A 144179-nucleotide genomic window follows, 5' to 3' on the forward strand; every position below is an offset into this window, starting at 1 on the left:
TGTTGTGTATATTTTGTGCTGATAATTAGGTTTGCTGACATTTCAAGAGGGAAACAGCTATGTGAACTTTTAAAGAAAGCATTGCCAAATATTTATTTGTTCTGTTCCACAGAAACTTTCTCTGAGTTGATATATTCCACTCACAAGAAAGCTTTTTAAGACTCAGAATGTTCTAATGAAATGTGAAAGGACCATGGGTGCTGCCTCTGCACCCAGTCTCACAACTCTGAGGGGAAGCCCGACTCTCCAAAATGCCCAAGATCACAGGAGAGGCCACAACATCTACCTCAACACCTGGAGTAACTGGGTCCCACAGGATCCAGGGAAACAGAAAGCCCTGCCTAGCCAGCAGCATGGATTACTTCTTCTGAACCTGGACCAGGAACAGACCTGGGATGCTGGCTCTGCATCTACTCATAGAACACCTAAAGGGAGCCTGACTCCCTGGTGCTCTGAAAGTTAGACTCCCGAGAGATCAGATACAAATAGGAATACTGGAGCTCTGACACACTCAAGATGAGAGTTGAGGCCATAACAACTTTCCCAATACCCAGCATTACTGGGACCCCCCAAGGCAACTAGGGAAGCCCAAGTTCTGCCTAGCCAGAGACTCGGTTTTCTTCCAACTTGCACCTATGTCTGGAGCAAACTTAGGAATCTAGTTCCCCATCAACTCCTGCAACACCCTGAGAAAACTTGACTCTCGGGAGCTCTGAAACAATAGGATCTCAGAAGCTTGGTCACACCATGATGTCAGGATCACAGAGGCAGCTTGACTCCCAGGAGCTCTGATAAACCAAGGATCTCAGGATCATAGGATCGCAGAATCACGGGATCACAGAAACAGCTGGACTCTGAAGAGTTCTTACATAAGCAGAATCATAGGAGGGAGAGGCTCCAGTCAGAAACAGCAAGGGCAAGTGGCAGTAGAGATAAACAGATGGTGAGAGGCAAGGATAAGATCATAAGCAATGGAAATGAAGGTTACTTGGTATCATCAGACCACAGTTCTCCCACTACAGCAAATACTGGATACCCCATCACACTGGAAAAGCTAGATAGAGATTTAAAATTGCATCTCATGTTCATGATAAAGGATTTTAGGAAGGGCATAAATAACTTCCCTGAAAAAATACAGGAAAATACAGGTAAACGGAAGCCTTTAAAAAAGAACACAAAAGTCCCTTAAAGAAATAAAACTTGAAAATCTGCAGGAAATGGACAATTTCCTAGACAGATACCAGGTACCGAAGTTAAATCAGGAACAGATAAACCAGCTAAACAACCCCATAACTCCTAAGGAAATAGAAGCAGTCATTAAAGGTCTCCCAACCAAAAAGAGCCCAGGTCCAGACGGGTTGAGTGCAGAATTCTATCAAACCTTCATAGAAGACCTCATACCAATATTATCCAAACTATTCCACAAAATTGAAACAGATGGATCACTCCCGAATTCCTTCTATGAAGTCACAATTACTCTTATACCTAAACCACATAAAGACCCAACAAAGAAAGAGAACTTCAGACCAATTTCCCTTATGAATATCGATGCAAAAATACTCAATAAAATTCTGGCAAACCGAATCCAAGAGCACATCAAAACAATCATCCACCATGATCAAGAAGGCTTCATCCCAGGCATGCAGGGATGGTTTAATATATGGAAAACCATCAATGTGATCCATTATATAAACAAACTGAAAGAACAGAACCACATGATCATTTCATTAGATGCTTAGAAAGCATTTGACAAAATTCAACACCCCTTCATGATAAAAGTCCTGGAAAAAATAGGAATTCAAGGCCCATACTTAACATAGTAAAAGCCATATACAGCAAACCAGTTGCTAACATTAAACTAAATGGAGAGAAACTTGAAGCAATCCCACTAAAATCAGGGACTAGACAAGGCTGCCCACTCTCTCCCTACTTATTCAATATAGTTCTTGAAGTTCTAGCCAGAGCAATCAGACAACAAAAGGAGGTCAAGGGGATACAGATCGGAAAAGAAGAAGTCAAAATATCACTATTTGCAGATGATATGATAGTATATTTAAGTGATCCCAAAAGTTCCACCAGAGAACTACTAAAGCTGATAAACAACTTCAGCAAAGTGGCTGGGTATAAAATTAACTCAAATAAATCAGTAGCCTTCCTCCACAAAAAAGAGAAACAAGCCGAGAAAGAAATTAGGGAAATGACACCCTTCATAATAGACCCAAATAATATAAAGTACCTCGGTGTGACTCTAACCAAGCAAGTAAAAGATTTGTACAATAAGAACTTCAAGACTCTGAAGAAGGAAATTGAAGAAGACCTCAGAAGATGGAAAGATCTCCCATGTTCATCGATTGGCAGGATTAATATAGTAAAAATGGCCATTTTACCAAAAGCGATCTACAGATTCAATGCAATCCACATCAAAATACCAATCCAATTCTTCAAAGAGTTAGACAGAACAATTTGCAAATTCATCTGGAATAACAAAAAACCCAGGATAGCTAAAACTATCCTCAACAATAAAAGGACTTCAGGGGGAATCACTATCCCTGAACTCAAGCAGTATTACAGAGCAACAGTGATAAAAACTGCATGGTATTGGTACAGAGACAGAGAGATAGACCAATGGAACAGAATTGAAGACCCAGAAATGAACCCACACACCTATGGGCACTTGAATTTGACAAAGGAGCCAAAATCATTAAATGGAAAAAAGATAGCATTTTCAGAAAATGGTGCTGGTCCAACTGGAGGTCAACATGTAGAAGAATGCAGATCGATTCATGCTTATCACCCTGTACAAAGTTTAAGTCCAAGTGGATCAAGGACCTCCACATCAAACCAGATACACTCAAACTAATAGAAGAAAAACTAGGGAACCATCTGGAACACATGGGCACTGGAAAAAATTTCCTGAACAAAACACCAATGGCTTATGCTCTAAGATCAAGAATCGACAAATGGGATCTCATAAAACTGCAAAGCTTCTGTAAGGCAAAGGACACTGTAGTTAGGACAAAACGGCAACCAACAGATTGGGAAAAGATCTTTACCAATCCTACAAGAGATAGAGGCCTTATAACCGAAATATACAAAGAACTCAAGAAGTTAGACCACAGGAGACAAATAACCCTATTAAAAATGGGGTTCAGAGCTAAACAAAGAATTCACAGCTGAGGAATGTCGAATGGCTGAGAAACACCTAAAGAAATGTTCAACATCTTTAGTCATAAGGGAAATGCAAATCAAAACAACCCTGAGATTTCAACTCACACCAGTGAGAATGGCCAAGATCAAAGACTCAGGTGACAGCAGATGCTGGCAAGGATGCGGAGAAAGAAGAACACTCCTCCATTGTTGGTGGGATTGCAGACTGGTAAAACCATTCTGGAAATCAGTCTGGAAGTTCCTCAGAAAATTGGACATTGAACTGCCTGAGGATCCAGCTATACCTCTCTTGGGCATATACCCACAAGATGTCCCAACATATAAAAAAGACACGTGCTCCACTATGTTCATTGCAGCCTTATTTATAATAGCCAGAAAATGGAAAGAACCCAGATGCCCTTCAACAGAGGAATGGATACAGAAAATTTGGTACATCTACACAATGGAATATTACTCGGCTATCAAAAACAATGACTTTATGAAATTCGTAGGCAAATGGTTGGACCTGGAAAATATCATCCTGAGTGAGGTAACCCAATCACAGAAAAACACACATGGTATGCACTCATTGATAAGTTGCTATTAGCCCAAATTCTTGAATTACCCTAGATGCATAGAACAAATGAAACTCAAGACAGATGATCAAAATGTGAATGCTTCACTCCTTCTTTAAAAGGGAAACAAGAATACCCTTGGCAGAGAATAGAGAGGCAAAGATTAAAACAGACACAGAAGGAACACCCATTCAGAGCCTGCCCCACATGTGGCCCATACATATACAGCCATCCAATTAGACAAGATGGATGAAGCAAAGAAGTGCAGGCAGACAGGAGCCGGATGTAGTTCGCTCCTGAGAGACACAGCCAGAATACCGCAAATACAGAGGCGAATGTCAGCAGCAAATCATTGAACTGAGAATAGTACTCCCTTGAAGGAATCAGAGAAAGAACTGGAAGAGTTTGAAGGGGCTCGAGACCCCATATGTACAACAATGTCAAGCAACCAGAGCTTCCAGGGACTAAGCCACTACCTAAAGACTATACATTGAGTAACCCTGGACTCTGACCTCACAGGTAGCAATGAATATCCTAGTAAGAGCACCAGTGGAAGGGGAAGCCCTGGGTCCTGCTAAGACTGAATCCCCAGTGAACTAGATTGCTGGGGGGAGGGCGGCAATGGGGGGAGGGTGGGGAGGGGAACACCCATAAAGAAGGGGAGGGGGAGGGATTAGGGGGATGTTTGCCCGGAAACCGGGAAAGGGAATAACACTCGAAATGTATATAAGAAATACTCAAGTTAATAAAAAAAAAAAAGAAATACAGGAAAATACAAAGAAAGAGGTGAAGGAATTGAACAAAACCATCCAGGATCTGGAAATAGAAACAATAAAGAAATCACAAAGGCATACAATCGTGGAGATAGAAACCATCAAAAAAGATAAGAAATCAATGCAAGCATCATCGACAGAATGCAAAAGAGAGAATAAAGAATCTCAGGTGCAGAAGATACTATAGAAAACATTGACACAACAGTCAAAGAAAATGCAAAATGCAAACAACTTCTAACCCAAAATATCCAGGACACAATGAGAAGACTAGATCTAAGGATAATAGGTATAGAAGTGAGCGAACATTCCCAACTTAAAGGACCTGTAAATATCTTCAACAAAATTATAGAAGAAAACTCCACAGTCTAAAGAAAGAGATGCCTGTAAACATACAAGAAGCATACAGAACTCCCAATAGACTGGACCAGAAAAGAAACTTTCTGTCGCATAATTATCAAAACACCAAAAAAAGAAAGAATATTATAAGCAGTAAAGGAAAAAGGGCATATGAAGGCAGACCTATTAGAATTATTCCAGACTTCTCCCCAAAGACTATGAAAGCCAGAAGATCCTGGGAAGATGTCATACAGTCCCTAAAAGAACACAAATGCCTGTCCAGGCTACTATACCCAGCAAAATTCTTATTTAACATAGATGGAGAGACAAATATATTCCATGACAAAACCAAATTTACACAATATCTTTCCACAAAACCTGTTGTCAAAGGATAATAGATGGAAAACTGCAGCATAAGTAGGGAAACTATACCCGAGAAAAAGCAAGAAAGTAATCTTTTTTTACAACAAACCCAATAGAAGATAGCCACACAAAAGTAATTCCACCTCTAACAATAAAAATAACAGGAAGCAGCAATCACTTTCCCTTAATATATCTTAACATCAATGCACTAAATTCCACAATAAAAAGACATACTCTAAATAACTGGATATTTAAACCACATCCAGCAATTTGCTGCATAAAGGAAACACACCTAAGGGACAATGACAGACACTACCTAAGAGTAAATCGCTGGAAGCAATTTTCCAAGCAAATGATCCCAAGAATCAAGCTGGAGTAGCCATTATTGCATCAAATAAAATCGACTTTCAACCTAAAGTTATCAGAAAAAAAATAAGGAAGGACACTTCATACTCCTCAATGGATAAATCTATCAAGATGAACTCTCAATCTGAACATCTGTGCTCCAAATGCAAGGGCAGCCACATTCATAAAAGAAACTTTACTAAAGCTCAAAGTACACATTGCACCTCACACAATAATAGTGGGAGAACAAAAACTAAACAGAGACATAGAGAAACTAAAAGGAGTTATGAAGCATATGGATTTAACAGATATCTATAAAACATTTCATCCTAAAAGAAAAGAATATATCTTCTCAGCACCTCATGGTACCTTTTTCAAAGTTGACCATATAACAAAACAGGCCTCCAAAGATACAAGGGGATTGAAATAATCACATATATCCTATGAGATGACAATGGACTAAGGCCACTCTTCAATAACAACAAGAACAACAGCCCACATACACATGGAAACTGAATACTCTACTCAATGCAAAATTGGTCAAAGAAGATAAAAAGAAAGAAATTAAAAACTTTTTGTAATTTAATGAAAAATGAAGGCACATTGCTTCTTGGCCTTTTTGCCAAGATCAAGTGTAGAAAATGAAGGTACAGCATACCTAAAATTATGGGATACAATGAAAGCAGTGCTAAGAGGAACACTTATAGCTCTGAACGCCTCCAAAAAGAAACTGGAAAGAGCATACACCAGCAACTTGACATCACACCTGAAAGTTCTCATACAAAGGAAGCTAATACACCCAAGAGTAGACAGCAAGAAATAATCAAACTCAGGGCTCAAATCAACCATGTAAAAACAAAAGAACTGTACAAAGAATCAATGAACCAGGAGCTGGTTCTTTGAGAAAATCAATAAGATTGATCAACCCTTAGCCAGACTAAGGAGAGGACTCAGAGACAGTTTCCAAATTAACAAAATCAAAAATGAAAAGGAAATTGAGGAAATTAAAAAAAATTATCAGATACTGCTACCATAGCCTATACTCATCAAAACTGAAAAATCTGGATGAAATGGACAATTTTCAAGACTGATTCCAGGTACTAAAATTAATCAGGATCAGATAAACCATCTAAACATTACTATAACCCCTAAAGACAAAGAAGCAGTCATTAAAAATCTCCCAACCAAAAACAAGCCCAGGACTAGATGGGTTTAGTGAAAAATTTTATCAGACCTTCAAAGAAGACCCAGTAGCAATACTCCTAAAATGATTCCACAAAATTTAAATAAAAGTAACACTACCCAATTTATTCTTTCAAGCCTCAATTGAGCTTATAGCTAAACTACAGAAAGACCCTACAAAGAGAGAGAACTGCAGACCAATTTCCCCTAGGAGTATCGATGGCAATGATTCTCAAAAACTGAATCTAAGAACACATCAAAATGATCACCCATCATGATCAAGTAGGCTTCATCTCAGGGATGCAGGGATGGTTCAATATATGGAAATCCTTCAATGTAATCCACTATAAAAAAAAGCCACATGATCATCTCATTATATACATTTCTGAGAAAGTATTTGACAAAATTCAACACCCCTTCATGTTAAAAGTCTTTGAAAGTTCAGGACCATACCTAAACATAGTAAAAGCAATATACATCAAACCAGTAGCAAACATCAAACTAAATGGAGAGAAACTTTAAGAAATCCCACTAAAAGCAGGGAATAGACAATGTTGTCCAGTCTCTCCCTACCTATTTAATATAGTACTTGAAGTCTTAGATAGAACACTTTAGACAACAAAAGTACTTAAAAGGCATACAATTTGGAAAGGAAGAAGTCAAAATATCACTATTTGCAGATGATATAATAATATACTGAAGTAACCAAAAATTTCATCAGAGAACTCCTTCAACTGATAAACCACTTAAACAAAGTGGCTAGATATAAAATTAACTCACACAAATCAGTAGTCATCATTTACTCAAAGGATAAAAAGACTGAGAAAGAAATTAGGGAAATGACCCTTCATAATAGTCACAAACAATATAAAATAACTTGGTGTGACTCTAACCAAACATGTGAAAGTTCTGTAGGACAGATCTCTGAAGAAAGAAATCAAAGAATATCTCAGAAAATGGAAACATCTCCTATTCTCACAGATTGGCAGGTTTAATATAGTAAAAATGGACATCTTGCCAAAAGCAATCTACAGATTCAATGTAATCCCCATCAAAATTCTAACTCAATTTTTCATAGAGTTAGAAAGAACACTTTGCAAATTCATTTGGGAATAACAAAAACCCAGGATAGTGAAAACTATTCTCAACAGTAACAGTACTTCTTCGGGAATCATCATTCCCAACCACAAGCTATATTACAGAGCAATAGTGATAAAAAATTATATTGTATTAGTACAGAGACAGGCAGGTAGATCAATGAAATAGAATTGAAACCCCAGGAATGAACCCGTACATCTATGGTCACTTGATCTTTGCTAAAAGAGCTAAAACCATCCAGTGGTGAAAAGACTGCATTTTCAATAAATGATGCCTCAACTGGAGGTCAGCATGTAGAAGAATGCTAATTGCTCCATTCTTATCACCCTGTACAAAGGTCAAGTCCAAGTGGAACAAGGACCTCCACATAAAACCAGATACACTCAAACTAATAGAAGAAAAAGTGGGGAAGAGCCTTGAACACATGGGTACAGGGGAAAATTTCCTGAGTAGAATGCCAAGGACTTATGCTCTAAGATCAAGAATTGACAAATGGGACCTCATAAAATTGTTAAGCTTCTGTAAGGCAAAGGACACTGTCATTAGGACACAATGGTAACCAACAGATTGGGAAAAGATATTTACAAATCTTGCATTTGATAGAGGGCTAATAGTCACAATATACAAAGAACTCAAGAAGTTAGACTCCAGAGAATCAAATAACCCTATTAAAAATGGGTTATAGACCTAAACAAGAATTCTTTTTTTTTCATCTTTATTAACTTGGGTATTTCTTATTTACATTTCGATTGTTATTGCCTTTCCAGGTTTCTGGGCCAAAATCCCCTAACCCCTCCCCCTCCCTTTCTCTATGGGTGTTTCCTTCCCCATCCTCCCCCCCATTACCGCCCTCCCCCCAACAATCACATTCACTGGGGGTTCAGTCTTGGCAGGACCAAAGGCTTCCCCTTCCACTGGTGCTCTTACTAGGCTATTCATTGCTACCTATGAGGTTGGAGCCCAGGGTCAGTCCATGTATAGTCTGGGTAGTGGCTTATTCCCTGGAAGCTCTGGTTGGTTGGCATTGTTGTTCATATGGGGTCTCAAGCCCATTCAAGCTCTTTCAGTCCTTTCTCTGATTCCTTCAATGGGGGTCCCATTCTCAGTTCAGTGGTTTAATGATGGCATTCGCTTATGTATTTGTTGTAATCTGGCTATGTCTCTCAGGATAGATCTACATCCAGTTCCTGTCCACCTGCACTTCTTTGTTTCATCCATCTTATTTAGTTTGGTGGCTGTATATGTATGGGCCACATGTGGGGCAGGCTCTGAATGGGTGTTCCTTCTGCCTCTGTTCTAAACTTTGCCTCCTTATTCCCTCCCAAGGGTATTCTTGTTCCCCTTTTAAAGAAGGAGTGAAGTATTCGCATTTTGGTCATTCTTCTTGAGTTTCATGTGTTTTGTGCATCTGGGGTAATTCGAGCATTTGGGCTAATATCCACTTTATCAATGAGTGCATACCATGTGTGTTTTTCTGTGATTGGGTTACCTCACTCAGGATGATATTTTCCAGTTCCATCCATTTGCCTGTGAATTTCATAAAGTCATTGTTTTTGATAGCTGAGTAATATTATATTGTGCAGATGTACAACATTTTCTGTATCCATTCCTCTGTTGAAAGGCATCTGGGTTCTTTCCAGCTTCTGGCTATTATAAATAAGGCTGCTATGAACATAGTGGAGCATGTGTCTTTGTAATATGTTGGGGCATCTTGTGGGTATATGCCCAAGAGAGGTATAGCTGGATCCTCAGGCAGTTCAATGTCCAATTTTCTGAGGAACCTCCAGACTGATTTCCAGAATGGTTGTACCAGTCTGCAATCCCACCAACAATGGAGGAGTGTTCCTCTTTCTCCACATCCTCACCAGCATCTGCTGTCACCTGAGTTTTTGATCTTAGCCATTCTCACTGTTGTGAGTTGAAATCTCAGGGTTGTTTTGATTTGCACTTCCCTTATGACTAAAGATGTTTAACATTTATGTAAGTGCTAAACAAGAATTCTAAACTGAGGAATATGGAATGACCAAGAAGCACCTAAAGAAATGGTCAACATCCTTAGCCATCAGGGAAATGGAAATCAAAACAACTTTGAGGTTCCACCTCACACCAGTCAGAATGGCTCAGATGTGACACCAGATGCTGGTGAGTATGTGGAGAAAGAGGAACACTCCTCCATTTTTGGTGGGATTGCGAACTGGTACAACCACTCTAGAAATCAGTCTGGAGGTTCCTCAGAAAGTTGGACATAGTACTACCTGAGAACCCAGCTATACCACTCCTCGACATATACATGAAGTATGCTCCAACATATAAAAAGGACACAAGTTCCACTATGTTCATAGCAGCCTTATTTATAATAGCCAGAATCTGGAAAGAACCCAGATATTCTTCAACATAGGAATGGATACACAAAATGTGGTACATTTCCACAATAAATGTAATTACTCAGCTATTGAAAACAGCAATTTCATGAAATCTTAGGCAAATAGATGGAACTAGGACATATCATCCTGAGTGAGGTAACCTAGTCACAAAAGAACACACATGGTATGCACTCACGAATAAGTGAATATTAACCCAAAAGCTTGAAGTACCCAAGATACAATTATAGATCACATGAAGCTCAAGAAGTAGGAAGACCAAAGAATGGATACTTCAGTTCTTTTTAGAAGGGAAAAATACTCATAGGAGGAAATACGGAGACAAAATGTGGAGCCGAAACTGATGGAAAGGCCACCCAAGGACTGCCACACCTGGGGATCTGTCCCACATACACTCACTAAACCCAGACACTATTGCAGATGCTTAGAAGTGAATGCTGATAGGAGCCTGATATAGCTGTCTCCTGAGAGGCTCTGCAAGGCCTGACAAATACAGAAGCAGATGCTTGCAGCCAACCATTGGGCTGAGAATAGGGTCCCCAATGGAGGAGTTAGAGAATGGACTGAAGGAGTAGAAGGGGTTTTCGACCACATAGTAGGAACAACATCAACCTGTCTGCCCAGCACTCCCAGGGAGTAAAACCACCAACCAGAGAGTGGAAATAGAGCAACCAATATCTTCAGTCTCATATGTAGCAGAGGATGACCTTGTCAGGCATCAATGGGAGGAGAGGTCCATGGTACTATGAAGCCTTGATGCTCCAGTGTAGGAGAATGTCAGGGCAGAAATGGGGAGGGAGTTTGTGTGTGGGTTGGGGAGCACCCTCATAGAAGCCAGGGAGGGGGAATGGGACAGGGTGTTTCTGCAGGGGCAACCGAGAAAGTAGATAAAATTCGAAAAGTAAATAAATAATGGTATGAAACTTTCCATTTTTTCAAAGATTATCAAGACTCAGAAAGTAAGCAACTCAGAACCTTAAGAAGTCTCTGAAAATGACAATAGTCACTAGACCTCCTTTTTACCCTCCTAATGCTAATGTAATTACTAAGGCCTGTTCCCATACACTCTTATACAAGCCAAGCTCCCAGAAGGAGACTCTGACCCATTGGGAAAACTGGAGACTCTCCAAACTGTAAAGCTTCATGCAAACCACACAGTCAGCCTCAAATAGCCTGCCTCCATGATCGTTCAAATTCAGGTGATACAGCTGGGTGACTCTTGGTCATTTATGTTCTGTAAATAAGCCCACATCCATACTCCTGTAACCACAGTGAAAAGTTATTTTCACCATTTGTTTCAGCAAGTTGGACTCTTCTAATAGCCACATTTTGGTCTGTCATTATTTTCCCATCTAGAGTGAATAGACATTTCTCTGTCTCTTCAGCAATGGTGTCATACAGCTCCACCCTTTTGCCCTTGCCTTCTTTCTATCTTCTTTTGTGCTGACTCATAAATGTTGGATGAGGAGACACAACTGTCTGGTTTAGGAATCAACTTTCAACAATCAGTTATTCTCAGCTGGTTGATCAGTTTTGGGTCTCTGCAGAACTGCTACCTTCTCCAAAAATAAGCTGTTCTGACTAAAGTAGACAGCAGTACTTATCCAGACATCTCCTTTTGTTTCATATTTTGACATATTGGATATTACATGTCAAGCAAAAGTCTTTTCTGTTGGTTTCTGAGGTGATAACTGCTTCCTGTTGGTGCCCAAGTTTATAACTGCCTCCCGTGTTTGGATATCTATTCATTTCTCTAACTTTGAAAATTTTCTGACCCTAACCTCACTAAATAGGTTGTTCTTGTCTCAGCTAATGAACCCAATGAATATTTAGATCTAGCCTATTGAACACATCCTAATCTTTTGGGAGTTTGGGTCCTATTCATTGATTATATAAGTGTTGTTTATTTATGTCTATATTCTCTCGATTTTGACTTCCATTCTAGACATCAATCTTTCCACTTGACCTGTTGATGGTGCTTTATAGTATATTTCATTTGATTGACTGATTCTTTCATTTCCAGAATTTTTTTTAGCATATCAATTTCTTTGCTGATTTTTTTACCTCTTAAATCTTTCCTTCAAGTCTCTGATTTTTTTATACACTATGGTTAATTTCATTTCTGTTTTGAATTGATTTCATAATGACATACTAGTCAATGTCTTGAATTAAATTATTTATCTCATTATTGATGTAATCTCTTAGATCATTGATCCTTTTTGAAAGTATGACTCAGAAGTCTTCTGACATTTCAACTATATGTCTGCCTTAGTTTTCCTATATTGAGAACTTGTCAGCTTGTGGAGGCTTTGTACTGACATGTTCTTTCATGTTTAAGGTTTTTCTTTGTTGTATTTTGTGTATCTTCTGGGCTTGTATATCCTTTGATTTGTAATTTTCCCTCTTGCTTCCTGTTTTTTAATTGTTTGTTATATTCAAGTCCTCTCAATAAGGGATCATCATTTGCTTTATTATCAAGGAGAAAGTCAACTGCTATAGCAATTATGATGAATTGACAGACTCCTGTATTAGCTGTACCAGAGGATACTATGTTGTTAGCCTATCTATGTACCTTATAAGCTTTGTAGTTCAGGATACTAGGTATAGAGATATGTTTTCAGCCATTGCTTCTTACTGGGTTGCAAAACCCTGTTTCTTCTGTTAATCTTAGGTATAACCAATGCCATACTGCACCAAGTTCTATCCAATGATACATGTAATGTCTTCTTTCGATGGGTGGATATGTGAGGTATTGAGAATCTCCCAGCATTAGATTCCCTTATTATACTCCTCTTATTTATACAATGTGCAGCTTAGAGCCGGTTCAGATTTTACACTCATTTCATTCTGCCTGCATCATTGCCAGAGTTCAGAAGAATCTCTTGATATGCAGGGCAGTAGTTTGACTGGTAGGGACTTCGCATAGTTGAATAGTCTGGAGTGGTGGTCATTGATTGCTGAGTTCCTCTCCTTTGATGGGGTTCTCAGGAGCTGAGCTCAGTTCCTGCCAAACTTTGAGCTCCTCTTGGAGTCCAATAAGTCAGATCAGATCTTGGTATCAGGTTGCATGCTCTTATACAACTGCTACAGTAAGATCATAACTGTTGGAAATGGGACCTCTGTTTCAGTTTTCTATACCTTTCATCTAATGCTTGCCTGAAGTTTGTTGGAGTTCAATTTTCTTTTCATAGACTGAGTCCAACCTCAGATTTTGGTTTCTAGTAGTGAAGCTGTCTCTCCATGATTCTGGCTATGCTAGGTGCTTGAGTCTTCCATGGCACTTTTTGATGAGATTCAGCTTTGAACATCACTAATATGGCTTACTCGGTCACCTAGCTTCTTACAGCTAGGAAAAAATCCTATGTAATCTTGCTTCAGCTTTCTCTTATTTATATATTTGAATGTTTTAATCTTCACTTCATTCTATTCAAATTACTGGTCTCAAAAGTATTTCTGATTTGTCTTCTTCCTGGGTATTATATATGGTTCCTTAATATTGGTTAATAGCATAATATCCAATACCAAGTACCAATATTGTCCCTATGGGAATGACAATTCTTTTTTTAAAAACCTTATTTTCTTTTGATACTGTTATGCCATTGTAAAAGTTGTGGACAGTGTTTTGATTTGTATAAGTTATTAAAAGGCATTATGGTTCTTTTATTTCTCTTTGTAATTTCATTTTAGAAGTTGTCTTACCAGGCAGATCCTGCCAATAGTACTAAATCTTGTTTGGAAAGGTAAGTATTTAGAAGTGTGGATGTCTCCATTTGCATGTAAATTACCTGTAATGTGCAATAAAAGGAAGACAACAGCAATCCCTGAGGGAGCAGAGCCTCATGTTCCTTATCAGAATGTTTGATGGATATTCTGAAAAGTCAGATGCAATGTCATTAATGGATACTACACATGCAGAATAAAGTAAAAGCGCCATGAATGAGAGATTAAAAGAAAACTGCCTCTGGATGGTAACATACTACCATTCTGATAAGCATTGACCTTGCCACTAAGCCAGAGAATGGAAACTGAGTGGTACTGTTGGTGCTCATCCTCTAGAAAGGTGGTTTTGATTAGTGCCCTGTGTGTCATCTGAGTCATATTCTTGTATTATGCTGAGTGGAGCTGGAATTGCAGCTCCTTGGTGGCTCCTCAAAATGGACACAGTTAGTTCCCTACTGCTGTGCATTGTTGTTTATATTTTCTGTTCCCTCAAGAGGGATGTCCTGATGAGGAATAGATCGTGTACTCAGGTAATGTCAGGTAAAATCTTAATTTGTCAAATAAGGCTAGATCCTGTGATTGGGCAGTGGAAGGATAGGGCAGAGCTGAAAGTTTTAGAGAAGGGAGAGAAGGGAAGACAAAAAGGAGGGAGACAGAGGACAGAGAGAGAAGAAGATCGAAGAAAAAGAGGTTGAAGATAGAGTAAACCTGCATGGCCTGGAAGAGCCACAAGTTGTTACGGATTTCATAGATGGGCAATAGGGTAGTATAGTGGTACATTTGTCAAATCTAAGTGTGTAGCATATAATTATATTATTGAGTTGTGTGTTTTTTGAACAGGCATTTTGGGGTTGGAGATTTACCATTATAAATCTGGCTAGTATCCAAAGGGAATTCACCAGGATTTTCAGTCCTCAAATTTCACAGTAGGACAGAATATGTATCTGGTTAAAAATTTAAAACTTAAGACTTATAAGAAGATAAATTTTCATTTTCAAAGATGCAACAAAGAGTACTAATGAACAAATGTATACAAAGGACAAACATCCATTCATTATATACTATTTAGGTGGGAAGACTCACTGCATATTTGTATTTTTTTGAGGTGGAAACAACCACTGTAAATGACAGTGAACATAAAAGGACACAAAGAAGGAAGTTTTTGCTTTATGCCTGCTTGTCCTCACTCTCATGGGCAAGTATATCTAAAACCTACTTATTGTAGCCTACAACATAAAGCAAAACTAGCTGTGATATTCAGCCTCATTACATGATCACTTAATTATTGCCCTTCCTGTCAAGAGACAGACACTGTTGGGCTAGTGGGACCCACTCTATAAATCCCTTTCTAATACTAATTAATTCTATCAGTTCTCTTCTAGAGAATAATGACTGTAAGTAAGTTCAATTCTCCTAGAGGGAATAACAGAAATTTAAATATAATTACTCAGATAGAAGTAAGAATATGTTTGCTAGTCACCTACACAACTAAAGAGTTACTTCTCAAAATGTCAAACTGTAGATACACACAAATGTATGAACACACACACATATGTACACACATAGGCACACACACATACATCCCTTTATACTTGTTTCCAATGAACAGTCAGTAGAAGAAAAACTATTTAATATTTATTTTATTAATGTAAAACTCTACTTATAAAACCCATTACTATATGCTAGCTACGGTGTAAGGCAATTTGCTTCTATGTTCCTATTTACTGCTGTCTGCAGTTCTGGGAGATGAATACTATTATTACTCTATTTTACAGATGATGAAACAAAGTATTAAAATGATTAAGTCACTTGGCCAATCTTCCCTAGAAAATGAATGGCAAAAGAGGTGTGAGCCTGAGTATATCAGTCTAACAGCAGTAGTAATTGTGGTGTCTATGGTAAAGTAGACAGCATCTACTAGACGTGCATTACATGCAAATATCTGACCTTCATCCTACACAGTTGGTCTGGGACATGCTGAACTGACACATTCAGAGAATGGTTCTAGAATCTCCTAGTTACATTCAAGTTCTATCAGCTTCTCCAGTGCTCACCAATCTCAGGGATTCTGCCTCTTTCTGAAGAACTGTTACACCTAGCATCCAAGAAAATACATTTCTATTGGGTACCCAAAGTGAGATCTCTAAGCAATGTCTCTTTTGACAGTGAATTACCCTTGTGCCCCCTCTGTAGATAGGATCTCATCTGGGTTGGTCCTTGGAGTTGTGATTACTCCATGTGTGGAGAATTTTAGTGTTTTCTTTAACCTCCAACCATCAATTCTTCATAGTTCTCTCTTAATAATTATGTAGACATCAACTCTTCTGTATCCACCGAGGTCACACTGTGATCTAGCCAATCATATCAATACTAAACATGTATATTTCGCTTATCATTGTCCTCCAAACAAATGTAGCTAGTTAGCATTTTAATTGTGTCAGATACTGAAAATAATCTGTAAATGATTTATAGTATGTAAGAATATGTATGCAGGTTCTACTTACATTACTATTTTATAGGAGAGACTTGGGCATCTTCATATAGTGATATTGAAGGGAGGAACTAAGGTCAATTTCCATAGATTTATGAGGTGACAGTTAAAGTAGGTGTTGTAGACATTGGATTGGTTTGGTTTCTGGCTGAACCATTATAATGTAGTACCTTCATACAGCATATGTAGACAGCAGCAGTTATTAACTTACTTTTTAGGTTAAATAAGACACAGTAGTTAACATAATCTGCTTAAATCTGTTAGTTCTGATATTTTGTAGTAATGATTCTGCTCTATGCCCGATGTTTTTCAACATTTGAAGGCATGATACAGGGCACCAATGCTCTTTTCAAGCCTTATACATTATGCAGAAGTTACGAACCTCAGAGACATCAGAAATTTCCTCCTTCGTGCAAGAATGTTGACTCAGTAGATAGAAAGCTAAATCAACATTGTGATACTTGAAATAATCCAGAATTGGAAGTAGTTCTTACGTATCATCCATTCTCATACAATCTTACTTACAAGATCAAGAATTTACAATACATTTGTGCAAAGTTCCAGAAAGTGACACCTATCATAACTGCTTGTAAAATACTCTTCTGGCCCCAAGTTCATTACAAAGGAATCTTGGAGCATCTGATAGCTCCCCAGTCAGCTATCAGATAAACAAACAAAGAGAAAGGGAAACTCTTCCTTCATATTTTGGAAAAGAAATGAATTATGGTGGTTTCAGTTTATCTGGTTGTTATATTTCTGAAGAAGCATAAGGAGACAGACGGAAAGAGATGAGAGTCTGTCCTTAACAGATGAAAGTGGACCTATAAGTACACACAGCATCTTTCCTGTGTCAATGAAGGGGTCTGCAAGAGGAAAAGGCTGCTAGGATCCTTTAGAGAGGTCAGGGAGAAGCTATTGAATGAGGAAGTTGATTCATTTGTGGGAGCTATGTTAGTTAGGCCTGTGATCTCTCTTCAGGGAAGACAAATTATCCTGAGGGATAGGTTGTCACTGTAAACACTTCTTTCTGGGCTAAGCAAGGTTGAGAAAAGTCAGCTGTAATCTCACAGGAGTTTTGCTTTTACAACAGAGGTACTCTACCACTTGGAATTATATGCTTTCATCTGGAAAACCCTAAATGAATCACACTATAGTTAAAGCAGCAGAGGGATCCTTTTCACCAAATTTCATGATAATTAGGTACCAGCTTCTCAGAAATATCCCAAAGTTCGCAACACTATCAGTTCAAAAATGGAGGTCTCTAGACCAAGAACATTGGCCAAGAAGACAGTAAAAGTACAAATTTTCTTGTCAAAAGAAAAAAGTCAAGAAACCCAAGGAAGTAGAAACACCACAGAGATGAGGAGCTCTTTGGTGTTTGTTTTCTAGAAGCTGGCGATTCTTTCGCATTGAGTCAAGTTAGAGAGTGTTGGTCCTCATGAGTATTGTATTTGTCCTCTCATCTCTCTGTCATCCTCTGGAGAGTGCCTTTCTTTTCATCTCTTTTACCTGTGTTTTCTATTAAATGTAAATTGTTCTATCAGTTGTATTGACCATTACCTCAATAACTGAGACAGTGGATTATGAAATGAATCAATTCTAATCCATATGTTTTATGCATCTGTACTTAGTAATGATTTTTCTTCAATGTTATGGCAAATATAACTTAGTAACTTGAATCTTCTTATCATTTCACAAATTTTTACTAGTGTACCACATGATGCTTCCTGGGAGAGCTTGTGCATAAAAGAACATATGTCAATATACTGAGTAATTATGGTCATGAGTCCACTTGATAATTGTACTTTATAAAAATAAGATTCATTTTTTAAAACCTGGTTCCAGACTGAGTCTAATTATTAAAAGTTTTTACATTGCTTCACACTTTACATCGAACCTCAGGAGTATTTCATAATACTTCAGGAAAGCAAATCAATTCACATTTTTATAACTTGCAAATGGCTTTTACTTTGCTGTACTACGCCTGTAAAATAATTACCTTTGGATAATCAGGTTAAGTGGGTGACTCTCAGTCATGATTATGCATAGAATTCTTACATGCTCAGAAAACTGTGTACGCGCAATGGAGTATTTTTCTCGTAATACAACTTCTTACATTTTTAAAATGTGTCCAGGAAACACAGATGTCTATGGCATCATTTATGATGTTTGTCTCTCAAAGGTTGGCATGTCAGTCATTTTCATTTTCATGTGAGCCATTTTTCATTTTTTACAACCATGCGAGGCCACCTACTATTCTATGACAGACAGGAACTTTTTTAGACTTTTTGTCTGTCTGGAATAATGAATGAAAACTATTTTATTTATGAAACAAACAGTCTTCAGTGTTTTGTAACAGAAATACAAAATCTAAGACTTTTACCATGACTGCCACAATTGACTCTAAAACAATAATTCTTGAAAAGGTGAACATTGTTTTGAAATGTCTTCCTCCAAAACTAGATCTTTCTACCTGGGCCTTTTCTTCGTAGTAGAAAGTAGTTGGAATGATCTTCCATGGACACAAGGAAAGCAATCAGGAAGGGAGCTATGATAAGTCTCAGCATGTATCACGAGCTTGAGGAATTTCATTTCTTTTCTATTTAGAGAAAGATTTGTATTGAGATGTGTACAAATAATATGTATAAGACAAATATCAGTTTGATATAGAGGGAATTTTGAAATATGTGGCTTCTGTTCCAATTCTGAACAAAAATGCAGAAGGGAAAAAAATCTAAAGTCTAAAACAGATAATACTTTGTTTCTCTTACTAGAGATGGGCTTGTCTCAGAGAAATACTGATTCTTCATTCTTTAGCAGCCATTGACTGTAGCCCTTCATCTGAAGCTTGTTTTTCCTTCTGTTTATGGTCTCTCTTTACTATTTGTGTACAGTTACACTACGTTGTGTACTAACATATAAACATTTGGAGCAAGAGTTTGCAAATAACAGAGAACATATGGTGTTTGTCTTTCTGGATCAGGATCGCCTCACTCAGTATAACATTTTTCTAGCTTTTCATCTATTTGCTGCCATGTTTTATGAGATTTATTTAAGAGCTAAATAGAATTACATGCAGACTTTCTATGATCGAGTCATCTGTTAGAGAACTTTTTGGTAGTTTCCATATTCTAGTGACTGTGAGCAGAGCAACAGCGAGCATGGCTTAGCTGGTAAGTGCCTGCTGTGTAGGCTCTAGAAGTCTTTGGATATATGCTGAGGAGCAGGAAGGTTGGGTCATGTGGTGGGTATATTGTTAGGTATATTTGGATTATCCACACTGATGTCCAGAGTGGCTAAGGCAGTTCGCAATTCCACCAACAGCCTTGGTTTGCTCATCCTCACCAGCATTTGTGATTCCCCATGTTGTTATGCATCTTGACTGTGTAAAATTAAATATCAAATTAGTTTAATTTTCATTTTGCTAACTGCTAAGGATTTTAAACTCTTTAAGAGATAATTCTAATTCATTTGGATTTCCTTTTGACATCAGAACTTCTGTTGCTCTCACTTCTTCAATTCTTTGAGTTTTGTACGATGTGTCAATGATCTGATTCAACCCCATTCCCACTCTCTCTCAGGTCATCACCCCCTTCGCTACTCATCAGCAGGCTTCCCAAATATAAATGACAGACTTAATGAGAAAGAAATCCAGGGAAAATGTCATTCACAATACCCTCGATATTTTTTCTGTGGAAAATGTAACCAAGGAGGTGAAATCCTTGTATGGTGAAAACCCTAGATGCCCTAGAATCTGATTGAAGACACTAAAAAGTAGAAAGGCCTTCATGCCCAGGGATTAGTAGTAATAGCCTTGTGACCACGGCCATACTATCAAACTCAGTCTCCAGATTCAACACAGTCCCTGCCAAAATTCGAACCAAATTATTCACAGAAAATATTAAAACCTTAAAAATTTCACAAAGAAACACAAAGCCCCCAAATTAATGCAAAACAGTGCAGTAGTACAAAGCATCACAGTTTTTCCTTTAAGTCATTTCATAGTTACAGTAATAAAACAGTATGGCGTTGTTATAAGACATATTGAGCAATGGTGTATCATTGAAAACTCACACATCAGCCTCCTCATTCTTAAAAAAGAAGTCAAAAGTTACACATTGGCAAAAAAAACAAAGACAAAAACAAAAACACAGTTTCTTTAACAAACAGTGATAAACTAAAATCTGTTGGTGTCAGATTAAGGAAAGAAACCCAAAAGCTTCCCCTTGGTGTAGTTTGACCAAGAACAAGCCCAGATTTGGATTCTCCTTTTTTCTCTGTGTATAATTTATGGCTTCTGGGTTATCCATAATGTATTTTTTTATGATTGTGACTTTGTGTCCCTATGTCTTTCAATTCTCTAGCCATCTCATCTGTCACTATGTGTCTGGCCCCCCGAAGGCCTTTGTTTTGTATTTATTGGACAGCATAGAAAGCATCACACTGGAAAGAAATGAGGAATACTTTACAAAAATGTTCGAGTTTTTCAAGAGACCAAATATTATTGACTAATTCCAACTCACCCTGATAAAAAATTCTATAAAACAATATACATAATTGTTTTCAACATTTATGTGGATATTTAATTTACATGGTTGTTTTTAACCTATTCATTGTTTTCAGAATTTATTATCCTAACATACATGTATTGTTCTTTGGGTGAAGGGTATGGAATAATATATAATTTAAGATTGAACCAATGCATTAGCTTGTGTTGTAAGATTTGATTGCATGGGAAATCCAAGGTAAATACTATTGATTGTTACATTTTTCTCTTAAAGGTATGTTAAACTAACAGGCTGAGTACACAGTAGGTCAGCAGTCTTAATCTTAGATGAGCTCAAGGTACATTATTATGTTTGACTGTAAGGTTCCAGTCTCTTAGAATGAGAGAGAAATTTTAATGACAATGTATAGCCAAAATAAATAAATAAATAAATAAATTAAATGGTACTAGTAAAACTGGATATCCATACAAGAAGAATAAAATTAGATGCACCTCTCTTACCATGTATGACGTTCAACTTCAAATGCATCAAGGATGGAAACCTAAGACTATAAAGCCTGCATCTAATAGAAGAGAAGAAAGGGAACATGCTTGAGCTCATTAGGTTCCAAGGTGCTTCAGTTCCTTAGCACAGATTCCAACCTGTACAGGGCTCAGTTCAGGTTTCTGGGATGAGGACCAATGAGAGCTGCCAGTGAGGGAATGGGGTCATGGGAAGAGGAATGCCAAGGGAGGGCCTGTGACCTCAGTGGTGTTTTCCTAAGCATCCATTTGGAGATGAGACATGCTACCTTTTGGTAGGTTCAGCTTCATCTCCTCTCAGATACTGACTTAGCATAATGGGAAGTAAACAACTTAGGAAGCATTTCTCAGGAGAGAGGGCAGGGAGTAGGATGCCAACAGCAAGGCTGGCCACTGTAGGCTTTGGCTGTTGCTCAGTGTTCTGCTTCAGCAGGCCCTAAAGCGTCCCTGCCTCTTTATCTCCCTGCTACTGTTCCTACCCATACCTTCAAGTTCTTCCTCTAGCATTCCTTCCTACCACAAGGATGTGAAATCCAACATGATCATCCTTGAAGTATGTTTTGAATTCTCTTGTTTGACATAGTTTTAAGACTTGCATGAGAATAGAGGAAGATGCCTCGGGGAAGGGGAGAAGAGCTATGTTCTGACAGTTCAAGGATGTGTTGTTAGTTTCATTTGCAAACTCTGAAGTGGATTCACAAATACAACTTACAGTTGGGCTGCTGAGACAAACATGTGGTCTCCATACCACCAGTGGTCATGGACCTGACAGGATGAATCTCTGGTATGCTGGAAAATCCCATTTCATTTTGCTCTGTCTGCTGTCAGGTAATCTCAACAGATAACCACTATGAATGCTTTGCTATGTCCCAGTGAAGCAAACTCTGTCAGTCTTCTCTGAGATAAATCAGAGAAGAGGAAGAAAGCAGCTCTAAGCAATTTCAGTCACTACAAAGGAAAGCACTGCTGAGGTGGCCCTTGCCTGTGCTGTACTGACAAGTATTTTTATGGAGTGGAAATACAGACCAGAAGAATAACAGGCCACATAAGAAAGCACCTGTGTGTTTTAGGACACAAAAAGTTCCATGAACCTTTGATTCCTTTGTGCACTTTCTGTGCTGTACTTTCTTTGAAAGGACTCCATGTTACTAATGATAATTAAGGTTGTATGGCAATCAGAGAGCAAGCATGTTACCGACCTAGGCCCTCTGCACATATGTAACATATTGTGTAGCCTGGTCTTCATGTGGGACTCAACAGTGAAATCAGGAACTGTCTCTGACTCTGATGCTTAACTTTTAAATCCTTTCCCCTACCAAGCTCCCTTGTCTAACCCCAATAGGATAAAGTGCTCCTAGTGTTACTGAAACTTGATATGCCAAGGCTCATTGATATCCATGGAAGGACTCCCTTCTTCTAAAGAGAAATGGAGGAGGAATATTTGTGGTGGGGGAGTTGGGAGAAGGACTTCGAGGAGTGAATTGAGTGGAAACTTCAGTTGGATATAAAGTGAATAAGTAAATTAATTAAAAAAATTCTAAGACCTACAGTGAGGGAATGAATAATTAAGATTCTAATCATAAGGTCTTCACTGGTGACTTTCTGGCAGGATGAAGTCCGTGCTCTCCATGCTGTTTCTCCTTGGCAGGTTTCTGCCTGCTTCAATTCACTCTTCCAGCCTTCTCCAGCAGGGACTGTGAACATTGCTTCCTGTAAGTACCCACTGCTCCTACCGAGCTCTCCCGCTTTACTGCCTTTTCCTAGTTCTCCTTTATTTCTCCAGGTTGTTCCATCTGCATCCGAGTGCCCTCTGTGCTGTGGTTGAAAGAGCAGAGCAATCAGGAGAAGCCCTCACTGTACCAAGCCAATGTCCTCAGAACGCTGTCTTAGTGCCCTCTCTACTGCTGACAGTTTGCAGCCAGTCCTCATCCTGCTCACTCGGAGGAAGACTCCTTACCAAGGTCCCCAGTTAGCAGCAGAACCCACACATATGCCTCAGTTTCCTGGCAGCTTGTGTCAAACGTTGTACCTTTCCAGAATGCTTTGGGTTTAGTCTCCAAAGACACTGCTTCCTATGTACTACCAAACTCCTGCAGTAGGGTTTTAGGAAGATGAGATCACACTCCATTAGGATTCCTGAACCTCTCCAAGGCCCCTCATATGGTTTTTCGAAAGAGGAATGAACATTTGACCTTTCTCTGGAGTCAACTCTGGGAGAGACCAGAGACATGCTCTAACAGAGGTGGAAGCTGTATAGGTCAAGGGACTTCAGCTTCTGATATTGAACTAATTGTGTAAAATGAAGATGAATATTTTATTTTATAGAATTTGAATATCAGTGACTTATGGCTAAAATCATATCTAAATTTTACTGGAATGTTTGTGTTTATCTATATAAATGTACACAAAAACATACACACATTATGTTTGTGTGGCTGAGAAAGAAGACAAAGGGGAGGAGGGAGAGGAAGAGACAGACAGACAGACACACACACACACACACACAGAGAGAGAGAGAGAGAGAAAGAGAGAGAGGGAGAGAGAGAGAACTGTTTTTCAGAAAGCATTAGTATTATAACTAGTGTAGATATAAATAACTGATATGGCTCACCATGTATAGATTATACACAAAAACTTTAACACTTGATGCAGCGGTCTGGCTTCTGCAGTCTTGAGATCAACATCTTCTGGATACTGAGGTGTGACTGTATCTATAACTGGTTCTTCCACTTCTCACTCTTTGCCTACGATTCTGAAATATTATAGTCCAATTAAGTAACTGTTGAAAGCAGACATGTGTACATGTATTGTCATGCTTTCTACTGGTACTCCATAACAAGATAACCCTAAACAGAGCCAAGAGTGTGCTCACACACACTTTCACCTTGATCTTTCCATGTTAACCATGACTATTTTTCCTCATGAACATATATTGAATTTATGTATGTAAGGGCATAGGATCCCAATGCACATCACCTTTCCATGAGCAAAGCTTATTTAATATACTAGGAGAACAATAATATCACAATCATTTGTGGCTTTGAACTGAATTATGGCTGATTTCATTCCATTAATTTGTGCATTTTTTCTCTCTTGGTTAAATGGCTGATTTAATTATTCAAACTAAACTTAAAGTTAATTTTGAATTTAAATATGATGAAGTTATAACATGGTAAATTAATGTTTTTTAAACCAATATATTTATCATACCTGGAAGGCTTACTTAAAAATTTGTTTAAATAGCCTCCTGCTCATATTTAAATTTCTTCTATGTCACTCAAGTCAGGAGGCTCTCTCTCTCTCTCTCTCTCTCTCTCTCTCTCTCTCTCTCTCTCTTATCATGTGATAATGGAAGATGAATCCCTTCCCAAGATTTATGCTGTGAATGGTCTGGAAGTCTTTCTAGATTGAATGGGCTTCTTTTAATTCACTGTATTGGACACACTGCTAAAACGTCTCTATGATACTACCCTGTGTCTTATGTTACATCTATATTCAGACTTATAGTAAAATTCTCAATATCATAAGCTTAGAAATTCTTTGTCATTACAGAACTGGTATTTTAAGCTTTCATCTCCATAGACATAGACAGAATGCCTAATAAGAAATTAAGAGCCTAAAGGGGCTATTTTGTTTTTCGGGGTATTTATCTTCTAGAGAAATGAATGTTTTTCCTTTAATGAGATGGCAACCTTGGGATAGCCAATTTACAGGGGTTCAAAAATACTTTGCAAAGTATTGTTTCAATGTATTTAAAAAACATTGTTTATATATTGTCGATTTGTTCTAATGGTACTCATATTAATTTAGTCCTCCAAATTGCACAGGAGTCTGAAAATCTGCACTTAAAATGCTGAGGGACTCTGCTCCAGTTGATTTTGATTGATAAATAAAGTTGCCAGTGGCCAATAGCTGAGCAGGGATACAGAAGTGAAACAAACTTCCAGGGACACCTATAACACCAAATACCATGAGATTTCCCTGCTCAGCCAACTTCTCTCTTTAAAGTTCAGTCCTGTGGTGTGAGCTGTGAAATAGTTATATTTAGTTGAACTCATGAGATCTGCACTTTTACTGATTACCTTCTCATGCCAAATTCACACTGAAGGTGAGTAAGATGTCGGTGCTGCCAATGCCTTCAGGGTTGACAAACCAAGAACTGCAGGCTGCAGTGTCAGGGGTAGGGAGTGCTAGGGCAGAGGATACTTAAGTCTGGATGTGACACCCTAATTGAGGTAACAGGGTAAGAGGTGTACACTAGAGTACCTGTCTTAAAACCAGAGGGAAAGCGTGTTCAGCCCTGGTGATAACACCAAACATTCACGAGAAGACACTTGTTTCTCCAGTTATGTGAATGCAATATGAATTCTGTGATCAGTATAGATAAGCCATGAAGGAAGACATATGCATTATATTATACCTTAGCTTTTCATTGAGACCAAAGAAAACTACCATCTAAGCAAAGCATTTTCAAGCCCCATTCTTTTCTTAACTCCAGTGTTGTTGGTCAGAAGTCTAACATACCATGCCTGACAATATTCAGCCTACAGAGACTCTTGTAGGACTACATTCCTTGCTTAGGAACCTGGGAAAAAATTCACTTTCTTATATTCCAGTCCTGGCATATGGTACTGAGGTCACTATTCCTTTGCTGGCCACCTGGTCATAGACAGATTCTTACTAGGTCTCTCTGGTCCTTCTATATGACCCCACATCTCAGAACCATCTACAGAGCATCGAATTATTCATGTCCTTGGAATTTCATTAACTTTTCTGTCTTCCTCATTTGCTGCCTAGCATTTCATTAGATGTTGAAAAAGCATGTGACAAAATTCAACACCCCTTCATGATAAAAGTCCTGGAAAGATCAGGAATTCAAGGCTCATATCTAAACATAGTGAAAGCAATATACAGCAAACCAGTAGCTAACATCAAACTAAATGGAGCGAAATTTTAAACAATCCCACTAAAATCAGGAACTAGGCAAGGCTGTCCACTCTCTCCCTACTTATACAGTAAAGTATTCAAAGTCCTAGCCAGAACAATCAGACAATGAAAGGAGGTTAAATGGATACAAATTGGAAAGGAAGAAATTAAAATATCACTATTTACAGATGACATGATAGTGTACTTAAGTGACCCCAAAAGTTTCACCAGAGAACTATTTAACCTGATAAACAATTTCAGCAATGTGTCGGGGTATAAAATTAACTCAAACAAATCAGAAGCCTTCCTCTACTCAAACAGGATAAACAGGCTGAGAATAAAATTAGGGAAATGACACCCTTCACAATAGTCCCAAATAATATAAAATATCTTGGTGTGACTTTAACCAAGCAAGTGAAAGATCTATATGACAAGAACTTCAAGTAACTGGAGAAAGAAAGTGAGGAAGATCTCAGAAGATGGAAAGATCTCCCATGCTCATGGATTGGCAGGATTAATGTAGAAAATATGGCCATTTTGCCAAGAGCAATCTACAGATTCAATGCAATCCTCATCAATGTTCCTACTCAATTCTTTATAGAGATAGAAAGAGCAATTTGTAAATTCATTTGGAATAACAAAAAAACCCAGGATAGTGAAAACTATCCTCAACAATAAAAGAACTTCTGGGGGAATCACTATCCCTGAACTCAAGCAGTATTACAGAGCAATAGTCATAAAAACTGTATGGTATTGGTACAGATACAGGCAGATAGATCAGAGGAACAGAATTGAAGACCCAGAAATGAGCCCACACACCTGTGGTCACTTGATCTTTGACAAAGGAGCTAAAACCATCCAATGAAAGAAAGATAGCATTTTCACCAAATGCTGAAAGTGCTGGTTCAACTGGAGGTCCGAACATAGAAGAATGCAAATGGATCCATTCTTATCACCATGTACAAAGCTTAAGTCCAAGTGGACCAAGGACCTCCACATCAAACAAGATGCATTCAACCTAGTAGAAGACAAAGCGGAGAAGATTTTTGAGCACATGGGCCCTGGGGAAAATTTCCTGAACAAAACACCAATGGCTTATGCTCTAAGATCAATAATCAACAAATTGGTCCTCATAAAACTGCAAAGCTTCTGTAAGGCAAAAAACATTGTCATTAGGACAAAATGGTAACCAACAGATTGGGAAAAGATCTTTACCAATCCTACATCTGGTACAGGGCTAATATTCAAAATATAAAAAGAACTCAAGAAGTCAGACTCCAGAGAGCCAAATAACCGTATTAAAAAATTGGGTACAGAGCCAAACAAAACATTCTCAGGATTATATAATAGCCAAAAAGCACCTAAAGAAATGTTCAACATCCTTAGTCATCAGGGAAATGCAAATCAAAACAACCCTGAGATTCCACCTCAAACCATTCAGAATGGCTACGATAAAAAACTCAACTGACAGCAGATGCTGGCGAGGATGTTGAGAAAGAGGAACACTCCTCCATTGTTAGTGGGATTGCAAACTGGTACAACCACTCTGGAAATCAGTCTGGAGGTCCCTCAGAAAATAGGACATTCCTCTACCTGAGGACCCAGCCATATCTCTACTGGGCATATACCAGGATGCTCCAACATACAACAAAGACACATGCTCCACTATGTCCATAGCAGCCTTATTAATAATAGCCAGAAGCTGGAAAGGACCCAGATGCCCTTCAACAGAGGAATGGATTAAAAAAATTGTGGGACATCTACACATTGGAGTACTACTCAGCTATCAAAAACAATGACTTCATGTAATTCATAAGCAAATGGAATGAACTAGAAAATATCATCCTGAGTGAGGTAACCCAATCACAGAAAAACACACTTGGTATGCACTCACTGATAAATGGATATTAGCCCAAAAGGCTCCAATTACCCAAGATGCAATCCATATACCACAGGAAGTTCAAGAAGAAGGATGAACAAAATGAGGATGCTCCCACTCCTTCTTAAAAAGAGGAAAATTATGCATAGGAGGGGATTTGGAAGCAAAGTTTAGAGCATAGACTCAAGGAAAGGCCATTCCGATCCTGCCCCACATGTGGCCCATATATATATGGCCACCAAAACTAGATAAGATTGATGAATCTGAAAAATGCATGCTGAAAGGGACCAGATATAGATCTCTCCTGAGAGACACATCCAGAGCATGTCTAATACAGGCATCAATGCTAGCAGCAAATTACTGAATTGAGAACAGGACCCCATTTAGGGGAATTAGAGGAAGGACTGAAAGAGTTGAAGCAGCTTGCAACCCCATAAGAACAACAATGTCAACCAACCAGAGCTTTCAGGAACTAAACCACCACTGAAAGACTATACATGGACTGACCCAGGGCTCCAACTGCATATGTAGCAGAGAATAGCCTTGTTGGGGCACCAGGGGAGGGGAAGCCCTTGTTCCTGCCAAGTTTGGACCCCCAGTGCAGGGGAATATAGGAGGAGCAGTAAGCGGGATGGATGGGGGGAACACCCGTATAGGGTAGGGATTGGGGATGGGGGCTTATGGAGAGAAAACCGGGAAAGGGAACAACATTTGAAATGTAAGTAAAGAAATATAGATAATAAAAAAATGAAAAAAGAAATATACATTGGAAAAGAGAGAGCATCTTAGACAAATGGTGCTGGTAAAACCTGGTGTGTGCATGTGGGAAAATGCAAATAGACCCATATTTATCACCCTGAACAAAACTCAAGAGTGGTGTTGCTGAAGCTCCAGGCAGCCTATTTCCTAACTTTCTGAGGAACTGCCATATTGATTTCCATAGTGACTTTACAAGTGTGTACTCCCAGCAGTAATGGAAACTATTCCTCTTGTTTCATATCATCACCAGCATAAACTGTCACGTGTGCTATTGATTTTAGCCGTATTGACGGATGTAAGACGGAGCATCACAGTAGTTTGATGTGTATTTCTGATGGGAAAGCATGTTGAAGATCCATTTAAGTATTTCTTAACCATTTGAGCTTTCTCTATTGAGAATTTTTTGTTTGAATCCATACCTGATTTTTAAAATTATTTGGTTTTTTGATATCTAACTTCTTGAGTTCTTTATATATTTTGGATATTAGTCTGCTTCAAATGTGGAGTTGGAAAAAACTTTTCCCACTTCATAGGCTGCCTCTTTGTCCCACTTTGTCTTTTGCCTTACATAAGTTTTTCAATTTCATAAGGTCCCAACTATTAATTCTTGATCTTGGTGCCTCTGGTACAAGTGTTCTGTTCAGAAAGTCTCCTGTGTCATTGCATTCAAGGCTATTCCTCATTTTTTCTTCTATCAGTTTTAGTGTATTCAGTTTTATGTTGAGGTCTCTGATACACCTGGATCATAGGTATACTCTTGGATCAAAGGGTATGTTGTTCTACCACATGTTAACTTGCATACTCTTATTCATTGAATTTTTATTCATAGTAACTGAAAACCTGGAAACAACCTAATGTCCCTCAACAGAAAAATCACTAATGAAAATGTGGTACATACACAATGGAATATTACTCAACTGTTTAAAAAATGACATCGTACACACCAGGTGAAGTCATCAGATCCTATTATAAATGGCTGTGAGCCACCATGTGCTTGCTGAGAATTGATCTCAAGATCTTTGGAAAAAACAGTCAGTGCTCTTAAGCACTCAGCTTAGCCCAAAAGCTTGGGTTATCCAAGATACAATCCACAGACCACATGAAGTTCAGGAAGAAGAACGACTAAAGTATGGATGCTTCAGTCCTTCTTTGAAGGGGGAACAAAATATTCATAGGAGGAGATATGGAGACAAAATTTGGAGCAGGGACTGAAGGAAAGGCCATTCAGAGACTGCTCCAACTGACGATCCACCCCATATACACACAGCCACCAAACCCAAACAATATTGTTGATGGCAAGAAGAGCATGCCGACAGGAACCTGATATAACTATTTCCTGCGAGGCTCTGCCAAAGCATGATAAATACAGAGGGAAATGCTTACAGCCAACCATTGACCTGAGAACAGGGTCCCCATTGGAGGAGTTAGAGAAAAGATTGAAGGAGCTGAAGGGGTTTGCAACCCCATAAGAACAACAATGCCAACCAACCAGAGCTCCCAGGAACACTGGGAATGTCAGGGCAGAGAGGCAAGAAGGGCTGAGTAGGTGGGTGGGGAATACCCTCATAGAAGGGGGAGGGCAATGGGATAGGGGCTTATGGACAGGAAGCTGGGAAATGGGATAACACTTGAAATACAAATAATTTTTTAAAAGTCCAAAAAAAGATGAGGCAGACAGCAGACAGCAAGCAGTTTGAAGAAGCATGTACACACACACACACACACACACACACACACACACACACACACACACTGACATCTTGAAATTTGCAGGCAAATTGATGGAACTAGAAAAAAAGTCCCGAGTGAGGTAATCCAGATCCAGGAAGACAAATATGATAGTATTCACTTATAAATCAATATTAGCTATTAAGTAAGTGATAACTATTAAGTAAGGCTCAATCTGTAGATCCATAGAGGCTAGGTAAAATGGAGGATTCTCAGGTTGATGCAGTGAACTCCCTAAAAGGGAAGAACCTAGATTTTATGGGTGGACTGAGGGTAAATGTGGATGGGAGTAGGGGTATGAGTGGAGGGAAAGAATAGAAGAGACAGCTGGAATTATGGGGACATTTAAGACTTATGACGGAACTAGTGGAGTGGAAACTTCCTAAAATCTATAAAGGTGATCCTAATGAGAACTTCTAGTAATGGTAAATATGGAGTATTAACTGGCCATAATTTGTAGCAAGGTAGGATATGATTACATTCAGTTGAGCTGTTGGCCATGGGGGTCCCATGAATATCCCCAAACAAGCCAAGCTATTGTTAAGACAAAAGACTGCTTATCACAAAATGATAGCAGTGTTCCATCGCTGAGGACAATGTCCTAACAACTCATTGATCATGAAGAAGGTGGCTGCTTTCTACGTGGTGCCTCATCCCTACGTTCTGATCTCTGTGGTGAGGAAATGTACTCTGCAGGCTACCAAATGAGACATATGGACACCAACCCAGTTATAAAACATTGGTCTGGCCTGCAAAATATGCTAGGGCAATGGAAGCACAGAACTTGTGAGAGTAGCCCACCATTGTCTTATTAGACCTAAGGCACAGTCCACAAGAGGGAACCAATATGTGGCACTGCTTGAGTAATGAGGAATCAGAGACTAGGTAGGTCAGAGACCTAGAATAAAAGTAAACATTACTGGTCTAAAACTTTTTTCAATAAATTGACTATTAATGATATTCTTCTATACTCATAGATCAGTACCTTACCTGGTCATTATCAGAGAGACTTCCTCCAAAAGTAGATAGGAAAAGATGCAGAGACTCACAGTTAAATATTACAAGGATAGAGATGCTAAATGGAAGTTATTTGTCAAATCCCTCTCCTTAGAGCTCAGGGATTTTGTAGAAGAGGAAACATAAAGGTTATGAGTCAGAGTAGAAATCAGTCTCAGGATAGCCAGAGTTACATAGTGAGACACTGTCTCATAAACAAAAAACAAAACAAGAAAACGAAAAAAAAAATAATTTAGCTGAGTTGTTCGTATGAGTGCACTGCTGTGTAGTTGATTTCTGTTTGCAGGTGAGGGCTGGCACAAGGCCAGGGAAGGCCTGAGATTGGGCAGTGAAAAAGTAAGGTGGGGACAGAGTTTGGAAATGTGGGAGAGAGGAAAAGAAAGGAGAAGAACCAAGATGGAGGCAGAGAAGGACAACCCAGGCAGTGTGACCTTAAATGTGTATTTCATAAGGGATGGAATTTTATAGGACAATTTATCTTATCTAGGTGGGCAGTTTATATCATTATCAATTGGTTGTGACTTTCTTGTATGGACATTTTGTGTAATGAGAATTATAAATCTGATTGCTAAATTACAAGCTTATTGAGTTTTGATTTTGATGGGTTACTGGGAGTTGTGACTGCTACCACAGGGGGCAGATGTGGCGAATGTGAGCAGAGTCCCAAGCAAGAGAGTTAAAAGAGGGTGGCTACTTCCAGGCTCAGGGATTAGCCTGCAGCAGCATGAGATGGCAAGTCTGGTTGAGATGCTTTGCTCTTTAAGATGAAAATATCTGCAGATGCCATGTGGCCCACCACAGCCAGCACTAGCATGGGATGGTAGATCCATTCTATAATATTTACTGCAACATTGCTGTTTATTCTTTAATAATTAATTTTTAAGAAAATGAATTTAATGTATGTATATGTGTGAGGATTTTGATTCTCTCCCTCTGCCATTCCAGGGGTTATCTCGGGTTGTCAGTTGTGGTGACAAGGATAATCTTCATTAGGAATGCAACTATCCAATCAGCCTTCCAAAGTTTAACTTAATTGCATGTGAACAATGGGTACAGTTTCTACAACTTCTACTCTAGAAAATACGTGGAATTTTTTTTCTTGCTCTATTTACTGTTGGTTAACGTGTATATTCTTGAAGTGTTCAACAGGAATGCAGTCAATTTGTTCAGTGTAGTTTTGTTTTGAGAGAGGATCTCACTGTGTCAGTCAACCTGGTCTGGAGCTTGCAGCATAGAGATTAGTCTGGCCTCAAACTCACAGAATTCTGATTGCCTCTCCTTCAGGTACTAGGATTAAAGGATGGAGTTCTATATTTCTACAACTTGAATGTATGGTGACTACTGTCTCTGTAGTTGTGTTTCACAGGGACTTCTTGTGCTGAGGTATGTACTCTGTAATCTGCAGGCCATCACAGGCAGATGTGTGGTGTTGAGTGTTTTGGATTCTTGCTAGTGAAAATGAGGAACTGAATGTTATTAGCTTAAAGTAAAAATTACAATAGTTGTATGTGGCTACTAATGGTCTTGTTGGGCAGCTCAAATCTAATTTTTTTAAATTAATCATTCCATTCATTTACATCTCAAATGATATACCATTTTGTTGTTACTCCCTCTACCACCCAACCCCCCATCCCATGATATCCTACTTTCTGGTTACCCCTCTACCAACCCCCCATCTGCCCTCCTCCCTTCCCTTTGTTTGTATGAGAGTGCTCCCCCACCCACACATACTCTCTCAACCCACTGCTCCAATATTCCCCCATGCTGGGGCATCAAGCCAGTGACCAAGGGCCTTCCCTCCTTCCTGTTGCTGTCAGGCAAGACCATCCTCTGCTACATATGTATCCGGAGCCATGGATCCCTCCAGGTACACTCCTTGATTGGTGGTCTAGACTACGAGAGAGCTGGGTGGTCAGGCCAGCCTATATTGTTCTTCTAATGTAGTTGCAATCCCTATCTGCTCCTCCAGTTCGAAGATACCATTCTCATGGATAAGAAAGGGGGAGAAAAATGTCATTTCATGCTGTAGCTATGCAAATCCCCAGGACTCAGGGAGGACTGAATGAGGACCAAGTCATTCGGTGGCTTATCACTACATTCAACATGTGTCCAGGCTTAACCTGGTTAAACCAGAAGAGAGAATGAACGTCTGTTACCAGAGATTTCATAGACTCTAGAAGAGGAGAATAAAGCCCCAGCTCTAAGGTAGAGATTGCATCCACAGAAGTGTGTCAAAGAACAGGTTTACAAAAACCACAAGAGCTGTGGGATTCTGAGCAACTCCAAAGGGAAGGTGGGAGAAGAGGGCCAATAGCCCCATTGGGCCTAAGGAAACCACAAAATTGAAGTTCCAAGGATTGGAGGATAGGGTCAGGAGAAGAGGGTCAATCCTAGCCTTAAAGATAGTAGTTTGGGGTTCCTCCATATACAAGAGTATCCAAGGGGTGCCAGACATTCAACAATCACTTCCTTGGACTCTGAGAAGTGACTCCACTGACCAAAGGGCAAGCTTACCTAATTGGCATTGGTGGATGGAGTGTTGAGTGATTGGTGAGGCAGAAGGTATTGTAGTCCTGCTGTAGGTGGACTAGAGATGAGGAATGGGTCTGAGTTTATTTCAGAACCCGAGGTAGAGCACAGGCACCATGAGACTCTACCCAAGTCGTTGTACCAGAGGTGTTACAGTCTGAGGGAAAATGTTCCCCAGTGTGAGTGTGGCAGTTCTAAATGGAAATGTATCATGACAGTTGGAAGTCAAAGAATACCACAAAGTCATACTACACAACAAACCTCACACACAAGGTTTATTGAGAGGGAGAAACCCAGGAAGGTGCATATCTCTGTTTGGGTGGGAAGCAGTCAGCTGAACAGAAAACAGAGTTTATACAAGCTTACTTGGGGGCCTAGCTTCCCAGAGTGGCTTTGGGATTGTTGGCATCTGGGGATTCTGATCTTGGGAAAAGCTTAGGAGTTGGTAGGAAGGAATAGGTAAGGGGATTCACCTGAAGATACAGCTAAGTGGTGGAGCTTGGTGGGACTGGCAAGGCTGTACCCCTACTCTGACAATAGAAGAGAGACATAGGTTTGTTTATTTTGTTTTCTGTTTAGCAAGGGGAGGTAATTCAGCTTACATTTCCATATCACTATTCATTACCAAAGGAAGTGAGGACAAGAACTCAAGCAGGGAGGAACTTGCAGGCAAGAACTGATTTAGCTTGCTTCAAATGGCTTACTCATCCTGCTTTTTTACAAAACTCGTGACCTTCAACGCAGGGATGGCATCTCCCATAATCTGCTGGACCCTCCACCATTGATCACTGGTTAAGAAAATGCCTTACAGCCTGACCTTATGGAGATATTTTCTCAACTTCTCCTTCCACTCTGATGACTCTAGCTTATATCCAGACAGTACAGCCATGGATCTGGTGCTGGGTGGAACTCAGCAGGTAATTCTACTACTTAACTATATGTCAACCTCAGGCAGAGGGGACATGGGCTCTGGTGTACCTAATAGCACAACGGCAGGTAGAAATACCTGCCTGGCATCCGGATCATCTGCAGCTGCATCTAGCCGTGACCGTGTAGCAGCTGGTGTGTATAGAGCCTGATCTAAGCACCTAACAGTCAGAAACTGCAGTGGCCTGGCTTCTGGCACACTTGGCTCAATATCCACAGGTTTCATTACAACAGGATCCATTTGGCATGTCACATATGTCACATCTTCCTGTTGCTCTGCCATAGAAGTTGGTCTCAGAGTCTTGGGCATTCTCCGTTGGGAGTTCAGGAGCTGTTGCTCTGAGGAGCCCACAATCCCAGGCCTCCTGATCTTTTTCAAGCGTTGATTTCTTGGACTCCTGCTTCTCCAGCAGTGATACAAAGATCCTGTGCATTCATTACTAGGTTCCATAAGGGCACACGGAGCCTCAGTTACTTCATCAGCTGGTTCAGGCTGACCAGATCTGGAGACTCTCAAACATCCCAGGGCACTTTTTGCATTCACAGTCCCAGAAAGAGTTATATGATGCTGTGGGGGGAAATGGGTTAGTGGGAAACAAGAGTCAGAAGTCTGACTTCCTTTCCCCAGTGCATCAGTGGTCCCTATCAGATGAGGCAAAGGGTACCCATCCCATGCGCTTCTGGGCATAGTGGTCAGGAGTGTGGGGCTATCTAGAAAGGGGACTACATACTTTCTGACCCTTGGAGGACAAACTGGATAAACTGAGCTAGACTGTGGTGGCTATGGATTCTCTTTAGGGCCTTTTAGCTCCAGTCTTCTTCCCTCTGTTCCTCAAAATCAAGGAGCCCACTGAAGGTGGGAGTCCTAAAAGGAAGTCTGGCAATTGCTTAGTCCTCAACCCTTGGCACCCCAAACAACCCACTCTGTTGGGCACTTACCTTCCCCTTCACCCAAAACCCACTCAGTATGTTCTTTCCCTAGGTCTTTTACTCTCCAAACTTCACACAAAAGATTTATTGCGAGGGAAGAGCGCAGGAAGGTGACTGCCTTGCTGAACGATAAACAGCAGAAAAATGAGTGGAAGACAAGGTTTATTTACATGAAATTTCCAGGGGTGGGGGGATTCTCCAGGATGGCCCAGGATTACATGGGCTAATCTAGGGACAAGCTCAGGGATTGGTGCGTTTTTTTTTTCTGTAGGGCGGGGCCTGGCCATTCTCCTGCCTTAGCAGCTGAGAACTGTTATAGCTGTTAAGGAATGTCAGTTATGCCCTTTAGAGAGTGGGAGAGTGGTAGTGTGGTCAAAACTTATGTGTATTATAAGGAGGATGAGTAGCTGGGGAGGGAAGGGCCAGGATGCTAGGAGGCGCTTTGCAATGTATAACTGGTATTTATGATCCTGAGGGAGCCTGGAGGCCTGCATGGATTTTGGATGTTTTTAAGCACCACAAACAGCCTTATGTCCCTTCTGCCAGAGGTAAGAGAAATGAGTCTCTCTAGCAGATGGAAATTGTCTTCACAAGTTCCTGAGGAATGTTGACTTTTATCTAATGGCTAGAAATGGCTCTGCAGTTCTTAAGCACGTTTCTGGATATATGGAGTTTCTGAGACTTTAAAATATGGCAGTCTTCCATAAATAAGAAGTAGATTGTCTCTAATTTTTAAAATAATTTTGTTTGTTTAAGTTCCTTAAGGCATACGTTTAGGAGTAAACACATTTGTTTTTTACTGTAGCAAAGTTTTTCTAGTCTTATTGGTTAAAACAAATCCATCTTTGTCTTTGTCTCTCTCTGTCTCTCTGTCTCTCCCTCTCTCTTTCTGGTCATTTATAGAAAGTTACATTTTTAGGGGCAGGAGAGATGACTCAATGGTTAAAAACACTAGCTGCTCAGGCAGATAACTACCCAGAGTTCTACTCCCAGCACCCACGTGTTGGCTCATGACCAACTGCAATTTAGTTCAAGGGAATCTGACTCTCTCTTCTGAAATCTGTGAGGACATGGTGGTATGAATGTGGAGTGCATACACATGTGTAGGCAAAACAATACACATTTAAAATGAAAAAAATCTGTTTTTAAATGCTATACCTTTTGGGGGCAAGGGATAGAGTCTCAAAGAGATGCCTCTGCCTCTGCCTCTGCCTCTGCCTCTGCCTCTGCCTCTGCCTCTGCCTCTGCCTCTGCCTCTGCCTCTGCCTCTGCCTCTGCCTCTGCCTCTGCCTCTGCCTCTGCCTCTGCCTCTGCCTCCTCTGCCTCTGCCTCTGCCTCTGCCTCTGCCTCTGCCTCTTCCTCTGCCTCTGCCTCCTCTGCCTCTGCCTCTGCCTCTGCCTCTGCCTCCTCTGCCTCTGCCTCTGCCTCTGCCTCTGCCTCTGCCTCCTCTGCCTCTGCCTCTGCCTCTGCCTCTGCCTCTGCCTCTGCCTCTGCCTCTGCCTCTGCCTCTGCCTCCTCTGCCTCTGCCTCTGCCTCTGCCTCTGCCTCTGCCTCTGCCTCTGCCTCTGCCTCTGCCTCTGCCTCTGCCTCTGCCTCTGCCTCTGCCTCTGCCTCTGCCTCTGCCTCTGCCTCTGCCTCTGCCTCTGCCTCTGCTTCCCTAGTGCTAGGATTAAAGGTGTGAGCCACCATTCCTAGCTTTAGCTGAGATTTTGTGTAAGGGAATTAAAGGTTGTCAGTTAAGGGTTGCTTTGAACCATGGTGAAATTAGCCTGCTTTTGAGAGCTGTATCAGTATAAAATTTTTACTTTGACACTACATAATCTGATGAAGTTTTATTCCTACTTCTTTTGCTTAGGCTAAAACCTATTTCTGCTTTGGACCTTTCCCTTGCTTCTAAATAGCCCACGTAATCTCTTTGCAGCAGTTAAACATGTAGGGCTCCCGGCTGCTTCATGAAGAAGGTAATGTCCTGATGGTTTGACTGCTGCTCTCTTTAACTTTCTTAGTAAATTCTCTAGTCTGTTCTTTGAACATTGCAGAAGGGAGCATTCTAACACAGCATCCACAACATTTTAAGAACATAAACCTTTCAAGAAGCTATAAAATCATGAACTGCCTCTTTAGAGAAACTATCATGCCGGCCAGTTTGAGACCTGTCTTTTTGTTCTCCAGGAACTATTTCTGGACAATTAAAAAAAAAACATATCTAGGAATCAAAGCCCAACCAGAGCCTGAAGCTAAACTTGGAAATAAGAACAAACCACTCTGTTCATGTGTGTACATTTGTGCTTGTGTCCATGCATGTGTATGTATAAATTATATGCGCATGTATATACTCCTGTATACATCTTTGTGCTCCTGTGCTCCTGTGTGTGTGTCTGTGTGCATCTGTGTCTGTCTATGAATGTGCATGTGCATATTCTGCTACACAAAGACTGGTAGAACAGCTAGTAGGATACCATGACCATTCTACCTCACCACATGCCCAAGGCCATCTATCCTCAACCTTGACCTCATGCAATTATGATTCCTCCATTCCAGGCTCTTTATAGCTGTTTCCCTTTTTTCTTTTAGCAGTAAAATCGTATTATAACAATCCTTAACAATTCCATCTTATTTTTAATATCAGTGACAGTACCTGAGGGCTGATGATTATCGGAAATTATTTTTCTACTTACTTCTTTTATCTAAAATTCTTTTTTTATTCTATTATCTATAATCTCAACGCTATTAACATATTCCAAGGTGGCAATCAATGAAATGTGGAGGACAAAGAAAGAGTATCAGGTGTTCCCAGCTTTAAAGATTTCATTGCAATGAGGAGGTGAGAAAGTATGAAGTTAGTTTTGTAGTCCTTTCATCTTGATTCTGTGTTGAGTTGTGCTCACAAAATAAACTTAGCAGTTTCTTTGGAGGTGGAATTCAGAATTTTTCCATGTAAACTATGTATTTACAAATATGTTTATTAACTTACATGACAATATATCAATAACTAGTAAAGCTTAGAGGGGTATACTGTCAATATATTTGTTTGCAATGTTTCAAGGAAAAAGTATACGGCCATACTGATTAAAGTCTAGATTCAACAAAACACTTAAATACTGGAAGGTTTTTTGTTTTCTTTTATTTGTTGTTTGTTGTTTTTGTTTGTTTATTTGGTTGGTTTTATTTTGTTCTGTTTTTGCTTTTGTTTTGGTTTGGTCCTCATTTTCATTTCCAGTCATGGGTCATAGAAGACCAGAGGAAACTACTCCTTCCACAGATTGGGTAGAGTTGAAATTGGTTCCTATTAATGATTAGTTGTATCGCAGACCCTCCTATGTTTGATGGTTCCTGATGTGAAGCCATGATGAGATTGGAATGTCCCAGCTCATCTTACTGGCAACATTACAGCATACAAAGTAGCATAAAATAGTTTTATATTCCCAACTCTGCACCAGAGGCTGTGGTGGGCATAGTCCACACTCTATATCAGAGGCTGTGGTGGGGACAGCTGGCTAGGTGACTAAGGAGACATTCTGGAAACTCATGTACATCCATAACTTTTCTTTTATAGATTTTATTATTTGGGGGAAAAAGAAACCTTTTGAGAGGGTGTCTCACATGTTGCCTGGACTAGTCTTGAACTCCTGGTTTAAGTGACCCAGCTTCCTGAAGGGCTTGAATGATCAGCGCAAGCACAAGAGAACCCTGATCTGGAGGTCGCTGGATTCCTAACTGTAGACCCTCTGGGAACCATTGTTTGACTCCCATTGCTTTGGTGGAATTCCAGGCTTGGTGTCTACAGTAACATACACTTTTCCTGCATCTGCCACACCTGAGTTAACAGCCTGGCTCTCCCAGAGCCTAGAGGTCTGTCCTAACCTCCTTCAGCTTCAGAGTTGACAATGAGCATGGGTCACTTTGACTCTCTCTATCTTGCCTTGTTCTCCCAAGGCCCTACAGATGACACTGAGTGTCCACTCCTATCATCCAAAGACATTTCCCCTACCAAGTTCTTCACTCAGTCCCGTTTTGAGAGTTCCTTTGTCCCATGAAGGACTAGAGCAGGGACATCTTATATCATTCTGTCCTCCCCACTCTACACACACACACACACACACACACACACACACACACACACACACACACACAACCACACATAGGAGCTGGTGCAGTGATCAGTTCATAACTTTCTTCTTTAAAAGGCTCAGTTTAAAGAAGGCAGAGTTTTTGGGGGGCTCGCAGTGTGAGAGTACAGCCCATCACTGTAGGCAAGCATGACAGTAAAAATGGCTCACAGCTGTGGTGGGATCACAGGGCTGCCAGCTCATACCTGGACAGATCAGGAAGAGGACAGGGATGAGGAGTGGTGGCCAACTGGTATCTTCCTTTCTCTATCCTAGTAGTTTTGTTATTTTCTTCTGTCTGTGACCCTAGCACATGAGGTAGTGGCACCAAGACTTATGGTGGATCTTTCTTCCTCACAGACACACCCACAGAGGAGTCTCCTAGGTGAATTTGAATTTAGTTGGCTTCTAGATCATTCAATATTCCTCAGTTGAGAATTTTTTTTTGCTTGGCTCTGTACACCCTTTTTTTTCTTTTCTTTTCTTTTTGCTTTTACTGGATTTTTTAATTTACATTTTTTTATTAACTTGAGTATTTCTTATATACATTTCGAGTGTTATTCCCTTTCCCGGTTTCCGGGCAAACATCCCCCTCCCCCCTCCCCTTCCTTATGGGTGTTCCCCTCCCAACCCTCCCCCCATTGCCGCCCTCCCCCCAACAGTCTAGTTCACTGGGGGTTCAGTCTTAGGAGGACCCAGGGCTTCCCCTTCCACTGCTGCTCTTACTAGGATATTCATTGCTACCTATGAGGTCAGAGTCCAGGGTCAGTCCATATATAGTCTTTAGGTAGTGGCTTGGTCCCTGGAAGCTCTGGTTGCTTAACATTGTTGTACATATGGGGTCTCGAGCCCCTTCAAGCTCTTCCAATTCTTTCTCTGATTCCTTCAACGGGGATCCTATTCTCAATTCAGTGGTTTGCTGCTGGAATTCGCCTCTGTATTTGCTGTATTCTGGCTGTCTCTCTCAGGAGCGATCTATATCCGGCTCCTGTCGGTCTGCACTTCTTTGCTTCATCCATCTTGTCTAATTGGGAGGCTGTATATGTATGGACCACATGTGGGGCAGGCTCTGAATGGGTGTTCCTTCAGTCTCTGTTTTAATCTTTGCCTCTCTCTTCCCTGTCAAGGGTATTCTTGTTCCCCTTTTAAAGAAGGAGTGAAGCATTCACATTTTGATCATCCGTCTTGAGTTTCATTTGTTCTAGGCATCTAGGGTAATTCAAGCATTTGGACTAATAGCCACTTATCAATGAGTGCATACCATGTATGTCTTTCTGTGATTGGGTTAGCTCACTCAGGGTGATATTTTCCAGGTCCAACCATTTGCCTACGAATTTCATAAAGTCGTTGTTTTTGATAGCTGAGTAATATTCCATTGTGTAGATGTACCACATTTTCTGTATCCATTCCTCTGTTGAAGGGCATCTGGGTTCTTTCCAGCTTCTGGCTATTATAAATAAGGCTGCGATGAACATAGTGGAGCACGTGTCTTTTTTATATGTTGGGGCATTTTTGGGTATATGCCCAAGAGAGGTATAGCTGGATCCTCAGGCAGTTCAATGTCCAATTTTCTGAGGAACCTCCAGACTGATTTCCAGAATGGTTGTACCAGTTTGCAATCCCACCAACAATGGAGGAGTGTTCCTCTTTCTCCGCATCCTCGCCAGCAACTGCCTTCACCTGAGTTTTTGATCTTAGCCATTCTCACTGGTGTGAGGTCAAATCTCAGGGTTGCATTTGATTTGCATTTCCCTTATGACTAAAGATGTTCAACATTTCTTTAGGTGTTTCTCAGCCATTCAGCATTCCTCAGCTGTGAATTCTTTGTTTAGCTCTGAACCCCATTTTTTAATAGGGTTATTTGTCTCCCTGCGGTCTAACTTCTTGAGTTCTTTGTATATTTTGGATATAAGGCCTCTATCTGTTGTAGGATTGGTAAAGATCTTTTCCCAATCTGTTGGTTGCCGTTTGGTCCTAACCACAGTGTCCTTTGCCTTACAGAAGCTTTGCAGTTTTATGAGATCCCATTTGTCACTTCTTGATTTTACAGCATAAGCCATTGGTGTTTTGTTCAGGAGATTTGTTCCAGTGCCCATGTGTTCCAGATGCTTCCCTAGTTTTTCTTCTATTAGTTTGAGTGTGTCTGGTTTGATGTGGAGGTCCTTGATCCACTTGGACTTAAGCTTTGTACAGGGTGATAAGCATGAATCGATCTGCATTCTTCTACATATTGACCTCCAGTTGAACCAGCACCATTTGCTGAAAATGCTATCTTTTTTCCATTGGATGGTTTTGGCTCCTTTGTCAAAAATCAAATGACCATAGGTGTGTGGGTTCATTTCTGGGTCTTCAATTCTATTCCATTGGTCTATCTGTCTGTCTCTGTACCAATACCATGCAGTTTTTATCACTATTGCTCTGTAATACTGCTTGAGTTCAGGGATAGTGATTCCCCCTGAAGTCCTTTTATTGTTGAGGATAGCTTTAGCTATCCTGGGTTTTTTGTTATTCCAGATGAATTTGCAAATTGTTCTGTCTAACTCTTTGAAGAATTGGATTGGTATTTTGATGGGGATTGCATTGAATCTGTAGATCACTTTTGGTAAAATGGCCATTTTTACTATATTAATCCTGCCGATCCATGAGCATGGGAGATCTTTCCATCTTTTGAGGTCTTCTTCAATTTCTTTCTTCAGTGTCTTGAAGTTCTTATTGTACAGATCTTTTACTTGCTTGGTTAAAGTCACACCGAGGTACTTTATATTATTTGGGTCTATTATGAAGGGTGTCGTTCACTAATTTCTTTCTCGGCTTGTTTCTCTTTTGTGTAGAGGAAGGCTACTCATTTATTTGAGTTAATTTTATACCCAGCCACTTTGCTGAAGTTGTTTACCAGCTTTAGTAGTTCTCTGGTGGAACTTTTGGGATCACTTAAATATACTATCATATCATCTGCAAATAGTGATATTTTGACTTCTTCTTTTCCGATCTGTATCCCCTTGATCTCCTTTTGTTGTCTGATTGCTCTGGCTAGAACTTCAAGAACTATATTGAATAAGTAGGGAGAGAGTGGGCAGCCTTGTCTAGTCCCTGATTTTAGTGGGATTGCTTCAAGTTTCTCTCCATTTAGTTTAATGTTAGCAACTGGTTTGCTGTATATGGCTTTTAGTATGTTTAGGTATGGGCCTTGAATTCCTATTCTTTCCAGGACTTTTATCATGAAGGGGTGTTGAGTTTTGTCAAATGCTTTCTCAGCATCCAATGAAATGATCATGTAGTTTTGTTCTTTCAGTTTGTTTATATAATGGATCACATTGATGGTTTTCCATATATTAAACCATCCCTGCATGCCTGGGATGAAGCCTACTTGATCTTGGTGGATGATTGTTTTGATGTGCTCTTGGATTCAGTTTGCCAGAATTTTATTGAGTATTTTTTTGCGTCGATATTCATAAGGGAAATTGGTCTGAAGTTCTCTTTCTTTGTTCGGTCTTTGTGTGGTTTAGGTATAAGAGTAATTGTGGCTTCATAGAAGGAATTCAGAAGTGCTCCATCTGTTTCAATTTTCTGGAATAGTTTGGATAATATTGGTATGAGGTCTTCTATGAAGGTCTGATAGAATTCTGCACTAAACCCATCTGGACCTGGGCTCTTTTTGGTTGGGAGACCTTTAATGACTGCTTCTATTTTCTTAGGAGTTAAGGGGTTGTTTAACTGGTTTATCTGTTCCTGATTTAACTTCGGTACCTGGTATCTGTCTAGGAAATTGTCCATTTCCTGCAGATTTTCAAGTTTTGTTGAATATAGGCTTTTATAGTAAGATCTGATGATTTTTTGAATTTCCTCTGAATCTGTAGTTATGTCTCCCTTTTCATTTCTGATTTTGTTAATTTGGACACACTTTCTGTGTCCTCTTCTTAGTCTGGCTAAGGGTTTATCTATCTTGTTGATTTTCTCAAAGAACCAACTTTTGGTTCTGTTGATTCCTTCTATGGTCCTTTTTGTTTCTACTTGGTTGATTTCAGCTCTGAGTTTGATTATTTCCTGCCTTCTACTCCTCCTGGGTGTATTTGCTTCTTTTTGTTCTAGAGCTTTTAGGTGTGCTGTCAAGCTGCTGACATATGCTCTTTCCTGTTTCTTTCTGCAGGCACTCAGCGCTATGAATTTTCCTCTTAGCACAACTTTCATTGTGTCCCATAAGTTTGGGTATGTTGTACCTTCATTTTCATTAAATTCTAAAAAGTCTTTAATTTCTTCTTTTATTTCTTCCTTGACCAGGTTATCATTGAGTAGAGCATTGTACCATTTCCACGTATATGTGGGCATTCTTCCCTTATTGTTATTGAAGACCAGTTTTAGGCCGTGGTGGTCCGATAGCACGCATGGGATTATTTCTATCTTTCTGTACCTGTTGAGGCCCGTTTTTTGACCAATTATATGGTCAATTTTGGAGAAAGTACCATGAGGAGCTGAGAAGAAGGTATATCCTTTTGCTTTAGGATAGAATGTTCTATAAATATCCGTTAAGTTCATTTGGCTCATGACTTCTCTTAGTCTGTTTCCATGATCTGTCCATTGATGAGAGTGGGGTGTTGAAATCTCCTACTATTATTCTGTGAAGTGCAATGTGTGTTTTGAGCTTTAGTAAGGTTTCTTTTACGTATGTAGGTGCCCTGTATTTGGGGCATAGATATTTAGGATTGAGAGTTCATCTTGGTGGATTTTTCCTTTGATGAATATGAAGTGTCCTTCCTTATCTTTTTTGATGACTTTTAGTTGAAAATTGATTTTATCTGATATTAGAATGGCTACTCCAGCTTGCTTCTTCTGACCATTTGCTTGGAAAGTTGTTTTCCAGCCTTTCACTCTGACGTAGTGTCTGTCTTTGTCTCTGAGGTGTGTTACCTGTAGGCAGCAGAATGAAGGGTCCTCGTTGCGTATCCAGTTTGTTAATCTATGTCTTTTTACTGGGGAGGTGAGGCCATTGATGTTGAGAGATATTAAGGAATAGTGATTATTGCTTCCTGTTATATTCATATTTGGATGTGAGGTTATGTTTTAGTGCTTTTCTTCTCTTTGTTTTGTTGCCAAGACGATTAGTTTCTTGCTTCTTCTAGGGTATAGCTTGCCTCCTTATGTTGGGCTTTACCATTTATTATCCTTTGTAGTGCTGGATTTGGAGAAAGATATTGTGTAAATTTGGTTTTGTCATGGAATATCTTGGTTTCTCCATCTATGTTAATTGAGAGTTTTGCAGGATACAGTAACCTGGGCTGGCATTTGTGTTCTCTTAGGGTCTGTATGACATCTGTCCAGGATCTTCTGACTTTCATAGTCTCTGGTGAAAAGTGTGGTGTGATTCTGATAGGTCTGCCTTTATATGTTACTTGACCTTTTTCCCTTACTGCTTTTAATATTCTTTCTTTATTTTGTGTGTTTGGTGTTTTGACTATTATGTGACGGGAGGTGTTTCTTTTCTGGTCCAATCTATTTGGAGTTCTGTAGGCTTCTTGTATGTCTATGGGTATCTCTTTTTTTAGGTTAGGGAAGTTTTCTTCTATGATTTTGTTGAAGATATTTACTGGTCCTTTGAGCTGGGAGTCTTCACTCTCTTCTATACCTATTATCCTTAGGTTTGATCTTCTCATTGAGTCCTGGATTTCCTGTATGTTTTGGACCAGTAGCTTTTTCCGCTTTACATTATCTTTGACAGTTGAGTCAATGATTTCTATGGAATCTTCTGCTCCTGAGATTCTCTCTCCCATCTCTTGTATTCTGTTGGTGAAACTTGTATCTACAGTTCCTTGTTTCTTCTTTTGGTTTTCTATATCCAGGGTTGTTTCCATGTGTTCTTTCTTGATTGCTTCTATTTCCATTTTTAATTCCTTCAACTGTTTGATTGTGTTTTCCTGGAATTCTTTCAGGGATTTTTGTGTCTCTTCTCTATGGGCTTCTACTTGTTTATTTATGTTTTCCTGGAATTCTTTCAGGCATTTTTGCGATTCTTCTCTGTAGGCTTCTACTTGTTTACTAATGCTTTTCTGTGTTTCTCTAAGGGAGTTCTTCACGTCTTTCTTGAAGTCCTCCAGCATCATGATGAAATATGATTTTCAAACTAGATCTTGCTTTTCTGGTGTGTTTGGATATTCTATGTTTGTTTTGATGGGAGAATTGGGCTCCGTTGGTGCCATGTAGTCTTGGTTTCTGTTGCTTGGGTTCCTGCACTTGCCTCTCGCCATCAGATTATCTCTAGTGTTACTTTGTTCTGCTATTTCTGACAGTGGCTAGACTGCCTTATAAGCCTGTGTGTCAGGAATGCTGTAGACCTGTTTTCCTGTTTTCTTTCAGCCTGTTATGGGGACAGAGTGTTCTGCTTTCGGGCGTGTAGTTTTTCCTCTCTACAGGTCTTCAGCTGTTCCTGTGGGCCTGTGTCTTGAGTTCACCAGGCAGGTCTTTTGCAGCAGAAAAGTTGGTCTTACCTGTGGTCCCGAGGCTCAAGTTTGCTCGCGTTGAGCTGCCCACTAGCTCTCTGTGGCGGCAGCAACCAGGAAGATCTGCGCCGCCGTTTCCGGGAGCTTCAGTGTACCAGGGTTCCAGATGGCGTTTGGTGTTTTCCTCTCGCGTCTGAGATGTGTGTGCAAAGTGCAGTCTCTTCTGGTTTCCTAGGCGTGACTGCCTCTCTGAAGGTTTAGCTCTCTCTCCCACGGGATTTCGGTGCAGAGAACTGTTTATCCGGTCTGTTTCCTTCAGGTTCTGGCGGTGTCTCAGATGCAGTGGTCCTGCTGCTCCTGGGCCCTCCCCTACGGGAACCCAGAGGCCTTATACATTTTCCTCTTGGGCCAGGGATGTGGGCAGGGGTGGGCAGTGTTGTTGGTCTCTTCCGCTCTGGAGCCTCAGGAGTGCCCACCTGACCAGGCGGTAGGGTCTCTCTCCCACGGGGTCTGGGAGCAGAGAGTTGCTGTGGGCCGGGATCCTCGGGTGTGGGACTCCTGGTAAACACAGGAGGTGCCCAGTCCTAGAGGAATTCTGCCTCTGTGTGTCCCGAGTTCACCAGGCTGGTCTCTTGCAGCAAAAAAGTTGGTCTTACCTGTGGTCCCGAGGCTCAAGTGAGCTTTCCGCGGCGGCAGCAACCAGGAAGATCTGTGCCGCCATTTCCGGGAGCTTCAGTGCACCAGGATTCCAGATGGCATTTGGTGTTTTCCTTTGGCGTCGGAGATGTGTGTGCAGAGTGCAGTCTCTTCTGGTTTCCCAGGCGTGTCTGCCTCTCTGAAGGTTTAGCTCTCCCACCCACGGGATTTGGGTGCAGAGAACTGTTTAGTATTCTGTTTTTTAGCTGTCAAACTTTCATTAATTTAGCTTTCATGAAATCAGAAAATCTGCCATATTGTCCTGCCATGGCTTCTCTCACTCTCCCTCCTGTCTCTTTCTCCTTTCCTTTGTACCCCATTTTTAATAGGGTTATTTGATTCTCTGGAGTCTATCTTCTTGAGTTCTTTGTATATATTAGATATTAGCCCTCTATTGGATGTAGGATTGGTAAAGATCTTTTCTCAATCTGTTAGTTGCCATTTTATCCTATTGACAGTGTCCTTTCCCTTACATAAGCTTTGCAATTTTATGACGTTCCATTTGCCTATTGTTGATCTTAGAGCATAAGCCATTTGTGTTTTGTTCAGGAAAATTTCTCCTGTGCCCATGTTCCCATGTGTTTGAGGCTCTTCTCCACTTCTATTAATTTCAGTATATCTGGTCTTATGTGAAGGTCCTTTATCTATTTGGACTTGAGCTTTATACAAAATAATAAAAATGGATCCATTTGCATTCTTTTACATGCTGACCGCCAGTTGAACCAGCACCATTTGGTGAAAATGCTATCTTTCTTCCATTGGATGGTTTTAGGTCCTTTGTCAAAGATCAAGTGACCCTAGGTGTGTGGGTTCATTTCTGGGTCTTCAATTCTATTCCATTGATCTACATGTTTGTCTCTGTATAAATACTATTTATACAGATTTATTTCAGATTGCTCTGAAATACAATTTGAGGTTAGGGCTGATGATTCCCCCAGAAGTTCTTTTATTGTTGAAAATGGTTTTCCCTATCTTGGGTTTTTTGGTTGTGATTATTGAGGACAGTTTAACTCTCAGGCTGAGTAAAGCCATTATACACAGGAGGAAATACAGAGACAAAGTGTGGAGCAGAGACTGAATGAAAGGCCATTAGAGACTGCCCCCACTAGGGGATCCATCCTACATAAAGATACCAAACCCAGACACTATTGTGGATGCCAAGAAGTACATTCTGACAGGAGCCTGATATAATTGTCTTCTGAGAGGCTCTGCCAGAGTCTGGCAAATACGGAGGCAGATGCTTGCAGCCAACCATTGGACTTAGAATAGGGTCCCCAGTGGAGCAGTCAGAGAAAGAACGGAAGGAGTTCCTGGGGCTTGGAACCTCATAAGGACAACAATATCAACCAACCAGATCCCCCAGCCCCAGAGTTCCCAGGGACTAAACCATCCACCAAAGAGTACACATGGAGCAACCCATGGCCCCATCTGCATATGTAGCAGAAAATTCCCCAGTGTAGGGGAATGCCAGGGTGAGAAGGTGGTGAGAGGGAGTCCATGGGTGGGTGAGGAAGCACTCTCATGGAAGTAGGAAGATGGGATAGGGGCTTTCCAAAGGGGAAACTGGGAGAAAGGATAACATTTAAAATGCAAATAAATAAAATATCCAGTAATAGAAAAGAAAAATAATTTAGTCTGCTTGACCATGAAAACTAGTCATTAAGCATACCTAGATCCCAAGCTACCTACTCATCTGGCATTACATGGCTAGCAGGTAATACCAGGAAGTATGATGGAGTTCATGCCTAGGAGGCTTTCTTACTTCCTCTCTGGAAGCATTAAGAAGCTTGGAAATGAGAAGAGGTGACTCATTCCTATATCTCCAGCACTTAGGTGGTTGAAGCAAGAGGACTGCTGCAAGTTTGACTGCCAGCTTGGGCAATAACATAAGACCTGTTTTCAAAAACAGCATACAGAACAATTTACCATTCCTATCTTTCCAGAAACCTCATGGATAACAATGTAGAGTTCTGAGGCACCATTCCTGGAAGCATGGTGACTAAGAGCCATAACCCATTGCAGAAGAGGACACTTTCCCAGCCTGTGACTGCTCTATTGTCAAGAGCAGCAGCAGACCTAAGGCTACCAAGGCAGTCAGTGAAAAATTAGAGAATACTGGGGAAATTCTAGGTGCTTTCCAAGGTAGTCTTACTCCTCTATGTCCCACGCACGTCCCTGCCAGAACCTTGTCCAGCCCCTACATGAGCTCCGTTTCTACTGTCATGGCTTAATGAACCATGCGATCTATCTGATTTTTCTGGCTTTAGCCTACTGTGGTTCATCCAGCCTTAGCATAGTATCAACATTTTAAAAGCCTAGGCCAGATTCTGTATGAAATGCACAAAGGAGTCGCGACCCATAGTCTGAGATGGTGATATAGACCCTTCTCAGTGGCTCCCATAACCAAGACTGCCTCTGCTATCTCAAAGCACCAGCAGATAACAAACTGTTTGCAAGGGAGCAAATAAGACTTTTCTTTTAACACTTAAAACTTGCCTTCATTAGAAGTAATAAGGATGATATCTTTGTCTTGACAGAAAGAACAGAGTCTGTTACTTCAAAGTGTCTTTTCTATTTGATTTTTAAGGCTTATTTTATTTTAGATACATATATGTGTTAGAAGGGGACACATGCATGTGAGTGTAAATACCCTGTAGCTCCCAGAAGATGGGGTATATACCCTCGAGCTGGAGTTACAGGTAGTGTACTGGGAACCAAATTCAAGTCCTCTGAAGCATAGAACAGGCTCTTAAGCATACTGTATCCAGAAAGTCTTTGATTTTGAGTCCTTGATTCCTTTGTGTAAGTTAGCTTCACTGGGAAATCTGAGTGACTCCTTCTTTCTTTCCCCATGTTAGTCCTTCCTACCTACTACTAGCAAACTTTTCACCAACGTGATGAAATACCTGAGATGATACATTTGTAAGAAGAAAGGTTATTTAGACTCTCAATTGATAGAGGCTCTAGTCCAAGATCAGGGGGACTTGGTGTTTTGGATATTGATGGGAGCTTGTGGCAGAGAAATTCACTCATGCCAACAGCCAAAAGGCAGGGAAGAAGGAGGAAGGGACTAGGGTCCCAAATCTCTTTTAAGAAGAAACTTTCTTTGGACTAAGTACCCATAGGACTCCTGGTCCTACAGGTCCACAGACTGCTATGTACAGATTTCTGAGGGATATGTGACACCTATGTTCTGGCAGTGAACTAATAGATCACACATACTTTCAACCTCTCGTCTGCCATGACATTGCTGGTATTTCTCTCAAATGACTCCTTACAATTAAGAAGCTCCCATCCCACACAAATGATCTTGCTCCCTATTGTTTACTTTCTTTTACACCCAGAGTCCCATCCCTTTTATAAAAGCCATGAAACTAATGATCTTTGAAGATTCACTAAGCTTCCTTCTTATGTATAAGAAAACACATAGCCTAGAACTAAAATTTAGTAAGGTTTATGACAAAAATGATAGTCCTTTGGAATTTCTTTGTTTCTGGCTATTTTGGTCCAACATCATTCTGATATGTTTAATCTGTGACTTTTTTGTTTTATTTTTATAGTTGTAAATGCTATCAATTAATTTTATTAGTTCTTAATATGACTTTGCTGTGCCCTGATAATCAAGACAGAGCCATATAGATTTATTTAATCAGCTTTAGCACAATTACTGGATGATTACCTCAAAACTATTTTTCTATGCTACATGGGGGTATTTCCCATTCCTGCTCCCCAAGTACTTGTTCGAGTCTCACCCAGGCTGTTCCTGCTCTGTCAGTCTGTCCTCAGGGTCCATATGGGTCTCAGCCATGTGAGCCTGGTCTGTCTTATCTGTGAAGATTTCCTGTTTTGTCCATCTTCTTTTTCTTCCTCTTTCATTGTCTTTCTCCTCATGGTCCCTACCATTGCCCAGTAACCAAAGCCCTTCTCACCTGTATTCTCCCCAGTAATTGAGCGTCCGTCACTTTTATTTAACCAGTCAGAGAATATTGGCAAGCAAAATTTATACAACATCACATGGTGTATATGAAAATCTGCACCAGATCTTGGGGGCCAGTATTTAGCCCTTGAATACACAACAGCAGACCAACTCCCAAAAAAATTTTTATCTCCCCTTGCAATGGTTCCTTTCTTATTTTCTGGCCCAAACCAGTTCTATCATCAGTGGTGTTGTACTCAGCATCTGTGTAGGGAGTGGGATGGTATTCTGAATTGAGTCACTTCCCCAGACTCAGTAGGCAGAACAATTTCTCCTCAGAAGTGGAATTTGGGGACTCACTCTTCACTTTCAACCATCAGCCTTGTTAATCTTACTGAAGACTTCAGATGTATATGTAGTCTGTATAGATAACCAGATGTCATAGGCTATGCATTTCTGATCCCATGAAAGCAGATCATACAGTTGGAAATGATAGAAGAGAAAAGCATGTTCTTTTGTTCAAGGAACCAAATTCTGTCCTGTTTCTTCTTCTGGTGGCTAGAAATATTTTTTTTCTCTTTTGTTTCTAACTATGTAGTGTGTATGGATGAATGTTTTAAACTCATCTCTTCATAAATTACTTTTCCAGCAAAAAACCAAAATGCTTATTCAAATTGTCCTCTGGAATATGGTTGGGGGTCTTTGCCTTTCTGTGTTGTTTTGATGGGGGGTAGCAGGGAGATTGTACTTGGAAAAGTATTTAGAGTGCTTTTTCACTAACTCAGATGCCTTAAAAAATCCAGTCAAAGGTTGACATTGCAGATGGACAGACACAAAATGACCAACGCATTCTCAAGGGTAAGAATGACTTGTAGTAAACCAGATTTCCCCTTCAATTCTGAAAGCACGTGTTATTTTAAACTAACATGAGATGCTCACAAAATGATTCATAGATTAGCAGACATTTTAGATCCCTTAATAAAGACTCTGGGGATGAGCAGAAGATAAGAAAGTGAGAGAAACAGTAGGAGAGGAGCTGATACTAAAACATAGAGGACCACACTGTGTAGGTATGTTTAAACAACAGTAGGGCAGACAAAGATAATTTTCTATGTCTTTTTGATGCTTGACATGGCTTGTATAAAACATTTAGTTGCTGGAAATCTCCTCAAGTATCCCATGAGCCAAAAATTCCACCAGAATTCCAGTATTCAAGTATTTGACATTGTTTGACATGTCAGTTCCTTATAGAGGAGGCACGTTTATGAGGATTTTCAGAAGATTCTGATGAATTTCATCAGACTAAAGGAAAGAATAGTCAACTGTTATCTTTATATTTCAAAAGATATTGCTTAGCCTTTTTAAAAATATTTTTGTTTTCTAACTATCTCTTAGCAATTTGCATTACACTACTTTAAACATGAAATCAGTACCAAGTTCAAAGACTCAGTGAGTCTTTCTTACAGGTAAGAAATTACATATAATATTGAGTTTTAATTTTTTGAAATATTCTGATATACTATTGTTTTGACAAATATTAGTTTGCTTTTGGGGGATCGGTGCTAGGAATTCTGGGGATCAAATAGAAATGTCAAGGCACTATACCATTCAACTACATATCAGCAATAAATTGATTTCCTTATTAATATTAATGTACTAAAAATCAGCTAGTGCTTAGAATACACTTCAATGCTTCAAAATCCACTGCCTTAACTTGCAATAGGACAGACTATCAACAGGCAGGACATAAGCCCAGGCTTCCTTATTATATTTAAAGAGGAAAGGGGTGATGGACACATTTCAGTGAACATTGAAAGAAAAGCTACTCAAATGGTGAAGATCAAGCCTTTGTTGTTTTTCCCCCAAATATTTCCAATGTTAGACATCCATTATCTATTTCTGAGGTCACATGTCATATGTTTAATTTTATTTAATACTTTCTTCTAGAATTTTCCAAAGAACTCTGTACTATGCTTAAAAGAGTCACAGAGACATAAATAATAAAACATTTTATTGTTTGTACGTTTAATTTACCAGTGCTAGAGAAAAGGCAGCTGTATGCAATTTGATAATATGTATCACTGTAGGTAAGCCTAAAGGAATCTTATCCATCAATAAGGTTTAACTTTACCCTCAGTATCTGGAACCCACAAGAACCCTCAACAGAGAAGACAAAGTGGAGGACATGACCTACAGAAACTGAGAGGTAGAACTAAACTCTCTTAAAAACATAAACTCAGAAAAATAGATAAGATGATGAGCAATTCCTGAGAGCTGACTACTTTAAGAATTGCCAATATTCCTCATCCAAAGACAATCTACCACTGGAGTTTCTGTGTCAATAGCTCTTTTAGTGACTGTGGATTGCTAGATCACAGTAGGATTATCGTAATTTAAAAGAAGAAAATGATCACACATAAGAGGAGAGAAGAAAAGACCTTGACATAGTTCTCAAGAATAACCTGAGAGCCTGAATCATCATGCACTGTACTCCTTGTGTCATCAAGCATCATCAAATATTATGGCACTAGAACTCAAGAATCTGCCTATCACAATGACTAAAGAATTATCCTCCTCTATTAAATATTATACACTCTCACCTTTGGACACCTACACATTTGTCTTGCAATGCTACTCACTACATGTGACCTGCTGGACATCTGTATAAATGATCAGTTCCTGTTTTAATACCTATAGGACATAGTGTATAGACTGATTCCACTGCACAATAGATACGCAGTGTGGCTCTGTGTTGGCACTGATTTCCCAGAAGAGGACAGAAAAGAAAACCACCATTTATTAAAATACTGAAGGAGTCAATAAAATATACAAGCAGTCTGCTTTAAGTAGGAAATAGATATACTAAGAAGTTCATAGTAAATTGATGGATCTGCTGTGTGACTTCTCAGTAAGTGCATTTTGTTAAAATTTACAAGGAACTATTATGTTACTTGTTAGAACTTTATAGGGCAGGATGCATTCTTAAATTATTAAATGCAGGCATATAGCAAAGCAACTCTTTAAGCTTTGTGGAGTTATCAGTTGTTCTAAACTCTAATAAAAGTATGAACTCTGGAGGTTTAAATAAGAATGGCCACCATAGGCTCATATATTTTAATGCTTAGTCACCAAAGAGTGGAATTGTTTGAGAAGGATTGGGGTATTAGGTGTTGCTTTATTAGAGTAGGAGTACCCCTATTGGAGGAGGTGTGTTAGTAGGGGTAAGATTTCAGGTTCAAAACCCCATGCCAAGCCCAGTGTCTCTATTTGCCTTTTTCTCCTTACTATTGCTGGAAAGTTCATTCTATCACTGGCATTCAGGCCTACTTCCTTTGGACTCCAATATATATTGAAGATCAGATAAGACATCTAGCTTTATAGATTGAAGAAATTACCCTGTTCTTGGACTTTCATTGACAGATGGCCATTGTTGGACTAGCTGGCCCATAGCCTCAAAGTCACTCTTAATAAATCTGGGAGACAGATACATCGATATAGATAGATATTTCTTCTATTACTCTGTTCCTATAAAGAACCATAATTAAAACAGAATTGGTCTCCCAAATTATGTACAAGTACACAAAACATTACCTTGAATTCCACAGTGTGAATGGAAACTATAGCTGTGAGCTTGTTGGTTTGAATGAGAATAGGACCTATAAACCCATTTTTATTTTTGAATACATGGTCTTCAGTTGGTGGCATTGTTTTAGAAAGGATTAGGAAGTGTAACCTTGTTGGGGATTCTGTGTCACTGGCAGGGGGCTTTGATGTTTTAAAAGCACACACTAGTGCCTCCCCCCCCCCCACATCTGTCTGTCCCAGTCCCTTCATTTTGTCTGGCTCTGGTTCTGTCCCTACCCTTCCCTTCCTCCATCTTTGTGGATTAGATGTAAGCTCTCAGTTTAAATGCCATGCTACTTGACATAACAATTTTATGGATTAACACTCTGTAACTGTAAATAAGCTCCATTAAAATTAAATTCTTTTTTCTTGCAATCATAATGTTCCCTAGTCTTGGTGTCTGTTCACAGCAATATAGCAAGAACCAAAACACGGAGTGCTAGATTAAGAGCTTCAATTCCGGGACTAAGGTGAGGGCACAGTGGGTAAAGAGATTGGCATGCAAAGACAAGGACTTGAGTTCAATTCCCACAGCCCATATTTTAAAATGAATATGATAGTATGTATTTATAATCCTACTAGTGGGGAAAAATGAAATAGAAAGATCCCTGAGGCTCTCTGGCCAGCCAGCTGAGCCTTCTTAGTAAATCCTAATTCAGAGAGATCGTGTCTCAAACTATAAGATAGGTAACAGTTCTGAGGAATACCACCTGAGGCTGTCTACTTCCTTCCATTCGTATGAGAGCTTACACACACACACACACACACACACACACACACACACACGTACACACATGATCACATGTGCTCAAAAGCACATCCAACATGAAGAATTTTAGTTCTAAAACATATATCTTAAAAGTAACAAGCAAAATGTTAGTCACAAATATAATTAAGATTATAATTTTTATTATACTTTCAGTAAGAAAGAAGGTTTGTAAAAAAACAAAATCTAGAAGCCTGGGAAACCAGAAGAGACTGCTCCCTGCACACACATTTCGGACGCCAGAGGAAAAAGCCAAAGACCATCTGGAACCCTGGTGCACTGAAGCTCCCGGAAGGGGAGGCACAGGTCTTCCTGGTTGCTGCCGCTGCAGAGAGCCCCTGGGCAGCACCCCACGAGCGAACCTGAGCCTCGGGACCACAGGTAAGACCAAATTTTCTGCTGCAAGAAAGCTACCTGGTGAGCTTGGGACACACGGAAGCAGAATTTCTCTAGGACCGGCACGTTCTGTGTTTACCGGAAGTCCCACACCCGTGGATCCCGGCCCGCAGCAGCTCTCTGCTCCCAGACCCGTTGAGAGAGAGACCCAACCGCCTGGTCAGGTGGGCACTCCTGAGGCTGCAGAGTGGAAGAGACCACCAACACTGCTCACCCCTGCCCACATCCCTGGCCCAAGAGGAAACTGTATAAGGCCTCTGGGTTCCCGTAGGGGAGGGCCCAGGAGCGGCAGGACCCCTGCGCCTGAGACACCGCCGGAACCTGAAGGAAACAGACCAGATAAACAGTTCTCTGCACCCAAATCCCGTGGGAGGGAGAGCTAAACCTTCAGAGAGGCAGACACGCCTGGGAAACCAGAAGAGACTGCTCCCTGCACACACATCTCGGACGCCAGAGGAAAACGCCAAAGACCATCTGGAACCCTGGTGCACTGAAGCTCCCGGAAGGGGCGGCACAGGTCTTCCTGGTTGCTGCCTCTGCAGAGAGCCCCTGGGCAGCACCCCACGAGCGAACTTGAGCCTCAGGACCACAGGTAAGACCAAATTTTCTGCTGCAAGAAAGCTGCCTGGTGAACTCAAGACACAGGCCCACAGGAACAGCTGAAGACCTGTAGAGAGGAAAAACTACACGCCAGAAAGCAGAACACTCTGTCCCCATAACTGACTGAAAGAGAGGAAAACAGGTCTACAGCACTCCTGACACACAGGCTTATAGGACAGTCTAGCCACTGTCAGAAATAGCAGAACAAAGTAACACTAGAGATAATCTGATGGCGAGAGGCAAGTGCAGGAACCCAAGCAACAGAAACCAAGACTAAATGGCAACATCGGAGCCCAATTCTCCAATCAAAACAAACATGGAATATCCAAACACAGCAGAAAAGCAAGATCTAGTTCCAAAATCATTTTTGATCATGATGCTGGAGGACTTCAAGAAACACATGAAGAACTCCCTTAGAGAACAAGTAGAAGCCTACAGAGAGGAATCGCAAAAATGCCTGAAAGAATCGCAAAAATCCCTGAAAGAATTCCAGGAAAACATAAATAAACAAGTAGAAGCCCATAGAGAGGAGACACAAAAATCCCTGAAAGAATTCCAGGAAAACACAATCAAACAGTTGAAGGAATTAAAAATGGAAATAGAAGCAATCAAGAAAGAACACATGGAAACAACCCTGGATATAGAAAACCAAAAGAAGAAACAAGGAACTGTAGATACAAGCTTCACCAACAGAATACAAGAGATGGAAGAGAGAATCTCAGGAGCAGAAGATTCCATAGAAATCATTGACTCAACTGTCAAAGATAATGTAAAGCGGAAAAGGCTACTGGTCCAAAACATACAGGAAATCCAGGACTCAATGAGATGATCAAACCTAAGGATAATAGGCATAGAAGAGAGTGAAGACTCCCAGCTCAAAGGACCAGTAAATATCTTCAACAAAATCATAGAAGAAAACTTCCCTAACCTAAAAAAAGAGATACCCATAGACATACAAGAAGCCTACAGAACTCCAAATAGATTGGACCAGAAAAGAAACACCTCCCGTCACATAATTGTCAAAACACCAAACGCACAAAATAAAGAAAGAATATTAAAAGCAGTAAGGGAAAAAGGTCAAGTAACATATAAAGGGAGACCTATCAGAATCACACCAGACTTCTCGCCAGAAACTATGAAGGCCAGAAGATCCTGGACTGATGTCATGCAGACCCTAAGAGAACACAATGCCAGCCCAGGTTACTGTATCCAGCAAAACTCTCAATTAACATTGATGGAGAAACCAAGATATTCCATGACAAAACCAAATTTACACAATATGTTTCTACAAATCCAGCACTACAAAGGATAATAAATGGTAAAGCCCAACATAAGGAGGCAAGCTATACCCTAGAAGAAGCAAGAAACTAATCGTCTTGGCAACAAAACAAAGAGAATGAAAGCACACAAACATAACCTCACATCCAAATATGAATATAAAGGGAAACAATAATCACTATTCCTTAATATCTCTCAATATCAATGGCCTCAACTCCCCAATAAAAAGACATAGATTAACAAACTAGATACGCAACGAGGACCCTGCATTCTGCTGCCTACAGGAAACACACCTCAGAGACAAAGACAGACACTACCTCAGAGTGAAAGGCTGGAAAACAATTTTCCAAGCAAACGGTCAGAAGAAGCAAGCTGGAGTAGCCATACTAATATCAAATAAAATCAATTTCCAACTAAAAGTCATCAAAAAAGATAAGGAAGGACACTTCATATTCATCAAAGGAAAAATCCACCAAGATGAACTCTCAATCCTAAATATCTATGCCCCAAATACAAGGGCACCTACATACGTAAAAGAAACCTTACTAAAGCTCAAAACACACATTGCACCTCACACAATAATAGTAGGAGATTTCAACACCCCACTCTCATCAATGGACAGATCATGGAAACAGAAATTAAACAGTGATGTAGACAGACTAAGAGAAGTCATGAGCCAAATGGACTTAACGGATATTTATAGAACACTCTATCCTAAAGCAAAAGGATATACCTTCTTCTCAGCTCCTCATGGTACTTTCTCCAAAATTGACCATATAATTGGTCAAAAAACGGGTCTCAACAGGTACAGAAAGATAGAAATAATCCCATGCGTGCTATCGGACCACCACGGCCTAAAACTGGTCTTCAATAACAGTAAGGGAAGAATGCCCACATATACGTGGAAATTGAACAATGCTCTACTCAATGATAACCTGGTCAAGGAAGAAATAAAGAAAGAAATTAAAAACTTTTTAGAATTTAATGAAAATGAAGATACAACATACCCAAACTTATGGGACACAATGAAAGCTGTGCTAAGAGGAAAACTCATAGCGCTGAGTGCCTGCAGAAAGAAACAGGAAAGAGCATATGTCAGCAGCTTGACAGCACACCTAAAAGCTCTAGAACAAAAAGAAGCAAATACACCCTGGAGGAGTAGAAGGCAGGAAATAATCAAACTCAGAGCTGAAATCAACAAAGTAGAAACAAAAAGGACCATAGAAAGAATCAACAGAACCAAAAGTTGGTTCTTTGAGAAAATCAACAAGATAGATAAACCCTTAGCCAGACTAACGAGAGGACACAGAGAGTGCGTCCAAATTAACAAAATCAGAAATGAAAAGGGAGACATAACTACAGATTCAGAGGAAATTCAAAAAATCATCAGATCTTACTATAAAAACCTATATTCAACAAAATTTGAAAATCTTCAGGAAATGGACAATTTCCTAGAAAGATACCAGGTATTGAAGTTAAATCAGGAAGAGATAAACCAGTTAAACAACCCCATAATTCCTAAGGAAATAGAAGCAGTCATTAAAGGTCTCCCAACCAAAAAGAGCCCAGGTCCAGACGGGTTTAGTGCAGAATTCTATCAAACCTTCATAGAAGACCTCATACCAATATTATCCAAACTATTCCACAAAATTGAAACAGATGGAGCCCTACAGAATTCCTTCTACGAAGCCACAATTACTCTTATACCTAAACCACACAAAGACACAACAAAGAAAGAGAACTTCAGACCAATTTCCCCTATGAATATCGACGCAAAAATACTCAATAAAATTCTGGCAAACCGAATTCAAGAGCACATCAAAACAATCATCCACCATGATCAAGTAGGCTTCATCCCAGGCATGCAGGGATGGTTTAATATATGGAAAACCATCAACGTGATCCATTATATAAACAAACTGAAAGAACAGAACCACATGATCATTTCATTAGATGCTGAGAAAGCATTTGACAAAATTCAACACCCCTTCATGATAAAAGTCCTGGAAAGAATAGGAATTCAAGGCCCATACCTAAACATAGTAAAAGCCATATACAGCAAACCAGTTGCTAACATTAAACTAAATGGAGAGAAACTTGAAGCAATCCCACTAAAATCAGGGACTAGACAAGGCTGCCCACTCTCTCCCTACTTATTCAATATAGTTCTTGAAGTTCTAGCCAGAGCAATCAGACAACAAAAGGAGATCAAGGGGATACAGATCGGAAAAGAAGAAGTCAAAATATCACTATTTGCAGATGACATGATAGTATATTTAAGTGATCCCAAAAGTTCCACCAGAGAACTACTAAGCTGATAAACAACTTCAGCAAAGTGGCTGGGTATAAAATTAACTCAAATAAATCAGTTGCCTTCCTCTATGCAAAAGAGAAACAAGCCGAGAAAGAAATTAGGGAAACGACACCCTTCTTAATAGACCCAAATAATATAAAGTACCTCGGTGTGACTTTAACCAAGCAAGTAAAAGATCTGTACAATAATAACTTCAAGACACTGAGGAAAGAAATTGAAGAAGTCCTCAGAAGATGGAAAGATCTCCCATGCTCATGGATTGGCAGGATTAATATAGTAAAAATGGCCATTTTACCAAAAGCAATCTACAGATTCAATGCAATCCCCATCAAAATACCAATCCAATTCTTCAAAGAGTTAGACAGAACAATTTGCAAATTCATGTGGAATAACAAAAAACCCAGGATAGCTAAAACTATCCTCAACAATAAAAGGACTTCAGGGGGAATCACTATCCCTGAACTCAAGCAGTATTACAGAGCAATAGTGATAAAAACTGCATGGTATTGGTACAGAGACAGACAGATAGACCAATGGAATAGAATTGAAGACCCAGAAATGAACCCACACACCTATGGTCACTTGATTTTTGACAAAGGAACCAAAACCATCCAATGAAAAAAGATAGCATTTTCAGCAAATGGTGCTGGTTCAACTGGAGGGCAACATGTAGAAGAATGCAGATCGATCCATCCTTATCACCCTGTACAAAGCTTAAGTCCAAGTGGATCAAGGACCTCCACATCAAACCAGATACACTCAAACTAATAGAAAGAAAAGTGGGGAAACATCTCGAACACATGGACTCTGGAGAAAATTTCCTGAACAAAACACCAATGGCTTATGCTCTAAGATCAAGAATCGACAAATGGGATCTCATAAAACTGCAAAGCTTCTGTAAGGCAAAGGACACGGTGGTTAGGACAAAACGGCAACCAACAGATTGGGAAAAGATCTTTACCAATCCTACAACAGATAGAGGCCTTATATCCAAAATATACAAAGAACTCAAGAAGTTAGACCGCAGGGAAACAAATAACCCTATTAGAAAATGGGGTTCAGAGCTAAACAAAGAATTCACAGCTGAGGAATGCCGAATGGCTGAGAAACACCTAAAGAAATGTTCAACATCTTTAGTCATAAGGGAAATGCAAATCAAAACAACCCTGAGATTTCACCTCACACCAGTGAGAATGGCTAAGATCAAAAACTCAGGTGACAGCAGATGCTGGCGAGGATGTGGAGAAAGAGGAACACTCCTCCATTGTTGGTGGGATTGCAGACTGGTAAAACCATTCTGGAAATCAGTCTGGAGGTTCCTCAGAAAATTGGACATTGAACTGCCTGAGGATCCAGCTATACCTCTCTTGGGCATATACCCAAAAGATGCCTCAACATATAAAAGAGACACGTGCTCTACTATGTTCCTCGCAGCCTTATTTATAATAGCCAGAAGCTGGAAAGAACGCAGATGCCCTTCAACAGAGGAATGGATACAGAAAATGTGGTACATCTACACAATGGAATATTACTCAGCTATCAAAAACAACGACTTTATGAAATTCGTAGGCAAATGGTTGGAACTGGAAAATATCATCCTGAGTGAGCTAACCCAATCACAGAAAGACATACATGGTATGCACTCATTGATAAGTGGCTATTAGCCCAAATGCTTGAATTACCCTAGATCCCTAGAACAAACGAAACTCAAGACGGATGATCAAAATGTGAATGCTTCACTCCTTCTTTAAATGAGGAAAAAGAATACCCTTGGCAGGGAAGGGAGAGGCAAAGATTAAAACAGAGACTGAAGGAACACCCATTCAGAGCCTGCCCCACATGTGGCCCATACATATACAGCCACCCAATTAGACAAGATGGATGAAGCAAAAAAGTGCAGACCGACAGGAGCCGGATGTAGATCGCTCCTGAGAGACACAGCCAGAATACAGCAAATACAGAGGCGAATGCCAGCAGCAAACCACTGAACTGAGAATAGGACCCCCGTGAAGGAATCAGAGAAAGAACTGGAAGAGCTTGAAGGGGCTCAAGACCCCATATGTACAACAATGCCAAGCAACCAGAGCTTCCAGGGAGTAAGCCACTACCTAAAGACTGTACATGGACTGACCCTGGACTCTGACCCCATAGGTAGCAATGAATATCCTAGTAAGAGCACCAGTGGAAGGGGAAGCCCTGGGTCCTGCTAAGACTGAACCCCCAGTGAACTAGTCTATGGGGGGAGGGCGGCAATGGGGGGAGGGTTGGGAGGGGAACTCCCATAAGAAGGGGAGGGGGGAGGGTGATGTTTGCCCGGAAACCGGGAAAGGGAATAACATTCGAAATGTATATAAGAAATACTCAAGTTAATTAAAAAAAAAATCTAATTTTAAAACTTACCAGCTCATAGGAATTCATTGAGGGAATGTATTACAGTTTCATTGTTGTAAAGAGACATCTGACCAATGCAACTCTTATAAATGAAAACATGTAATTGGGGCTGGCTTACAGATTCAGAGGTTCAGTTCATTATCGTTATGGCAGGAAGCATGGCCTCATTCAGGCAGGCATGGTGCTGGAGGAGTTGAGAGTACTACCTTTTGTTCCATAGGCAGCTTGGAGAAGACTGGCTTCCAGGTAGCTAGGACAAGGGTCTTAAAGTCCATGCCCACAGTGACACACTTCTTCTAACAAGGCCACATGTACTCTTACAAGGCCACACCTACTCCAACAAAGACATACCTCCTAATAGTGCCACTCCCTGGGCCGAGTATATTCAAACCATTACATGGCATAAAAGCTATTTTAAAATTAAATGGAGGCTGTTATGGAGAACATAAAGTATGTACTTTTAACTGGAGGAAATGTTTGCAAGAAACACTCAAACAAACAGGAATATAACAACATCAAGTCTGCACATACCTGGAGATGAAGAATATGGCAATGCTGCCAATCATATTCATGAGATAGTTTCCAGAAAGAACGTCACATGACAAAATATCACTTGCACACCGAGGCTGACCAGGGCACGGATTAAGGGTATTGGCTCTCAACGATAATCCTGGATGGAATCCTGAACCTGTTTTGCTCACCTTTAAAAAAAATAAAACGGAATATGAATTGTCTAAACAGTAATGACCTCGTCTGATAATGTGATTATGTGAGAAAACTATTTTTTAAAGAACTCATTTTTTTGCACAAAACTTAAATTTGCAACTGTATAAGGGAAAAGGCGAGAAAAACATGGTAAATACTATCACCTCAAGAATTTGAATGAAGTACATTTGCTTTTTCTTTTTTTAGCCCCTCAACTGCCCTTTAATGCTGACACTATTTCAAGAAAAGAATGGGTTTTGTTTTTCGGTTTTGGTTTTGGTTTTTTTTTTTAGTGTGTGCTTCAGAGTGTGAGTACAGACGTTTATGTCACAGTTATGCCACTATTAGGCCATATGGCCAGAGACAAATGATATTGGAATGACCCTTGCTTCTTTTTTTTTTTTTTCAGTTGAAACTAGAGATTAGAAGCTTCAGAGATGGTTCAGTGGTTAAAGGCACTTGTTGCTCTTTCAGAGGACCTGGGTTTGGCTCTTAGCACCCACATGGCTGATTACAACTATAGGCTTACATTTTTTAAAACCTACTTTAATACATGTGCATAAATGCTTTAACCTCCCTTCTAGCCCACCATCAACCAGAGCTAGTGAAAAGGAATGGTTAATTGAGCAAAGGAGGATGTAGATCTGTAGTTGTGGAGGTAAATCCAATCTGCAGTGTCAGGATATCAGCAGCTCAGGTCACATGAATCAACATCAGTGAGCACAGTCCACTGAAAAACACAAATCAACAATGATAGTTTGACCCAAAAGAAACCTTGAGTCTCTGCCAATTGGTCAAAGTATGTGGAAGCAGCAAGCCACGCGAACATAACCAGAAGTTTTTTGCTGCATTTCTCTATGAAGTCATGACAAATGATCAGCAGAGTGGCAAGGACTGTCTGTTGGGTTTATTTATATCCCTTTCAAACACCATTATTCTTTCAACCATATATCTATTCTCAGAAAACATCCTTCCACATGTCTGCTTCAGCACAAATATGTTCTCATAAAACAGTTTCTAGAAAAACATAACGTGACACAACTTAGCCTCTGAAAATTTCCACTTCATACACTCATCCCTAATTCCAGTTCCAGAGAATCCATTGTCCTTTCTGAACTCCTTGGACACCAGGCACCCAAGTGGTGCACATATATAAATGGAGAAACACATAAATTAATATAATCTTTAAAATGTTGTTAATGAAATAAATAAACCTCAATAACAGCATTAGCTCAAGTTATGGTTAGTAAATGAACCCGACCTATATTTACCCTTAAAACGTCTCTAAGTCTGACGGAGATGCCTCTGTGCATGTAGAAAAACTCCATGTTTATGCCACCCACACAGCACTAGACCCCTGCTCAGGAATCATGAAGTATGTTTTGTTTTAAGCATGCCCCTGCCTTTGAAAAGACCAGGAGTTCAGAGCCTATGGATGGGTTTTCTTACATACCCTTGAGACAGATGATTTGTGGGTGAATCTCACATCTAGCCTTAATACCTTTGGCTTCAGAAGCTCACATTACTTGTTGCTTCTCCAGGCAAAATTTTCCAAGTAAAGGGAGGCCAGTGTGCAGACATTCCTCAAGAGAGAGTCTTGAGAACAAGTTTTTAAAAGCTAAGTTCGCAACCAAAATATGAAGAATGGCTCACTCCATACCTCCCTCCTCCCTCCCTTTTCTTCAACCTTTCCCCCATATGAGCTACTTTTGTTCCTCAAATAGTTTGAGTTCTACTTTTATGTGATTACACATACACACACACACACACATACACACACACACACACACACATATATATATATATATATATATATATATATATCTTTCAGCAGTCATACAAAAATTGAAGAACAAAATATAGGTGAAATCATATGATATATGTGTTCTAAGACTAGAATAATTATCTTCAATTATATGCATTTTTCTGCAAGTGAGATAACTTCATTCTTCCTTATGGCTGTAAAAAAATCTCATTGCATATACACACTTTTCTTATCCATTCTCCTATTGCAGACATCTAGTTTGTTCCTATAACTTGCTGTTATGCTAAAAAAACAGAAAAATGTGAAAGTATTTCTATGATAAATTGCCTTGGAGTCCTTTGAATAAATATTCAAGAGTGGTATGGTTAGGTCAGAGGGTAGTTTTTGAGGAATGTCCATATGGATTTCCATAATGTCTAGACTAATCCACAATCCCAGGAGTGGATGGGGTTTCCCTTTGCCCACGTCCTTAGTGGCATTTTTATTTGTTTTCCTTACCATTTATTTTAGAGTGTGTGTGAGGAGGGAAGAGGCAATATACACATATGTATTTGTACAGGTGCTGTGTAAAAGGTAGCAGTTTTATACTATATAAATGTGTATGTAAGCTATAATGTAAGAAATTTTCAAAACTGTACTGCTTGTATATAAACATTTTAGTAAAAATGCTGTAGAGTTTTAGTTAAATCAGTGAAATTGATGTATGCATATGAATATGTAGATATGTGCAAAAGTAGGCTTGTTGATTTTGAATGACATACTTTTGAATCACTTTTCAGGAAATTTTGTTCTATTGCTGTACTTAGTCCTTCCTTCTTCTTTCCTTTCCTTTTAAAATCATCACTTTGAACATTGGTTATGAACCAAGTTCTGGTAGGAAGGTTGAGGATACAAAATAAAAACCTTATGATGAAAAATCTTATGAAGCCTTCTAGAACTCATACCAGGAAGCTTGAAACAGATATGGAGAGCTATCAAGGTAAGTCTTTTGGATAAAGTATTCATGGTGTATGTGGTAGATTTTTATTAAAAACAAATTCAAGTCATACAATAGGACTTTGTTTCTGGCCAGTCCTTTGTCAGTATATCTGAGCAACAAGATTGTCATAATTGTCATCATCATCATCGCTGCTGTTGTTGAGCCCATGTCTTATTATGTAGCCTTGGCTGGCCTGAGGCTCACTACATAGTCAAGACTGACCTCAACTCATAGTGATCTCTGCCTTTGGGGTGCTGGAATTAAATGAATGACCTGCAAGATTGCCCTGCAAGGTTGCTCACTTTAGTAAAGTCTCATATTCTAAAATAGTTTACTAGTTATAGATGGGAACGGAAAAACACTCCTCTGAATTTCAAATGCCATCTCATGAAACACTAAAATTGCATGAGAACTCCATAAAAGTATGATGAAAGAAAGAATAATTGTGAAAGAAATATTTTTCTAGTGGTTATATCAGATCTTGCAGCAGTATCTGGAGGCCTAGTATATAAAAAATGAGGTAGACTAAGACCAACCAGATGGCTCTGTAGATAAAGGGTGCTAGCTACCAATCCTGACAACTTGAGTTCCATCCCTGGAACTCAATGGTGGCAAAACAACTCTCTCAGGTTATTCTATGACTTACACATATCCACTAGAGCATGCACATGACCCCTTACCCCACCCCATATACATGACATAACTATGTGCAAAATTTCCAAATGTCATAGAATAGCTTTAAAAAAATGGTGCTAGGAAAACTGGACATCTATATGTGCAAGAATAAAACCCAAAACCTATCTCTCATCTGTACAAAATCAGCTTCAAGATGATGGATCAAATACCTTAATGTAAGATCTGCAACTTTGGAACTTTTACAAGGAAAATACTTTAAGATCAAGGCATAGGAAAGGTCTTGCCAACTAAAACTGGAGGCTCACAAGTAATGGAAACAAATGACAATTGGGCACCCTATAAAATTAACTGGCTTCTGTAGAGCAAAGGAAACAGTTAATATTCATTTAACATTTGACATTTGACAAATAATTAATATTTAGTATATACAAAGAACCTAAACAACAACAATAAAAATCAAACAATGAAATGAGCACACAGTTCTCAAAAGATGGAACACAAATGTCCAGTAAAACAAATGAAAAATGTTTGATCTTACAAGCCATCAGTGAAATGCAAATTAAAATTACCCTTACATGAGGTGAAATTTCATCCAAAATGGCAGTCACTTAAAAAACAAACAACGGGGTTGGAGAGATGACGGCTCAGTGAGGACCCGAGTTCCCTCCTGTCCTCAGCACCCATGTAAAATCTGTGAAAGCTGAACCAGCCTGGTTTCTGCAGCCCTGGTTTGCTCTGTGGTTAGGTCTTGTGTCCCTGCTCCCTTATCCACTGAGTTTGTTTCCACTACAATTTGCTGCATTTATGTCTGATACTGGAATAGATAATTCACTTTCAGCCACAGGGATTTGTTTTCAGACTTTGTCTAGTTCATTCCTTTTCTATGGTAAAGCAAAAACAAAAACAAAAAAACCAACCAACCAACCAAACAAACAAACAAAAAAAAAAAAACCGAACAAGAAACAAAACCAAAAGAGTTCAACCTAGTAAAGGCACCATAACTAACATAGACATGATGTTGGCAAGAGAGCAGAGCAACCGAAGCTTTCGGAGACCAACTGAACAAGCGTAAGTATGTTGCAACTGCTTTGTACAATTATTTCACAGCATCTCAAGAATTCTGACCCAAAAAATTTTACTTCTGCATACATTTATTTGAGAAATGAAGCATGTGACCTTAAAATGACTTGATGGATATTCACAGGAGTTACTCAAATTGGCCCAAATCCAGCACATTCCAGGAATGGCTTAATAGAAGAATGGAGTGTGTTTAGATGTTAAATTCTTTCAAATGAATCTGCTAATAAGTAAAAAGGAATTATCTACTAAAGTTTCTAACAACAGCACCATTCAAAAAAAAAATCTCAATGTTGGATGACAAGAGCCTTATATAAAAGCACACGTAACTATTGCAGTCTATTTATATGAAGTTCTAAAACAGAGAGAACCAATCTATGCTGGAGGAAATCAGAACATTACTTGGCACTGAGCACACATGGGCCTAAGGAGAAAATTTTCCTAGGGTGATGGTTGCTGCCTCTTGCTACTTAAGGTTTCAGTCTACCATGTCCCGATAGCTTCACTGAGATGAATATAAAAATGGAGGATTCTGTTTTCTTAGCAGGGTTTCCTTTTCTCTACCTCATTTCAGAAGCCTGACCCCCAATATTCTACTGGGCGAGTGTCACATAGTCCTTGGCAAACCTACAAGTTCTTTGAAGTGTTAGAAAGACAATAGTAAACATTGACCTCCAACTCAAATTTCTTTAGCTGGATCTCCAAGAAAAGTCTTATCTGTGACCAGGCAAATCACCTTTTCTCTTCTTTGTCCTTCAGGTAGACACATTCTCTGCTATTTAGCAGTGGATTCTGAAATGGTAAACTAGCAAGCATGCCCAGAGAGCAAACCATTCTCTAAGGATGAGCCAGACAGGAAATTCACTGGGGCAAACCCATCAAAGAATGGTTAAATTACTTCTGTCAGAGTGCCTTCCCTAACTACTATCTTGAGTCAAAACCCAAAGCATTTCTAACTAGTCCTACATCTCCCTTATGGGAGTCCACTACCAATACCCAAATAGTCCATGACAGTCTAAGGCAGCTTCTCTGTTCTAAGTACAACCAAAAGTACCTTCTAACAAGCACACACACACAGCTTTGAAAAGCAGCATGAGACAGATTTATGAAATATGGAAGACATTAAGGTATTGCTTTCTCTCTGAAAATAAAGAGCACAGACTCATAAACAATACCTGAAAGCATTTTCAGCACCTTGACTCAGGCACATGTTTTATTTTTTGAGACAATCAGAAACTGTTGGGTACAGAAAGCCAGAGACAAGAAGAATCTGGCTTAGTAAGGAGGACAGGTAAACTTTTTTTTTTTTATTAAAACCACTTGGATTTGTAAAAGGTCGATTTACATGTAAAGAGTCTGAGCAGATATCACTTGTGCACAGTGTGGCTCTTCTGACACATCTGATATCGACTGATATCTCATGAGCGTGGCACCTAACAGGACCCATCTGCCCTCATGTCCATCAACAACTACATTTGCATTTACTGGGGTTAATATTCCTTTTCCAATTTTCTCCAGACAAAGAAAAATCACTTATCTGGTTTTCAACATTCAGGCTTAGCTAAAAATTTTCTTTTTTTGAGTTCCATCGTAAGTGAAGCTGAAGTCTACAGAAGTAGACTTCCTTAGGTAGTCTTACTCTTTGAATCCTGACAGAGAAAACATCATAATTGAAAGGCTGAACAGAGAGTACAACTAAGCATACATACCACATTCAGATAGGTCTTGCCAAGGAGTAAAAGGACAATTCTCTTTTAGACTGCTATGTTAACACTTGTCTCAGAATGTACTATGAGCAAAATAACCTATTAAAATGCCCTAGAACTTTTTGTCAGGATGTAGGCAATGTCTATGAAAGCCCAAAATTCAAAGATAATGAATTAGTATTAGGTTCTGAAACTCTAGGGTATCCATGAGTCAGATTCCACAGATTTGTTTATACCGTATATAATACTATCCAAGCTCTCTGCTGATACTCAAAGGTTTGACCTCGTCACAGAAGAACAATGACTGTTGCTACTGTCTCTTTCCCTCTAATGACAAAGGATGCCCTGTGCAGTGCATATAAATACAACTTACCCCAAATGACATAATTCACAACAATGTAATGTCTATTGTCATTCCCAAAATTACAATACCTGTAAGCTTCCCATGCCCAGAAACAAGGTAACTTCCTGTAATCTTGGGAATTGTAGTTCTTAGGAAATGAGAAGCATCATGGGAAAATAAGAGGCCTATAAAACCCCTGCAACATGTGGCTTGGGGCTATTTAAGCTAGGAAATTCTAGTGGACAGGATGATCCTGACCAAAGTCCATCTCTTGGTCAATATTTAATATTTAATACATGTTTTCTTTAAATTTGGCCCAAAATGGTAGAATTGATTTTCCTGGTGAATTGCAGGACTATGTGCAACAAAGTCAAAATCCTAGTTTCCCCCCCAAACTTTCCTTTCTGTGTTCTTCTTACTATGCAGTATTAAATGAGTAGTCTGTTATATAATAGCTTGGCATCTGCTATTAGTTGAATTGTAAATATCCCTCCAAAGGCCTTTGTGCTTAAAGCTTAGTCCATACTAGTATATTCTATATTTTAATGAGAAAGGGGTGTGTATTCTTGTGTGAGATCATAGGGACTTAAAAGGAATATTTGGATGCCAGCCCTTTCGACTCCACAGCTCAGAGGTAAAGACAGACCAACACACAGACCCATACTTAAAATTAATAATATCATTTAAGAAGAAAAAGCTTTTGGACAGATAAGGAGATGATCTGCCAATGCATACCAGAAACATCCAGTATGATATGACTTACCACAGCAGAAGGACAGAGGAAGGTTAGTAAAGCTTAAATTCAAGCCAGTTAAGCAATAAAATTCTAAAGCTGGCCTGACCAAGTAAGTTGCTTTTTCTCAGCATACTTAACTTCTACTTTAATAGGAGGAACACTAAGACCATTGATCCACTGCACAAAAATTATGAAATTTTGTACCTACAACAACAATAAATAACCTCCAAACAGCTTACATTCCAATCTCTGATACAAAGATTTAACTTATAAACATGTAAGTACAACGTGGCAAATTAGGTATATGAACTGCATTTCACTGAGTCTCTTTCCCTGTGCATTCCTAATTAATGTGGAGTACAAGACACCTTCTTGTGCAAGATTTAGAGAACACAATGATGTAACAACTGTTCTGTAGTTCGCATGTAACACATTCATCTGCTGCCTAAGTCTGTAATGAAAAGCAATAGTTTCATAATTATTTTACTTTTCCCTAGATCCAGTGTTGATCATAAGGGTGTCAGCTTCTCCTTCAGGATTGCCATATCTTCAACATCAGAGGCAACAAGAATGGATATGATTTTAGTACATCTTTGTGGTCACCAATGCACATATGGTTTCTAGCTTGTGAACAGTATTTTGTATGTACTTTCTGTTCCTACCAACTTCCCTACAGACTTCTACTCCAGTATGATGCAAGATGACATCATTGGTTGAGGATGGGCCATTAAGAAATTAAGAGAACTGAGCATTCTCTTGCAGTTTCCATTCTTTGACTCCATTCTGATTTGAAGAGTTAACAAAAACTATAAACCTAGGAGTATACATATATAAGAACAAAATTTAACAACACTTATAGGTGTTTAACCAAAGCTACTTCAGAAACACTACCATATAATAAGTCAGTTTTTAAAATTAACAAGAAGATTAAATAATTTCAAACTCTCCAGTCCTGCACCAAAATAATGGAGGATTCTACTTATCACCTATATGTGTAGAGAAGAGCTAGCATGAACAGCCCCAAGAATAGAAAAAACATCTAAACCAGTATCTTTATTTTAAAATAAGTGTCAAATGAACACAATCTTTGATACTGAAATTGTAAATATTTCATGTGTGTATGCACCCATTCTTGTGTATGCAGATATGCATGGTATGCATGGTTGCCAAAGAACAACCTCAGGAGCCTTCCACCTTTTATTTGAGACTAGGCCTTTTACTGACATGGGAATTTGCCACTTATGCTAGCCTAGCTTGACACTGGGCTTCCAGGGATATCCCTTTCTCTTCTTCCCATCACCAGAATCACAGCACCACACTACCATGTCCAGCAGCATAAGTGGGTTCTGGGGAGCCAAGCTTAAGTCCTCTAAGTACTTTAGCCACTGAGCCATATCCCAAGTTTTGAAATACTTCACAGACATAGAAATGCAAATATAGACAGCTATAGATACATAGATGAAGATATAGAGATAAAGACAATATAGAGCTATAGATAGATATAAAATAGAGATATAGACTGTAGATATATAGGTGGAAATACAGATACATGTATATAAGATAGATATAGATAATATAGAGCTATACACATAGAGATGGAGGTATATGATTATACATGTACACCAATGCAAGTGTGCCCTGAGAGAAAAATAAAACATACTTAACTAAAATGTCTACTATAAACTCTGAAATGTGTGACCATCCTACTTCTTCCACAAGTAAACTCACTTTTGTGACCAGTGTATCAAATGGCTTTTGCCTCATCTTGCTTGTGACCTGTCTGTGAAGGTCGTCCTACACTCTGGCATTTAAGGAAAGAGTAGCTGGAAGAACATCCTGCTGACTTACAAGTCAGAGTAGACACTGGTCACACATACCAGGACCATATGCCATCTTACTTCACTACTCTACATCAATTAGACTTAAGTTCTCTAAAAAGTATTAGGTGTGCCCCAAGCTTTGGGCAACATCAATCCATTGGTATATACAACTTTTCTTTTTCATGTTAACTAGAGAACAAAAGACCTAATATCCACTAACGTTGATAACATATACTGATACTATTATTTTGCATGTCTTTAACGTGTGACAGAGGCTTCTCAGAGCCTACACGCTGTAGGAAGACCACTAATACTGAATGTTAGACAGTAAACTTTTTACTGAATTTTCCCTATGTATTGTGAAGTGAAAAAAGTCATTAATGACGTTGAAAAAAAGGGAAGAGTGAAGAGGGATGAACTGACAGAACAAAACACAAACCCAGACAGATGGAGCAACAATACCAGAGGGGAGAATAGATCATCTTAGTAGAGAACAGACCAGCTCACTGTGAGACTGAATGAGAGTGATGAAGAATGGAGGGCACACACACAATAAGTATTAAACATGTGTAAAGCCAATAGTTCTGCTTAACAGCTCTCTGAATGGTTAAGGAAAAAACTATACATAAAGAAAAATAGACAGTTTCTTCACAAAAAAACTATACTATTCACAAAATAATATGCTGTTATAGGTCATACTGAATAGTATTAGGATCTAAGCAGACTGAAGTGTTAAACTGATGTCTTAGTTCTTTCTCTATTGCTATGATAAATATACCATGATCACAACATCTTAGAAAAGAGACTGCAATGGCTGGGTGAAGCCATTGTAACAGGCATCTGGAACAGCAGCTGGAAACTCACAACTTGGTTCACAAGCAGGAAGCAGACAGTATGCTGGAATGGAATGAATATTTCAAAACCAAGCCTACCCCCAGGGGGACACCTTCTGCAACAAGGCCTCATCCCGTAATCCTTCCAAAATAGTTCCAACATCAGACTAAGTATTGAAATATGTGAGCCTATGAAGACTACTCTCATTCAAACCATCAGAGCTTTCTTCTACCAGCTCCATCAGTTTCAGCTCAAAATTTGATCATCTGTTGTTGTTACTTATTCCTCCATTTTCTCTGTACTATTGCATAACAGGAATAAGGAGAGAAAATAATCAAGTGAAAAAAAGGACAGGAAAGTCAGGTTTCCTAACCGGCATTTATAACCTCAGTACACAGGAGGATGAGCTAGGAGAATCTCAAGTTCAAAGCCACTAAAATCAGAAGTATAAACTACAGTATAAACTACAATGAGATGCTATCACAGACACACACACACACACGCACACACACGCACACACACACACACACAGAGACAGAGACAGAGACAGAGACAGAGAGACAGAGACAGAGACAGAGAGAATATATAGCTAAGCCAAAGTTTGGAAATACAATTTTATCCAATTGTACCACTGCTCTGCCCTCTCCCCACCCCATGAAAGGAAATGCAGAGTGGTCAACATATGTTCACATTCAGAAATCTCTTTCCATGCTATGTGAACTAAGCAACTGGAAGTTTAACAACGTCTTGATCCTATTTGTCAATGTGTTTGTGACCCACTAGTGGTGTGAAGTTGAACTTAGTGATAGTCCCAACTTTATCCATCCTTTTCTACTAACTATTCTTTTCATAAATCATGAGGCAATTTAAAATGGAACATCTCAGAATGTGTCACTTATTTTAAATTTAGATGGCTTCCACAATGTAACTGAATACATTTCAGAGAATACTTACAGAAACTCCCTAATGTTGCATGAAAAATGCATGTGTCTATGATAGTTTTTCTAAAGACAGTGCTCATGAATTTATAGTTTCTTGAAAGGCTTATGTTCCCGAACTGTTGTGAACAGTATTATTCTTCCTCCTGTAATGTTCAAAGAACAGACCATTTAAAGATTTACTAAGGAAGTCAGAGAGAACAGCAAATAATTGGGTTGTGCATCTTCTTGGGGTAGCTGGGAGGTCTGCATGCTTAACTGCAAAGAGCTGAAGTCACTGTTTTAAGAAACAAACTGTACTCTTTCCTGGCATATATTTTTATTACATGGGCTGCTTTGAAATAAGGGAAAGGTCCAAATTAGAAAGCTGGGCAATGGTGGTACAAACCTTTAGTCACAGAACTCCTGATCTCTAGCCATGGACACAAATACATATGCGCACACACACGCACATGCACACACATGCATGCGCGCACGCACACACACACACACACACACACACACACACACACACATACACACACACACGCACACATGCAAAACAAAACAAACAAAACCCTGGAACCTGAAATAATCATATCCTGTAGCCAGGCAGGAACCTCAGTGTAGGGCTAAAGACACCAACCCACCCAACCCAAAAACTTTCAATCCAAAATTTGTCCTGTTCACAAAAATGCAGGGTCAAAGATGAAGTAGAGACTGAGGGAATGTCCAACCAATAACTGGCCCATAGTGAGACCCATCCGGTGGGCAAGTGCCAATCCCTGACACTATTAATGATTCTCTGTTGTGCTTGCAAACAGGAGCCTGGTGTAGGTGTATTCTGAGAGGCTCTACCAAGCAGCTGATTGAAAAAGATGCTGAGATCCACAGCCAAATGTTGGATGAAGCTCAGGGAGTCTAATGGAAGAGTTGGGGGAAGGATTAAGGGCTCTAGAGTAGAGATGAACTCCACAGGAAGACCAAGAAAATCAACTAACCTGGACCCTTGGGGACTTCCAGAGACTGAACCAACAACCAAAGAGCATACACGAACTGGACCTACCCACCCCACATGCAGCAGATGTGCAGCTCAGTCTTCATGCGGGTCTCCCGACAGCTGGAGTCAGAGTTATCCCTAAAGCTGTTGCTTGTCTGTAGATCCTCCTCCTCTAACTGGGCTAGTCTCAGTGAGAGAGGATGTGACTAGTCCTGCCCAGACTGGATGTGCTAGGGTCAGGGGATATCTAGTGGGTGCACCTTTCCCCTCTTAGAGGAGACCAGGAGAGGACAGGGGAGAGATTGGGGTAGGACAGAGACGAGGGAGGAGGAGCAGTGATCAGGATGTAAAGTGCATAAATAAGTAAGCTAATGAGGTAAAACCTATCACAAACAAAACACAACAACAAAAAGTGGAGTAGGAATATGAAGGAGGCACATCTCATCTTCTGATTATTTAGTACCAGAGTAAAATATTTATATGAAAGGGCAGTATAGCTCTCTAAAACAGGCTAAGGTCACCATGGTTCAAACCAGCCCTTAACTGGCAACCTTTAATGCTCTTACACAAAATCTTAGCTAAAGCCAGGAATTGTGGCTCACACCTTTATTCCCAGCACTAGGAAGGCAGAGGCAGGGGCAGGGGCAGGGGCAGAGGCAGGGGCAGGGGCAGGGGCAGGGGCAGGGGCAGGGGCAGGGGCAGGGGCAGGGGCAGGGGCAGGGGCAGGGGCAGGGGCAGGGGCAGGGGCAGGGGCAGGGGCAGGGGCAGAGGCAGAGGCAGAGGCATCTCTGTGAAACCCTATCTCAAAAAGTTAAACATGTAACTTTTAAGGAAAAATATTTATTTTCAAGGGGTTTGCCTACATACATATACCACAGTTATCCCATGTGTTCATGGATGTTGGAAGGGGTCAGATTCCCTGGAACTATAGTTACAGTTGGTCATGAGCAAATATATGGGTGCTGGGAGTAGAACCCTGGTTGGTCATCTTAAGTACCAAGGCAGAGGCATAGAGTTTGCTTGCCTGCTGAGTTACACACAGCTCTCACTTTGCATCTTGCATTAGTGAGGTGTAGTGGCTATAATGGCCCAGTATTGAATTTTATTCCCAACACCAGTTGATAGAATCTGTTAGAATGCATCTTGTCCAGTTCTGTGGCTGTTGATATGTTCAATGCCCTGTGCCCATAACTGAAGCACTAAGAAGGACAGTTTCACTTACTGTAACCCTATTTTCTTCACATGTGCACACTCAGGATTCAACAACTCGTGTATTTAGTCTCTTTCGCTCTGCTTCTTCCAGGTTGTTCTAGGGTGTGAAGCCTTTCATCATGGCCATGCTCCATTCAGCAATGTGCATGTATGACTACTCTGTGTTCATTCTGGGTTGTTTGTTTTTATTTTGAATAATAATTGTCTATTTCATGAATGTTCCATGGTGTATCCATCTATCTCAATTGCTTCAAAGTTTGGCATGCAAGACTAAAAAGAATGTATATATCTTAGTTAGCATTTTATTGCTGTGAAGAAACACAACAACCAAGGCAATTCTTATAAGGATAGACATCTAATTGGGGCTGGCTTACAGTTTCAGAGATTCAGTCCATTATTGTCTTGGCAGGAAACATAGCAGCTTGCAGGCAGGCATGGTGCTAGAGAATGAGGTGAGAGTTCTACATTTTGATTTGAAGCCAGCAACAGGAGACTACTGTGTCTCACACTGATCAGAGTTTGAACATATATATCATCTCCAAGTCTAGCCTCTACAGTGACACAGCCCCTTCAACAAGGCCACGCCTATTCCAACAAGGCCACACCTTCCAGTAGTACCACTCCCTGCGTCAGGCATATCCAAGCCACCACAGTATGCATTTGCGCAGAGATGTTTTGTGTGGGTTCACATTCCGAAATCATCTTTCTAAAAGTTTCACAGCATGATCACTGAGTCACATGGTTAGGCCATGTTGAGTTTTGTAGAAGACTGTCAGACTTCTCACATGTGGTTATACCACATGAGTAGCCACAGTGCACCAGCTCCTTGATTGTATCCTCACTGCATTTTACTGTCATCAGTGGCTTTTTGAATTTCAGTCATGAAGGTTTGGAATGGACCTCCTTTCTGTCTGAATGAGCAATTCCATAATAACACATAGTGCAGTCATCATTTTTTAATTTGCTGTTCATCTTTTATGGGATGTTTGTTCAGGTCTTTTGTCCATTTTGTAATAGTAGTGTTCCGTGTTATTACTTTGTCTTTTCATTCTCTTAACAGTATCTTTTGCAGAAAAAAATTATTGATTTTATTACATTTTAACTCAGCACCTTTTTCATTTTCTTTTAACATTGTTTTCTTTAAAGGATCATGCTTTTGGTGCTATTCCAGAAAAATAAAATAACTGAACCCAAGGAATATTATTTTTTTTAATTTTGGTTTCATATATAGGCTTACAATGCATTGAGTTCATTATTTTTGTGGATGCCATTGAGGTCTATAGTATTGATCCACTTTATTGTGTATAACTGCCTGGTTCTAACACTGTTGAAATTACTGCCCTTTCTCTATTGAATTATCTTCAGTTTCTTTTGTGTGTTAGTCTGATTATGGATTCCTGTCTACCTATTGTTTTTTCCACATATTATATTGACTTAATAGTAAGGCTTTATAGTAAGCCTTAAAGCTGGGCACACTTTTTTTTGAGCTTCTTGTCTTCCCCCCACCTCTTCTGTATTTTGTTGTCTATTACATGTAATTTTCCTCCCTATAAAAAATTTAAAATCATCTTGCTATTACTTACTAATTATCTTGCTGGGGGGAGGGCTTTATTAAGATTGTATTGTGTGTAAACCAACAGGGAAAAGCTGTTATCCTAACTGTATTGATTCTGTTAATAACTTTAAATACTTCATTTATTTATATTTTCTTTGATATCTTTCAAGAGAGTTTTGAACTATAGGTCTTATGCACATCTTTTAGATTTATACCCAAGCATTTCCTTTGGGAACAAATATAATGGTAAGTTTCCCTTGTTCATTTATTTAGAATTGCTTATGAGTGTTGTATGTTTGCATTTGTGTGTTTGCATAAGTGTGCACATGGGTGAGGAGGCAAGAGGTTTGTGTCTAGTGTCTTTCTTGTTTGTTCTTTTCCTTATTGAGGCAGTGTGTCTCACTGAATTCAGAGCTTGCTGATTCTGCTAGTTTAGCTAGCTAGCTTGCCCTGGGAATCCTGCCTCCATTTCTCCCCATTTTTAACTTGTAAAATAAAGGCTAGAGCCAGTGATTGGGCAGGGGAAGGGAAGGTGGAGCTGAGGAGTTTGGGGGAGAGAAAGAGGAGAGAGAGAGAAGGATGATGGAGCAAGAGGAGGTGGAAGAAAAATGGAGATGAAGCACATGGCCTGGAGAAACCACAAGTTATAAAGGGTCTCACAGAGTACTATAGTGGTAGATCTGCCCAATGTAGGCACGCAGCTTGATTTCATATTAATCGAGTGGTGTTTTCATTGCACAGGCTTATCTGGGTTGGAGAATTTACCACAACACAGGATGATCTCCATGTATTGTCTTCTTGTGTAGATGCGTAGGATTCAAATTTCAGTTTTTCTGCTCCTCACATGGTAGCATTAATATATTTAACCACTTCTGCAACCCCTACTTTAAAGGACCCTGCTTATTCTCTGACAATGATATACATGTACATATATGTATATATATGCATTCCTCCCACTTCCTTGGTGAACCTCTCTCCCAACACATCACTCTTCCACTGTCTTTTTAGTCTAAGTGGTGGAATAGTGACTGGTCTTGTGGGATTTTGTGCAGATTACTGTCACCACAGTGAGTTCATAAGTGTTGTGGCATCATCGTGTTTAGAAGACAGCATTTCACATCTTTGCATCACAACATCTGCCTCTTATATTTTATTCTACACTTTCTTCTGTGATGTTCATCCAGCTTTGGGATTGGGGGATTAACATAGTAGTCCTATTTAGGGCAGAGCATGCAACAGTCACTTATGAAACTTTTCACTAGAAATGAGTCTTTGTATTAACGGCTACCCAGTGCAGAAGAAATTTCTCTGGATACGATTTAGAACAGGAAAAATGTCTATGTGTATAGCATAAATATTTGGAAGGCAGATTGGTCACAGTCCACTGAGTAAAACAACAGTGGTAGGTTCCCAAGTCCAGCATCATGGGTGTTTGACCAGGTTTGCACACCAGACATGAATTCCGTGCTTTGGAGCAGGCCTCGGATAAAAATCAGAAAGCTGCCAGTTGCTTTCACAGTCTTCAAGCTGCAATCAATTAGCCTACACTGTTACTGGCTCCTGCCTGGCAGGTCACTATTGCAGCATTCAGGATCAACTGCTGGGTAATATCATTGATGACTTTCCTAACAGCTTGACAGCGTCATAAAGCAGCATGAATGCTACCCAGGAGAAAGAAGGTGTTTAGTTCAGTTTCTTCTGGATTTCACTATGTCCAGTAACAGAAGTATATCTTCAGCAGTGGAGTTTTACCATAGGATTATGGTGGACAACCAAGAGCAGTGGCAATGTGTGTTGCTTTGAGTTTCTTTAGGGTCTCCCAAACCAATAACTTGTAGGGAGGTATTTCATTCCTGACACAAAGATTTTGATTTAATAACCCATGTCTTCTGGGGGGAGCACTGTTCACCCATGCAAGGATTTTTGTGTTCAGACTCCTTAAAATATTTTTAGTTAGCTTAAAAAATAGTGGGTTCCATAAATGTTTCCCATACATTCTTAGTTTCAGTGAACCCATAGCCTATGTTACTCCCCTAACCCTTCACCCTGCAACATCCTGACTCCATTTTCATATCGTGTATGATTTGCCTATTTCATGGGACCTTTCAGGCTTCCTAACTTCCACGGCTACTCCAAATTAGACACATAAATTAAAAAAAAATTCAAAGCTAAGATTCCCATATGAACGGTGACATGCAGTCTGTTTCTTTCTGGGCCAGAGATCATATTTTTGAGCTCTGCATGTTTTCCTAAAAATTTCATTTTCCTTACAGCTGACTAAAAATTTCACTGTGTATATGCAGCACATCTTCATTATCTGTTTATCAGGTGATAAGCACCTAAGCTGATTCAATTCCCCAGCTATTGTGATGAGAGCAGCAGTGTACACAGATGGACACGTGTCTCTGGAATACATTATGGAGTCCTTTGGATGTTTGCCCAGGAGTGGTATAGCTAAATCACATGGTAATAACAATTTTAAAGTAAAAAAAAAAAAAAACCCTTACTTCTAGCTTTTCAAGAAAGTTCCACACCATTTTTTAATGTTTTAAATTTCAGATTTCATTTCAATAGTGGTATCAATAAAGTAACTGAGTTTTACATATTCCTCTGTATTCCACATACTTGCAGACTTTTCCAGTTTCTAGTTGTGTGGGAGTGTTGAGTGGTAACATCCTAGTTTTCATATTGATTTTAGGATCAAAATGTCTGTTTTTCACCATAAGTGTGATGTGCTGTAGATTCCCAAGGATGCTCTTCATGATTTTTAGTAACTTATAATCTAATTTTGGTTCAGTAAACTGATTTATGATGAATGGGTATTGAGTTTTGTCAAATGCTTGCTTTGCATCTCTTGGATATGATCACATGTTGATCATCTGTTGATGTGAAAAATTGCATTGACTATTAGATGTCAAGCCAGCCTTTTATATCTGTAATACCTCTCATGTGGTATCTAATTCATTTGGTACATATAATTAGGATTTCATTTTGTGAAGGTTTTGACATATCCTTCATTAGGGATATTAATTGTATATTTCCTTTTTCAATGTTATAATAATAATTCTACTTCATAAAATGAGTTAGGAAGTAGTTGCAATACTTTTTCCTTTTTAAGAGATTGTAGAGAATTCCATTACATCCTACTGAAATGTTTGGTAAGTGTCACCAGGGAGCCAGTAGACTAGTACACTGTGATTTAAGAGGTTATTAATTATTAATTCAACCATTTCAATAGACATTAGTTAATTTTTATATCAAAATTTGATTATATATCTAAGGAATCTCTCTGAGTTTATCCAAGTTAAATGTGTGAACTTAGATTAGTTCCTCATGTTCTTTTGTGACATTTGTAATATACATGGGCTTAGTATTAGTGATTTGTCTTATATTTCTGCTATTTGTAACTAGCCATGGAATTAGGGCTAGTCCTCAAGACTTCAAAGTAAAAAGACAGAGGAAGAAGACTCTCACTGACTTTTAAACATGCAGGACTACCCTGCCAGCTCTTACCAGTACCTTAGTGCCCCACTGGTTCTCCAAGGAATCTGTGCTTCTTTTGGTCAAGCCCTCCTTCTTTTCTCCCTGCTTTGATCAGTATCGTCTCCTGTTCACTTCTTGCTCAGCAAGACTGATTTTGCACTTCAAGGGCTTCTATGTTATTGGTCTTTCCAAAGTGGCAGCCTAGTTACTAAGAAGCCAGGTCCCTTGGTACTAGAGTTGCAAATGGTTATGTGGCACTTTGTGGGAGCAAAGAATAGGACCTTGATAGTCTAGATGAGTTACAATTACCCTTAATCACTTGAGCCTTTCCTCTAGCTCCTAACACACATGCAGTGCAGGCCGGCTTTGAATTCATGATGTTACCATCGTCACCTCTTTTAGATTATTATTATTATTGAATAATTATAAGATATCTCCTTTCCCTGTCCTCCCCCCAAGCTTTCCCAGTACCCTTCCCCATTCTTCTTCAAATTCATGGTCTCGCTTTTCACTGATATTGTATATGGATAAAAATATACATACATTATACATATATATTATTCTAAATATAACCTTCTCAGTCTGTAGATTGTAATTTGTGTGTGTTTTTGGGGCTGACCATTTCTGCCTCCACCTCTTAAGCATATTCTACAAGTGAGTCTCACCACAACCTTTCTTCCTTCCTTCCTTCCTTCCTTCCTGCCTGCCTGCCTGCCTGCCTGCCTGCCTGCCTGCCTGCCTCCTGCCTCCCTGCCTTCTTTGTTTCTTTCAGACATGGTCTCATTATATAGCCCTAGCTTACCTGAAATTCACAGTGTACTGACCCTGAACTATAATGGTACTCTGAGGTTGTGGGTGATATGTTGTCATTCTTGGTTAAACATCTTCCATAGGCCAGGCTTGGTCACAAATGCCTGTATTTGAAATACTGGGGTGGACGGGAAACACGACTCCCTCAACTTAGAAGTGCCAGGACTTCTTTCCAGGCAGAAGTGGGTGGATCAACGATGCCACCTGTAGGCACAAACATTTTCAGTGTGACTGATATATAAAGGCTAAAACTGTCAGGAGGCACATGTATTTCTGAAGCTTTAAAAAGTCCAGGCCTGGCTCACCCCTGCCCACATCCCTGGCCCAAGAGGAAACTGTATAAGGCCTCTGGGCTCCCGTGGGGGAGGGCCCAGGAGCGGCAGGACCCCTGCCTGAGACACCGCCAGAACCTGAAGGAAACAGACCGGATAAACAGCTCTCTGCACCCAAATCCCATGGGAGGGAGAGCTAAACCTTCAGAGAGGCAGACAAGCCTGGGAAACCAGAAGAGCCTGCTCCCTGCACACACATCTCGGACGCCAGAGGAAAAAGCCAAAGACCATCTGGAACCCTGGTGCACTGAAGCTCCCGGAAGGGGCGGCACAGGTCTTCCTGGTTGCTGCTGCTGCAGAGAGCCCGTGGGCAGCACCCCATGAGTGAACTTGAGCCTCAGGACCACAGGTAAGACCAAATTTTCTGCTGCAAGATAGCTGGCTGGTGAACTCAAGACACAGGCCCACAGGAACAGCTGAAGACCTGTAGAGAGGAAAAACTACACGCCCGAAAGCAGAACACTGTGTCCCGCGCGCGACTTTCCGCCGGCAAGAAGCACGGGAGACATAGAAATTCTTGCTATGAGTGATACTTTATTCCTATCTCATGGAGAAGCCCCGCGCGCCAGCCAGGCGTGCCTATTTAACCCTCGGGCACGCATCCACGCCTGATTGGTTGTTTACTCATGATCTCATCAGGCACGCCCTGGAATGGGCAAAGACCTGGCAGGAAGGCACTCTTGCACATGCGCACAGTTAACTTCCTGATAGGGGGGCCAGCTGGCGCAGCAAAGGCTGGCGCCATCTTGACTGACTTGGCCTTCCACGTGGGGCGCAGTGGAAGCCAGCGCCATCTAATGGTCGCGCATGTTATTGCGGCCCTCTACATCTCACCCTTATAATTATAATTTTATAGCAGAAATGATCACCCTATTGCGTGCAATGAGGAAACCTCAGCGATGTGCAATGGCTGATCAAAGGAACACTGAGTCTCTCTCAATCCCAGTGCAATGGATCCACAGATCCATGGGGTGCAGGAGCAGAGAACTCAGATACAGAGAGTATCCCTCTCCTCCCAGTGCAATGGACCCACAGGTCCATGGGGTGCAGGAGCAGGGAACTCAAATACAGAGTAAATCCTGAACAAGATGACCAAATTCCAGGTGAGGCCCTTTGTTCAAATGGCTGCAAGTGCTTGAGTGATAACGGCCTTGTCATGTTACTGTTGAGATCTGAGTTTGTAAACCAACCATAGTATGAACACTGATCCACAGCATAGGGCTGCATCAGACAGAGCCACTCCCGATAAGTAGTGGGCACCTCATATGGTCCTCCTCAGCTGTTGCCACCAAGGGCCGTGGTCAAGCCACTCCTATAATGAAATTTAGAATTTCCAATTGTTAGTAACTACTCCAGAAAGTTCACCCACTGTACTTGTCTAACAATAGATTGGGGGAGGATAACTCCAGACACTGCAGACACAATGTCTGCAGCAGTAATGGCTGCTACAATAGCAGCGAAAGTGTCAAGGTCTTTTCCAGGACAGTTCAGGATCAGTCATTTTTCTCTGGAACAACCAGCAGACAATGGAACCAATTTCTGAGATCTGTATGACCAGGACAGAGTTCTCCAGTCATTGTAGCTTTACGCAGGTAGCTTTCTGTGAAGCTACAGTCTGTAAAATGACAACACCAGTTACCAGTTAAGGCAGCAAGAGTCACCAGGGAAATGAAAGGACAGGGGTAACAGCTAGAGTCCAGTCTTCTCCAGGAAACAGCAGTGTACAGAGTCTGAGTGTAGGCCACAATGGGACGGGAACACACGCAGGCAGCGGTAACACTGACTGCAGCAATGGCAAAATCTCTGTGATGACAAAGGATGAAGGGGAATCTTCTATCTTCCTCTCAGGGCAGAGGAATGACTCCAGGGACCCGAACCAGGAGAGCTGAATAACCAGGATCAGCAAGTCTCAGCAACCACCCAGGCAGCTGGCACACTCTTGTAGCATCCTGTAGAAAAAACACAAACATTCCCTCTTCCCCATATAAAATATCTGGACAGGAACATGTCAATAAGTGGATCTCTCTATTTCACCTAGGCAGAAGTATGCCTAGTTGTAGGGTGCCATAAACTTTGGCATCCAAATTTTTAAAATTGAAATATTTTAAAATTGAAATAAAAGGAGCATTATTTAGAATACGGGGATAACTCCCCCTTTTTATTTATAAAGATATAGTAAAGATATTATTTATTAAGGTAAGTCCTCGAGGATTAAGTTGAGGACACTGAGCACTTGTATTTATAAATTGACTTGTATACCAAATTATTGTCTCTAGCATAATTGTATTGAATATATAAAGAATGAGATTTTTTGACTAATTGTTCCTATGTAAGGCCTATAATCTGTCTGGAATCTTTCCTCCCTTGTTAAGGAGCCCAGAAAATCCAGTTTGAGTTTTTAAATGTCCTATAAAGGAACAGTATATAGTGCTCTTAACCACTAAGCCATTTTTCTAGCACCTCACAAACTTTATTTACCTAAACATAAGCATTAATTAGAAATGTCAAATCTTGTAAATATTGTCCAGATTTAGTCTTACTAGAAATCTCTGAGCTGGCAGGGTGAGGCTGGGAGTTGAAAGTAAACAAATGGAGTCTTCCTCTTTTCGTGAGGGTGTGTTATCAACTCTATTACCATTTTTAAAGAGCAGGGTCTATGGTTTTGTTTAGTTGTCTGAGCCAGAGCACTGAAAGGACAATGAGTTGTCAGACAATTCACATTGAAATCGTCACTCACTGATTTCAAGTAGAAAACCTGTCTCTAATAAAGCATTAAGTAATTGAAATCAATTGTAAACCACAAGCCACACATTGGCTATCAGTATATGAATAGAAAGCTTGATTTTTTAACATTTTAAAAACAGCGGCTAAAGCATGGAATTAAATAATCTGTGTTGAAGCAATAGAAATTCAAGAGAATAAACAAGTGATCCAATCATACCTGTAGCCTTTTCATTAGATGAACCACCTATAAATGTACTAAGCGCATTTCCTATGGGTTGTACGCACAAATATGTAGGAAGTACAAAAGCATGTAAAGAGTAAAATTATCAATTTTGTCTGAAAAATTTGTATATGTAATAGGCCAAATATCAGTATTTAGTAGTAACCAATTAATTGTTGTTTGGAATAAGATATGTTTTACCAGGTTTCTATTTAAAATACTTCCATGACTCTAGTCCACAACTCTGTACTAACACAGCTGAAGCTTTATCTCCAATGTGCATAACAAAGACCTAAGTCCTCTGGTAAGGTGAGGTACTTAGCCAATTAACATATCTTTAGAAGCTTAAAATTAGCTTTAAATATTCTTATCCGGAGTAGTGTAACAGCTACTCCCCAAATATTAAAGCTCATTTTGAGAGCAAATGTTTGTAGTAAACATTTCCATATACATAGAAAGATTTAAGTTCTAACTTCTTACACTGAAGAAGCAACAAAATTACCTAATATGAGGCTGTTAACCATTCTTAATGATATCACTTTATGGGCTCTCTAAAACTTTAAGCAAGCTCACGAAATGAAAACTCACAATTGTTATGACGAAAACAAATTGTATAAAATCAATCCTCTAAATTTGTCTTGAAATGGCAGTTGGAGTAAGGAAACTGGCTGTAATGCTCTCACAAGTTCTAAAACCTCATCAATCCTTATAAATCCTGTAACAATCTCTACCTGTTTGATTTTTCCTTAATTAAAAATAAGTTTGAGTTAGTCAATGTAACACTGGCAATCCTAAATCACAATCTTTAAGTTCTCTTTGTAACACCAGAACACAGCCACAAGGTCACCTGAATTCTGAGTACTTGACTAGGCAGCTGTTCTCCGGGCAGTGGAAATTAACATTAAAATACAGATAACTTCTGGGCAAGCCACAACTTTGGAAAGTAAAACTTGTTCCGCAGCTGTTTTTGGGGCAGTGGAATTAGCATTAAAATACAGATAACTTCTGGGCAAGCCACAGCTTTGGAAAGCAAAACTCAACCTCCAACGAACAATCTAGTCTCCAAGGCACCACAGGTCTATCTATTATGTTAAAAAGTTTGACTGTCAATTCTTACATTTGGACTCACAATGGTGTGGCCTCCAATACCTCAACCAGGGACAATGTCCTAAATTCTTTTAGAAGCCTGGTTTCTAGCATAAGAATTCCATAAAAACATTACCTCAATTTAGACCTGTTTCCCTAGGTTGGCCCATGTCACACGCTATCTAAAATGACTCCATCCAGATTACTAGCTTTATGTCAACTTTCTGTTACCAATATTATACCCTTTTAAACATATCCAATAACTTGGAAGCCAATAGTCCACAACCAAGGCAAGTAGAGCATATTTATACATATAAAACCAATAAGAAACAAAATTGAAATGGCTACACCTATCTTTAATATTTAGACCAAACACCATTTTTACCCTTTTGTTATGATTTTAGGAGAAGCACCTTGTCACCTGTTGAGTCAAGTAATAAGTCAGGGATTTTTTTTTTTAAGAGAAACAGCTATCAACTCTTGTATGAAGAAGCTGTTGGTGCTTTTAAGATCAGCTCGTGTAGACGCTTAGCTTCTGGTCAGCTTCTCCAGCTAATCTAGACACCTGGCTCTAGGCACAGGGCTTCAAAAACCTGATTGAAACTGTTTTTTATTCATTTGTTCCTTTTTGAATCGAGTTAAAACCAAGTCAAGGTGTGCACGACCAGCAGATAAAGTTTTCTACCATTTTTTCTTTTGAACATGAAACATAAAACATTTATACAACGAGAAACAAAAACCACAGACATAAACTGACAGACATGGACAGCCTGGTGCACCAGAGACAAACAATAGACAAAGAGGGGAAAAAGCCAGATGGTGTTCACGGCGACTATCCATCCAGTGGAGCTGATATGGGCGATGGATTGTCTCAATTCCTGGACTAGTCCACCAACGTGTTGAAACCCAATTCTGTAAGACACTGAGAGATATCTGAACAGTACGACCGACATTCGCCAATGGTATGGAAGTGAAACACAGCCCTGAGTATTTTTACTCACAACCCAATTACATTAACTCTATCAGGCTGTGTACAGGCACTGAGATGTCCTTTTGTTTGATTCTCCTGAATAAATTTTCAGGCGGTCTGCCTCTATCAAATCTGATCAGTATGACTCTGTAAAGCTGTCGCGTCAGCGCCCGGACGCCGCAGCATCCCCAGAGCCGGCGCGGGAGCTTAATTACACCTTTCATAAGCACTAAGACAAAGTTTTTCTCCCAAAATACTGTGTTCCTTTTACCTCCTCCCTTCTCACCCGGGGCATTCTTTCCCCAATTTTTCACCCCTGCCGGTGGTAAGACCGCAGGGGGGCCTGGTGCTTGAGATCGATCAGGATCCTTTTCCCGTTGCAACTTTTCACTACCCTCTGTTTCTGACCCTTTGTCGTCTCGCCCTTCCCCCAACACTCTCCGCTTTGCTGTTATAGCTGGGCAGTTCCCACGCGACCTCTGACGCCGTTTGGCGGTAGCTAGAAACTCAAAGGTCAATAGAAAAAGCCCGAGGGTTGCCAGAGCAACCACAGCGGCACCTGCCGCGTCCTGCAGGGGACTGAGTTGGAGCAGATCAAGGCTAGCCATGGTCTCTCAGAGTTTTTTACCTGTATTCCATAGCTTCTGAATTTCTTCCATGAAATGGAGGCCTCTCGTAGCACCGGCGATGTTTTTGTCCCGGGTTTCTCGGCACCAAATGTCCCGCGCACGACTTTCCGCCGGCAAGAAGCACGCGAGACATAGAAATTCTTGCTATGAGTGATACTTTATTCCTATCTCATGGAGAAGCCCCGCGCGCCAGCCAGGCGCGCCTATTTAACCCTCGGGCACGCATCCACGCCTGATTGGTTGTTTACTCATGATCTCATCAGGCACGCCCTGGAATGGGCAAAGACCTGGCAGGAAGGCACTCTTGCACATGCGCACAGTTAACTTCCTGATAGGGGGGCCAGCTGGCACAGCGAAGGCTGGCGCCATCTTGACTGACTTGGCCTTCCACGTGGGGCGCAGTGGAAGCCAGCGCCATCTAATGGTCGCGCATGTTATTGCGGCCCTCTACAACTCTGTCCCAATAACTGACTGAAAGAGAGGAAAACAGGTCTACAGCACTCCTGACACACAGGCTTATAGGACAGTCTAGCCACTGTCAGAAATAGCAGAACAAAGTAACACTAGAGATAATCTGATGGCGAGAGGCAAGTGCAGGAACCCAAGCAACAGAAACCAAGACTACATGGCACCATCGGAGCCCAATTCTCCCATCAAAACAAACATGGAATATCCAAACACACCAGAAAAGCAAGATCTAGTTTCAAAATCATTTTTGATCATGATGCTGGAGGACTTCAAGAAAGACGTGAAGAACTCCCTTAGAGAACAAGTAGAAGCCTACAGAGAGGAATCGCAAAAATGCCTGAAAGAACTCCAGGAAAACATAAATAAACAAGTAGAAGCCCATAGAGAGGAGACACAAAAATCCCTGAAAGAATTCCAGGAAAACATAAATAAACAAGTAGAAGCCCATAGAGAGGAGACACAAAAATCTCTGAAAGAATTCCAGGAAAACACAATCAAACAGTTGAAGGAATTAAAAATGGAAATAGAAGCAATCAAGAAAGAACACATGGAAACAACCCTGGATATAGAAAACCAAAAGAAGAGACAAGGAGCTGTAGATACAAGCTTCACCAACAGAATACAAGAGATGGAAGAGAGAATCTCAGGAGCAGAAGATTCCATAGAAATCATTGACTCAACTGTCAAAGATAATGTAAAGCGGAAAAAGCTACTGGTCCAAAACATACAGGAAATCCAGGACTCAATGAGAAGATCAAACCTAAGGATAATAGGTATAGAAGAGAGTGAAGACTCCCAGCTCAAAGGACCAGTAAATATCTTCAACAAAATCATAGAAGAAAACTTCCCTAACCTAAAAAAAGAGATACCCATAGACATACAAGAAGCCTACAGAACTCCAAATAGATTGGACCAGAAAAGAAACACCTCCCGTCACATAATTGTCAAAACACCAAACGCACAAAATAAAGAAAGAATATTAAAAGCAGTAAGGGAAAAAGGTCAAGTAACATATAAAGGGAGACCTATCAGAATCACACCAGACTTCTCGCCAGAAACTATGAAGGCCAGAAGATCCTGGACTGATGTCATACAGACCCTAAGAGAACACAAATGCCAGCCCAGGTTACTGTATCCTGCAAAACTCTCAATTAACATTGATGGAGAGACCAAGATATTCCATGACAAAACCAAATTTACACAATATGTTTCTACAAATCCAGCACTACAAAGGATAATAAATGGTAAAGCCCAACATAAGGAGGCAAGCTATACCCTAGAAGAAGCAAGAAACTAATCGTCTTGGCAACAAAACAAAGAGAATGAAAGCACACAAACATAACCTCACTTCCAAATATGAATATAACAGGAAGCAATAATCACTATTCCTTAATATCTCTCAATATCAATGGCCTCAACTCCCCAATAAAAAGACATAGATTAACAAACTGGATACGCAACGAGGACCCTTCATTCTGCTGCCTACAGGAAACACACCTCAGAGACAAAGACAGACACTACCTCAGAGTGAAAGCCTGGAAAACAACTTTCCAAGCAAATGGTCAGAAGAAGCAAGCTGGAGTAGACATTCTAATATCAAATAAAATCAATTTTCAACTAAAAGTCATCAAAAAAGATAAGGAAGGACACTTCATATTCATCAAAGGACAAATCCACCAAGATGAACTCTCAATCCTAAATATCTATGCCCCAAATACAAGGGCACCTACATACGTAAAAGAAACCTTACTGAAGCTCAAAACACACATTGCACCTCACACAATAATAGTGGGAGATTTCAACACCCCACTCTCATCAATGGACAGAGCATGGATACAGAAATTAAACAGAGATGTAGACAGACTAAGAGAAGTCATGAGCCAAATGGACTTAACGGATATTTATAGAACATTCTATCCTAAAGCAAAAGGATATACCTTCTTCTCAGCTCCTCATGGTACTTTCTCCAAAATTGACCATATAATTGGTCAAAAAACGGGCCTCAACCGGTACAGAAAGATAGAAATAATCCCATGCGTGCTATCGGACCACCACGGCCTAAAACTGGTCTTCAATAACAATAAGGGAAGAATGCCCACATATACGTGGAAATTGAACAATGCTCTACTCAATGATAACCTGGTCAAGGAAGAAATAAAGAAAGAAATTAAAAACTTTTTAGAATTTAATGAAAATGAAGGTACAACATACCCAAACTTATGGGACACAATGAAAGCTGTGCTAAGAGGAAAACTCATAGCGCTGAGTGCCTGCAGAAAGAAACAGGAAAGACCATATGTCAGCAGCTTGACAGCACACCTAAAAGCTCTAGAACAAAAAGAAGCAAATGCACCCAGGAGGAGTAGAAGGCAGGAAATAATCAAACTCAGAGCTGAAATCAACCAAGTAGAAACAAAAAGGACCATAGAAAGAATCAACAGAACCAAAAGTTGGTTCTTTGAGAAAATCAACAAGATAGATAAACCCTTAGCCAGACTAACGAGAGGACACAGAGAGTGCGTCCAAATTAACAAAATCAGAAATGAAAAGGGAGACATAACTACAGATTCAGAGGAAATTCAAAAAATCATCAGATTTTACTATAAAAACCTATATTCAACAACAACAACAACAACAACAAAAAAAGAAATACTGGGATGCCTGAGGCAACATGTTCACAAAGTTGTAGGCAACATGGGCTATATAGGAGACCCTATCTCTAAAACACTACAAACAACCAAGAGAAGTTTTATTTAAGACAAGAAAGAACATCTCAGGAAAACTGTAGCATGTAGTGACCTATTCACACCAGCTGCTACCTGTTGATCTACCAGTCTCTAGAAGCATCCCCAGAAATATGCTACTCTTTAGTGGTCTGGTTTTAGAGAAAGCCTTTTAGTCTGAGCCAGGGAGGATGGGAGGGATGTATATGTAGGAAGAATGGGAATTTTCAGAGAACATAGCATTGATGTTTCTTCAGCTCTTTGGGTTTGCTGAGGAACTCTATGCATGCTCTTGTGACTGCATTTCAGGAAACAAACTCACAGAATGTGCACAGGCTGGTCTCCATTTATCCAGCATTTCCTCTTTTTCCTCACAACACTTACATGCCAGTTACTTACCGTGTCCTCTGGAATAAGGTTGAGTCAGAGTAGCCAGGAGTCTACACTTACTATTTTGAGATAATGCTTAGCAAACACAGCTCCAGGAACAGGCTACTGTATATTCAGCATTAATCAAATACAAGTCACATGCATGCCACTGCTCAGTGCTTCACATAATGTACGCATAGGTCGGAAATCATCTGCTTTCATTCAAGAAACTGACTAACGTGAGAATGTTCATTATTTACTTGAGAATGGACAAGTTCTTTACATCCCTATGTAACTTTGCTTAGTGAAAACACTACTTCAAGCATAATGCCTTACTCATGACCACTGAGTATCTATTTTAGAATAAACTTGAGTAGTGAACTACATGGGGAAGAAGTTTCAGCACAGATGAACCTCAAGTTTGGTCTATCATTACTATATTAAATGGAAAACTGAAGGAGCCACATGGGTCTCTCTGTATATTCATCTTCTCTCTCTCTCTCTCTCTCTCTCTCTCTCTCTCTCTCTCTCTCTCTCTCTGTGTGTGTGTGTGTGTGTGTGTGAGAGAGAGAGAGAGAGAGAGAGAGAGAGAGAGAGAGAGAGAACTTAGAAGATGATTTTGCAAGTAATTCACAAATACGCTTCAGAAAGAACTATTCCTCAAACTTCATTTAAATGAACACTTGTTTATAGTTTGAAGAGAGCCCTAAGGATTTTCAATAATGGTCCATGGTGATTTAATTAAAAGATAATTGGAGCAACAACAACAGCAGCAGCAGCAGCAGCAACAACAACAACAACAACAGCAGCAGCAGCAGGAAAGCACCCACTCCCATAGGAAGGAATCAAAAATGAGAGATGGCAGGAAGGAAGCACAAGGATAGGGAGTAGAAATAACACCATTTGTAGGGGCAAATTAGTAGAAAGCAGTGTTACATAGGTTCTATATAACTACAAATGCATCCACAAATCAGATACTCAAAAAAAAAACACTGAAAAAAAGAAGTTCTTTTAGAGAAAAAGAACAGACTCTGCTATTCTTTACAACAGTATAATAAGCTTCCTGATTTTTTGCTTCATTTTTAATTATGCTTTTTTTACTTATTGTACATGTGACATAAGGGGTGTATGCATACACAGTGTGTATGAGTACATGCAAGTTGGCGAGCAGGGTCAGAGAAAAACTTGTGAGAGTCTTATTTTCCTCTTCCACCTTGTGGGTCACTAAAATTAAACTCTAGTCACAAGGCTTGGTAGCAGGTAACTTTACCCACTGAGCCATTTTACTGGTGCCTCAGTTCTTATTTTAAATTCATTCTTCCTTATCCACTTTGAAAGATAAAAGGCAATAAATATTAAATTATTAGGGTAGATGCAGCCTGGCATACATCTACACAGTGAATAATGCCATGTATGTTGCATGGAAGTGAGTGCTAGACTGGTATATTGTACAAGTCCTCTCCTTGATGGTGGACATTAAGGATAGCCTAAAGGAGATCCAGACTCCTCCTCAGAAGTTCACAGGCCACCCTCCAGCTGTGAACAAAGGTGAGGTATTACTCAACAATTCTTTTCTCCATATTCCAAATTTAATTGCCTTGATAAATGAATGAATGAAAGATGGGCAGCTCTCTACTATGACAGTTCTGTCAATTTAGTACTAAGTGATATGTGAGATAGTTTATGGAAGTTGAATTCCAGGCTGTGAAGATATAGTTTTGCCCTAAAATTGTGCTTAAGTCGCTAATGATAATATTTAGATGATATTTATATCTAAATGGCTCACATTAAAACCCTACCAAATTTATGTCATAAACAAAATTATAGAGGGTATAATTTAAAAATAGGGGCTATTTGCAGAAATCAACTCCATGCTACATATTAATTTTTTTTACATTACTAAACAGTCCATTTCTGGTACACCTATGATTATAATAATTATCTCGGCAACACTGATTCAAGTTATGTATTTCAAGTAGGATTCATGCAAGAGGCAGATCTTTTAGGAATATCCAATAGAGGTGGGTGATCAGTTCAAAGTTGAATGAAAAGAACATAACTATCAACTACAATTGAGTTTATTAATAGAAAACAAACCAAATACCTTTCCAAAGTGCCACAATATGAAGTTTTGTCACACTTTCAACCTATAACCCTAAAATTTTTAGGATGGAAAGAAAGCTATAAGGAAATCAATACTTTTCAGAAGCACATATATGGCATAAAAGAGAGATGGAGTGAGAGAGGGGGGGAGCAGAGAGTGAAGAAAGAAAGAGAAAGAAAGAAAAGAAAAGGAAAAGAAAAGAGACGAGAAGAAAAGAAAAGAAAAGGAAAAGAAAAGAGACGAGAAGAAAAGAAAAGGAAAGGAAAAGAAAAGAGACGAGAAGAAAAGAAAAGAAAAGGAAAAGAAAAGAGACGAGAAGAAAAGAAAAGAAAAGGAAAAGGAGGAGAGAGACCCAACCGCCTGGTCAGGTGGGCACTCCTGAGGCTGCAGAGCGGAAGAGACCACCAACACTGCTCACCCCTGCCCACATCCCTGGACCAAGAGGAAACTGTATAAGGCCTCTGGGCTCCCGTGGGGGAGGGCCTAGGAGCAGCAGGACCCCTGCGCCTGAGACACCACCGGAACCTGAAAGAAACAGACCGGATAAACAGTTCTCTGCACCCAAATCCCGTGGGAGGGAGAGCTAAACCTTCAGAGAGGCAGACAAGCCTGGGAAACCAGAAGAGCCTGCTCCCTGCACACACATCTCGGACGCCAGAGGAAAAAGCCAAAGACCATCTGGAACCCTGGTGCACTGAAGCTCCCGGAAGGGGCGGCACAGGTCTTCCTGGTTGCTGCCTCTGCAGAGAGCCCGTGGGCAGCACCCCATAAGCGAACTTGAGCCTCAGGACCACAGGTAAGACCAAATTTTCTGCTGCAAGAAAGCTGCCTGGTGAACTCAAGACACGGGCCCACAGGAACAGCTGAAGACATGTAGAGAGGAAAAACTACACGCCCGAAAGCAGAACACTCTGTCCCCAAAACTGACTGAAAGAGAGGAAAACAGGTCTACAGCACTCCTGACACACAGGCTTATAGGACAGTCTAGCCACTGTCAGAAATAGCAGAACAAACTAACACTAGAGATAATCTGATGGCGAGAGGCAAGCGCAGGAACACAAGCAACAGAAACCAAGACTACATGGCATCATCGGAGCCCAATTCTCCCACCAAAGCAAACACGGAATATCCAAACACACCAGAAAAGCAAGATCTAGTTTCAAAATCATATTTGATCATGATGCTGGAGGACTTCAAGAAAGACATGAAGAACTCCCTTAGAGAACAAGTAGAAGCCTACAGAGAGGAATCACAAAAATCCCTGAAAGAATTCGAGGAAAACATAAATAAACAAGTAGAAGCACATAGAGAGGAGACACAAAAATCCCTGAAAGAATTCCAGGAAAACACAATCAAACAGTTGAAGGAATTAAAAATGGAAATAGAAGCAATCAAGAAAGAACACATGGAAACAACCCTGGATATAGAAAACCAAAAGAAGAGACAAGGAGCTGTAGATACAAGCTTCACCAACAGAATACAAGAGATGGAAGAGAGAATCTCAGGAGCAGAAGATTCCATAGAAATCATTGACTCAACTGTCAAAGATAATGTAAAGCGGAAAAAGCTACTGGTCCAAAACATACAGGAAATCCAGGACTCAATGAGAAGATCAAACCTAAGGATAATAGGTATAGAAGAGAGTGAAGACTCCCAGCTCAAAGGACCAGTAAATATCTTCAACAAAATCATAGAAGAAAACTTCCCTAACCTAAAAAAAGAGATACCCATAGACATACAAGAAGCCTACAGAACTCCAAATAGATTGGACCAGAAAAGAAACACCTCCCGTCACATAATTGTCAAAACACCAAACGCACAAAATAAAGAAAGAATATTAAAAGCAGTAAGGGGAAAAGGTCAAGTAACATATAAAGGGAGACCTATCAGAATCACACCAGACTTCTTGCCAGAAACTATGAAGGCCAGAAGATCCTGGACTGATGTCATACAGACCCTAAGAGAACACAAATGCCAGCCCAGGTTACTGTATCCAGCAAAACTCTCAATTAACATTGATGGAGAAACCAAGATATTCCATGACAAAACCAAATTTACACAATATCTTTCCAGAAATCCAGCACTACAAAGGATAATAAATGGTAAAGCCCAACATAAGGAGGCAAGCTATACCCTAGAAGAAGCAAGAAACTAATCGTCTTGGCAACAAAACAAAGAGAATGAAAGCACACAAACATAACCTCACATCCAAATATGAATATAAAGGGAAACAATAATCACTATTTTTTAATATCTCTCAATATCAATGGCCTCAACTCCCCAATAAAAAGACATAGATTAACAAACTGGATACGCAACGAGGACCCTGCATTCTGCTGCCTACAGGAAACACACCTCAGAGACAAAGACAGACACTACCTCAGAGTGAAAGGCTGGAAAACAACTTTCCAAGCAAATGGTCAGAAGAAGCAAGCTGGAGTAGCCATTCTAATATCAAATAAAATCAATTTCCAACTAAAAGTCATCAAAAAAGGTAAGGAAGGACACTTCATATTCATCAAAGGAAAAATACACCAAGATGAACTCTCAATCCTAAATATCTATGCCCCAAATGCAAGGGCACCTACATACGTAAAAGAAACCTTACTAAAGCTCAAAACACACATTGCACCTCACACAATAATAGTGGGAGATTTCAACACCCCACTCTCATCAATGGACAGATCATGGAAACAGAAATTAAACAGTGATGTCGACAGACTAAGAGAAGTCATGAGCCAAATGGACTTAACGGATATTTATAGAACATTCTATCCTAAAGCAAAAGGATATACCTTCTTCTCAGCTCCTCAAGGTACTTTCTCCAAAATTGACCATATAATTGGTCAAGAAACGGGCCTCAACAGGTACAGAAAGATAGATATAATCCCATGCGTGCTATCGGACCACCACGGCCTAAAACTGGTCTTCAATAACAATAAGGGAAGAATGCCCACATATACGTGGAAATTGAACAATGCTCTACTCAAGGATAACCTGGTCAAGGAAGAAATAAAGGAAGAAATTAAAAACTTTTTAGAATTTAATGAAAATGAAGATACAACATACTCAAACTTATGGGACACAATGAAAGCTGTGCTAAGAGGAAAACTCATAGCGTTGAGTGCCTGCAGAAAGAAACAGGAAAGAGCATATGTCAGCAGCTTGACAGCACACCTAAAAGCTCTAGAACAAAAAGAAGCAAATACACCCAGGAGGAGTAGAAGGCAGGAAATAATCAAACTCAGAGCTGAAATCAACCAAGTAGAAACAAAAAGGACCATAGAAAGAATCAACAGAACCAAAAGTTGGTTCTTTGAGAAAATCAACTAGATAGATAAACCCTTAGCCAGACTAACGAGAGGACACAGAGAGTGTGTCCAAATTAACAAAATCAGAAATGAAAAGGGAGACATAACTACAGATTCAGAGGAAATTCAAAAAATCATCAGATCTTACTATAAAAACCTATATTCAACAAAATTTGAAAATCTTCAGGAAATGGACAATTTCCTAGACAGATACCAGGTATCGAAGTTAAATCAGGAACAGATAAACCAGTTAAACAACCCCATAACTCCTAAGGAAATAGAAGCAGTCATTAAAGGTCTCCCAACCAAAAAAGAGCCCAGGTCCAGACGGGTTTAGTGCAGAATTCTATCAAACCTTCATACAAGACCTCATACCAATATTATCCAAACTATTCCACCAAATTGAAACAGATGGAGCCCTACCGAATTCCTTCTACGAAGCCACAATTACTCTTATACCTAAACCACACAAAGACACAACAAAGAAAGAGAACTTCAGACCAATTTCCCTTATGAATATCGACGCAAAAATACTCAATAAAATTCTGGCAAACCGAATTCAAGAGCACATCAAAACAATCATTCACCATGATCAAGTAGGCTTCATCCCAGGCATGCAGGGATGGTTTAATATACGGAAAACCATCAACATGATCCATTATATAAACAAACTGAAAGAACAGAACCACATGATCATTTCATTAGATGCTGAGAAAGCATTTGACAAAATTCAACACCCCTTCATGATAAAAGTCCTGGAAAGAATAGGAATTCAAGGCCCATACCTAAACATAGTAAAAGCCATATACAGCAAACCAGTTGCTAACATTAAACTAAATGGAGAGAAACTTGAAGCAATCCCACTAAAATCAGGGACTAGACAAGGCTGCCCACTCTCTCCCTACTTATTCAATATAGTTCTTGAAGTTCTAGCCAGAGCAATCAGACAACAGAAGGAAATCAAGGGGATACAGATTGGTAAAGAAGAAGTCAAAATATCACTATTTGCAGATGATATGATAGTATATTTAAGTGATCCCAAAAGTTCCACCAGAGAACTACTAAAGCTGATAAACAACTTCAGCAAAGTGGCTGGGTATAAAATTAACTCAAATAAATCAGTTGCCTTCCTCTATACAAAAGAGAAACAAGCCGAGAAAGAAATAAGGGAAACGACACCCTTCATAATAGACCCAAATAATATAAAGTACCTCGGTGTGACTTTAACCAAGCAAGTAAAAGATCTGTACAATAAGAACTTCAAGACACTGAGGAAAGAAATTGAAGAAGACCTCAGAAGATGGAAAGATCTCCCATGCTCATGGATTGGCAGGATTAATATAGTAAAAATGGCCATTTTACCAAAAGCAATCTACAGATTCAATGCAATCCCCATCAAAATACCAATCCAATTCTTCAAAGAGTTAGAGAGAACAATTTGCAAATTCATCTGGAATAACAAAAAACCCAGGATAGCTAAAGCTATCCTCAACAATAAAAGGACTTCAGGGGGAATCACTATCCCTGAACTCAAGTAGTATTACAGAGCAATAGTGATAAAAACTGCATGGTATTGGTACAGAGACAGACAGATAGACCAATGGAATAGAATTGAAGACCCAGAAATGAACCCACACACCTATGGTCACTTGATTTTTGACAAAGGAGCCAAAACCATCCAATGGAAAAAAGATAGCATTTTCAGCAAATGGTGCTGGTTCAACTGGAGGGCAACATGTAGAAGAATGCAGATCGATCCATGCTTATCACCCTGTACAAAGCTTAAGTCCAAGTGGATCAAGGACCTCCACATCAAACCAGACACACTCAAACTAATAGAAGAAAAACTAGGGAAGCATCTGGAACACATGGGCACTGGAAAAAATTTCCTGAACAAAACACCAATGGCTTATGCTCTAAGATCAAGAATCGACAAATGGGATCTCATAAAACTGCAAAGCTTCTGTAAGGCAAAGGACACTGTGGTTAGGACAAAACGGCAACCAACAGATTGGGAAAAGATCTTTACCAATCCTACAACAGATAGAGGCCTTATATCCAAAATATACAAAGAACTCAAGAAGTTAGACCGCAGGGAAACAAATAACCCTATTAAAAATTGGGGTTCAGAGCTAAACAAAGAATTCACAGCTGAGGAATGCCGAATGGCTGAGAAACACCTAAAGAAATGTTCAACATCTTTAGTCATAAGGGAAATGCAAATCAAAACAACCCTGAGATTTCACCTCACACCAGTGCGATTGGCTAAGATCAAAAACTCAGGTGACAGCAGATGCTGGCGAGGATGTGGAGAAAGAGGAACACTCCTCCATTGTTGGTGGGATTGCAGACTGGTAAAACCATTCTGGAAATCAGTCTGGAGGTTCCTCAGAAAATTGGACATTGAACTGCCTGAGGATCCAGCTATACCTCTCTTGGGCATATACCCAAAAGATGCCTCAACATATAAAAGAGACACGTGCTCCACTATGTTCATCGCAGCCTTATTTATAATAGCCAGAAGCTGGAAAGAACCCAGATGCCCTTCAACAGAGGAATGGATACAGAAAATGTGGTACATCTACACAATGGAATATTACTCAGCTATCAAAAACAACGACTTTATGAAATTCGTAGGCAAATGGTTGGAACTGGAAAATATCATCCTGAGTGAGCTAACCCAATCACAGAAAGACATACATGGTATGCACTCATTGATAAGTGGCTATTAGCCCAAATGCTTGAAGTACCCTAGATCCCTAGAACAAACGAAACTCAAGACGGATGATCAAAATGTGAATGCTTCCCTCCTTCTTTAAATGAGGAAAAAGAATACCCTTGGCAGGGAAGGGAGAGGCAAAGATTAAAACAGAGACTGAAGGAACACCCATTCAGAGCCTGCCCCACATGTGGCCCATACATATACAGCCACCCAATTAGACAAGATGGATGAAGCAAAGAAGTGCAGACCGACAGGAGCCGGATGTAGATCGCTCCTGAGAGACACAGCCAGAATACAGCAAATATAGAGGCGAATGCCAGCAGCAAACCACTGAACTGAGAATAGGTCCCCTATTGAAGGAATCAGAGAAAGAACTGGAAGAGCTTGAAGGGGCTCGAGACCCCAAAAGTACAACAATGCCAAGCAACCAGAGCTTCCAGGGAGTAAGCCACTACCTAAAGACTATACATGGACTGACCCTGGACTCTGACCCCATAGGTAGCAATGAATATCCTAGTAAGAGCACCAGTGGAAGGGGAAGCCCTGGGTCCTGCTAAGACTGAACCCCCAGTGAACTAGTCTATGGGGGGAGGGCGGCAATGGGGGGAGGGTTGGGAGGGGAACACCCATAAGGAAGGGGAGGGGGGAGGGGGATGTTTGCCCGGAAACCGGGAAAGGGAATAACACTCGAAATGTATATAAGAAATACTCAAGTTAATAAAAAAAAAAAAAGAAATACTCAAGTTAATAAAAAATAAAAAAAAAAGAAAAGGAAAAGGAAAGAGACGAGAAGAAAATAAAAGAAAAGAAAAGAAAAAAGAAAAGAAAAGAAAGGAAAAGAAAAGAAAAAAGAAAAGAAAAGAAGACCGCTGAGGTCTGTCTGTTGTCAGGGTTCGTCCTTCCTTGAGAGTGCCCCAGAAGCTTCCTAACACAATGACATTGGTAACTGGAGGGCTCACTTAATGTAGCCCATCTTTCTAGGGCCATTATTGTTTGTTGTTGATGGCAAATACATCCAAATCCATTTGGTCATTTAGGGAAATGATCCTGGTTGCTTCTGTTATTCCATCTTGGTCAGGAGTAAAACCTTCATCAAGAGATGTCAATTCTTATGCAGTAAGTATTTATGGAAATATAAATAATGTATGTGATACCACCTTGAAAACTGCTAATTTAACAAGTTTAGTGTTTTTAATCAGGCCAAGTTTCTAAGAACAGATGTATGTTTTGCATGATTTCCCTCTGTTTATAGAAGAAGGGAAATAGTATGTCCCATGAAAAATTAGGGCATCCTCTAAAAGTAAATGAATGTTTACTATGACATTTTAAAGTGGTAGCCTTCTTTTTCTCTGATGTATTTATTCATTGTGTCCCAATCCCAGCCCACCCCCTCTGCTCAGCTCAGTCCACCTTCACAAACCCCTCCTACTATTACCTTTTCTCCTTAGAGAAGATGAAGCCCCCCATGGGTCCCAGGCAGATGTGGGACATCTAGTAGCAGCAAGGCTAAGTACATCCTCTCCCACCGAGGCCAGACAGGGCAGCCCGGCTAAGAAAAAGGGATCCAAAGGCAGGCAGCGGAATCCACTCAAAGACAACCACTGCTCCAATTGTTAGGGCACTCACATGCAGACCAAGCTGCTCACCTAGGTACAGCCCAGACCGTACATGCTCCAGTTGCTTGTTCAGTCTCTGTGAGCCGCTATGGTCCTAGGTTAGTAGACTCTATAGATCGTCTTGTGGTGTCCTTGACCACTCCAGCTCGCCCTTCCTTCACTAAACTCTTCCACAAGTCTCCACAAGCTCTGCCTAATGTTTGGCTGTGGGTTCCTGTGTGTCTTTCCATCTTTCTGCTCAGTGAAACCTCTCAGAAAACAGTTATGTTAGGTTCTGTCCGCAAGTATAGCAGAGTATCATTAATAGTATCTCTTAACTGAAAGCGAAGCCCACTGATGAATGCATAAAGACCAAAATGAAAAGACATAAAAATATTGAAATAGAAATACTACTTTTGTTCTTAGATAATATTAGAAGATAATTTAAAATCAAATGCTTCACACATATGTCATGCCGTATTTTTATATCAGGTGTTGAATGTTTTAAAAAATTAAAACAGGATGTTTGAAAAATACACATGAAAGACTAATACTTTATAAACTTCTTTAAAATATAATAATATATAAATAACTTAATTGGAGCTACTCTAATGGAGGGGAAGTATTAATCTCTTCAGAAGAGCTATAGACTATTAATACATAAATATATAAATAGCTCAGTGCCATCCAGTTGTCAGTCAAGGTATTCTGGAGACCACCAAAACAGTACAGTCTATTTGGTGCATTGCTCTTGGCTACCAATCATAACTTTATATTGCTAAATACACTACAGACTTTGGTCCTAGAATAAAGAGAAATAAAGTAGTACTGCCCTGGAAGGTTCATCCCCCCTGGCTAGCTTTCCCAGAGCAGATGATGGTTTATAGACTGCTGGTGAAAGAAAATTTTAACTACCTAGATTTAAACCCACATGGACAACAATAATGACCAGCTTTGCAAGATATATCTATTGGTGCATTATTGTAATGAATGTTATGGGAATAACCAACAGCTTTCTAATTGCTCCAGAAGAGAGACCCATGTCTAGAATGATAAACCTGTGACTGGGATTATGATAGGCCTCAGCAGGGAATCTATTAGCATTATCTTGCTAAAATGACTAAGAATCAAATTGTGCTCTAAATATTTATTTCTATACTTATATATTAGTGCACCTGTTACGTGTCTTCAGCAATGTTCCTTTATGCAGTGGACACAATATAGAGACCCAACTGTCAACGTTGAGAGAATACATGACTATGGAGTACCTAGTTCTAAATGGGATCTCTAAGATCTGGGAAAATGGATTGGCCGTGACGAGCATGTACTGTTGCTCTTAAGGAGGACCCGGTTCTTCCAGTGCACACATTATCTATAATTCCAGCTCCCAGGGACACCCCAACATATTATGAATGTGCCCATGCTAATATGTGCGTGTGCCTCCAAATAGACACACATACAATTAAAATCATAAAAAAATTTAAAATAATAATGGGACATCTATATCATACCTCCTCTCCCCAAGTCTCAAAGAACTTCATGGAAGAAGGGGAAGAAGGATTGATTGTAAGGGTCAGAGGTCAGGTATAACCGTAGCAAGATTTTGCCTTCTGGACCTGACAGGGCACTCTGTTACACTCTCAACTCACAGAACAGAGTTGCCTGCACATGACTGACAAAAAAACAATCTAGTTAATATTCCAACAAGGCAGGAGAGGCACTCACAAGACCAAACCCTTAGTGGGAATTTTTACATAAGTGATGGCTCTTGAGAAAGGGGTTAATTTTTTTCTGTGGTGTAGCATATGGTAGGTTGACTGTGTACCACTGAGTGGCCCTACAGCCACATTCATACAGGCAGCACTAATTGTATCACAGTGGGTCCCTTTCTAAAAGGGGAGATACATGAAGTTGGGAAGAGAATGTAGAAGATATTCATTATGACAGGAAGGTATGAAGGGAACATGTTGAGGGGAATTCCAGGGAGAGTTGAGGTTAGATAAGTTCAAGACAAACTATAGACATTTATGATATTACCAAATAATACATTTAAAATATTACTTTATAAAGTCCTATCAATATAAAGTCTGTTATTTAAAATATATCTAGTAGGAGATTGTATCCTTCAAACTTTCTTGACACAATTTTGTGCATGCTCAGGAGTAAGTTGTGGTCTATTTCTGGCATACCTTGGTAGATGTGGGACCATTAGGACACTGAAACAAAGACTTCAGAAATTCTCTTTATAAAAGAAATAGATTTTGTGGGTTACTTCTGAAGGCGAATATGGAGAGGGTGATAAAATGGCGGGCAAAAGGAAACTCAGTTAGCCAAGTATGCAGAGACTTTCCATCTATTTTATACCAATACCTATAGCACTGATGGACAGGCTATCCATTTTTTTTGTTGTTGTTGTTGTTTTGTTACATAAAACTTCCTTTATTTTCTGCATGCGGTCTCCAGAGAAGTCTGCACTGCTCACAATCTTTTATGAAAATAACATTTTTCATTTTGTACCTTACATTTCAATCTAGTTACTGTAGTACAGAGGTAACAATACACACACTAGAGTCCTCAGAATCTAGAAGCTATGAAATTCAAACTGTATTATTTGCAAAATCCTGAAGGGACGATTTTTGTACTTTTACATATATTATAACTGAGTGAGTCACACTGTCCCAGAACTTCTTGAGGTTCAGAAGATGCTAATTTTGATGAAAATATCAATTCATTTAAAGTGTTCATGAAATCAATGTTGTCCTGATGGAATTCGTAAGATATATTTGTAACCTTTACCTAAGGTCTTGAAGTGTGTTTACATACACCTCCTATGGATGTTGAAACTGCCTTAGACATAAATTGTATTTTTTTCTTTAAAAATAGTTTAATCTAGAAAATTGTGTAGTTAAGAAGTAAATGCAATTTAAAATAGGAAAAGCTTTAATAACAATAAAAACTGTATTATGATCAAACCATTAAGACTTAACCCAGCACACCTACCCAACATAAGACAGAAGCAGATTGGCACATAAAAAATAAATCAGTAACTTCAAGATTACAGTAAAAATTGTTATAAATACTCAAGTCTGGAAAACTCAAGATCACAACTTGAGGTACACTCTTACCCAGAAAAATCTTCAGAATGTGTTCCTAGATCAATAACCTTAGAGAAAAGAAAGAGGAAAAACAAAAAACACTGCCGAATCCTAGAAATCTCTGAAACTGTTGAAACAAAAAAAAAATCAATTTTTGTTTGATTTAGGTAGATCATTAGTTACATTATTCTCCTTTAAGACAGTATAGCACAGTTTCGAAATAAGGAATCAATTTGGATCATAAAACTGTGTACTGTTCTTAAAATGAAATACCTAGGTCATCCAAGGCTTCTCAGAACTGTGGTTCTTTTGTCAAGCGCCTCATCGGCTAGAAACACCATTAGAACTTGTGAAAGGCTATATGAAGCTTCAGCCCAAGCTCTGGAGAAGGTCCAGCTACAGGTCAGTCAAAAACCTTAACTTAGCTCTCAATTCCTGACTCACATTACCAGAATAAAGAGGCTCCCAGTCTCAGATAAGTCTGCCATAATTCTAAGCCCAGCCTAGCCAAGAATTTCCATTTGTTGAAACCTGGAGCCTCTAAATTGATGCTTGAATATTCCTCGACCTTCTCTGTTCTCAAAGCTCAAAATTAGCTTTCTGTAGTAATATTGATCATGTACTGTAAGTCACCTCTCTTCACATAAAAAAATTGTAGACATTCTCCTGTATCTTTGACCTTTGTTGAAACCTTTCAAGACTCGGTCCACATAGAACCAGAGACAGTTCTAATAAGAAACATGTTTATTTCTAACAAAAAACAAAAATGCAAACCCTTGGATGTAATCACACATGACAGTGAAAAATGAATGTGACCTCAATTCCCCTATTTACAACAAACTGTATTGCAAGTAATTACCTGGAGATATACTATTTTCTCTTAAGATTAAAAAACTATTAGGAAAATGTCAATATATGATTTATGTTCTGTTGAAAAAAAGCAAAAGAATTGCCTGCTTCATCTTTGGGGACACTGCAGCCCAGTATGAAACCAACTGCCATCTGGTTCATTATAAAGAAAGAAAAGAATTGAAACAAGCCACTTAAATTGTTATTTATCTTATGAATTCAAGTGCAATCTTTATGTGGTTGAGTCAATACATTGTTCATGTTAATAAGCATAGACATGCAATGTAAAGATAGTAGAATGCTGATTTATGGTCTGATGTGAAGATATAGAACAATTTAATTTCTCTCTGGTTACACACACACACACACACACACACACACAGAGAGAGAGAGAGAGAGAGAGAGAGAGAGAGAGAGAGAGAGAGAGAGAGAGAGAGAGAATGAGGTCTGTAACTATGGAAACAAAATGGAATTAGTATGGGTTATTATTGACATACAACACTGTGCTTAAAACAAAATTAGCTATTGTTTGAAACATACATGAAACATTTGTTGTGTTGTACACTTATAGAAGACATGTGTATACGTATGTTCATAAATATATATGCAATGCCCTTATATGTTAGATTCAAATTGCTGTAGTCTGTCTTAGTATTTTTACAGACAACAGGACATTACAACTGACAGACATGATAAAAGCTTCATGAGCTTATGAGGGTGGTGGAAGAACTCTTGAGTGGGTAGAATAATTCATCCCTAAAGGTCTACCAGAGCAGATTTTAAAAAAGCTTATATTTTAGCCTGCAAAGAGTATAGCAAGAATGAATATTACAGAACCCCCTGTGTACAGTGATAGGTTTAAGAACTTGCCCTTCAGAGTTGTCCTCAGTTAACTAAGATGAGCTACTGCACATGTTATGTTCTAGAAGGTTATCCTGTCCTGTAAATGTGGTCAATTCTGATTGGTTGATGTTCGTTTCTGAGTAATCTGTAAAGGGCTATCATATTTTCCCCCAAAACATCACAAGGTAGGCCTCCATTGTTGACATTTCTCTCAACACTCTTCCAAGATCCCATAGAACAGGCCACTGTGCTCTGAGAAGTCTGTTACAGCAATATCCAACTCCAGTACCATAATTTGTTTCAGTCATGAATCTCTCTCTCTCTCTCTCTCTCTCTCTCTCTCTCTCTCTCTCTCTCATCTTTCTATATCTCTGTCTCTCTATCCCTATCTATCTATCCATCTATCTATCTCTATCTACCTATCTATATCTATCTATATCTATATCTCTCTCTATCTATCTATATCTCTCTATCTAACATATGTGTGTGTGTGTGTGTGTGTGTGTGTGTGTGTGTGTGTGTGTGTGTGTGTATAGCAGAGCACACAGAACTCAGACAGAATGTCAACTGTACTGGAACATTAGGTTTTGAATCAAAAGATAAGTCTCTGAAGAATTATAACACCATCTTTTACTGGAGATGATTTATAGTATTTTATATTTAGGTGCCAAAATATCATAAGTTTTATTAGAGTTGAGATTATAATAATTTATCAGACTGCCTTAGCCTTTGACAATAGCAAAGAAATGCTCCTTTAAAGTGCATGTGGAATTTGTTCTCCGGATAGTCTGAGGATAGCAATGTCTTGAGGATGGTGGTAAGTTGAGAGTTAGGAGGACTTCTAGAAACCCAAACTCTGGTTTAAACCTTAACCATCTCAGTGAAAACAGGTTTTTGCATTCAACCAGTTGCAGATGAAAATTACTGGGAAAAAATGAACACATCGTAACTGTAGTGAACATATGCAGACATTAGAAACTATCTTAACTCCCTAATAACACAGCATAGCAATTTATATAATGCTTACCTAGGATTGGGAATTGAAAGTCATCTAGAGGGGTTGGGGATTTAGCTCAGTGGCAGAGCGCTTGCCTGCAAGACCCTGGGTTCGGTCTCCAGTGCCTACAAAAAGAAAAGAAAAAAAAAGTCATCTAGAGATATTATGAATTACACAAGAGGATTTGTATTGGTTATATTTAATAATCACATACTTTTTTAGATATGATAATCCAAAATGGTAGATGTAGCCAAAACATTAATACTCCATTTTTTTAAATAAACCTTTTTTTATGGTTTATGTATTTACATTTCTTTTTTATTGGACATATTCCTTTATTTACAATTCAAATGTTATTCCCTTTCCCGGTTTCCTGTCTATAAGTCCACTATCTCCTTTCCCTCCCCCATAAGGGTGTTCTCCCCCATCCACTCCCCTTACCGCCCCTGTGACATTCACCTGTACTGGAGCTCAAACCTTGGCAGGACCAAGGGCTTCCTCTTCCATTGGTCTTCCCAACATACACAGTTGTAGCCCTCGTCAGTCCATATATAGTCTTTGGGTAGTGGTTTAGTCCCTGGAAGCTCTGGTTGGTTGGTATTGTTATTCTTATGGGATTGAAAGCACCTTCAGCTCTTTCAATCCTTTCTCTAATTCCTCGAACAGGGATCCCGTTCTCAGTTCAGTGGTTTGCTGCTAGCATTCACCTCTGCAATTGACATGCTCTAGTTGTGTCTCTCAGGAAAGATCTATATCCGGTCCCTTTCAACACGTACTTTTTAGCTTCATCAATCTTATCTAGTTTCAGTGAATATATATATATATATATATATATATATATATATATATATATATATATATATGAGCCACACGTAGGGCAGGCTCACAAATAACACAGTTGCTGCAAGCCACCATCCCCTTCCACACAGACATACATTCCCCCTCTATGAAGAGCTCTTCTCCTATTTTTGGAAGTTCACCTTTATTTCCTGTGGTGCTAAAACTCACTTCTCTATTGAAAAGCCTAAGGAAGTCTTTTCAAATAGACTTTATGCTATTCAAATCTTTTAAAATATAAAATTGAAGAAGGTAAAATTTAGTTTCAAAATGAAATGCTTATTTCTAAAATATAAGAAAGAAAGAAAGAAAGAAAGAAAGAAAGAAAGAAAGAAAGAGAGAAAGGAAAGAAAGAAAATTACCAAAGTACAAAGAAAGAAAATTATCAAAGAGTAGGCAAAACTTCAGAGTCTTTTGGTGCTGAAGGTCAGGGGTACTGCATTCTAGGGGCAAACCCCACAATTACTTGAGTGTTGATAATGCTCAGAGAAACCTTGCAATGTATGTTTAGGCAGAACATAGTAGTTATTTCAGATATAACATGACAATTATTTTTACTTATAACTTCTTCATTATTTTATTTTATGTTAAGTTCAGATAAACAGTCATTATTTTCTTTAATTCAAATGGATCATGATCAGAGTTGTGAAAGTCTGTAATGTTTTACCAAGACTTATATTAATATTGGGAGCAGAGAAGAGGACTGAGGTATATCCAAACAGACACAAAATGAAGTTAGGACAAGATGGTATTGCCTTAGATGCTTCAGTTTAAGGCAGACTCCCACTACATCCACCAGACCAGCCTTACATTTTGAAATCAACATGCCCTTCTGCTTCAGTCTCTCAATTAGTTGAAGCTACTGGTATGTGCCACCAAGCCTCATTACTGATTCCCTTGAGACCAATTTCCATGGACCTCTACAGCAGCCAAAGCTGCCAGCTGGTACTAGCAGATGCTCTCGTGAAATCTAAGAGGTGTCCATATTTAAGCCAGTTCCGTGATTATAATCTGAATAAGAAAATTGTTTGAACTCCATGTAACATATGTATTTTTCTTACCACTTGCCATTTAGGTTGGCACAAATTATCCAAAAATATTCTCACAGAACTGCAATTTCCCAAGTTTATTAGTTTTTTGAAAATATTGTTAGGGGGCTATAATATATAAACTTATATGACTCATATAAGTTTTAAACTACGTGACACTGCCTATTTGGTGCTGTCCTCTGCCTAGTCCAGATAAAATAATTCCAAACAGACATTAACATTTATAGTTCTAGAGGACAGTTCTTTCTTCAGTGTTAAGAACTAATGAAAAGTCTAAATAGAGGCACTATGAAATAGTAAATAAATCAACTAAAAAAACAGATCACACACAACAAAGGCCTTTCATATTGAAACTTACTCTTCTCTGTAATTGTTTTTCTATTATTAAAGCATGTATTTAGACCTTCCAAAAACTATAGAAACTGCTATTTCTGATTAAGCAGAATGATCCAATTCTTCTAAATACCTTCCAATTTTCACTAAATACCTAAATGAACTTGCATAAAACACAGCAAGTAGAGGAACCACTGATAAGATAGAGTAGTTCATTGACCTTGAAGAACAATTTAGCTACAAATGTGATACTTTTCTCCCTGTCTCTGATGCCCTCAAACAGTGCTGTAGAATTTCAAATTGGAAATACATACATTACAGACAAAACCAAAATATAATAATTAACTACGACAGACCATTTCAGCCAAAGTAAGGGATTTAAACTGTGTAATCTTAGGGAAAATAATATCTTGAAGTATCTTGGATACTAGAAAATGCACATCATGCTGGCTCAGGGAAATAAGCCAAAGAACATAGCCAGTTTGTAGACTGTTGATCGGCTGACCATAGGATGACAATTGTCTTCATCTCTTTATATAGCATTTCCATAGCATGTTTGTACTCCTCAGGATAACTTTGCCATCAAATTAGAATAAGGACTCATTGCCCTGGAGGGAGAATATATGAAATGCAACTATTTTAAAACATTCTGTAGTTGCCACAATTTTCCAGCAGGAGTACATGGATAATTTAAGGATTGCTAGTGAAAGATGTACAACCAGGTCTTGTCTTTGTATTCAACTGTTAGATAAAAGTGCTTCTACTTACAGATGGAGTCCTCATAGCCTCAGAAGTAACCTGGTATGGAGAAAGTACAGACCCCTTCTAAAACGTGGGAGGGTAGAGAAAGTTCCTGAGTAGTAACCTTGAATCTCTGAGGAAACTCATCTCTCCCTAGTAACTAACTTTTGAGACAATCCTTGCAAATGTTTAGCTTTTGATGGTGTACAGTAAAAGTACACCTTGCATGTTGGAATGGGAATGTCTTTTGAACCTCTTCTGGAGACACTGAAGGCCCCAAGCCTAAGTCAAAAATGGTTACCAATTCAGAAAAGTCAGGATGACTGATCAGAATATCATCCACATATTAGAAAACATAAGGTAGTTTTGTTATGTGTGGGCTTCATAACCTCAGCAACATATTCCTGACACATAGTGGGTCACTTTTTCATACCCTCAAGCATAATTTTCTATGGATAATAGATAGTAGATAGACTATGCTTAAGAGATAAGGTTCCCTTATTGGGGTTACTACCTCTGTGGTAAAACACCATGGTCCACAGCAAGTTTAGGAGAAAAAAGGTTTATTTATCCTTCATTTTTGTATCACTGTCCATCTTTGAGGGAAGTCAGGATAGGGACTCAAGCAGGGCCAAAACCTGGAGCCAGGAGCTGATGCAGAGGCCATCGAGTGATGCTGCTTACTGGCTTGTTCCTTGTGGCTTGCTTGCCCAGCAAGCTTTATTAGAGGATCTAGGACCATCGGCCCAGGGGAGTACCACACATAATGAGATTGGTTCTCCCTTATCAATCACTACATATGAAAATGCCCTGCTGGCTTACCTGAAGCCCAGTCTTATGGAAGCATTTTCCTAATTGAGCTTCCTTTTTCACTGAGGACTCTAGCTTGTGTTGAGTTCACACAAAACTAGCCAAAACAGAAGGGCAAAGCAAAATTTTTCAAGATCACTAGGATGTAGTAGAATGTGAAAATAAATAACAGTATAATTCAACTACAATTAACTGAGAAGATGACGGTATAGCAGTGAGCAAAGGCAGCAGGGCTCATTGACTACACTACTTTATTTATAGCTCTTAAATCCTACAACAGCCTCCATTTACCTGTTCTTTTAATGGTGGAGATATGGGTGTTCCAAGGACTGAGTACACTGTGTCTGTCCTATAATTATTTTCCCACCAAAGCAGTATCAGGAGTCAAGTTTTCACCAATGACTGGTTTCTGATACCTTCAGACTATGTCCTCTGATAGTAAAGTGGTCTGATGAGCAGGTTTTCCTGATGGATGCCTCATAGCATAAAAGTTCTGGAATATCCCAATCCCATCTTATTATAATGACCTTAAGGATTTCTGGGAGTAGCTGTATCTTGTGCTTTACCTAAACCCATTAAAAAGTTAAGGCCCTGGAATAGCATCTAATGAGAGAAATTGTGGTCTGGGCTATAAAAAGGACTCCAATTTGGCTCAAGATAGACTAGCCCCCCATAATTTCATATTCATATTGGGTAGAAGATCTGACCTAAAGACACCTTGGTCCACTTTGGCATCTCATCTATGAGTCATTGCAGAAATTTATGAAAGTGTCTGTGACTCACATGTAGGCAATTCTATCTAGCCATGACTTTAAGGCAGGAATGTTAATTTGTTAGTAGGCTTGTAAAAGATAGTGGAAATGATGTCAGGCCCCCTCATACCCCGAGGGTCAAGGTCTACATGGCTAAAGGCTTTCAGGATCTAATTATACAAAGAATGCCCTTTGTGAGGAAATGGCCACACAATCTATGGAATCACATATATGAGTCCAAACCAAAAGTTAAAATGAAAAAAATGTTGGTCATTTGGCAATGAATCCATTCCTCCATCCTGATCCCATGTCCTCTCAATTAGCCAAACCCACTGTCACTTCTGCAGACCAGGGTGTGTCTCCAGAACATAGTCTAATAACCACAGCTTTCCCCCCAAGCTCTCCCCCAAAATACCAATAACTAACTTAGCTGCCTCAAAATTTCTCTTGTACCTTACTCTGTCTAGTCAAGATGTGTAGAGCTGTGCCCCTTCTCTACCTTTATGTATATGATTCTCATGGAAACTTTCCCTCCTTTGACCAATGTGAGTTCCTCATGGCTGACTGTATGTTCCTATTCAAGTACATACACTTGTAACCATAAACTCAGTGAATTTACTTTATACATTTAAATCCAGGAGCCTGGTTTGTTGTAAATGATTGAACAAGAAGACTGGTTTAGGTAACTAACCTGTGTGTGTGTGTGTGTGTGTGTGTGTGTGCATTTGTGTGTGTGTGCATTTGTGTGTTTGAAGGGGGTTCTATGTATGAGAACAATTTTAGGCTATAAAAACGCAATAAGAGAACACAGCGATCACTTTTGTAAACACTGTCAACATCTGCACACAAAGCTGGAGAAGGCTTTGATATACTTATGAGTCTGTATCATTGGCTTCCATGAACTCACGTCAATAAGTCACATTCACTCTGGGCTTCCTCTGCTCCTCACAAAACACTATTTGCTATTTCATACAGTTCTGAAGTACATCAGAACTAGAGCTTCCTAACGCCAGGTTACAATCACACCTCTGCAACAAAGGTAGATTCATCTTTGCTGCCAGGCATGAGAACCTCCAGCCTGTGGTGATGAGGTAGCCCTGATGATGTGTGCATGACCAAACCTATCTTTTCTTGAAGGACTCCACATGGCTGTAGCCAAATGACTATTCATCCTGATCTGTAGAAGCCAAGGAGCCTGATAGTGTCCCTATCCATCTTTTTTCCCCATTCAGCCATCTATCTTTGTCCTCTTTCTTACACTGACAACGCCTGCTTATATAGACTCTTTATCTCTTTATCAAGTAACTGTCCTGACGATCCCCAGTGCTTCCTTCAAACTGCATTCTCAGTGGTGGCTCTTGCCTTTAATCCCAGCACTCAAAAGGCAGAGGCAGGTGGATCTTTAAATTTGAGGCCAGCCTGGTCTTCAGAGTGAGTTCCAGGATAGCCAGGGTTATACAGAGTTGCCCTGTCTCAAGGAACCAAAAATGTACTTTTGTTCTTTTTGTAATTTGGCAGGCTGAGAATTTCTCAGATGTTTAGTGCTCTATTCAACTAATCTCTTCTTTGAAAATACACTAACTTACTACAATTTAAGGCACACCTCCAATCCTTTCCTTAGAATCACCTCTATTAAATTTCAATGTGTTACTTGAAAGTTAGGCTTTCACAAAGTTACAAGAAAAAAATTTAACTGAGTTATTTGTCATTTTATAGCAAAGGTCGCCTTTCCTCCAGCATCCTGTGAATCATTCCTCGCATCCATCTTAGACATGTAATGTAGCTAATATTACTACCAGCTATCTTTTCATGGAAATCTAGGCTTATGCTAGCATGCACCTTGAAGCTCACCCGGCCTCTATTTAGTTTTAAAGCTCCTTCTGCCTTTCTGGTTACTTGGTACAGCAGTATTCTATTTCAAAATATCAGACTTGCATTTGTTAAGTTAGACTGTCATAAAAAAGCTCTTACAGGCTTTGTGACTCATAAAATTCCCCATAATTTCCATGATATGGAGTCTCGGAAGTCCAAGTTCAGGATTTGAGCATGTTTAGTTGCAGTCATGGCACCCTTCCTGCTTCGTATATACCTTCCTTATGACTTTCCCATGTCCTTTATTTTCTGTACATGTGGCCATGTGAGAGAGGTCATGTTAGGTCACAACCATCCCCAAGTCCAAAAAAGAACACTCATTAGATTATAAGAACCTTCTAGGCAATGTCCCTGGATGAGCCCAGCTCCAAAGAAATGGAAGATCAATTCCTGTAAACTCATATATTTGTATCATCTTTTAAAGATGTGGAAAAACTTACTACACAATGCTCCTTCTAAATGCAAATCTAATGCCACTTCATTTTCAGTGAGAAGCTAGCCTTATGTATAGTTTTCCACTTTTGTGGACTAGGCAGTCCATCTGTTTCCCCCAGTTGTTGTGGTCAGTTGCAGTCAGCTGGATTCTGACCTTCCATACTCATTCTGTTGAAAGCAGGTGACACAATCCAATGTTCTTTCATGAGTATTCATGTCTGCAGAAGACAAGAGATCTTTCTTCTTTTACCTGGCATAATTAGGTAGATCTCTGATTCTCCAACTAGATTCCCGTCAGTGAGATCAATCAGCAAGTTGAGTCTCAAGATGACTAAATGATACCAAGTTAGCACTATCTGCCTAATCTACCCAATTAATGTTCAAAGTGGCCCAATGGGAACTTGGGCCTCAATTTCACATGATGCTGATGTAGGAGGAGGTATCAGGAATCCAGTAATCCTGTCTGCCAAAAATACCCAGGCTAGCCATGACAATAACAAACCATTTCCCATGTCAAGAACCAAGAAGATCACAGCATTCATAAAAAGAAATCAATAGATATCAGCAATGAGACAGATCAAAGGCTGTAATTCTATGATCCTGTGTTTAAAGCAGCTATCATAATGCTTCAACAATTGAGCCATGTACTCCAAAAGCAATGAAAGACAGAAAACTTTGCAAAGAAAAAGAAATCATATATATATATATATATATATATATATATATATATATATATATATAAAATCAAATGGAGATAATAGAAATGAAAAAGTGTAGCATCAAATTAAAAAAATGCTGGGTGAGGCTCAGTAGAATGGTGTAGATGACAGAGAATAGAATTTGAACTTGAACGCAGGTCAGCAGATTTTATCCTACCTGAACTATAGCAAGAAAACTTGTTTTAGGAAGATGACTAGAGTCTCAGAGACCATGGATGAGAGCGATCAGGTTAACATGAGTATAATTTAAGTCCCATGAAGATATGATGAAGTAGATTAAGGAAAATATTCTAAGGGTAAGTTAAAACTTCACAAATTTGGCAGAGCATTAAACCTACACAATCCAGAAACTTAGAAAATACCATGTTGGATTGTATTACTTAAGGTTCTCTAGAGTTACAAAACTTATGGATAGTCTCTATTTGCCAGGGTCCAGCCTCGACACAGGATTGGAGTTCTCAACTGGAAGCAGGAATATCTGGAAGGTGCATAATAAATATACACAAACTACTCTTTGGGTACCAACTGACGGGCAATTTCAAGACTTAAGTTACTTCTCTCTCTCTCTCTCTCTCTCTCTCTCTCTCTCTCTCTCTCTCTCTCTCTCTCTCACCTGCTTGCTTGCTTGCTTGCTTGCAGCTTGAGGCTGCACACACTGCATTCTCTTCTGCACTCTGCTTTTTTCTATTGTGCTTTTCTTTTCTTGGACTCCCACACTCATGCACACCTCTGTTCATTACCCTTTCATTCTCTCACACACTGTTCACACACACCTCACACATATCTCACACACACCACATTCACTCTCCTTTCACTCACACGCACAGTCTTCATACACACCTCACATTGTCTCTTCACTCACTCATGTTCTTCTCGTGCTCTCATTCGCTCTCACATTCACTCTCAGATTTGCTCTCATTCACTCGCTAGCCTTTCTCTTGTTCCAGTTTTTTATTGATAATCCAAAAGCAGGTAGATAAAAGACATTGTATAATTATTGCCAAGAAAAATTCAAAAGAGTAACCACATCCCACAAAGAATTAAGAATTACAATTGTTCCCCAAAGTTCCAAGCTTCCCCTATTCCCAGGCCTGTAGCCAAAATAATAATAATTGCAAACTTATCATTATTTAAACTTTAATCTTTAACTTATTATACTTCAGAGCTCATTGCTCTGAGGTCAGCTACTTGCATTTTCCTGTGAAGCTCTAATGATAAATGACATGGGCAAACTTGCCAGGCAGTGGCCAGAAAAAATCAAGCTAACCCTTAACTCAGTAATTCCACTAGCTTTCTGTTCCTTGTACACAATGACTCTCAGAGAGTACCAGTACTTTGACTTAGTTTTACTAGTGTATAATTTTATGAATTTTATACTTCCTTATCCAGGAACCACTCTCAAACATTATATATAAAACTTATTTCCTAATTTCAATAACTTTTTCCTTTCTAGAGGTCCCAATGTTGGCTCTAATTCATTTTCTAATAATTTCTTTAAAGTTTCTTTGCAAATCAAGCATTAATTTGGAACTACTATTGTGTAGTTATTACATTGTTTCCAAGATGAGAACACACAGCATGCACCTGGGCCATTAGGGCTGTGCTGTGCTGTGCCCCTATGCCTCAATTTCCAATTGTTTAAGAATTATTACACCAAGGAAAATCTAGTTTCACAGAATTTACCAGAGCAGAAGGAGAAAAAAATAGGAAAGTCAGATATAATAGAATAATTATGCATACCAAGGCCAAGTGAAAAGCAGTCACGCACAAATAAAATCTATACAGTCATTGTCTAGTGCTAAGGTTAGGAAAAATGGGAACAACCTCTTTTTACAAAGAGCTGCTGCGGGCTACTGAGATGTCTCCATCCTAGCCTACTGCAAGCATCCTCTTATTTCGGATGGTGGGTCCCTTGGATGGATATGTCTCCTGCGTCTCAGAATCCCAGACACCATCCTTTTTAACAAGGAGCTTCCATGGGTTTCTGAGATGTCTCCATCCCATCCGACTGCTGACAGTCCCTGTCATCATATGCTGTCCCCAGCATCCATATTATAAGGGAATTTGTTGATGACATACAGTCTGTATTTCAAGTCCTCAACAATGGACAGCAGCAGCTGTGAATGGAAGTCCAAGGATATAGCAGTTGCTCAGTCCCACAAGGCAGCAGGCAAAAAGATAGCCTCTTCCTTTTTCCTATGTCCTTATGTAGGTCTCCAGCAGAAGGTGTGGCCCAGATTAAAGGTGCATACCCCCATGCCTGGATCTGTAGCTTGCTTTGTCCCAGATGACCTTGAACTCAGAGATCTCCTTTCCTTAATCTCCTGGGATTCATAGCCACCATGCCAAGATCCAGGTCAGAAATTGTATCTCCCAGCCTCAAGATCGTAAACACAGTTGAACTTTCCAACTCAATTGTAGAGTTGTTATTCATTCCAGATATAGTCAAGTGGACAACCAGGAATAGCCACTATATGGATAAACTCAAATATTTGCTAAGGAACACCAAAATTGCACTTCTGGAAGGTGAACACAAATTTAAAATAATTGAAATCAGCAAGGGTATCAAAATGGTAAACTTCCCATTAATTTTCATTCCAATTGATAGTAAATTTGTCAACAGAAAGATGGTGGCATAAAGGAAGTGGTATAGTCATTTTTAGGCACTGATGGAATACAATTGTCAGTTGTACAAATGAAATCTTGTGAAATGAAGATAAAATAGTGCTTCAATTAGGGTTTTTTTTTGTTTGTTTTTGTTTTTTTGTTTTTTTTTTTGTTTTTTGTTTTTTGTTTTTTTTCTGTGAATGGATACCATGACCAAGGCAACTCTTATAAGGACAACATTTAATTGGGGCTGGCTTACAGGTTCAGAGGTTAAGTCCATTATTATCAAAACAGAGACATGACAGCATCCAGGCAGGTATAGTTGAGGAGGAGCTGAGAGTTCTACATCTTTATCTGAAGGCTACTAGCACAATACTGACTTTCAGGCAACTAGATAAAGATCTTAAAGCCCGTGCCTACTGACACACCTATCCAACAAGGCCACAACTCCAAATAAAGCCAATTCCTGGGCCAAGCATATTCAAACCATTGCAAATAGAATCATTCTCAGACCAAAAGTAAATTGTCATTTATACATGTAGGTGGCTATTATTCCTTTTTTATGCTGTTTTACTAACACATTTTGCATTTGACTATTTCATACATATCCCATGATAATTTGTATGACTAACTTGGTTTGCCATTGCCTCTTATTCTCAGATGCCGTTTTGCTAAGGAGCCAGAAAACTACAGAGGAGCTGTGCAACTCATTATGTGGTCATACCATAAAAATCTGCTTAGCTTCCAGAATTACCACAGGACAAAAAATATTTAGTTAGGCAAAATATTTGTTTTTGAGATATTTATATTTCCCCTTTGGAGGTATATTTGGACCTGTGACAGCTAAGCCTTTTGTTGGGAGATGGGAACAAAGTGTCAAAAAGTTTATCTACAAATATGTCTACAATTCTGAATTACAGACTTGTTTTGATTTCTGTCCTAACATAACACATATTGTCATTTAAAAATGAAGATTTTTCCTTAGTAACAACATAATAATAAATGTTAATAACTTAGTGAAAAAAACAAGTTTTCCACACCAATGGTTAGTGATAATAATACAAAAGTATCCCAATGAATATGAACTACTTTAGAAGAGTCGTCAGTCGATAAGTTTACACACAGAAGGAAAGAGTAGGCCAACACTGTGAGAGTCTGGCTGGGAAGAATGGTTGGCTTCACCCTGTCATTCTCATATACACTCTCCCCTGTGTGTACACGCGCGCGTGAGCGCGCGCACACACACACACACACACACACACACACACACACAGAGTGAGAGATACACACACACCTACACATATACATGCCAACACATTTGCATGCACAACACATGTACATGCTCACACACATAGCATACCTACAAATGATTGCAATAGATTTGGAGTTAAAAAAAAACAAAACGGTCTCTAACAAGTAATCATTTTCATTTAGAGAAGATTTCTAGGTCTGTCCATAGGGATTTGTCAGAATAAGCAAGCAAAGGGAAAGAAAAATAAAGACATATTGTGAAGAGCAGCTATAATGAAAACACCAAAGATTTATGTGCATCAGCAGTAGCCTCTGTGTATCCTCTCATTCCAGTAATTAAAAGTAGTTACTTTCTCCATCAGCCGGCACCCTCAGCAGCAATATTCTGCTTATCCATAGATCCTATTCTCCAGTAGTGCTGACTTCCTTGCCAATTTTAGGTGCATTTCCCTCGATAGGAAATGGTTGAATATTCCCAGATAGGCAAACCAACTGCATTATCTGTAGTGACCCATTCAAAATAGAACATGAAGATATAATGATCAACAATTAAAATGTTCAAGGTGACAACAGCTGACTATTAAAATATTGCACAGATCAGAAGCATCACTCTCCTTCATCAGAGACCTTTCCTCCTATAGTAGATGGTGATAAATACAGAGACCATCAACTGGACAATGTGCAGAGAGTGAGAGACTTTGGAATACTCAGCCCTGATTGGGTTATCTCCACACAGTTCAAGAATTTACTGGAAGAGAAAGAAGAAAGATAAGAAGAGCCAGGGATGGTAGGTGACTCCAAGGAAAAAGTATCCTCCTGGCTCAACAGAGGTGATGCATGTATAACAGAGACTGTGATGGCACACACAAGGCCTGAGCAAGTTCAAGCCATATAAAATCTGAACACAGAGAAAGGGAATTTGGGTAGGTAGAATGTTCCACTTCTAACCTAGAAGTTATTCATAATTGGTACCTGCTGAGAGGGAAATTAAATCACTTGTAGTGACTTTGTAGAGGGAAACACAAAGACCTTCTCGTGAGATTCCTGTAGCTCCTTGCCACTTCCTGGAACTCGAGCTGATTGGTAGAGCCTGTGGTTTCTTCTGGACTGGACTGCTGTTGCTGTTTCGTGAATGGTGTCTGAGACTGGATCAAGCTACTGCTGCTGATTTGTGTGAACTGAACTGCTATATCCTGACAATGAAGATTGGAATTTCCCCCTAAGTACTATTTGTAAAAAGGTCACATCCCCGTTTGTCCTACTAACCTTTCCTTTTCACTATCTTTGGTGACTAGTGGACTAGAAGGCTGGTTATAGCATTTAGGAACTCTTATTAAAGTAGGTTTTAAAAAATCAAAGCCTACAAGAATTGAAGCATATTGTGGAAGTTAAAGAAAAGCAAGAACTAGAGAAATTTAAAAGGTCCCGAAGGAGATGATTCTATTTCCAGGGCAGCTTACAGTTAGAGAGAATAAGATTTTAAGCAGACAGTATAGAAAATAATCTACAGAAAGACAGCAATGTCATTGTATTTAGCTATAAGAGATTTTTGGTGAAATAAGTATCACTATTGGTGATAATATTACCAATCAAGAATTCATAGAAAATAACATAGACCTGAAAGGGACATTCCAACTGAACCATGAAATTTTAAAATACAGGTGCTATGGAAAAAAGTAATCAAGTATGTTTCTCTTCCTGGCCCAACAGACCTGATGCATGTATGTACTCACAGAGAAGTTTAACTTTCCCAGAACATTCCATAAAAGACAATGTGGTAGGTCATCAAATTCTCAATGAAGATATAGTTACTGTTATACACACCAGGGAGTTTATATATTTGAGCCTATACCATCTAAAGAACATTCAAAACCCATCTCTTTTAAAGAAAACCACTATGGAATACACTTCCAATTTGACAACAAAAATGAAGTGTATGAGGTCTGGAATTTTGGAGTTAGAAAACTGGAATAGAGTCAGAGGTGAAGGGTCTTCTGAACTGTTAGGAGCAAGAATAAATCTACTTTCTCATACTAGAAGTACTCTTATACTTTCTCAAGTTAGAAGTCCCAAGTCATGAATTTGCAGGACTGGTTTCTTCTGAACCATCATCTTTCTCTTTCCCCATTGTCTTCATATTTCTCCATCTAGTGAGTTCTGTTCCCTGCTCCTCGTTAAGGTAACAATTAGACTGGGTTAGGATCTGCACTAATAATTTCAGCATACCTGAATTACCTCTTTTAATATCTTATTTTCAAATATAACCATACTCCAAGGTGCTGGATGTCAGGATTACAACATGGGAAGTTTTGGGGAACATGCCTCTACTTGTAGCAGAAGTGAAATGCTCTGAATAAGAACGGATAACTGCAATTGAAAAGGGTCAGAAGCATCAAGCTTGTATGCCTGTATATGAGACTTTTATTCTAGCCATAAAGCATTTTTAATCACAAGAATTTTGCCTAGAATAAAGTCACAAGAATTATAAAATAGCAAAAAGAAAACAAGACAGATTGAGGACTTACAGAATACTGTTTATAAAGATTGTCCCATTATATCACTGTGACAGTCAATAGTGAAAACAGTCACACATTCTCCCAGCAAAGCTTGGACATTGCCATCTCTCTCCATATTTGGCTCCTACAAATCCTTTCAGTAATATTTTATTTCTTGATTATTCTCTGTGGTCGGCCTTGGGAGGTATCAACCACTTCCATTCTTAGAGTTGCTTCATTCAAATTAAAGATAAAAACCATAACTTCAGAATAATTGGTGCCAATTAATAGTTAATCAAAAGACCCACTAACCAGCACAGACAGCATGTGTTGTGAAACACAATAAATAATAAAAAGAAAAGAAATTTGTGGTGAGCTACGTGTATGGAACTAGGTAAACAGAGATACAATGAGAAGAGGAAGCATTTCCTTTGAACTTGTATGATTTCTTGTTCTCTTTTATTCTTCCTTTTTTATTTTTCCTTCTTTTACATTTTTTTTTTGCTCAACTATCCCAGTACTGTCATGGGATTTTCTCATTCCTGTGTATACCCTCTTACCACCAATTCCCTGAAGAGAAAATCTCTTATGCACTGTGTAAAGGCATTCACATGTCAATAGAAAGCTATTGTCCAGTGAACTGAGGCAGGGTTAATAGGTGGACCATCTGGGATAGAGAGAAATTTTGGGACTGAGTTGGGCTAGAGATTCACCTCCATTGCTGAAGGAGATGGTTGCATGAAACTGAGGAGAAGGATTCAACCATGTGGCAGGCTTTAGCTTAGAATAAATGGTTAAGTAAATTATGGGCTAGTAGGGAAACAAGCCAAAGCTATTGGCCTAGACATTTATTCACATATAACAAGTTTCAAAGTCATTATTTTGGGAAAATTATATGCAGGATAGAAAACCAGCAGTTACATTTCCCCACAACTCAACAGCTTCCAGTGTAGTTGGGAATGGTAATCTAGGCTAATCCCTAGATCTTAGATGACCAGCTTTATGATCCTTGACACTTCGTCTACTAAGTCTGCATCTGGATAGATGTACACAGTAGCATTGCTACATTGATCCTCAACCTTGAAGCCAGATCCCAAAATTGTATTCCTATTTACAGTGGAATGAACACAACCATCTTTATCCCTGCTCTTTGCTACATAAAAGCAATTTATCAAATGAAGATATGTGGCTTTTAATGGTATACCCTTTCTTCTTGGAGTCACAGCAGACATGCCACTTCCCTGTCTATCTTTCTACATAGAAATCACTTAAACCATATTTTCCTAATTAATTCTAATTTTCCTAACTTAATTCTGTAAGAAACAACAATTAAAATCAATCCTTGAAGCTAGATGTGGTAACTTGAATAGGAATAGCTCCCATTGACTCATGTGTTTAATTTCTTGGCCCATAGGGAGTGCTATTATTATGAGGTGTGGCCTTATTGGTGTAGGTGTGGCCTTGTTAGAGAAAGTATGTCACTGTGGAGGTGGCCTTGGACATCTCCTATGCGCAAGGTATGCCCATTCTGTCTTTAGATCAAGGTGGAGAACCCCCAGCTCCTTCTCCAGCCCTGTCCGTCTGCATGCCTCCAAATTTCCTGCCACAATGACAATTGACAAAATGTCTGAAACTGTAAGTCAGCCCCGATTAAATATTTTGGTTTTGGTTTTGGTTTTTTAAATCAGAGTTGCTGTGGTCATAGTGTCTCTTCACAGCAATAGAAACTGTAACTAAGACAGAATTTAGTTTCAAGTATTGGGATATTGTTCTGATAGGCCTGCCATGCTTTTGTTTGGGGGATTGTGGATTTCAGGGCTTTGCATTAGGTAAGCAATGGGATGCTTTAAGAGGTGCTTAATGGGCCACTCTAGTGGGAACATGGAACACTGTGGTACTGAGGGTGATTCAATTTGTAGGGCCCTGGATCATGGGGTTTCAGAGGAGAATATTTGTATTTGGTCCAGAGACTATTCTTGTGACATGTTTTTCTAAAAATGTGGCTGCTTTTTGACCTTATCTGAAACATATGCCTGAGGCTAAAGTCGAGTTTTGTATTAGTTCTGTTGGCAGAAGAAATCTTAAAAACTGCCCAGTATAGACTCTGTCATGTTGTTATTAGTGTTTACTCTTACTGATATCTATAATGAAGGAACAAGCTGAGCAAGGAAAAATAGAAAATGTAAAATTTCAGGAGAAACACAGCACCAGGGAGTGGAATCGAGTTACATCCTGTTTTCAAGAGTACAGAAATGTCTGATGATAAATGGGAAAAACAGGGTGGTAATTCAAAGTGGAAATTTTTGTGTCATGTGATGTGATATTTTACTGAAACAGACTCATGTGGTGCTTTGCTGAAACAGACTCATGTAATGTTTGCTGAAGTAAACCCTGGGAGGACACATGTTGTCTGTAAAGAGAATAAATAGGACCCAACAGACAGTGACAATGCACTTGTATTGCTAGCTGTTCAATACTTCACTGATCTCATTTCTTCCCTGATCTTCACTTTGTTGAGAGAAATGTAGCAGAGAACTTTTGTCATTCCAGCTTGTTCTAGTTGCTTCCATTGACTCTTCCTCATTCAGTGGATGCCTAGCTGTTTCTGCTGAATTGTGCCACTACTGCTGGTTTATTATTGGTGATACTTTGAGTTGGTATCCTAACATTACAGAACTGGACTGCTGGTATCCTGACAACAGAGATTGGAATTGTCCCAAAGCACTATTTCTAAACAGGGCTACATTCCCTACTGTCATATCGTCCATCTTTTCTCCCCTACCTTTGGATGCTGGGCTAAAAGGGGGATGTCAAAGCATTTGAGAACCCTTATTAAAGTTGTTTTGGAAAATTTAAGCCTACATAAACTTCAGGGCAAGACCTCATCCAGCTAAGCGTCCAAATAGTTGAAAGGAATTAAAGAAAAAGCTTGGAATCAGGCACAGATTTTTAACTCCAGTGCTCTAGAGGCAGAGTCAGGTAGATTTCTGAGTTTAGGGTTAGCTTTATTTAAAGACCAAGTTTCAGAACAGCCAAGCTTAGATAGTGAAGTAAATTATTGAAAAGAGATAACTAGTGAAGATGTTATTGAACAAGAGGGTTATGTTCCATTCCCAGGAAGCGGCAGAATGTAGCATCTTTGGCCATATGTCTCTGGCTTTAGAATCAAGGACAGAAGAAAGGGATCACAGAAAATTTTCAGCCATTAAGGAAAGCTACTGGGGCCAGGTGTCCATGCATGTAGACCCAGAGAGGACATTGTGTGAATCTGTGCAGGTGTTAATTCTAGATTGCCTTGGGGACCCCAAGATGTTAGAGATAGCAGAGCCATTGGACACCTGTTCTAGAAAGCTGCCAAGAGACAGTAGAACAGAAACAAGTGTGTTGCATAAACAAGTTGAAAGGAGTTGGAGATATGAAATATGCTTTGATATCAGACATACAGATACAGAGTTTGGAATTTGCCCGGCTGGATTTTGGCCTTGATTTGGTCCAGTATTTCCTCAATGTGCTCCTTTTCCTATCATTAGGAACAGTAATGTATATATTGTGCCATTTTATGTTGGGCATATGTGAACTGCTTTTTCATTTTCATTTTGATTGTAAAGATGATTGATTGCTCTTAAGAGATTACATGAATCTCAGAAAAGACAATCAACTTTGGAATTTTAACCAAATGCATTTTGTATTATGTTATTGTTACAAGTCCATGGGTGGTCAAGAAATGTACACAGCCATTATTGGGCTGTTTAGATTCATAGAATACTGGCTGATACAGCTCAGCATAGATTGTAACCTTATTGTGTTTATACAATACTTTTGTCCTGAAGTTGACACTGGGGCAAGTTAAAATTTTAAGCTATTCCATGAAAGAAGTATACTTTGAATGTGAGAAAAAATTTAGAGAGACAAGAGGTACAAATGCTATGACTTATTCACTCATTCATTCATTCATTCATTGTCCTTCAAAATTCATGTGACTCAATCCCCACTAAAGTTCAAATGTTGCCAATAATATAACATTAAGAGACAATAACATTAAATCTGGTTATGCAATGAGAATTCTTTCCTTCTTTCTTATTAGTAATAATAAGATAAACTTTGCAGCATTTGGCTAACCCATTAGTGTCTTATTTCTTAACTCATTCTGCAAAGCCAGTATTATCTTAATACCAAAGCTAGACAACGATAGAGAAAGACTACACACTGATATTGCTTATGAACGTAGGTACAAAGGTCCTCATTAAAAGAAAGAGCAGTGTATAGAGGTTAGTGTGGTACCACCTGTATGTAACACCAACACTTTGGAGGGATGTAGGAAGAGTAAGAATTCACTGCCAAATGGACTATATAATGATCCAGGCCAGTTAGAGGTAGGGAGAGAGAGAGAGAGAGAGAGAGAGAGAGAGAGAGAGAGAGAGAGAGAGAGAATAATTAAATATTAGGAAATGAATTCAATAATGCAAAATAACAAGTCATGTGGTCATGTGTTTTACTTCTATTAATAATCTTGATTGCTCCAACTGCACAGGATGTGCTTGATCACAGTTAAGCAGGAGTTATATAAGTAGGAAGTATGGCAGGATGCATAAAGTCAGATGTGGGTAGCCTTGTGATTTTTCCTTTTTAAGCATCTCACTAATGTAATTTCCTGCCATACTTTGGGAACCCTGAATACAGACCTGGCCAGTGTCTATCATACTAGCCAGCATTTAATAAAGCTTGTTTCAAATGTGTCCCAAAAATTGTGAAATTGTGATATCTCACCCAGTGGGATTAACAATCACTTGCAATTAGCAATTCAATATGCAAAAGTTAATATGTCATAATAACATCAGGACAAAAGTATAGTAAGAATTACATGATTGTATTAATAGAAGAAAAAGCAAATCTAAGTTATTTCACACAATGCAACCATTCTTGATTAAAGCATTCAGAAGTCACAATATTGAGGAATGTACTCCAAGCCCTAAATAATATGTTTATTCTTTAAAGGTCCATACATTCACACAAAGTATGCTGATCATGAACCTCTACCATTACCTCTCTCCAATACTCTGCACACACAGGCACACCTCAGTTATCTTGTTAGCTATATGGCTGTTGAAACACAGTCCATGAATGAAGTGAGGGGATTTCTGAGAGCTTGTGAGAAATTCCAAGTAAACAAGAGTCTTGTAACTTCTGTCATTACATGCCATAACATGAATTTGTTCATGGAATATACTTTTTATGCCCCTCCCAAGTGTAATACAGGTTCAGGTTCACTTTAGATTACCCATCATTTCATCCATTATTACTGAGGATGGTTTCCAGCCATGGACTCAGTCCTCAGGACTGTGTAAGCCTAAGTTCATGTGACCTTGCCCTTGTGAAAGTTTATAAATTAAACTCAAGTGAATTTTTCTCACAAAACCTTGCTTAACCTTTAGAATCCTCTCAGAATATAAATGGTCAGATACTCTGAATAAAGTTGGCTATTATATGAGATTTTAGATGGCTTCATTTTAGGCTTCCAGGTTCACATTACCAAGTAAAGTGGGAGTAATGCCCTGTCTTTATTTTATGTTTTTTGTTCTTATTAATAATCCCTTATGTCCAGTATATATACATATATGAACACTGTGCCATCCACAGGGATATAAATGACCTATTAACTACCATATGCCCAAATGGACACTCCCTCCCTAAGTGTCCATCAAATGCTAATAGTTCTCCAGCAACAATGGAGACTTAATAACAACCCCTCTACCCAGCTGAAATTTTGACTGCTTTGATTTTGTGCAAGTAAACAGGTAACAATGGCTGTTGTGAGTTGACATATGCATAAGATATGCAAATGTCAGTATTTCCCACATCACAGCTATTCCCCCATATCCCAATCCAGTGGTTCTTTCGGTTCTCTCTTCCTTAAATAGTGGGAAGTTGCTGTAGATAATTGCCTAAGCCTTATGAAAACACCACTACCAGAGACACTCCCCCATCCTTATTCTCCTACCCCTCCCCACCACTAATTTTGATGTTGGCCATCTTAAGATCTCTGACACCCTTTCTTTCTCTAACAGAAGACAGAAATGCTAGTCCCTGCAGCCCTCAGATAGTGTAGCTGAATTCCACCAGGAATTTTGCTTACCTGGGGGTTTACTTACCTTGAGGTTAGTTGGAAGGGTGAAGGCCATCTGAGAGAAGAAAGAGAATGCTAGAAACCAGCAGTCATGGGGGCTATGGAAACAGGTGGAAAAGAATTATCCTCACTAAGTCTGTGAATTAGTTCGCAGAAGTGCCCAAGATTAATGGATTCCTGATGTGTTCCCAACAAAGACTTCTTTAGGCCTTCCTAATATGCTGGTGTTATACCCTGATTTGAGGGTCTCCAAAAACTACCAGGGGTCTAACTCTTCTGTTAAAGCAAAGAGTCTTTATTAAAGCTTTATCTTGTACCCTTAGTCCACTCTGACACAGTGGGGTAGTACAGAATTCCACAAACACCTAAGATTCATCCTTTTTAATTATGGTTACAGCAGGGTGAGGAACTTATCAACTTGGCAATTATATGAGTGACTAACAATGATTTCAGTTGTCTAAAGCAATCTATCTATATTTATCTATAGACTCTGAAATGTTAGGTATTTTCCTGCTGATGGTCATGTCTAGGGTGGTTCTTCCCTGGAACAGTTTGTGTTTTTTCCAGTAATTAGAGTTTAACCTGAGGGCAGGGCCTAGTGTATAAAATGGAGGTTTGGTTACAAGATGGAGTGTGTCTTGTCAGGTTGGGGCCCTCTAGTAGTCCTCCACCAATGTTCCTGGGAGGTGGGAACAAAAGATACTTTACTCACTCTTCTTGTAGGTGAGGAGTGCTGTGGCGACTTGAATGTCCTTGGCCCAGGGAGTGGCATTATTTGGAGATGTGGCCTTGTTGGAGGAAGTGAGTCACTGTGGGAGTAGACTTTAAGAGATTGTCCTCCTAGCTGCCTAGAAGTCAGTCTTCTCCAGTTTGTCTTTGGAATAAGATGGAGTAACAGTGTCCTCCAGAGTCATGCCTGTCTGGGCACCGCTATGTTAGCACCTTGATGATAAATGGACTGAAACTTGAAACCTATAAGTCAGCCTCAATTAAATGTTGCCCTTTATGAGTTGCTTTGGTTACGGGGTCTCTTCACAGTAATGGAGACACTATGACAGGTGTCTTAAACAGCCCTGAAAGTGATGCAGTGACTTAGCTTTGATGATAAGCTTGTTGTTGAATTTTATTCAAGTGGTCACTACCAGTTACTTAGGTTTCAGTATTTGAAAAAGTATGCTGAATTACGGGGGGGAAGTGTGCTCTGCCTGCCTGGCCCAATGCCATGCTCTGTAGCTGTGGACGTTGGGACTTATCACTGTGATAGGTTTAGTGAAGTCATAGACAAGGTCACGAGCTTGGTCTCTGCTCCAATCAACTAACACTATGTGATTAGAAATCTATAAAACAATGCCACTAGATCCTACTATGTACAAATAAGCTGTTATTTTTTAAGGAAAATTAGGTATTAAAAAGAGAAATGTCTGTTTCAATTTGCTCAGTGTAAGAAAATAAAATAATTTTATTAGATGGGCATAGGAGGACATGCTTCTTCAATTTTTTGGTTCCTTGATTCATGCATTACAGTCTTAAGATCCCATATATCAGTGTAGGCTTCTCTGCACTTCCATGACTGCTGCAACAGTCCCACCCTCTCCCTATGCTGGGGACCACAGTCTCTGCTTGTAAACTCCAGCAGAGATAGGATCCCCGGAAACAGACCATTTTTCTTCTAATAGCTCAATCTGCAAGTTTCTTCCTGTCATCAACTAAGAGAGGGCTCCCTATGTGTCTAACCTAAGACAATGGGAACTTACTCTCAAGATGGACTTGGAGGCAGCCTCTAGCCCACAGGCCTACACTCATGAATTCTACGTGTAAGATGCTGAAAGTCAAAAGCAAGTTCACATTCAAAAATACCCACTTTGGGATTCTTTTGTTTGTTTGTTTTCAGTGTTCACAGACTGTGAACATTCAGGTCTCAGGGCAACCAACTTGAGACTTCATTTAATCCTGTTGAAATTCTCAGCAGCAATTCCTAGGGTTCTCACTTGAAAGCCAACCAGGCCTCATCTGTGATCAAAAGGGAAGTTGAGACTGATGAGAACTGTCATCAGATTGTAACGTGAACTAAGAAGTTAAGCAAAATGGGATACAAGATAAAGCAAGAATTAATCAATAAATTACAAAAGCTACACATTCAACACACACACACACACACACACACACACACACACACACACACACACCACACACACAAAAGACCCTTTGCCAAAAACTATACACCTGTCATTTTAGTCAGTCCTTCACTAATCCCATGAGATAGTTACAAAGCTTTCCCCCTTATACCAGTGGGGAAGCTAAGGAAGTCATAAGCTGAGAGATTGTTTTTAAGGTCATGTGCCTCCTGAATGATAGACTACAAACAGGTCTGAAGTGAAAAATGGGCTGCTGCAGCTTCCAACCTGGCAGTGGACAAAACAAGAACAAGGAGTCAGGGATACCAGAGTCTAGTCTGGATGTTGCTATTTTCCCTCTGCTTTGCAACAGTTGGTGAAGTCTGGGGAAGGAGAGGATGGGAGATGGGGATGACTTGATTTGTTTCCTTGTGCATCTCTGCCTCTCTTCCCACCTCTCCTCTCCTGAACATTCCTTTCCTTCCTCTTGTTCATCTGTCCTCTTCCTTCTTTATTTCATCTCCCCCCACTCCTCCTCTTTCCCCTCCTTTCCTCTAAAACTGTAGAATGGCACCAGGTTAAATCTTCAGGCCTCTTTTATCTCACCCAAATCTATGCTCCAAGTAGTTTAATGAACGTGATTGTATGGAACAAGCATCTGTGAGAGTTTAGACATATCTCTAGGATAAAAACCGTTTCTATAAAGTGAACTAAGATGCTTTACTGTACTTTCATGAAGGTGGAGATGTACGAAGTAAGGAATGTGGGAGTCTGTGCTCACTGTGAGTTTGTTGACTATGTGACTCAATTACTTTCCAGCAGGAGAGGGAAACAAGTAAGTCTTTTGACTGGAAACATTGCCTCATGATGTCTTAAATGGCACAGTTGACATTGCTGGGTTCCAGTACCTTCTCATTGACAGTTTCTGAATACTTTTTTCTCATTTGCATAAGAAACAATTGAGTGTCACAAAAAAATGAGCCCTATTTGACTCAGTGTTACAGACAGGTGGCTACATCTTGTATTATTCTTCCCCTATCATTTAATACCTATAGAGATGAGACCCCAAATAAGCATTTTCCCAGATTTCTCCATGAACTATAATTATAGTTCAAAATGAAAAAATCATCTTTTCCTTTTGCAATAATATTTTCTTTGCTGGAATATGAATAAATGATCAAAAATGCAGCTGTTTCTAAATGACAGTATCTTTCACACAGTCCTATAGAGCTGTAGTCCTTACTCCATTGAACACAATTTTCAAAAACACATTTTAACAGCCATAATCCTCACTCATTGATACAAATCCATCTGATGTACTTACAAGTAGAAAAGACGAGTTTTTCATAAAGTTCCTTTGCAGCACATGCTACAGTCATTTGCACATCCAAAATTCTTCATGCATAGTCACAGCTATACAAGTAAATTTCCAGTCATAGTTAAAGGGAAAGACATTGAAAGAATTGATTGTAAGTATTGAGAGGGGTTGGATGCTGGGAAGAGAAATTGTATATATCAAGCAAATGCAGAGGACCAAAAAGATGATTTCCAGCTTTTTATAATACCACCTTCGCATTGTTATTGAAGCATTTCCAAACCGCTGAATTATAAATAGGAAGGAAGCCAGAAATTACACACAGGTGCAAGAAAATGATAGGTCTGAATGGCTTAGAAATGGGTTTCAAAGGCACCAGGAAGATATTTTTGTGTCTTTCAAACAGTACTATCATAAAAAAAAAAACACTGAACACCTAAAATTTCTACAAAATAATGACCAAGCCACTTAGATATCTCTTCACAAATAATTGACCACATGTCAAAAAAACCATATCTTCATTTTCTAAGTGCAGCTATGAAGCTGTTTGCGATTCAAATTAAACTACCTTTTGTTGCTCTAAAAATATTCAAGTTACAATATGTCACACAAATGCAGAGTAATAGAATAATTGTGATAGTATATGGTACAATACTTCACATTAAATTTTATGCTAGGTATTAAGTGAGTGGTTAAACCTCCAGAAGTCTTATTAATATTCATGTTCATCATCAAGTATGCAAACAAGTTGGAGATCCCTATGTAACTTCCCACACAAAGAGTATTCCTGGTACATGGATGTTATATGGATCCCTTATCTGCCATCATCTTTCAGTCACAGAGGGGCTGCCTGGAGTCAGCAAACCCAGGCACCTGATTCCTCTCAGAAACTTCCAAGATTCCTCCTTCTCACAGAGCATGACTTACACTTGTTCCCATATAAGCCTATGAAAGTTATAAAGACTATCATCTACAGAACACTGACAGACAGCTACAGATGAGGAAAAGGCATATCTAGGGCACTACTCTGTCAAGGGAAAAGAGAAGAATCCAGAGCTTCCTATGACTCTTCACACTTGCTCAGACACTCTAACCTTCAGTGTCTTCTGGAATCTGCAATTACCACCTTAGTCCCCATTCCTTCAAAATTGGCTTTGACTCTTAGACAATTCAGCCTAGAATAGGAATTATATGGAATATCAGTAACCTCATGCTAATTGAAATAAATTTCAAATATTCTAATGAGAACATTTTGAGATATAGGAAAGTTTAAAACAATGAGTGTCATGAGAAATGGGGAAATTCTTGACATATTTGCCCTGGTTTGGTAAAATTTTGGAGTAAAAAAAATATAGACATTTTAGACTCTATTTCACTGTTATGCAAAGCCATGAAGACACAAGAAGATGTCTAATGAATTCTCATATTCCGCACTCATGAATGGAAAATCAACAAAAAATCAAAGACTGAGAAACAGAATGGGTTGTTCATCAGATCCGTATTTATATAAATGTCATGAGTCAGTGAGATGTTTCACTTGGTTAAGCAATAGCCCCCGAGTCTGACAAATGAGGTTCAACCCCTGGAGCCCACATAATGAAAACAGAGAATCATTTTTTGCAAGTAGTCCTATGACCTCCCTATATACACTGTGGCATATGCACATTTTATTTGTGGAAATAAATGTAAGAATAATATAGGAAATGGGGGGAAGGCTCTAATGCATGCATGGTCACAGTAGATGAAGAAAGAAGACCACACCCATAATAAATAGAGAAAAGGGATTCTCTATTTGATTCTGGCAATTCTAAGTAATTTCTTATATTTTAAAATTTTGTTTATCTTCAGAAACAGAACATGAGGGATTTGGCAAGTACTTCATAACTTTATTGATTTTGATGGTCATATAAGATATTTCAGGCAAGCAACAACAATAAATGTCTGTAAGCATAGAAATAATTCAGGCTGGGAAAATCTGATACATCACAGACAACACTGAACACAGCTTTGAGCAGAAATGCTGACGATGCATCAGGAGTCAGCAGAATTTTCTAGTTCTTTTGTTCAAATAAGCAACTTCCCCTAAGATCACACAGTCTTCCCTTCACTCCCACTCTTCTTTAGCTACCCCTTCCGATCATTACCTAACATCTTAAGTAAGAAGTCTACAAAATATGCTAACCCTTTGTCTCTCTTTATCCAGCCCACGTAGCTTCTAACACTGACTCCCAAAATGCATCTCCAATCCACACTTGTTTCCCAGTTGGTGTCCATCCTTTCTATCACCTCTTGCCTGGGTAACTCTTAAGTCCTTTGTCCTCCTTTAGCATCCTCATTGTCCAAAGTCTACTAGTCCTTTCTAATAAGTGTGTAACAAATCACTTCAGGTGTTAGTTTTTATCCATGCCCCCAGAGCTACTGTAGTTTTACTATAGTTATAAGTCAGGAATTAAAGTTAAGAAATGTATCTAGTAAGGTATGTTGAACAAGAGGAAACATTAACAATAAAGTTTCTTTGTCTTTATTACAAATGACTTATCAGAGAACTACATTCAAGTTATTTTTGTCTCTATTACCAAAAGTTTAGGTACTATTTGTCTTAATCTCTTGCAGATAGGTTATAATAAAGTAGTTAAACTAAACATCAGACAATAGAATGCAAAAAATTATATGGTTTATTTCCAAAAAACCCTCTAGAACATAACCTGATATATATTTTTGGAAGATTTTGTTTCCCCTTGAACCATGAGTAAAAACCTCTGAATGTTTGGTGAACCTCCAATCATCAGGTTCCCTGAAGAACCCATGTTGTCTAGCAGTTCATCCACATACTACTACTACAACACACCTACTCCAACTGGGCCACAACTCATAATAGTGCCACTTCCTGGGCCAAGCATATTGAAACCACCACACTCAGCCACCATGTGGTTTACTCAATTTGAAGGAACAGAATACAGGGATGTAATGTTTGTATTAAGCGTAAATTGATTTTTCTGTATTTTTCACTGATCCATTTAATAAAGCTCACAGGACAATAAAAGTTTATTGCTTCTTTTGCAAGAGAACTAGCTATTCCCTTATTTTAAAAGAAATCTCAATTCTGCAAGATATTGAGTTCTCAGTGTAAGCTCTAGGCATAAACGCCCTCCCAACATCCTTACAGAGCACCACTGCAGACTTTCTGACTTTGGTAGTCTCTGCCTTCAGCTTTCTATTAGCCAGGACGCTACTTACAACATGATTGCAGATATAGGCCTACTCCTGACATCTTCCCACAGGATATGTAGCAAAGTGAAGCCAGAAAGCCGGTCACTTACTGCTCTGTAAGTGCTTCTTTATGACACTCTGGGCTAGTATGTTTCATCTGCAATGAGAACAAAAACTAGGCAAGTGCTATGGGCAAAACTCTTTTGTTAACCCTGTCTCATTTAGTATTAAGATTACTAAGGTAACACATTACTTTCATATTGCTGTTTTAAGTTTATCAGTCAAATCAGCATACTACACTATAATTGTATAACAGACCATTAGATTAGAAGTCTGGCGTGGTTTTTTTCTAGTCCAAAGTTTCCATTTTTGGAAGAGTTACCATCTTGGAGAGTCCAGTGTTTTGTTTCCTTGCTCATTTGAGTAATTTCTTGCAGTTATAAGGACAAGATGTCATTGCTTGCCAACTCTTGGTTAAAGGCCATTCCCACACTTTATGGACCCTTTTCTCCATTTCAGTGAGTTGAGCTCCTCCCTTGCTTCAGGTCTCTATTAGCTATTCTTCCAACTTTTCTGCTGTTCACAGCTTATATAAAGGGTCCATATATTTGTAACAAGATCACCCAGATAATCCAGGGTAGCATTCCTCTTCAAAGTCAGTGACTATCAACTATGTTTCTACCATGACAGGTCATTTAGCATAGTTGTAAGAGAAATTCCAAGAAGTGAATTAGTTGGGAGTCAAGTTTCTATGTACATAGGACTATACCTACATGAAAGCAGGTGAAAGAAATCTGTATAGGTCGCCTAGATATGGGTTTCCAAATGCTGATCTGTCATATAATGAAAGCTTAGTTAGATGATATTATTGAAATCTCACAGACTGATACTAAAAACATTCTTATTAAAACATGTGCCCTTGTTGCTCATGCACTTTCCTCTGATTATGCCAAAGTGGAGGGTGATGGACCTAGGCACATCTTTAAGCAATCCTTAGTGCTACAGAAAGTGTGACTCATGCATTTCCACAGACAAAGCTCAAGTGAAGTGTTCCCCATTCCTTAGCTAGCATTGCTGTATCTCCTAGAGACTCAGTATGAAAAGAGACTTTCCCCCAGTGAGGTGATGCTCCATGGGAGTGCATTCCAAAGGCAATTGTGCAGATGGGGTAATACAGCACATGCCCACGGGGTATGCCCACGTGATAAAAAAAGCAGACTCTCCCCTAATTGTCATCCAGTAGTAAGTAATCAGTTTTGAAATCATATACAGACAAGTGACACTAAGTGGACTGAGTAGTCTGTATTTATATATGCTGTAAAATAACAAAAAATAGTGTCATAAATTCAAGAGGTAGCAAGGATGCCACAGAGCCACAGCTAGCTGATCATTTTTTATTATTTATTTATTGAACATTTCTTTATTTATACTTCAAATGTTATGCCCTTTCCTGGTTTCCTGTCGATAAGCTCCCTATCCCCTCCCATTCCCCTGCTTTTATAAGGGTGTGCACTTCTCCATCCACCCCCCCATTACCAAACCCAACATTCCCTTACACTGGGAGTCCACCCTTGGCAGGACCAAGGGCTTCTCCTTTCATTGGTGCGCAACAGGCCCATCCTCTGCTACATATGCAGCTAGAGTCATGGGTAGTGGATTAGTCCTTGGAAGCTTGGATTGGATGACATTGTTGTTCTTTTTTTTTTTTTTTTAAATAATTTAAGCTTTAATCTGATTTCTCTATTCTGAGATGACAAATGAAGTATTAATGCTGATGACAATTCTTTTTTTTTTTTATTTGTTTCTTTTTTTAATTTTTCTTTTTCTTTTTTTTATTAACTTGAGTATTTCTTATATACATTTCAAGTGTTATTCCCTTTCCCGGTTTCCGGACAAACATCACCCTCCCCCCTCCCCTTCCTTATGGGTGTTCCCCTCCCAAACCTCCCCCCATTGCCACCCTCCCCGCATAGTCTAGTTCACTGGGGGTTCAGTCTTAGCAGGACCCAGGGCTTCCCCTTCCACTGGTGCTCTTACTAGGATATTCATTGCTACCTATGGGGACAGAGTCCAGGGTCAGTCCATGTATAGTCTTTAGGTAGTGGCTTAGTCCCTGGAAGCTCTGGTTGCTTGACATTGTTGTACTTTTGGGGTCTCTAGCACCTTCAAGCTCTTCCAGTTCTTTCTCTGATTCCTTCAACGGGGGACCTATTCTCAGTTCAGTGGTTTGCTGCTGGCATTCGCCTCTGTATTTGCTGTATTCTGGCTGTGTGTCTCAGGAGCGATCTACATCCGGCTCCTGTCGGTCTGCACTTCTTTGCTTCATCCATCTTGTCTAATTGGGTGGCTGTATATGTATGGGCCACCTGTGGGGCAGGCTCTGAATGGGTGTTCCTTCAGTCTCTGTTTTAATCTTTGCCTCTCCCTTCCCTGCCAAGGGTATTCTTTTTCCTCATTTAAAGAAGGAGTGAAGCATTCACATTTTGATCATCCGTCTTGAGTTTCCTTTGTTCTAGGGATCTAGGGTAATTCAAGCATTTGGGCTAATAGCCACTTATCAATGAGTGCATACCATGTATGTCTTTCTGTGATTGGGTTAGCTCACTCAGGATGATATTTTCCAGTTCCAACCATTTGCCTACGAATTTCATAAACTCGTTGTTTTTGATAGCTGAGTAATATTCCATTGTGTAGATGTACCACATTTTCTGTATCCATTCCTCTGTTGAAGGGCATCTGGGTTCTTTCCATTTTCTGGCTATTATAAATAAGGCTGCGATGAACATAGTGGAGCACGTGTCTCTTTTATATGTTGAGGCATCTTTTGGGTATATGCCCAAGAGAGGTATGGCTGGATCCTCAGGCAGTTCAATGTCCAATTTTCTGAGGAACCTCCAGACTGATTTCCAGAATGGTTTTACCAGTCTGCAATCCCACCAACAATGGAGGAGTGTTCCTCTTTCTCCACATCCTCGCCAGCATCTGCTGTCACCTGAGTTTTTGATCTTAGCCATTCTCACTGGTGTGAAGTGAAATCTCAGGGTTGTTTTGATTTGCATTTCCCTTATGACTAAAGATGTTGAACATTTCTTTAGGTGTTTCTCAGCCATTCGGCATTCCTCAGCTGTGAATTCTTTGTTTAGCTTTGAACCCCATTTTTTAATAGGGTTATTTGTTTCCCTGCGGTCTAACTTCTTGAGTTCTTTGTATATTTTGGATATAAGGCCTCTATCTGTTATAGGATTGGTCAAGATCTTTTCCCAATCTGTTGGTTGCCGTTTTGTCCTAACCACAGTGTCCTTTGCCTTACAGAAGCTTTGCAGTTTTATGAGATCCCATTTGTCGATTCTTGATCTTAGAGCATAAGCCATTGGTGTTTTGTTCAGGAAATTTTTTCCAGTGCCCATGTGTTCCAGATGCTTCCCTAGTTTTTCTTCTATTAGTTTGAGTGTGTCTGGTTTGATGTGGAGGTCCTTGATCCACTTGGACTTAAGCTTTGTACAGGGTGATAAGCATGGATCGATCTGCATTCTTCTACATGTTGCCCTCCAGTTGAACCAGCACCATTTGCTGAAAATGCTATCTTTTTTCCATTGGATGGTTTTGGCTCCTTTGTCAAAAATCAAGTGACCATAGGTGTGTAGGTTCATTTCTGGGTCTTCAGTTCTATTCCATTGGTCTATCTGTCTGTCTCTGTACCAATACCATGCAGTTTTTATCACTATTGCTCTGTAATACTGCTTGAGTTCAGGGATAGTGATTCCCCCTGAAGTCCTCTTATTGTTGAGGATAGCTTTAGCTATCCTGGGTTTTTTGTTATTCCAGATGAATTTGCAAATTGTTCTGTCTAACTCTTTGAAGAATTGGATTGGTATTTTGATGGGGATTGCATTGAATCTGTAGATTGCTTTTGGTAAAATGGCCATTTTTACTATATTAATCCTGCCAATCCATGAGCATGGGAGATCTTTCCATCTTCTGAGGTCTTCTTCAATTTCTTTCCTCAGTGTCTTGAAGTTCTTATTGTACAGATCTTTTACTTGCTTGGTTAAAGTCACACCGAGGTACTTTATATTATTTGGGTCTATTATGAAGGGTGTCGTTTCCCTAATTTCTTTCTCGGCTTGTTTCTCTTTTGTATAGAGGAAGGCAACTGATTTATTTGAGTTAATTTTATACCCAGCCACTTTGCTGAAGTTGTTTATCAGCTTTAGTAGTTCTCTGGTGGAACTTTTGGGATCACTTAAATATACTATCATGTCGTCTGCAAATAGTGATATTTTGACCTCTTCTTTTCCGAACTGTATCCCCTTGACCTCCTTTTGTTGTCTGATTGCTCTGGCTAGAACTTCAAGAACTATATTGAATAAGTAGGGAGAGAGTGGGCAGCCTTGTCTAGTCCCTGATTTTAGTGGGATTGCTTCAAGTTTCTCTCCATTTAGTTTAATGTTAGCAACTGGTTTGCTGTATATGGCTTTTACTATGTTTAGGTATGGGCCTTGAATACCTATTCTTTCCAGGACTTTTATCATGAAGGGGTGTTGAATTTTGTCAAATGCTTTCTCAGCATCTAATGAAATGATCATGTGGTTCTGTTCTTTCAGTTTGTTTATATGATGGATCACGTTGATGGTTTTCCTTATATTAAACCATCCCTGCATGCCTGGGATGAAGCCTACTTGATCATGGTGGATGATTGTTTTGATGTGCTCTTGAATTCGGTTTGCCAGAATTTTATTGAGTATTTTTGCGTCGATATTTATAAGGGAAATTGGTCTGAAGTTCTCTTTCTTTGTTGGGTCTTTGTGTGGTTTAGGTAGAAGAGTAATTGTGGCTTCGTAGAAGGAATTCTGTAGGGCTCCATCTGTTTCAATTTTCTGGAATAGTTTGGATAATATTGGTATGAGGTCTTCTATGAAGGTTTGATAGAATTCTGCACTAAACCCGTCTGGACCTGGGCTCTTTTTGGTTGGGAGACCTTTAATGACTGCTTCTATTTCCTTAGGAGTTATGGGGTTGTTTAACTGGTTTATCTGTTCCTGATTTAACTTCGATACCTGGTATCTGTCTAGGAAATTGTCCATTTCCTGAAGATTTTCAAGTTTTGTTGAATATAGGTTTTTATAGTAAGATCTGATGATTTTTTGAATTTCCTCTGAATCTGTAGTTATGTCTCCCTTTTCATTTCTGATTTTGTTAATTTGGACGCACTCTCTGTGTCCTCTCGTTAGTCTGGCTAAGGGTTTATCTATCTTGTTGATTTTCTCAAAGAACCAACTTTTGGTTCTGTTGATTCTTTCTATGGTCCTTTTTGTTTCTACTTGGTTGATTTCAGCTCTGAGTTTGATTATTTCCTGCCTTCTACTCCTCCTGGGTGTATTTGCTTCTTTTTGTTCTAGAGCTTTTAGGTGTGCTGTCAAGCTGCTGACATATGCTCTTTCCTGTTTCTTTCTGCAGGCACTCAGCGCTATGAGTTTTCCCCTTAGCACAGCTTTCATTGTGTCCCATAAGTTTGGGTATGTTGTACCTTCATTTTCATTAAATTCTAAAAAGTTTTTAATTTCTTTCTTTATTTCTTCCTTGACCAGGTTATCATTGAGTAGAGCACTGTTCAATTTCCACGTATATGTGGGCATTCTTCCCTTATTGTTATTGAAGACCAGTTTTAGGCTGTGGTGGTCCGATAGCACGCATGGGATTATTTCTATCTTTCTGTACCTGTTGAGGCCCGTTTTTTGACCAATTATATGGTCAATTTTGGAGAAAGTACCATGAGGAGCTGAGAAGAAGGTATATCCTTTTGCTTTAGGATAGAATGTTCTATAAATATCCGTTAAGTCCATTTGGCTCATGACTTCTCTTAGTCTGTCTACATCTCTGTTTAATTTCTGTTTCCATGATCTGTCCATTGATGAGAGTGGGGTGTTGAAATCTCCCACTATTATTGTGTGAGGTGCAATGTGTGTTTTGAGCTTTAGTAAGGTTTCTTTTACATATGTAGGTGCCCTTGTATTTGGGGCATAGATATTTAGGATTGAGACTTCATCTTGGTGGATTTTTCCTTTGATGAATATGAAGTGTCCTTCCTTATCTTTTTTGATGACTTTTAGTTGAAAATTGATTTTATTTGATATTAGAATGGCTACTCCAGCTTGCTTCTTCTGACCATTTGCTTGGAAAATTGTTTTCCAGCCTTTCACTCTGAGGTAATGTCTGTCTTTGTCTCTGAGGTGTGTTTCCTGTAGGCAGCCGAATGCAGGGTCCTCGTGCGTATCCAGTTTGTTAATCTATGTCTTTTTATTGGGGAGTTGAGGCCATTGATATTGAGAGATATTAAGGAATAGTGATTATTGCTTCCTGTTATATTCATATTTGGAAGTGAGGTTATGATTGTGTGCTTTCATTCTCTTTGTTTTGTTGCCAAGATGATTAGTTTCTTGCTTCTAGGGTATAGCTTGCCTCCTTATGTTGGGCTTTACCCTTTATTATCCTTTGTAGTGCTGGATTTGTAGAAAGATATTGTGTAAATTTGGTTTTGTCATGGAATATCTTGGTTTCTCCATCTATGTTAATTGAGAGTTTTGCAGGATACAGTAACCTGGGCTGGCATTTGTGTTCTCTTAGGGTCTGTATGACATCTGTCCAGCATCTTCTGGCCTTCATTGTTTCTGGCGAAAAGTCTGGTGTGATTCTGATAGGTCTGCCTTTATATGTTACTTGACCTTTTTCCCTTACTGCTTTTAATATTCTTTCTTTATTTTGTGCGTTTGGTGTTTTGACAATTATGTGACGGGAGGTGTTTCTTTTCTGGTCCAATCTATTTGGAGTTCTGTAGGCTTCTTGTATGCCTATGGGTATCTCTTTTTTTAGGTTAGGGAAGTTTTCTTATATGATTTTGTTGAAGATATTTACTGGTCCTTTGAGCTGGGAGTCTTCACTCTCTTCTATACCTATTATCCTTAGGTTTGATCTTCTCATTGAGTCCTGGATTTCCTGTATGTTTTGGACCAGTATCTTTTTCCGCTTTACATTATCTTTGACAGTTGAGTCAATGATTTCTATGGAATCTTCTGCTCCTGAGATTCTCTCTTCCATCTCTTGAATTCTGTTGGTGAAGCTTGTATCTACAGCTCCTTGTCTTTTCTTTTGATTTTCTATGTCCAGGGTTGTTTCCATGTGTTCTTTCTTGATTGCTTCTATTTCCATTTTTAATTCCTTCAACTGTTTGATTGTGTTTTCCTGGAATTCTTTCAGGGATTTTTGCGATTCCTCTCTGTAGGCTTCTACTTGTTCTCTAAGGGAGTTCTTTATGTCTTTCTTGAAGTCCTCCAGCATCATGATCAAATATGATTTTGAAACTAGGTCTTGCTTTTCTGGTGTGTTTGGATATTCCGTGTTTGCTTTGGTGGGAGAATTGGGCTCCGATGATGCCATGTAGTCTTGGTTTCTGTTGCTTGGGTTCCTGTGCTTGCCTCTCGCCATCAGATTATCTCTAGTGTTACTTTGTTCTGCTATTTCTGACAGTGGCTAGACTGTCCTATAACCTGTGTGTCAGGAGTGCTGTAGACCTGTTTTCCTGTTTTCTTTCAGCCAGTTATGGGGACAGAGTGTTCTGCTTTCGGGCGTGTAGTTTTTCCTCTCTACAGGTCTTCAGCTGTTCCTGTGGGCCTGTGTCTTGAGTTCACCAGGCAGGTTTGGGAGCAGAGAGCTGCTGCGGTCCGGGATCCGCCGGTGTGGGACTTCCGGTAAACACAGGAAGTGCCCGGCCTTAGAGGAATTTTGCCTCTGTGTGTCCTGAGTTCACCAGGCAGGTTTCTTGCAGGGGAAAAGTTGGTCCTACCTGCAGTTCCAAGGCTCAAGTTTGCTCGTGGGGTACTGCCTAAGTCCTCTCCGCTGTGGCAGCAACCGGGAAGATCTGCGCCGCTCTTTCCAGGAGCCTCCGTGCACCAGGGTTCCAGATGGCGTTTGGTGTTTTCCTCTGGCGCCTGGATGTGCACAGAGTGCAGTCTCTTCTGGTTTCCCAGGCGTGTCCGCCTCTCTGAAGGTTCAGCTCTCCCTCCCACGGGATTTGGGTGCAGAGAACTGTTTATCCGGTCTGTTTCCTTCAGGTTCCAGCAGTGTCTCAGGCGCAGGGGTCCTGCCGCTCCCGGGCCCTCCCCTACGGGAACCCAGAGGCCTTATACAGTTGCCTCTTGGGCCAGGGATGTGGGCAGGGGTGGGCAGTGTTGGTGGTCTCCTCCGCTCTGCAGCCTCAGGAGTGCCCACCTGATCAGGCGGTGGGGTCTCTCTCCCACGGGGTTTGGGAGCAGAGAGCTGCTGCGGTCCGGGATCCGCCGGTGTGGGACTTCCAGTAAACACAGGAAGTGCCCGGCCTTAGAGGAATTTTGCCTCTGTGTGTCCTGAGTTCACCAGGCAGGTTTCTTGCAAGGGAAAAGTTGGTCCTACCTGCAGTTCCAAGGCTCAAGTTTGCTCGTGGGGTACTGCCTAAGTCCTCTCCGCCTTGGCAGCAACCAGGAAGATCTGGGCCGCTCTTTCCAGGAGCCTCCGTGCACCAGGGTTCCAGATGGCGTTTGGTGTTTTCCTCTGGCGCCTGGATGTGCACAGAGTGCAGTCTCTTCTGGTTTCCCAGGCGTGTCCGCCTCTCTGAAGGTTCAGCTCTCCCTCCCACGGGATTTGGGTGCAGAGAACTGTTTATCCGGTCTGTTTCCTTCAGGTTCCAGCAGTGTCTCAGGCGCAGGGGTCCTGCCGCTCCCGGGCCCTCCCCTACGGGAACCCAGAGGCCTTATACAGTTGCCTCTTGGGCCAGGGATGTGGGCAGGGGTGGGCAGTGTTGGTGGTCTCCTCCGCTCTGCAGCCTCAGGAGTGCCCACCTGATCAGGCGGTGAGGTCTCTCTCCCACGGGGTTTGGGAGCAGAGAGCTGCTGCGGTCCGGGATCCGCCGGTGTCGACATTGTTGTTCTTATGGGGTTGCAAGCCACTTCAGCTCTTTCAATCCTTGCTCTAATTCCTTTAACAGGGATTCTGTTCTCAGTTCAATGGTTTGCTTCTACCATTTGCCTCTGTATTTGACATGTTCTGTCTGTCTCTCTCAAGAGAGATCTATATCTGGCTCCTGCCAGTATACATTTCTTAGCTTTGTGAAACTTATCTAGTTTTGGTGGCTGTATATACATAGGGGCCATATATGGGAAAGGCTCTGAATGGCCATTCCTTCAGTGTCTGCTCCAAACTTTGCCTCCATATCCACTGCTATGAATATTTTTGTTCCCCCTTTTTAGAAGGAGTGAAGCATCCACATTTTGGTCATCCTCCTTCTTGAGCTTCATGTGGTCCATGGATTACATCATGGATAATTCGATCTTTTCGGATAATATCCACTTATCAGTGAGTGCATAGCATGTGTGTTTTTCTGTGATTGGCTTTGCTCACTCAGGAGGATATTTTCTAATTCAATCCATTTGCTTATGAATTTCATGAAGTCATTCTTCATGACATTCTTTTTTGACAGCTGAGTAGTATGCCATTGTGTAGATATACCACATTGTATCCATTCCTCTGTTGAAGGTCATCTGGGTTCTTTCCAGCTTCTGGGTATTACAAATAATGCTGCTATGAACATAGTGGAACATGTGTCTTTGTTGTATGTTGGAGCATCTTTTGGGTATATGCCCAGGAGAGGTATAGATAGGTCCTGAGGTAGTGGAATGTCCAACTTTCTGAGGAACCTCCAGACTGATTTCCAGAGTGGTTGAACCAGTTTGTAATCCCACCAACAATGGAAGAGTGTTCCTCTTTCTCCACATGCTTGCCAGCATCTGCTGTCACCTGAGTTTTTTATCTTAGCCTTTCTGATTGGTATGAAGTGGAATCTCATGGTTGTCCTGATTTGCATTTCCCTGATTACTAAGAATGTTGAACATTTCTTTAGGTGCTTCTCAGTCATTCAGTATTCCTCAGCTGAAACTTTTTTTGTTTAGCTCTGTACCCCCTTTGTAATAGAGTTATTTGGCTTGCTGGAATCTAACTTCTTGAGTTCTTTGTATATTTTGGATAATAGCCCTCTATCAGATGTAAGATTGGTAAAGATCTTTTTGCAATCTATTGGCTGCTGTTTTGTCCTAATGACAGTGTTCTTTGCCTTACAGAAGCTTTACAGTTTTATGAGATCCCATTTGCCGATTCTTGATTTTAGAGTATAAGCCATTGGTGTTTTGCTCAGGAAATTTTCCCCAGTACCCATATGT

General features: G+C 39.7%; 1 protein-coding gene and 1 long non-coding RNA gene across 5 annotated transcripts; one reads left to right on the forward strand and one right to left on the reverse strand.

The window, feature by feature from the left end:
* Positions 1–34524: 34524 nt before the first annotated feature.
* LOC134478923 (uncharacterized) lies at positions 34525–36587 on the reverse strand. Its single transcript, XR_010051693.1, has 2 exons — positions 36145–36587; positions 34525–35773 (listed from the first exon to the last, which is right to left on the reverse strand). It is a non-coding gene; the product is annotated as an uncharacterized LOC134478923 (long non-coding RNA).
* Positions 35966–118731, forward strand: LOC108350924 (uncharacterized). Of its 4 annotated transcripts, XM_063261255.1 has the most exons (6): positions 36030–36683; positions 55834–56058; positions 65995–66105; positions 104860–104984; positions 115249–115304; positions 118087–118731. In XM_063261255.1, exons 1-6 carry the CDS (start codon positions 36563–36565, stop codon positions 118199–118201), a joined length of 753 nt encoding a protein of 250 aa, XP_063117325.1. In that variant the 5' UTR covers positions 36030–36562; the 3' UTR covers positions 118202–118731. The 4 variants fall into 4 exon arrangements, with proteins under 4 accessions (XP_063117328.1, XP_063117325.1, XP_063117326.1 ...); XM_063261258.1 differs by lacking the exons at positions 55834–56058; positions 115249–115304 and having other exon boundaries at positions 35966–36683; XM_063261256.1 differs by lacking the exons at positions 104860–104984; positions 115249–115304 and having other exon boundaries at positions 36037–36683.
* Positions 118732–144179: the final 25448 nt, after the last annotated feature.

Source organism: Rattus norvegicus, chromosome 5 (genome assembly GCF_036323735.1).
Source record: "Rattus norvegicus strain BN/NHsdMcwi chromosome 5, GRCr8, whole genome shotgun sequence".
In the NCBI taxonomy this organism is placed as follows: Eukaryota; Metazoa; Chordata; class Mammalia; order Rodentia; family Muridae; genus Rattus; species Rattus norvegicus.

Bases quoted from the DNA above. Each gene is read 5' to 3' on its own strand.
- LOC108350924 (XM_063261255.1), top strand. From the start codon at position 36,563: ATGCTAGGAGGCGCTTTGCAATGTATAACTGGTATTTATGATCCTGAG. The intron at 56,059-65,994 runs GTAAGACCAAAT...TTATGAACCAAG, and splicing joins CCTGAGCCTCGGGACCACAG to TTCTGGTAGGAAGGTTGAGG. The intron at 104,985-115,248 runs GTCAGTCAAAAA...TCTATTTGCCAG, and splicing joins TGGAGAAGGTCCAGCTACAG to GGTCCAGCCTCGACACAGGA.